The sequence below is a fragment of the Miniopterus natalensis genome, chromosome 2, assembly GCF_054644295.1.
Source record: "Miniopterus natalensis isolate mMinNat1 chromosome 2, mMinNat1.hap1, whole genome shotgun sequence".
In the NCBI taxonomy this organism is placed as follows: Eukaryota; Metazoa; Chordata; class Mammalia; order Chiroptera; family Miniopteridae; genus Miniopterus; species Miniopterus natalensis.
Genome location: NC_142082.1, coordinates 49,151,307 through 49,295,485, shown reverse-complemented (window position 1 = coordinate 49,295,485; position 144,179 = coordinate 49,151,307). Strand labels below are relative to the sequence as shown.

General features: G+C 37.8%; 1 protein-coding gene and 2 pseudogenes across 1 annotated transcript; 1 reads left to right on the top strand and 2 right to left on the bottom strand.

Moving 5' to 3' along the window:
- The first annotated feature begins 38,998 nt into the window (after positions 1-38,998).
- Positions 38,999-92,006, top strand: NDFIP2 (Nedd4 family interacting protein 2). Its single transcript, XM_016224120.2, has 8 exons — positions 38,999-39,286; positions 65,570-65,735; positions 67,686-67,819; positions 70,360-70,453; positions 78,046-78,170; positions 86,246-86,312; positions 89,059-89,164; positions 90,512-92,006. The coding sequence occupies exons 1-7, from the start codon at positions 38,999-39,001 to the stop codon at positions 89,160-89,162; spliced, it is 978 nt and encodes a 325-aa protein (XP_016079606.2). The 3' UTR covers positions 89,163-89,164; positions 90,512-92,006.
- LOC148093678 (large ribosomal subunit protein mL42 pseudogene) lies at positions 48,603-49,026 on the bottom strand (annotated as a pseudogene).
- Positions 92,007-110,678: 18,672 nt separating the features above from the next.
- On the bottom strand, positions 110,679-111,291 carry LOC107545885 (ras-related C3 botulinum toxin substrate 1 pseudogene; annotated as a pseudogene).
- Positions 111,292-144,179: the final 32,888 nt, after the last annotated feature.

The following is a 144,179-nucleotide window of genomic DNA, read 5'->3' as shown; positions in this document are numbered from 1 at the left end:
TTTTATAAAGTTGAAGAAGTTCCCCTTTATTCCTAATTTGCTAAGAGTTGTGTTTTTATTATTTTTTTTATACTCCAGAATTTGTCTGCCCTATGGAGGGCAATGGCTGAAATCTCTGTTCAAATCTTTGACTTTATCTGGGTTACTTTAACTCTTCCTTGTGCAGGTAGAGTTTAGGTTTTTTGTTTAGTTTGTTTTTTAAAGAAAAGCATAAGATTTATTTATTTGTTTCTTAACCCTCACCCAAGGACATGCTTAAAGAGAGAAAAATGAGAGAGAGAGAAAAAAAAACTGATGTGGGAGAGAAGCATCTTTATGTGCCCCAACTGGAGATTAAGCCCACAACCCAGGGGTTAGCTGATCAGGAAACAAACCAGCAACCTTTCAGTGCACAGGACAATGCTCAACCAGCTGAGCCACTCCAGCTGGGCAGAGTTCAAGCTTTAATTGAAGATATGAGCAGATAATTTGGAATTCCTCCTCTCTGGGCCTATTCTTTATGATATATTTTTCTTTTCAACTCTAGTGGTCACCTGTTGACTCTTCTTTCAAGTGTTGACCTCCCTCCAGCTTCTGCCTGATTTTGGTCACTCTTCAGTTTACTTAGGCAGTTGTTTTCTAAACAATTTTTTAAAAATCATGATGTATATTTAAATGACTACTCTGATGTGAGTGCAGAGGATTGGGTTTAGAGAACAAACATTGGATGCAGGGAGCCCCAGGTAACAGATTGATGATGACTTGAAATGGGACAACGGTCATAAGAATATAGAAGGAAAAAGTTGATAACATCTACAAGCATATAGTGGTGAGCTTTGTGACTCTGAACTGCCACATTTGACCCATCTAAAATTTTCTTGGGAGCATTTTGAGATCTTGTTTCCTGATATGTGACCAGTTGGCTTAAATAAACTCATACAAATTTTTTAAAAATAACAATAAATTTTTCTTCATTGTATAGGGAGGATCAGGACAGAGGTTGAGATAGTAACAGCCAGAATTACTAATTGTTTGTCACCTAAAATTCATAAATGAGGCAAAAATGAAGAGAATTGCTTATAGCTTTAAGCAAAAATATTCTTTTTCCATTTCTTCTCCTTTTCCATTCACAAAAAATAAATCCAGACATGTCTTGAAGTACCACTGATGTTTGACTGCAGGGATATGTTATATCAAGTAGGAATTTTGTCAGCTACTAGCAATTAGAGACCTGGCTACAATGGCTTAAACACCTAAGAATTTATTATTTCACATAAATGAAGTACAAAAGAAGAAGTAGCCCGGCCGGGCGTGGCTCAGTGGTTAAGCATCGACCTAGGATCCAGGCGATCAGGGTTCGATTCCCGGTCAGGGCACATGCCCGGGTTGCGGGCTGCAGCCGATCAATGACTCTCTCATCACTGATGTTTCTATCTCTCTCTCTCCCTCTCCTCTCCTCTCTCTGAAGTCAATAAAGATATATTAAAAAAAAAAAAAAGAAGTATCCACACCAGTATAGAGTTCCACAGACAGGAATCCAGGCCTTTCTGTATTTCTGTGGTGCCTTTCTTACCATGGCTACCATCTCCAAGGTCACAGGATGGCCACTGGAATTGCAACCATTATATATCCATTTCAGGCTGGAATAAATAGAAAGTGTGAGAAGTGAAAGGACTCATCCAAGCTTTGTGTTAACAAGATCCTTCTAATAAATCCCAACCTATAACTTCTGCCTATATTTTTTTGATCAGCATTTAGTTGCGTGGTCATACCTACCTACCAAGGAGGTTAGGAAGTACTTTTTTAAAGCTGGAACACTTGTCACCTTGAATAAATTGAGATTACGTTACTAAGGATAAAGGGGGAAATTGATACTAAATAAGCAATCAACTTTCTCTGCCACGTGTACCAAATGATTTCACTGAAGTTCTCCTCTTTCTCTCTGTCAAAAAAAAAAAAAAATGTGTGTGTGTGTGTGTGTGTGTGTGTGTGAATATAATGACCCATTAGCAAACTTCAGGCATCTTTATGTAGGCATACACAGTGTAGGTGATCAAGTGGTCGTTAGGAAACTGCTTCCTTTTATCTCTCACACCAGCTTTTATCTGGATTGGAAACAGGCTTGGACTACTCTCCCCTTATGGTGGCAAGACAGCTACTGGAAAGATGGCTTACAGTCTCCCAGGTCAGTAATCCCAGTGGAAAGAGATAACCCGTTTCTTAATAATTTTAGAATGAGTCATAAGAGGGACTCATGGTCCTTGGTATCATGTGCCCATTCCTACAATCATTGTAGACAAGGCATGTTCTGCTCTCGTTGGTTGGATACACATCATAGACCCCATCTTCCTGGGTCAGTCCCAACTACACATATTAACTGAGTTAGGGCAGGCACATTTCTCTACGTTAAACTCAATGCCAGGAAAGGGGTGGTTGAATGCCAAGCAGGCAGCAACAGCAGGCCTGGTGCAGAGGGTAAAAACTCTGAAGAAAAAAGAGTTAATTTAGACACTTTCAGTTCTAGAAATGAAAGAAAAAAAAATGGGCAAAGTACTGGTGATCTATAAATCCCTGCCATGATTCCTATTGTCTTCAATAATATTCATTAACACAATTCCTATTGTCTTCAATAATATTCATTATCACAGTTCCTATTGTCTTCAATAATATTCATTAACACAACAGGCGAAAAGTACACTACAAGCCAAGGCTGGTAACACTGAGAGCATCACGAGAAGTTTTTACAGTTCTGAAATAACTACCAAAATACCAAGAAGAGGATTTTCATAGGTATGCTATTTATAGGGATATAAGTCCCTTAATACCTAAATCATGGAGATTCAAAGTGATGCACAATCATAAGTTAATTCTTTCAACACTCTAATAAAAAAAGATTATAAGGAGAGTAGGGCACAAAACAATGACATGATATTCCAAGGTCACCAGTTAAATCAGCGGCCAAACAAAGTTGCTGACTCCCAAAATGTATGACTCATTCTGCTCCATATTTCCAAACCTTATTTTAGTTTATCACAACGATTGGTCTTTTTTGGCATTTCTTTTTTGTTCGTGGTGGTGGTGATTGGCAGAATGAAAATGGCCATATGTTGTAAACTCAGCATCACCTGTCCTAGGGTAATAATAAACAAAAAGGACAGCACAAATAAATGAAAGAAGCAATGGGCACAGCAAGAAATCTATGGAGGAAATTTGCCAGTAGCTAAAAATAACTAATAGTGGAGGGTAAACTGAGGTATTAAAACTTTCAATATTTGGTATGAGAGTGAGTACACTTAGAACTTCTTTTACTTTGCTTTCGTTTAAGATAATGTCACACTTGCAGAAAAGTTTCAAAAATAATACAAAAAGTTCCAGAATAACTTCCACCCCAATTCCCCAAATGTTAACTTTTATTATACTCACAATCTTCTTCAGTTTCTCTACACATGTGCGCAAGTACACACACACACACACACACACACACACACACACACACACACACACACTTTCTGAACCACTTAAGAGTAAGTTCCAGATATGATACTTCTTTTCTACTGTGCTCTTCAGTGTGCATTTTCTAAAACCAAGGACTTTTTTTTAGATAATCACAGTATAATTTTCAAAATCAGAAAATTAATACTGATACAACACTATTATTTACTCTATAGCCCTTATTCAAATTTCACTAATTGTCCCAATATCCTTTAAAAAATAAAAATCTTTATTGATTTCAGAGAGAGAAAGGAGAGGGAGAGAGATAGAAATATCAGTGATGAGAGAGTCATTGATTGGCTGCCTCCTGCACCCCCCCCCCCCCCCACTGGGGATGGAGCCTGCAACCCGGGCATGTGCCCTGACTGGGAATCGAACCATGATCTCCTGGATCCTAGGTCAATGCTCAACTTCTGAGCCATGCGCAGCCAAGCAATAATATTCATCTTAACAAAAGAAATTTAAGATCATGCATTACATTTAGTTGTCATATCTCTTTACCTTCCTTCAATACAGAAGTCCTGAGACCCTCTTTGCATTTCATGAGTCTGACATTTTTGAAGAGTACAAGACAATTGTTCTGTAGAGTCTCCCTCAAATTAAGGTTTGTCTGATATTTCTTATGATTAGATTCAAATTATGTACTTTTGGCAGGAATACAACAGAAATGATGCCATGTTCTTCTCAGTGCACCACATTAGGAGGCATATTCTGTTGATTTATCTCATTGTGAGTGAAGTTAACTTCGATCATTCAGCTAAGGTGGTGTCTATCATGTTTCTCCACTGTAGCATTATTATGTTACCTCTTATGATTAATAAATGCCTTTGGGAAAGATACTTAGAAATTATGTAACTATTCTGTTAGTCCTCAAGCATTTACATACTAGTTTTAGCATCCATTGATTACTACTGCCTGAATCAATTAGAATGAGTATCTTTTAATTAAACTTGTTTCTAAAATGTATACTAGTCATGTTATACTAAGTGTTAGCATAGTCATGGGACTTTCATTATAGATGAATTCTTACAACCTAAAAAACACTAAAATCAATTATAAAAAGGTGGGATATAATTTCAATATGCCTAATGAGATATCACCTCACGCCTGTCAGAATGACTACCATAAACAAATCAACAAACGACAAGTGCTGGTGAGTATATGGAGAAAAGTAAACCAGATACACTGCTGGTGGGAATGCAGACTGGTGCAGCCACTGTGGAAAACAGTATGGAGGTTCCTCAAAAAATTAAAAATGGAACTGCCTCTCAACCCAGTGATCCCACTTCTAGAAATATATAGTAAGAAACCCGAAACATCAATCAGAAAGAACTTACGCACCCCTATGTTCACAGCAGCGCAATTTACATTAGCTAAAATCTGAAACAGCCCAAGTGTCTATCAGTAGATGAGTAGATAAAAAAGCTATGGTACATTTACAGCATGGAATACTATGCAGCTGTAAAAAAGAAGGATATCTTCCCCTTTGGGACAGCATGGATGAAACTGGAGAGTATTATGCTAAGTGAAATAAGTCAGTCAGAGAAAGGCAAATATCACATAATCTCACTCATATCTGGAATCTAAAGAACAAAATAAAATGATGAACAAAATAGATCCAGAGATGTAAAGCATGGAACTGACTGAGGGATCTCAGAGGGAAGGTAGGGGTGGGGGAGTAGGTGGGGAGACATTAACCAAAGAACTTACATGCATACATGCATGGACACAGGCAATAGTGTGGGGAAGGCCTAGGGGCGGGGTGGATGCAGGTGAAGGGGATCGAGGGGGGGAGGGTAAAGGGGACATCTGTAATACCTTCAACAATAAATGTAAATTAAAAAAAATAATAATTTCAATATGCCTACTATTGATCTAAGAACCATAAATAGGCATGAGAGAGGTGCAGATAAAAATGTTCTAAACCTGACTTATGGTGACGACTGCACAGTTCAATAAGATAGTTAGCTGAATCACTAAATTGTACATCTAAAATGGGTGATTTTTATGATATGTAAAATCATATCATAAAATTAAAGGTATAAAAATAGGAAAAAAAAAGTTAAGGAAATAATAAAAATGATTTTATTTTATTTTTTGCTTTACAGAAGCAAAGGCCAGTGACTATTCAATGATATGATTTATATAAACAACAAATAACATATCTAAATCAAGGTTTCTTAACCTTCTTTTATATTATGGGCCTCTTTGGCAATCTGATAAAGCCTAGGGACTCCTATTAAGAATAATGTTTTGGCCCAACCAGTTTTGCTCAGTGGTTAGAGTGTTCATCTGAAGACTTAAAGGATCCCGGGTTCGATTCTGGCCAAGGGCACCTACCTCGGTTACAGGTTTGATCCTGGCCCTGGTCGAGCACGTGTGGAAGGCAACCAATGTGTCTCTCACATCGATGTTTCTCTCTGTCTCTCTCTCTCTCTCCCTTCCACTCTCTCTGAAAAACAATGGAAAAAATATCCTCAGGTAAGGATTAAAAAAAAGAATAATGTTTTGAATACATAGAATGTATAGGATTACAAAAAAATAAATTATATTGAAATGATTATAAAATATTATTTTTGTAAAATAACAATATATGAGCTCTTAAAAATATGCTAAATAGCAATAGATTTAAAATATAGGCAAGCCAAAGATAAAATTGTTTTAAAAACACTTATCAGTGTGATGGTTGTTGTTGCTTAGCATAAATAAGAATGATAAACTTTTTTATGGCAACGTGCATGTCATGTAAGACATCCAGTTGACTGCCAATTTTTGGTTATTTTGGTTACAAGTGTTGACAACCCAGGTTCTCCAAAATATATTATCATAAATTTAATTAAAGTTCCCATAGCTTGCTTAGCAAGAAATGATAATAGATTCTTTTAAGGTGTACCAAAATTCTCCAAAGCTTTTTGAGTTAAATTTCTATTATGATGCTAGCCCTGGTTGGTGTGGCTTGGTTGGACATTGTCCCTGGCACTGAAAGGTTGTTGATTAGATTCCCAGTCAGGGCACATGTCCCAGTTGCACATGCCCAAGTTACAGGCTCAATCCCCAGTAGGGGGTATGCAGGAGGCAGCCAATTGATGCTTTGCTCACATCTATGTTTCTCTCTCTCTCTCTCTCTCCCCCTCCCTCCCTCCCTCCCTCCCTCCCCCTTCCTCTCTCTCAAAAAAATCAATTAAAAATCTTTAAATTTTTTTTCTATTATGAAGTTATATAGATTCACCATTTGGAGTCCCAGAGTTGCACTGAAGTTGACTAGCTCCAGTGCAAGAGTGTCTGTGGACAGGGACGCTGAGAACTGATACTGAAGTAGTTTTGAGGGATTGATGAACATAAATGATATTTTGAAGTATCTGCTACAACTTCACTGTGATTTTAAAGTTTCTATGATTTCTACTGGTTACAGGGCCACAGGTATTAAGATTTTTGCCAGCATTCATACTTAAGGAATTTTCTAAATTTCAGTTAAATATTAATGAAAATAAAGATGTATAATTTTTTACCCATTAAATTTAAGCACACTCTGAATTCTATCCATGGGCCCTTTGGGCAGCCAAAGACTCCAGGTTAAGAACTTATGATACACACAGATAGATATATTAAACAGAATTTATAACCTTCACATTTTGCCTGCTTGGTATAGTTACAGAATGCCTAAAGCCAACATAAATACATCTGTAAAGCCAGGATGTTTTAAGAGAAAAGGAAAATTCTGGTTTTGTCTATATCAAATCTAAAGACTCAAAAATAGAATTCTAATTCAGTTTCTTTCGAGATTCTTCCTCACTAAATGTGGTTAAAATACTTCCCGCTGTTTAAAAAAAGAAAAAATTCTGGTGACAAGACATCTCTTTCTACTCTTTCATTTCTAGGCATTAGTCCAACCCAAGGTTTTTCTGCCTCCTCACTTGTGAGAGGCAGAAATTGATCTCTTCTTTCTCATTTTTATCTCCAGTTTGAGGCTGCCTCTTTGTTTATTTTTTATTCTCATCTAAATTTAGATATTGGATTCTTTTTCTTAAAGTCATTGCAAGCAGGAAAAGTCCAGTTACATGTTTTTGAGCAGTTAACTCTTTCCTGTTACAAAACTCATTTAGTCCTAAAATGATATCGGGGTCTTCAGTTCTCTGAAAGAAAATTTTGCTGGAATCAGCAATTAGGATATAGTAAAAGTAACACTGCTAGAAGTCAGGTTTGTGCTTTAACCCATACTGTGCCAAACTGGAAAACGAGTGGTAACTTGCTATCTATAAGGTACTTCCTATTTCAAAAATTAGACAAATCATGACTGCACCCAACACAGTCATCTTCTGCGCTATGTTAATGCCTTTCCCCCATCAGGCTGGTCTGTGCGCCTCCGACCTGTAATGAGTATTCGTTGTTAGCGACTCACAGCTGTCGCCACCCAGGAGAATTGCCCTCTTCCCTCCAGCAGAACAGGACACTGCATCAGCCACATCCTGAGAGTTACAGCCCCCATCCAGTAATTGACATGGGGCACATTAGTTGGTCCCCTTTCCTCAAGATGGGACCAGAATTTCCTGTGGGACTAGACTAAAGCTGGTGTCCCCATGAGACAACGCCCTTGCTAAGTTTCTTTCCTCGGGACTATCCTGCCTCCCTAACTCTCCTACTCCTGGGACCCCTCCCTCAGCTAATCATTTCAGCAAGAATCCCCGTCTCATGCTCTGCTTTTAGGGAACTTGACGTAGATAGAATGTTACAGTGGGCGTTTGGCAAGTCTTTGTGGGCCGACTGAATGAATGAAGTTAACCTGGTTAATATTAATCATAAAAGTTATAGACGAAACCTAAGAACGCGTCACATAGTTTTCAGCAATAACTATTTCTTGGGACTATTTCTAAACAAGTGTTATAAACACAAAAATTAGTTTCTGTCCCTTTCTAATAAAATTAATTAAATCATTTCCAGATGGAGCTTCCCCCAAATGCTTATTAAGTGCTCAGCAGCGGATGGGCTAACCCCAGCTACTGACCCAAGTGATCAAAATAATGAACTCGGTATTTAGGGAGGAAAGGAAAACTGACAGCTCATATTCCCAAAGTTCAGCACCTTTGATTAATTATTTATTTCTATTATAAGTGGGTACATTATAAACTTATTAGCAATACAGTATTAAGAATGTATGAGAAGACAATGCAGTAAGTGCTTAAATGTGAGGCTAACTTTCAATTATTCAGTGATAGAGTTATGTAGACGTGTGGGTTGGAACAGATCATACAGTTTGTACCAAACCACAGAGAACAGACAGAACTCTCATTTATCAACGTATCTTCTTTTAACTAATAATGCAGGGGGGTTTTTAAGTGGGAGAGGCAGTTGTATAAGTTTTTCAACTTTTTACTGTAGAGAAATTCCCTATAATTACTCCTCAGAAAAATCACAAACACAAGACCCACTCCTGTTTTGTAAGAACAGTAAAATCCTGGATACCACAGTTTGGATTCTAGCTCCATCAGTATTTGGACCCTGTTCTCTACTAAGATCTAGTTATTAGCCTCTTGGCCTCAAGTTATTTTCTTTTAGTGGATGGTTGGTTGTTAATGAGCACCTGTTTGGAGATCATTAGGACATTCTCAGCTAAATGTAGCATGTTTTACTATTTTTGCTTTTTTGTACTTCTTGTGATAGTGCTTTTGAACAGAATAAATGTTTTCCATTATAATTTTTTCTGATTAAACTGCTTTTACATGTTATCGTAGGGTTTTATGTATTATAGTCCAAAAATCACTATAAGATTTATTTTTGACCTTATGAAGAAAACACTCAACATTCTCTTTGTTTATTAAAGAATATGTATACATAAACTGTTCTACTTATTAGATAATATAGGATCTGCCATAATAGTCTTGAACCCAGTTAAGTCTGAATATTCTGAACTTCTTTAATGAAACAACTGTTTCTTAAAACAGTGCCTAGCATACAGCAGACATTTCTCAGCACAGGTCGAAAAATATATTAAAAACTCCTTGTATTTGTTTGCTAGGCCTGTCATAACAAAGTAACACAGAACGGATGGCTTAAACAACAGAAATTTATTTTTGACAGTTCTGAAGGTTAGAAGGTCCAAGATCAAGGTATCAGCAAGTTTAGTTTCCTCTGAGGCCCATCTCCTTGGCTTGCAGATGTCTGCCTTCTCCCTGTGCCCTCACGTGGTTTTTCCTGTGTGTGTGCAGGTCTATGTCCTAATCTTCTCTTATAAGGGACACCAGTCATATTAGATTAGGGCCCACCCGTATGACCTCAGTTACCTATTTGCAGGGCCTATCTCCAATAAAGTACGGGAGCTTAGGGCTTCAACATGAATTTTGGGGGGCACACAATTCAGCCCATAACACTTCTTTATATTGATCTTATATATTTTAATTCTTCTCAAGTTTATATATGAAAAGGAAACAAAAATAAGTACTTAAATTATTTTAAAGTAAGGATTATAAATTATAGAATCACTCTTTTTCTAGTCGTTTGTTTGGAAATTTATCTATGCTAATTACAATTTAGTAGCTGTTATAAGCTATATTAACATTCCATCTGGGCAGAAGCAAATATTAATAAGGCTGATGAGATCAACTGAGCTTCCATTTCCCAAACTCTTCAGAGGTCTATAGAATATAGATCTCTCTGAATGAAATAAACCTGGAGCTTTTCATTGATATCCCTTTTATAAAGGGAACATTTAACAATGTTTCAAGTAAGAATTTGGAATTATAGTACATCATTGCATAATTATATTGCATACAAACTAAACTGTAAAATTACTTGAATGTAACATAAGTGAGAAAAAACCTAATGGTGTTTTTCAGCAGGACGACTTGTCTTTGTTGTAATTATAATCAAAGCCATTTCATTTATACAAGAAATTTCTGCCTTGTAAAAGATAAGAAGCTAGAACACACTACACTTTGGAATTCTAACTTTTTTTTTAACCAGAAAAGATTAGGATCACTGGAAGAGAACGTTATAATATCTTGAGAAAATGGAAAGAAGGAAAAGACTGTCTTCTTTACATATTATGTATGCAAATATGTGATCCATGTCATCTATAGAGAAAGCCTTTATACCAACTTTATAAAATCTTGCCTATGAAAAGTATATTTAATATACATTTGATGTATTTTATATCATCTTTATAAACTCTTGTTTATGAAAAATATATTTAATATATATTAAAATTTACCCTTAATTATGTTTATCTCAAATATATATACATATTAAATACATATATTTGATATTAGGTTGAAGTTGTTCAACTTAGAGTTTAGCTATAAACTTTTTGTAGAAACCCTTTATCAGATTGAGGAAGTTCCTGTCTACTTTTGTTTGTTGAAATTTTTAAAATCATGAATAGATGTTGAATTTTGTCAAACGATTTCTCTGCATTAATTGGTAATGACAATGTGATGTTTTTCTTTAGACTGTTAGTATGTTGAATTACAATGATCCAACTTCTGTTACTAAACCAACCAGCCCTGTATTCCTGGGATAAACCCCACTTGGTTGTGATGTATTATTCTTTGTATATTTTGTCAGATCTTATTAGCTAACATTTTGTTGAGGATTTTATTTTATTTGTATTTTATTTTGAGAGTACATTTATTAATACTGGAGACTGTGAAACAAGGAAGGGATTAGGACAGAAGAAGCAACAGGAGAGAGCCTAGGTGGGGCTGCTTTGGCTCACTGGGAAGTCAGAGAAAAGGGGCCTTGGGGACAGGTCCAGGGGGTTAGTCCTGGATGAGCTGCTGCTGCCCATTGCTCCCCCAGTTGCAAGTCTCATGGGTTCCCTTAGAGTTTAGGGGATGCATGCCTGTGGGGGAAGAACAGGGGAAAAGGAAAGGCGTGGGAGTGCTCCAGGAGGGAGAGCATCCTTGATGATTTTGGTGTCTATGTTTTTGAAGGTATAAATCTGTAGTTTTCTTTTCTTATAATGTCTTTGTCTGGATTTGGTGTAATGCTGGCCTCATAAAATAAATTGAGAAATGTTGTCTTCTATTTTCTGGATGAGACTGTATATTACTTTTATTTCTTCTTTAAATGTTTAGTAGAATTATCTAGTGTAAAAATCTGGCCTGGATATTTCTTTTTCAGAAGATTTAAAATTATGAATTAAATTTCTTGAATAGTAATAGGACTATTTACATTATGTATTTCAGCTTGGATAAATTTTGGAAGTTTGTGGTTTTCAGGGAATCTGTCCTTTTTAGAGTATGTGCATGAGTTATTAAATTTATGTGCATACAATTATTTATTCCATATTATCCTTTTATTGTTTGTAGTGATATCCTCTTTCGCATTCCTTATGTTATTATTTTTGTGTCACCAATTCAGTCTTTCTAGAGGTTTATCAATTTCACTTTTTCCCCCCAAAGAACCACCTTTTTGTTTTACAGTACTGACTTTCTCTATTGTTTTTCTGTTTTCAACTTTATTGATTTCTGCTCTAATCTTTAATATTTCCTTCATTTTTCTTATTTTGGGTTATTTTTCTCTTCTTTTGCTAGTTCCTAAATTGGAAACTTAGGTTATTGATTTGAAACTTTTCTTCCTTTCTAATATAAATATTTAATGCTATAAATACCTTAGTAAGAACTGCTTACTTACTGTCTCTCAACTTTAAAAGTTGCTATATATTAAGATTGTTAGTCCTTTGTCTGTCTGATCAGTATTCCTCCCAGTTTATTCATTACACTTAGCCTTTGTTAATGTGTTTTTGTGATGCGAATTTTAAAATTTTTTATGTAATCAAACTTATTGTTTTCTTATTGCCTCTGATTTTGAGTCATGATTAGAAAGTCTTCATTACACCAGGGGTAAAGTAGAATTTGCCCCTTTTTTTTTTTTTTTAATACTTTTATGATTTTTAAAAATTTGCATTTAAATTCCTAATTCATTTGGAATTTATTTTTGTGTACGATATGAAATGTTAATCAAATTTTATCTTGTTCTAAATGGCTACCCAGTTGTTCCAGCACCATGTATTAAAAAGTTCATCTTTAGCTCGACCGGTGTGGCTCACTGATTGAGAGTTGACCCATGAACCAAGGGATCCCTGGTTCAATTCCCAGTCCAAGGGCACATGCCCAGGTTTTGAGCTCCATCCCCAGTAGGGGGCAGGCAGGAGTCAGCCAATTGATGTTTCTCTCTCATTGATGTTTCTATCTCTACTCCTCTCCCTTCCTCTCTCCTAAAATCAATAAACATATATTTTTTTTAAAGTTCATCTTTAACTCAGTGATTTAAATAGTTACCTTTTTGTATACTAAATTTCCATAAGATTTTCGATCTAACCAAAAAATAGAGAAAACAAAATAAGAAAGAAAAAGACCTGGGATCTAATTCTGGCTATTTTATTTTATTTCACTGGCCTACTTGTTTATTCATGTGTCAGTACCACACTGCTTTAATTATAGAGGATTTGTATAAACTATGTTTTTAAATGCCTGGTAGGACTAGTTCCGCCTCATAGTGTTTCCTTTTCAGTGTTTTCCTGGCTTTTCTTGCCTTTTTATTTTTCTATATGAACTTTAAACCAGCTTGTCTAATTCTACAAGAGCTTATTGGTATTTGTATTGATTCCTTGTGAAATTTAATCATGTTCAATTCAGTTCCAAATTTAAGGTCTAAATACTCTAATATCATTACTCAATTTATTCTATATCCCTTCTGATTTTTTGTTATCACAGATTTGAAGAGTATGCCCTCAACATCGTATTATGATCCATGTCATTGATCAGAGTGTAGCACATTAGTGGACCAAAGATACTTTTTAGCTTTGATATGCTGGACATGTCCCTTCCAAGTGGCACTGACCTGTGAATCTTTTGGGAATAGGTTTTCAACCCTTCCTTCCTTCCTTCCTTCCTTCCTTCCTTCCTTCCTTCCTTCCTTCCTTCCTTCCTTCCTTCCTTCTTTTCTTCCTTTCTTTTTTGTAGTTATTTTTTTGTCTCTCTGTTCAACCATTTTCTAATCAAGCCATCCACTCAAACCGTAGTTCCCTAAATGGTCCACAAGTGTATCATGATCATCATTTGTCAAATGTTCCACTGTGGTTCAAGCCACACTGGATAAGCCATTTTCATTATCTGCTCCAAAAACACACATATAAATCCTTTCTTTTAGAAAAAAATGATGAAGCCAAAGGCCTAGAAACAGTTAGCTTAATTGATTAGTAAATGGCTTACTAAAAATTAATATGGTTCTATTTTTGGGGGGGAAACATCTTGAAGATATGGAGTCTGTCTTACAGAATACAGTATACACTTTAAATCAGAGACTATTGTATGGTGCTCTCTCCCCCATAACATATGGTAATAGGAATCAGGGGGTAGAAATAGATGTGGCTTCCCTTACTACTGTACCTAATATCCTACTTGCAGAATTTTTGCTTCATGTCCCAGCATTGAGCTCCACTGGCTTGAAGGTCTTAGTTCCAGGAGGGAATACTTCCACCAGAAGACAAAATAATGATTCTACTGAATTGGAAAATGAGATTGTCACTTGGTCATTTGAAGGTGTTATGCCACTAAGCAAACAGGAAGAAAAAAAGTGTTATTCTACTGGTTGGTGTAACTGGTTCTAATCACCAAGCGGAAATTGGGTTGCTACTACACATAGAGGGAAGGAGTACTATGTCTAGAACCCAGGGAATTCTCTGAGAAACCTCTTAGTACTTTCATGCTCTAAGATTAATGGTATACTCAGCAACCCAAAAAACTAAATAAGAGCAAGATTATTGAAAATGCAGACTCTTCAGGAATTAATTTTGAATCATTCTGATATTTTTTTTCTGAGAACAAGGGAAGTATGGAAAGAGTAGCTGAAGAAAAAAGTAATAGGTATCAACTATAGCCTCATGGCCAATAACAGAAACAAGAACTGTAGCCGCTTTGTATACTTTCTATTTGCTTGCTTTGTGTATGCATTTATTTGTATACATTAGTGATGTTCTTCTCTCCCTTTCACTTATTATTTTACATACAGGTTTTTGAAGGTTCAATTTACAGCTTAGTCTTTAGCTAACAGATTATTCAGTGGGTCTATGGCTGAATTACAGTACAGTAATTACAATAACCCTTAGGACTGTGTGTCTCCCATTTGGGGAAGAGGGTGAGAACTTCCTCACCTGTATGAAGAATAGCTTCATCTCACGTTGGGTGGAAAACCTGAGGTGTTTTGTTGTTGAGTGGAAGTCTCAATTCATGTAGAAAGGTATATATGGAAGCTGAGTAGCCAAAGGGTGGACTTTACTGTTATCAATTTATTGTCTCTCTCAGTTCCAAACCCATCATTCTTTGTGATACCCAGCTGGACTCCAAACATCTCTTATTCTTCGGAGAATGTTAGACTTTGCCAGTAGGGGGCACTGGTGTAACCCTTCAGTCAGTAGCAGTAGAAAGACACTTCTCTTCCAGATTCCAGTTCTTAGATATTATTATTCAGAACAGATTAACAGATGAACTTCAGCCATTCCCCCTGGCCATGATTCCCTACCAGAAGTCAAATTTGAGTGGCTCTGGCCTGCCTACACCTTCTGGCAATTGTGTGTCACTTGTAAAGACCAGCTCCAGCCCACTCACAACCTCCAGCAATGATGGGCCTCTTCTACTGACTAGTGAAAACTTGTACTCTGGAAACTTCTTCAGCCTCCCACGGGCTGTGTGTTACTATGGTAACTGCTTCTTCTCTGAAGAGGTCAGAATCTCAGCCTGGGGTGGGGGCCAGCCTTCTCCTGGTACCTAGTTCTTTTATGTCTGTGTTTTCAGTCTATGGATAGTAACTGCTTTTTAAATATCTGGCATTTCTGGACTTGTTTTGGTAAATGACCACCTTCTACTACTTAACAATTCTTTATACTGAACTTTTCCTTTTCAAATAACTGGTGTGGTTTCTGTCTCCTGAGCCCTCTTGAGAAGGAAATCTTTTATTTTTTATCAATTAAATAACATTGGATTTACTAGGAAGGAATCAGTGCCTACATCAGAATGCATTTAATTTATAGTGTGCTTTCTGTTCTCTAAGCTTCTGTCCCCCAAAAGAAGAAGATGTGCCATGGAACCTGATAGTATCTGTTAAGAAATACATCTTAGGAACCTTTGTACTTGAGTGTGTTAAGGTTTTGTGAAGCATTGTTGTAAATAATTGCCTAAAGTCATGATATAATGGCTCCAGCGAAATTTATGATGGTTCATAAATTTTATCCATTGGTACAAATGAATCAGCCACAAGTTCACTCAGTTTTCTCTTTTTGGTCTTTTATTTTCAGAGCTATAACAAACTCATTGTAACTCTTGGTAGGTAGAGAAAAATTCTATTCTTTTCTGTAGATTTTTTTCACAAAAGGGTTTGTGACTGATCCCTGGAATGTAAAACACTGCAAAAATTGGGATGGCTTTTTAAATAAAAACCTTTAGCATGTAAAAATCAAGATAGAATCTGGCCCTCGGGGTTAGACTGAGCTCCCAATTGCCCTTAAAGCCAGTTGCAAACTCTGGTGGATGCACTTGGGAGGCGGTTCTCAAACTTCAGCGTATGCCAGAATCACCTGGTGGGCTTGTTAAAACACAGATTGCTGGATCCCACCTAAGGGTTTCTGATTCGCTAGGTCTGGGGCAGTGCTTGAGAATCTGCATTTCTAACAGCTTCTCATGCGATGCTCATCTGGGGTCTACAATTTAAGAAACAATGTTTTATGGCAGCCATTCAGGACCTACTTCCTTTATTGCCTTCCATTCCTCTGCCTTTCCTCCTATTTAACCCCAAACTGTTTGCATCTGCTGTTATCGTCTTGGGATCCACATTTTTGGTACTATATTCTGCCTTCAATTCCTGTAACTCTTTTTCTAACATTTTTGAAACTTGGCACATTTTTTTTTCTTTTTTCTTTCCTCAGTTATCTGGTCTTTACATATTCCATGGCTATGCCTTTCCTTTTCCTGCTATACTAATTTTCACTGCAGCCCCTGAGTCAATGCCCCTCTTCTCCTTACCTCTCCTCCCCTCCTTTAGACACACAGCTCTCTTTGCCACTACCAGTATTGAATTAGGTTGTGGGATTTAGAGAGATGAGTTTAGAATGTGTTGATCTTTTCAAGTTAATCTGTGCTAGGAACTAGAATGACAAGAAGCGTTCTTTAATAATCCAATTTAGAATCCTCTTTGGGATCGACTCTTTTAGAATTTGTGGAATGATCTTATCTCTTCTGAATGTTGCATAATCTTTATTTTACTCCTGCCCAGAATCCATCTTTCACAGCTGCTCAAGCAATCACTAATACCCATGCAAGTTCTCGTTCACACTACTTTGCCTTCCTTACCCAGCCTTGTCCACTTATGATGTTTCTATTAATCTCTGAGATTCATCTCAAGCATTTTCTTTTTAAAATTTTATTTTTTGATTTGAGAGAGAGAGAGATTTGTTGTTCCACTTATTTATGCATTCATTGGTTGCTTCTCCTATGTGCCCTGACTGGAAATCAAACCTGCAACCTTGGCATATCTGGATGACATTCTAACCAACTGGGCTACCTGGCCAGGGCTCAAGCACAGCACTTCATTTTAAAATATGTTTTTATTGATTTGTTTAGAGAGAGAGGAAGGGAGAGGGATAGAAAGAAAGAGAAATCAAGTAGAGAGAAATGTCACTTCATCAATCGGCTGCCTCCTGCATGTCATTTATCAGGGATCTAGCCTCCAGCCTGGGCAAGTGCCCTGACCGGGAATGGAACAGTCACCTCCTGGCTCATGGGTTGACTCTCAACCACTGAGCCATGCTGGCCCAGCAAGCACCACATTTTTTAAGAATCCTTCCCAGATGTCTTTTCCTGAAAGCACAGCTAAAATGTAACTATGCTTTATATCCCACAACTAACACGGACTTTGCCCAACTCAGGAGACTTCATTTCATTGAGAAGATCAGCAAGTTCTTTGAAAGTTCTTCTTTAATTGTAAGTTTTATTGTTTACTAGTATTCATTTCATGATTTTCCATCAAAAGAGTGTTCTCCTTGAGGGAAAACATTAGAACAGCATAGGAAATGAGTGTGCTTTCACTGTGTCATCAGCACACCGGTTGTGTTTAGACCTGGTCTCTCCTTCCTGACCACCATGGTTCCTGATGCTTTTCCTCATTTCCTGTTTATGACCTCATCTTTGCTTCTTGGCCCTAATTATTGATATTACTTTTCTGATAATAACCAGAGGACCATATCTGCCTATATGTGTCTACTCTGAGTAAGCCCTATTTCTGGAACCATAATCTAGATTGATAACTTAATCTCATAGAAATTAGCTTTGTAGAAACCAAAAGTGAGCACTCTGACGTATTTATCTTATACATTTTATTGTGTAACTTCCAGTGATACATTTTCAGCAAAGAATAACAGAAAATACGAAGCTAGAGTAGCCTTTCTCAACTGAGAGATAATTAGGTCTTATTACAGTAAGGTAGCTATTGTCTGTAGTGAATTAACTTATTTCCTGTGTATCTAGATAGAGTGGTACTAATTATGTAATCAACTTGGGAGAATTGAGAAAATTGTCATTCAAATCATTTTTCCATGTCCTGTGTCTCAGATGAGCAGAGAAATGTGGCTTCTTGAGGCCCTCAGAGAATGTGCTTGGGTGGTGGCAATGGCCTTGTGATTGTCCTGCCATGTCAAAGTAAGTTCCCCACTGGAGCAAAGACAAATTTAAGCTTAAGCTTTAGGATCCCTCACTTGCATAAGCCTTTCCCAAGGCCTTGGGAGAGACCACAGAAGTTTTAAATTTGTCAGTTTTATTTCTTCTTAGGTAAGGGCCTCCTCCCAAACTGAATATGTTTCAGTGCCACAAAACCTGGATCTGCTGCTGCTCTTACTCAAACCATATTCACCTGAAACTCCACAATCATTACCTTAGATGGCCTCTAAAACTGTCTTAAGCAAACTGTATCACATGAATCTCATCCATGTTCTAGGTACAGTTTTTTACTATGTCATAGACACCGTCTTGCTTCCTGGTTCATAGGTTTTATGAAAATGACTAGGGCTTATCCATGTACGGTGGCACCACAATCATGCCTCATTGGCACTAACCAGCAATGACCAGTCTGCACACATGCATGAGCAGTGGCAGGCCTGGCTGCGACTCACCGTTTGCAGGCCTCAGACTCAGGGGCTGGAACTTGGTCTTCCCTTTTATATATATATGTATATATATTATATATACATATATATATAATTTTTAATTTTTTAATCCTCACTTGAGGATATGTTTTTATTGATTTTAGAAAGAGGAAAGGAAGGGTGGAGAAGAAACATTAATGTAAGACAGAAACATCAATCGGTTCTCTCCCATATGCTCCCCAACCTGGGATTGAACCCACAACCTGGGTATGTGCCCTGACTGGGAGTTGAACTCCCAACCTTTTGGTACATGGGATAATGCTCCAATCAACTGAGCCACCTGGTCAGGGCTATTTTTTATTTCTTTGTTAAAAGAAAACAAAAACAAAAAACAGAAAAGGAATAAAAGAAGGGGGAAGGAAGGAAAAAAAGAAACAACTTGCTATGCATGGTATTTAAAAAATAATCTCAGTTCATTCTTTAGGCATATTGCGGTCCTTTGTTACTTGCTTTTTATTTCTACTATATGTATATACATTCATACATGTATATGTGTGTATGGATAGTATCCCGTTCAAAACTACATATATTATTTAAATGTGACATTACCAGAAAATTCCCTGTGAATCACGTTGTTTCTTTTGATATTTCCCATTTATCCACACATATACTAAACCAGTAGCTCTATAGTGTAGGGAGTATGAGTGTGATTTTGATTTGAATTATGTAATGAGAATTTATTTTTGAAGTTTTAAGCCTGCTTGAACTATAGAGGAGCCTTCCTTATACTTTTTTCCTCTAATTTTTTTAAAATGTTGTTCCTTGAATTTAGGAAAATTGATGTAATTTGATTTTAGATTTGCTAAAATTAAATTACACCCAACTTTCCCTTCAGACCTATGACAAACTCCAAAATAACAAAATTTAAACTCTTTAACACTGCCTCTCTCACTTCATCACCTGCCATTCCCACCTTCACACCTTATGTTCCGATAAAATTGGGCTGCTTAAAATTGTCTAATCCAGTTGGCTCTGGGGCTAGTGATGGGAATTAAGTACATACACAAAGACTTATCTTCCACATGGGTTTCTCCACTTTATGGGAGAGCAAATTGCTAATGAGCTTGCCAAAAAATTTTAACATAAAATATTGATAAGAGGATTTTCAATTCTAAAAAAAAAGTGAAGGAGGCCTGGCCAGGTCAGGTAGCTCAGTCGGTTAGAGTGTCTTCCCAATACACCAAGACTGAGGGTTCGATCCCTGGTCCAGGCACATACAAGACTCAATCAGTGAATGCATAAGTGAGTGGAACAACAAATTGGTGTTTCTCTCTCTCTCTCTCTCTCTCTCTCTCTCTCTCTCTCTCTCTCTCTTTCTTTCTCCCCCTTCCTCTCAAATCAATTAATGAAAATTTTAAGTTAAGAATATTTAGAATTTAAATATTCTAAAGGGTGAGGCTGTGAGGCTTGTCCCTGCCTAAAAAAGTTAAGAATATTTCATTATAACAGTTTTAAATCATAATAAAATAAAACAAAGAAATATATAAAATATATATACTGGAATTAAGATTCTTTAAAAATGTCACTTGACATTGCAGACTAGTGCAAAGATTAGTGGCTTCCATTCTGCTTGCACTGACAATATTTGTCGTTCCAGGAGAGGTATTGTATGTAAAGCTAAGAGTAAACAGATCCTAAATAGAACTCCTAGGATTGCAGTTTTATACCTTATTTTGGACAATTATTGTACTGATAGCATTTAATGGGAAATGTAGTCAACTGTCCCATAGGAAATAATGTCTTCCTGCACTATTTTTTTCCTCCAAATGGAAAGAAAATATTTTAACTGAGAAGTAAAATAGAAAACCAATTATATAAATGGTGCAAAACAAAGTTATTGATTTTAGACTTTATTATAGCTTGTGTGCAAATAAATAAAAAGAGGCCTACAAGAGAAATGATGAAAATAAAATAAAAATAGGGTTTATTCCTGTCTCTGTCAAAGGTCACTAAAGAAAAAAAGGATGAGTCACAAACCACCTCAGCAGAGCTGAAAATTGGGGCAATTCCCCAGAACTCTGTGTGGAGAAGTGGGGGCGTAGGGTGTTACTACTTAGCAAACAAGCACCTGGCAACAGCAGGGCAGTGACTCAGGATAGTGACTGTGCTGAGGGAGGGAGGAAGTGGCTCAGCCACTGCTAGAGACAGCCTGAGACCTGTGTCTGTATAATCAGTACATGCCAGCCTCCATTGTCTCCTTTATTCTTCTTAATCAGCACTCCAGTCACCCCTGATTTTCACATTAAATTCAATTCCATCTGTATAAAAATGTTGGCTAACCAGCTGGAGAGAAGGGTGAGGCTGTGAGGCTTGTCCCTGCCTAAACTGTTCTAGAACTTTATAAAGCAAAGTTTATAGAGTTAGATTATCTTAGCGATAAAAATAAAGAGACAGTGTGACTAATCTGAGGCTAATTTGACAGATACTGTGCAAAGATTTTTGGCTACTTGGTTGGTCTTTTAGGAAAGACCTAAACACCAAAAAACAACAACAAAAAACAAAACCACCAAAAACAAAACAAAAAAACTCAGAACTACAAAATGTAAGTTTAGCCAAATTAAAAGAAAGGGTCATAAACAAGAAAGAAATTGAGGGAAATCATTCCAAGCAATAAAGTGTGTGGACCTCAATTATTATTGTGCAGAGTATCAAAACAAGACCTATCATCTCTGTGAAGCACCCTGAGTTACTTCTGAACCTAAGGAATCCTGTAGCCAGAAAATCAGAAGACAAAATGAAATCCAAATTCATCTTTTGGTATTGGTGAGAGCTCAACAATAAGAAAATAGTCTTATTTGTTGGAAATCATTCTCCATCCATTAGATTGTCTAACGCCTACTTGTAACCCAATCCACACATTTGAGTTGTATCTAAATTAAAAAATTGTCCCATAGATTTAAACAAGGACAGTCCTGAAGCTACTTTGAGAAGTAGGAAGTCTAATCCTACATAATTTCTGGTGATCTTCTTTGAAACTGTGCAAATGTATTAGTTTGTCATATTTCTCCAAAGAAGGTTGTCAACCATGTTTTCCTGACTTGATCCCCAAATACTAATATCCTGGTGCATACCTAACCTCCCACAAAATGTTGCATCTCTATATAAAATGAACTCAAAAAGAGTTTGGAGGCTTTGCTGGAAATAAGAGAGATTTATTCAAGGGTCTTGTAGTTTGCAAATGGGATACACAGCTAGGCCAAACCCCAGAAGTGTCCAAAGAAGAAAGAAAACTTAAAAAGTTCTTATACTAAAGGGTACGTTCTTGAGAAGTATCAGTCCTGCATTCTTAGCCCTAGGATTGGTCCAGGATGGTTATCAGTCAGATGTCAGGCAGTCAGGACGATGAATGCCAGGTGGTCTGGAAGATGGGTGCTAGGAGGTCTGGTCAGTCCCAGGCTGGTCTGGATAATGGGGATCTGATGGGTGTATGCCTGAGTACTTCAGAGGGTGATCGCTGGGTACATGAGCCCTTCATTAGAAGGTTACCTAGAGGACCAGATGTATATCTAAGCGTTGACACAGGACTGGAAAGTTCAAAAAAGTTTAAGTTTCCAGGCTAGTTAAACAAGAATGAAGTCTTTTCACATGACTCAAAGTTCATATGCTAACTCTTCTGGTGGTTTCGTTAAAAGTAGTCGATTTTCATGTTCCCCATTTTTACTCTTCCTCGCTAAAAAGTAAAAACAAGAACAGAATGAAGTGAAAAATGACAAGGAAGAGCTCTTAGAAATCAACAATGTGATAGATAAAAAAGATGGAAAAATTATCAGAAAATAAGACAAAAGGACAAAGATGATGATGAATAAAGAACAATGTATTACAGAATCTAGAGATTGATGTAGGTGAACATGGGAAGGAAGAGGAATTCCAGAAAAGGAACGGGAAAATTTCCTGGGACCAAGGCCACGAGTCTTCAGGTTGAAAGGACCCCATTAAGTATCAGCAGAATAAATGAAGAGAGGCCCACACACCAAGGCATATAGTCACGAAATTACAGAACATGAGGGATGAGAGAATCTTGAAAGTGTTTTTCAAATCAGTTCACATGCAAGGGAGTAGAAACTACACGGCATCCCACTGGTAGCAGCAATCCAGCACCCTAGATGACAATGAAGCCATTCTTTAAACGTTTTTGAGACAATGATTTTTCTCCTAGACAAATTAATTGTTAAGTATGAGGGTAAATAAAAACATTTGAAGACACATGAGAATTCAAATTTATAATTTTTGTAGGAAACTACTAAAAAATATACAGATGAGAGGGTACCTGTGATAGCAAACTTCAGGGACCGCAGAAAGGAAGCGACTCAACACAGGTAGGAGGCAAGGAAAGTCCCAGAGTAATAGCGAAAGAACACCCTAAATGATAGCTGTGCAACAAATGCAACAATAAATCAATCAAGATTTGAGCAGAAGGATGGGGGGAGCCTTCAGGGAAAAAAATAGAATTGATAGATTATCTGATATGTTTGAGCACTTGAAAAATAGCTGATATTTGAGAGAGATGATGGAACATGTATAAAATTTTTTCATGAGAAATTGAGAAATAAGGCTGTTATTAATGTTAAGAAATGACAAAATGTGGCAATTATTAATGCCAGGAAAAGTAGTGTTTTACAGGAAAGAATATGGCTCTGAAGTATCAACATTTACAGACGTGCAAATCTAACACTGAATACCAATTTAACTAAAAATTGCTTTGTAACTAACCTGGGAGAGTGGCAGATGTAAGGAAAGTAAGATTGGTGGTAGAAGGGATGTAAATTTTCATTTACCATGATCAGATATTAATAAGTAAATTTGAAGTTGATAAATAAGACACACCAGTATGAGCAGATTACTTAGAAATACGGAGGTAAATGCCAGGGAAAAAAGAGTAAGTGTTCAAAAAGAGTTTCATCTGGGAAATGAGATGGCGATGAGCAAGCAAATACAGTAATCATAGGAAGAATATTGTATTTTTAAATGGCTATTGTTATTTACTTTTTCTCTCCCTCTCCCTCTCTTACACCTGCGTGCGCATGCACGGCCTCACACACACACACTTCTATGAATTAAGACTCTGAATGTTTAAGTGTGTCTTGATAAGAGAGAAAACCAAGAACAAAGACTAATTTCCATTTTTATCATAACTTAGCTTATGGACTTCACTGCCTTGACAGCTAAATGATAGCAAGACCTTGAGTAGAGACAAGAGAGTTAATCCCAGGATATTGGAAGTTTCCTAGGCCATAGCTTGTTGGGTTAAGGTTAGGATATGAGTGGGGCCAAGGCTGTTGGAGGGCTGTTGGGGGTGCTTTGGGTAGGAGATTACAAGTTAGGATGCTGAGAGTAGAGAAGCAGAAGTACATAACCAGCCTTGCCACTAGCCCAAATAGTGTTTTTATGCAAGTTAGAAAAAAACACACTTTCTCAAGACATTTTACTGCCATCTGCCAGAAAATCATAGAAATAAATTAATAAATCAGTAATGACTATGGATGTGAACAGAGCCCTGTAGAATCCTGCAACAGCTCTGCCTGTAACTAAAGGTGAGAAAAGGACTGATGAAGATTTGAGGGCTCTGAAGAAAATACTTTCCTGTTTCATAATTTCTTTAGGATTATTGATATTCCTGGGAATATTTAGATGATTCTTTTTCACAAAACTAAGAGCTATAAAAATGGCATCTGTTTCTTATTCATTTCTGTAAAGCTCATAATACACACTGATAATTTCACAAATGAAGGAATGATGCATTAAAAATTATAAAATCTTGCCCTAGCTGGCGTGGCTTAGTTGGCTGAGCATTATACCATGCACCAAGAGGTTGCATGTTTGATTCGCGGTCGGGGCACATGCCTGGATTGGAGGCAGCCAATCAATGTCTCTCTCTCACATCGATGTTTCTCTCTCTCTCTCTCTCTCTCTCTCTCTCTCTCTCAAATCAATAAAAATATTGTTTTTAAAGTGCAAATCTTAAAAAAAATAAATATTATAAAATCTTTGCATTCTGTTACTAGGATTGTATTCCTTTCACCTTTGAGAGGTATAGAGCCAGAGCTCTCATGACAGCCTGTCTGGCTTTTTTCTTCCTTCTTCTTTTTAATATATCTTTATTGATTTCACAGAGAGGAAGGGAGAGGGAGAGAGAGACAAAAACATCAATGATGAGAGAGTCATTGATTCGCTGCCTCCTGCACACCCTTGATGGGGGATCAAGCCTGCAACCTGGGCATGTGCCCTGACTGGGAATCGAACCAAGATCTCCTGGATCTTAGATCACTGCTCAACCACTGAGCCACGCTCGGCCAGGCTGGCTTTTTTCTTAAACTAAAATTAAACTTACTGAGGTAACATTGGTTAATAACATTATATTAATTTTAGGTGTACAATATCGTAATTGAGTATCTGTGTATCTATTGCATGCTCACCACTCAAAGCCTAGTTTTGAGTCCCAATATAAGAACCACTTTCTGTTTATGACCTTGAACAAGTAACTTAACAGTCCTGAGCTCAGTTTCTTTATATGAACAATGGAGTATAGCTCTACCTAGTTTGTTTCAAGTGGTTAGAGTGTCAGCCTCCGGACCGAAGGGTCCCGGGTTCGATTCTGGCCAAGGGCATGTACTTCCATTGCAGGTTCGATTCCCAGTCCTGGGTCTGGGTGCGTTCGGGAGGCAGCCAGTGTGTCTCTCTCACATTGATGTTTCTCTCTCTCTCTCTCTCTCTCTCCCTGCCACTCTCTCTGAAGACAATGGAAAAAATATCCTTGGGTGAGGATTATAAAAAAAAAAGGAATATATATAAGACCTACTTCATAGTGTTTTAATGAGGATTAAATAACATAATATTTAGAAAGTATTTAAAAAATTGGCACATAGTAAGCACTCAAAAGTTTTACTACTAATCCAACCAAATACCTCACCTTTATGTGTATTCACAATTAACAGCTCTATCAGCAGGATTTACATTTGGCAGTTAGTCACAAACAACAAAAATAACAGGGCCTTCCATTGTTCTTCCTCTCAGGTAAAACGAGTTTGGGGTAGGTGGTCTAGATCTGACAGGATGGTGCCACCGTCGTCAGAGAACAAGCCTGTTTCAGTCTTCCTGCTGTGCCTTTCATATCCATGGCTTCTGTCTTCAAGGTTTTCTCATGGCCCAAGAAGGTTCCTGATGCTCCAGCCACCGTGTCTGAATTCCAGGCAAGAAGGGCTTGACGAGGCCTGGCCGGCAGCCACTGGTTAGGGCATCAGCCAGCTCACCGCAGGGCCTCGGGTTTCTGAGGCCACAGCCAGCTGATGTACCTCCCTCCCTTCGATGTTTCTCTCTCTCTCTATCCCCTTCCCTCTCCCTTCCACTCTCTCTAAAAATCGATGGAAAAAAATATCACCAGGTGAGGCTTAACAACAACAATAAAAAAAAAAGCAAAAGCAAGGAAAGAAAGTCAAAATAGTTCACACAAACTGGCTGTCCCTTTCTTAAGGACTCTTTCTAAATCCCGTGTCTAGCTGCAGTGGGGGCTGTGGAAAAGAGTCTTTTAAGTGGTCAAATTGGTACCTGAAATAAAAACAAAGTTTATTATTAAGTAAGAGGAAGAGAATCCTGGGTGGAAACAGTGAAGGGAATAAGGAATGAATGAATGAATGAATGAATGAATGAATGAATGAATGAATGAATGAATGAAATCAAGTTAATGTCCCTACTCAGACGCGCCATAAAGGCAGTAGGAGGAGGAGGGAATCAGCACTGGTTTGGCAGCTAGCCTCTTTTATAACTGTAAGTTAGGACCCTAACATTGCGTCATATTGAAGGTTTTAATTGATCTAAGCACTACTCGAAAATTATATTGTCTTTGTTTTTGTCCTGTGATAAAGATATGCTTCGGCCAGTTGCATGCAAGGTTCCTTAAAATGTGTATGAGGATAATTCACTTTAAGGTACAAAACTAAGATTTTTGAGTTCTGAAAGTAAGACAGGTTGCCAGTCATTTATATTATGCCTTTCCTTCTGCTTTCAGGACAAATATATGCAGATATAGATATGTGTTGTGTCACTATTATTCGCGGATCCCAGGATATCTCTAAATTGACATATAAGGGATAAAGTCAGCCTGTATGTAAGGATCAACACTTTTCTTGACCCAATCTTTAAATTTTTTTTTTTTATTGGATGTATATTGTGACCGTTTCTCCACAGTAGCTGGATTCTCCTGTTGTGTGCGATACCCTAAGGGTTGTGGGGATTCGTGTGTTTTTTTTTAAGTTTATCTTTATTGTTGAGAATTTTACAGATGTCCCCTTTTTATCCCCATTGATCCCCTCCACCCCACATCCATCCCACCCCCAGGCTTTCCCCATACCAATGTCTGTGTTTTGACCCAGTCTTTTAAAAATGGTATCACAGCCCTGGCCAGGTAGCTCAGTTGGTTAGAGTGTCATCCCAACCCACAAAGGTTTCAGGTTCAATCCCTGGTGAGGACACATACAAGAATCAACCAGTGAATGCATAAATAAGTGGAACAACAAATTGGTGGAGTTTTTTCTCTCTCTCAAATAAATAAATAAATAAATAAATTTAAAAATGGCATCACTAATAATTAGCCCAGAAAAAATATAATTGACATACTTTTCTAGTGAGAATGTTCTAAGAACTAAAGTGTAATATGGCATAAAATATGAATATAGCTTTTTCTTTATAAATTATTGCCTTTTATATAAAAGAGAGATAATTTAAGTAATGAAGAGGTTTTTTGAGGAGAAAAATTATAATTTTCCTAGGAGAATTAAAACTTAATAACGAACATAGAGACATCCCTGTCTTAAAAGAATCTACCATGCTCAAGGCAGAGGATCCGCCACCCTGGTTTGCATGGGACGTTCCCAGTGTTAGCGCTGAAAATTCCAGATCCTGGGAAACCTTCAGTTCTGGGCAAACGGGGACAGTTGGTTATCCTATTTTTAGCTAATATCAGGATAGCTGGTCTAGGGTAGTGTAAGAGAAATGATTATGATTTTTCAGATCTGGGTGACAAAAACCTAACATATGATTCACTGCTAGGAAATGCTATATCTGAGTCAGAGGTGAAGGGGGCTGTTTCTGGAAATGGGACAGGAGGAGAGCTAGGAAAGAAGCAGCTTGCAGTTACAGGCTAATCAATTCTTGCTTATAGTTTTTGCCATGTATGAGCATGTGTCCATGCCCTGTCTGCTGCTGACAGTAAGCCTTGCTTGCAAATATTAATAGATGAAGAGCACTTGCATAGTAAACTTCAACCTTAACACTAAGTATTAGGCCATAATCCACACACTTAAGTACTTCATATAAGTGGAATCATACTGTGTTTGTCTTTTTGTGACTGATTTATTTCACTTAGCACAGTGTTCATCCATGTTGTAACCTATGTCAGAATTTTTCTTTTCTTTTTAAGGCATATAATACTCCGTTGTATTTTTACACCACATTTTGCTTATCTGGTCCTCCTTCCATGGACACTTGGTTGCTTCCATGTTTTAGCTAGTTGGAATATGCTGCCTGAAATGGGCGTACAAATATCTCTTTGAGACCCTGCTTTCAATCCTTTTGAGTATATACCCAGAAGTGGAATTGCTGAATCATATGGTAATTCTATTTTTAATTTTTTGAAGAACCACCATACTGCTTTCTACAGTGGCCGTGCCGTTTTACATTTCCATCAAAGGTGCAGAAGGGTTCCAATTTCTTTATGTCCTCACCAACATTTATTTTCTGGGTTGTTTTTTGTTTTTGTTTTTGTTTTTTATAGTAGCCACCCTAATGGGTGTGAGGGAGTAACTAGTTTATATTTTAGGATTATTTGGCCTACTTGGAATAATTTGATAGCTTAAGTACTTTTGTTTCTATTGATTAATTTTCAGTCTATTTATAAAGCTTTGTTTTGTTGTTAGCAAATAATAGATAAAACACACTGCTCTCATTTCCTGAATATTGATCTATAGTGTTTCTGACACAAAATGTTCAGTGACCTTGAATTGATGACAATATCACATGTGCTTTCTAACCTTGAAATTTGATGTAAAAGTCAGAAAAACTAACTTGTTTCTTTTGTTTGTTTGTTTAAGGACTATAATTTGATAATATTAAGAATTACTGATAGGTGGATTTTTTTTTAAGAGATGATAACGGATATTGTGGTTATGTTTAAAAAAGAATTCTTATCTTTTACAGATAACTACTAAACTAAAAACAAAATAAAATTTATGTGAAAGATTAGCTTCAAACCAATTCAATGGAGGGTAGGCGGTGAGAGCAGGTAGGTTTTTAGGTGAAAAAAGATTGGCTATCAATTGATAATTGTTGAAACTGGGTGATGGATTCAGGGAGGTTTATCATATTAGTCTCCATTTTTAGCAAATTGTGATTTTTCATTATAAAAAGTTTTTAAAGCTGTGTTTAATGTTAAATTATTAAGTTTTTAAAAAGATAACATTGTCCTGCCTGGTATGGATCGGTTGGTTGAATGTCATCCTGTGCACTGAAAGGTCACCGGTTCTATTCCTGGTCAGGGCACATATCCGAGTTTCCTACGGGAGGCAACTGATTGATGTTTCTCTCTGACATCAATGTTTCTCTCTCTCCCTCTCCCTTCCTCTTTCTCTAAAATCAATAAAAATATATTTTAAAAAAATTAAAAGATAACATTTGTTAAGTATCGTGAGAGGAGCTTTTCAGTTAATGCAGAAAAGAAAAATGTTAAATAAAATGTATATACCACACTCACATATTGCTTTTCTTGCATTTGATCCTTACAGAGATGATTGATCTAGTTCTCAAATGATATAAAATTTAGATTATATTAGAAAAAAATTAAATTACTAAATATTGCATAATAGTTGAATGAAATTGGAGCAAAAGCACATTACTCTTGAGAGAGAGAGAGAAACATTGATGTGAGAGAGACACATGGATTGGCTGCCTCCCAAACACGCAGCCTGCAACCGAGGTACATGCCCTTGACAGGAATCAAACCCGAGATACTTCAGTCCTCAGGCCGACGCTCTAACCACCGGCCAGGGCAGACATGGAATGTTTCCATCCCTGGCCGGTGAAATGAAAATCAATAATTTTCATTTGCATTTTTAAGCACTTTTTATTAGAAAATCTGACAAGTTATGTTTTTCAGTGAAGATATATATCCCTCTGACAAGTGAAAAATAAAATCACAAAGTTAGTACATAAATTAAAAATTTGAATTAGAACTCATACTACTTGACCTGATATACTTTATAGATGTTAAAATTTAAACTGAGATAGCATAATAATTTGTCTATAAATAATGTTACAGACTTTAAGTGTAGTCAATTGTTATATATGTGTCTTGTTTTAGTATTTCAGTAGAGTGCCATCTTAAGGATTTTTAATAGCTACTACTACTACTATTACTGGAATGCTTAGCATTTGAGACACTATTAAAGCATGTTATATCTATTCAGTAATTTTATATGTTTAATGTGTTAAGATTAACACATTTAATCCTTATATCACCCTATCAGATAGGTACACTATTAATATTCCCATATTTCAACGAAGAAACTAAGACACAGAGAAGAAGTAACTTACTCAAGTTTATGCTATTAACTGCTGGGACTGGGATTTGAATCCAGAAATATGGCTTAAGTCCACATTCTTAATTGCTTTGCTATTTTTGCCCTTTGCAATGTGTTAATAAAGAATTTTTCATCACTTTGGAAAAAATCCTATGTAGGTATTGTATTATAAGGTTAAATGAAAAAAAGTTATAAAATCAAATATCATTCACTATGTTCACTTCTCCAGGTCCCAAAAAACTATGCTTAGGAAAAAAGACCAGAAAATAAATCTTTTGTCTCTTTTTTTGTATTTACAAAATTTCTATAATCAGAAAAATGTTTATTATAAAAATTTAGCTATTAAAATTATAAAGCATATTTAAAAGTTCTATATTGTTTATATTAATATTTTATATAAGAGACAATCTAAAATCTGGATTTTATAAAAACTTCATTAAAAATTCTCCTGAGAAGTTTGGTCATATACTTTCCCGGATGCTCACCCTGAGAATTACATTGGTCTTAGTTAAGTCTGAAGATGCTTTTGTTTCCATAAGTTATTAAGCTCATATTTCTTAACGATATGATTTTTCTTATTTGTCAGATAAATAAAATTAAACTTTTTTCCCTTGAAGAGAAAAATCACTGGTTCCCCATAAAACTAAACTCTTTGGACTGACATTTCAAACTCTCTGAGGTTGGCAAATAGGTTGTGGGTGGAATAAAAAAATACATGTTTCACAAATGATTCTTGTTATCCACTGATTTCAGTACTCTAGAAGCCAAATATATCTTTTCAATCTGACACATATATATGACCTAAAATGACTTTTCAGGAAGCAGGAGATACATTATATACATTTTTCCAGACTCTCCTGAAAGGTATGAAACAGACTCTTGAATTGTCTACTATAAACATGAATCATTATGTTACTAGTTGCCGTTTATTGAATACCTACCATATGGCAGGCACTGTACTAGGTATTTTGTTATTTTATTAAATCCTCATTCCAGCACAGTGAGGTGGGTAATTTTGTTTTAATTTTACAAATGATGAAATTAATATGCAAAGAAAAATTCAGCTTGGCCAGGGTTGGTAAACTACAGAGCCAGCTTTCAAATTCAGGTCTACCAGGGGTGGGAATTATAAAGATTAAATAAAATAATCCAGGTGGAAATAACCTATAGGTGAATGGATAAACAAAATGTATTACATATTACTCAGCCTTAATAAAGGATATTATTTAAAAAGGATATTACAGAACCAATACATGGTTGAAAATCATAAAAGACTTCATCTGTAATAATAAACGCAAGTGGGAAGATTATTAATGAAATGTCATTTAAGTGGTCAGACCTAGTTCTACTTACATTTAGAGTATATCAGGAAAATGTCATGGAGAACTCTTAGAGATTTCCTAAACTTCATTTACAAAGTATGCTACTTCTATTACCTCTTGAAATGTATCCTTGTTGATATTAAAAATTCTTAAAAAACAAGACAGCATCCTTGTCTTGGGTGCTAGGCATCTATTGCATAGCAATGAAATGACAGCTTCAATCAATCATAGGGGCAACAAATCAGTAATAAGGGCCTACTCTCTGCAAGATCTTGTATTCACTACTTGCAGGGAGTACACAAGTGGACTCATCCTGTACTTCTCTGCAGCCAGCTCTCCAAGGCAGGGTAAGTTAGCTCAGAAGAGAGATGAGCAGGCCAAATGGCCAAAGCCTTCTGATGGGAATGTTGAAAGGAAAAGACAGAGAGAGAGAGAGAGACTGACACTTGTGTGGACAAACATGCACACTCTCATTCTCTGAAAAGGTCTGATTTGAAAAACGTATTTTAAATGACCAGATGCCGATGTATACATCGGAATCCTACAATTTATTTCTCCTGTTCTTATTTTAGAATATGATTTTCCCTCTCTGCCTTTGGCATTTTAAACACATGCGTAAGAGAAGGAGGCAGAAAGTGTAACAAATTAGTCCATTTGCCCAAAGCCTGGTTTCTAATGTCAAGATGTATGAAAGGGGGCCCTGGCTGGGTGCTCAGCAGGTTAGAACGTCATCCTGATACACCAAGGTTGCAGGTTTGATCCCCGGTCAGGGCACATATAAGAATCAACCAATGAATGCATAAATAAGTGTAACAACAAATTAATGATTCTCTCTCTCTTTCTCTCTCTCTCTCTCATAACAATAAATTTAAAAAATATTTTTAAAGAAAAGAAAAAGAAGTGTGAACATTTGAGCATATGGGGACCACATTTCCCAGCATATGTCACCATTTTGGCTCAAATAAATGCATAAAAATTCTCTCTTAAAAAAATAAATAAAAAGAAGTAGCCTGATCAGTGTGGCTCAGTGGTTTGATTCCCAGTCAAGGCACATGCCCTGGCTGTGGATCGATCCCCTGGAGCGAATGTGCAGGAGGCAGCCAATCGATGTTGATGCTTCTCTCCCATATAAGTTTCTATTTCTCTCTCCCTCTCCTTTCCTTTTTCTCTAAAATCAATTAAAAACATTTAAAAAAAGAGAAATATTAAATGGATATCTATCTACCTACCTACCTATTTGACAAAGGACTCATTATTTCTGGGAAAATAATGAGTTGTTGCAAATCCAAGAAAATTAAAGGCAATTCAAGAGAAAAATAGGTAAATGTACAGTAGGCCATGATGATCTCCAGATAATAAAGATATGAAAAGAAGTCTAACTTTATTAGTCAACAGGAAAATCCAAACTGAAATCAGAGAAAGATACAACTACATTCCCATCATAATGGCTGAAATAAAAAAGACATGATATTAAATGCCTGCGAGGTTGTGGCACAACTGGAATTCTCATACACTAATGATGGGAGGGAAAACTGATACAACCATTTTGGAAAACTGGCAGAATCTACTAACGCTGAACATATATACACACTCTACAATCCAGCATATCCATTTGTAGGATATGTACTCAGAGATGAGTACATATATTCACCAAAACATGTGTAAGAATATTCTTAGCAATACTGTTCACAATAGCCCTGTTATGGGTTAAATTATCACCCCCAATTAATATATTGAGGTCCTATCTCAGACTGTGGCCTTACTTGGAAATAGGGTTGTTGCAGATGTTATTAGTTAAGATGAGGTCATACTGAAGTAGGGTGGGGACCTAATCTGATATGTCTAGTGATCTTTTAGAAGGAAAATTTGGAACAGACATGCACACAAGGAGACTGCCATGTGAAGATGCAAGCAGAGATCAGGGCAATCCTTCTACGAGCCAAGGAACACCAAAGATTGACAGAAAACCACCAGAAGCTAGGGAAGAGGTGGAACAGATTCTTCCTCACACCCCTCCAAAGGGACCAACCCTGTTGACACTTGGTCTCTGTCTTCTAGCCTCCAGAACTAAAAGATAATCAGTTTCTGTTGCTTAGGCCACTCAGTTTGTGGTTCTTTGTTACAGCAGCCCTAGGAAACTAATACAAGCCCTAAACTAAAAACAATGAAAATGTCCATCAGGTGTACATTTTCAGTAAAACATGTTTAAAAAAGGATGGTATATTCACACAACAGAGTGTGAATAAAGGCTGCTGTGAAGGTATCTTTTCCCCCTTTCCTTTTGTTTTTTTTTCGTCACCACTTATTCTCCCTATACCCTTTCCACCACCACCCTCACAGTCACCACTGTTTTCCTGTCCATGAGTTCTTTCTCTTTTTTTCTTCTTTTTTTGTTCAATCCCTCCACCCCCCTACTCCACTCCCAGTTGTGAAGATATCTTGTAGGCATGATTTAAATCCAAAATCATTTCACTGATTATAGAGGAGATTCCTCTATGATCTGGGTGGGCCTGATTTAATCCACTGAAAGGCCTTGAGAGCAGAATTGAGGCTTCCCTGAGGAAGAAGAAATTCTGCTTTTAAACAGCAGCTTCTAGAACTCTTCTAGAGTTGCAGTGGCCTGTGCTATGGACTTTGGACTTGCCTAGCCAGTCCCCATAACAGCATAAGCCAATTCCTTGCAATTTTTTTTTTCTTCCAAGTTTTAACAGAACGTTTATTGAGAAAGTTGCAAAGGTGGAAGTGAGCCAGCTGAACTGTGTAGGTTCAGGAAACAAGTTACAGAAGCCAAAGGAGGGCCCTTGGAGCTTAGGAGAGGGAAAGGCAAAGGTAATGTCCCTGGGGGAGGGAAGAAGCAAAGGACTGAAAAGGTGTGGGCGTGCTCCTGAGAGGAAAAGCCTACAATAAACTTCTTGATACATAATTTCTGTTGATTCTGTTTAGGCTGAACCCTGATTGATTTAAAACAAACAAACAAACAAACAAACAAACAAACAAACAAAAAAACCCATCTATATTTTAGATTCCTCTAATACACTGGTAGAGAACAAAAAGGGGGAAAGGAAGTAGATACCAGATTGTCAAATTGCTCACATTAGATTTCCTCTCTAAAATTATAGAGCTGAACAGATGACAGAAATCTCAGAACCACTGAAATAAGATCATGTGAAGCTAAACTGAAGTTTAAGCCTACAAACTGCTTAAAAGATCCACAAAAATGGTAATAGAGATAAAACTTTGGAGTAATAAGTACGCTTATTTTCATTTATTAAAATAAATGTTTCTTGCATTTTCTAAATATACTTTAGAATTTAATGTATAGAAAATAATGGCTACTGAATTTTTATTAGGTAGAGATAGAAATCTTCAGATAATGTAATTTTACCTCTTTTCAATCATTCTCTAGGTAAATATACTAACTCATACATAATCCAAATGCAATGAACTATTAGGACCTTTGGTCACAGTAACCATCAAGGACTACTTGAGTAGTTCTAGGTTGCATGTTCTATGTTGTACAGGAAGTGATAAAAAAAACCACCACAACTAAAAATCAAAAAGAAAAATATGGAGCATTTGCCCATGATTTAGGACTGTGTATATGGCCATCTGCAGGCAATGGAGTGTCCACTGCTCTTTAACTAATGGGAATCTCAACAAAGAATCTGGTGGATGTATATGCAGCTTAGCATACCTGGTTAGAAGAGAACATGGAGGATGACAAGAAATCAGTTTACTTCTGGAGGGAATGGCTCTGCTTCTGGGAAGGTAGGAGGGACTCCCAGTGGGAAGCATGCCCCAAGCAAAGAGGACTCTGTGACCTGATGGCATCGCTGTACAGAACAACATCAAAGTTATTCTTAGTGGGAAGCTGAAGATACATGTCCACATGAGAAAATAGTAACAATGGAAGGTACTGAGGGTTATTCTGGAGATGAAACATCAATCATGTGAAAGAATAGTTGTAGTTATTTAATACAATTTTGATAAAATTAACAATGTTCTATCACTTTACATCTTGGTACTTGTCTAGGTTGGATTCTCCAGGAAGCAGATGCTGACATAAAGTTATGAATTTAAGAGATTTACTGGGGAGATAACATCTGTGAAAGTAAAAAGGTGTGGGAGGGGAGAGTTATCACGATATACAGAGCTGACAAAGTCTCTGCCCGTTCAGTGGGGAGCTCTGAAGAATAGATTGCCCCTTAAAGGGGTCCCACATCAGGCAAAAGTGGGTAGGCCTGTACCACACCTATTCAGTGAATGGACAAGTGCTACCCTGAAAATAGCACCACCTCAGGTTGAAAGCTAAATGAACCCTTACAAAACACCTGGAGTTTGTTGGTTAATCACACTCCTTGATGCTGGGCAGTGTGCTTTCTTGACAGGGATTCCAGGCTGCTTATTCCATGTCTGCCCCAGTACTGTAGGATGGCACTAGGAAAATTTTGGTGTCTGTGTATTTGGAGATGAATATTAATTAGGCCAAAACAAGAGCTGTTAGTGAAGAGCACTAAAATTCTAAAATTCCACTTGGGTAGAGTGGTACAGCACCAACAATTCCTTAGGTAACTAGAGTTGTCACCACCAACAGATTAGGGATGAAAAATATTGGATGTTGCTTAAGGCCTCTAAAATGATAATAATATGCTTACTCCCATTTCATCCCAAATAAGTTGCTTCTAGTGGGACAACTCAGGGCCTCTGCTTGTGATGGCCCATTACAGGTCAAACTGCCTTAGCTAGGAAATGGGCAAAAGGGCATGGCCGGGCGTGGCTCAGCAGGTGAGCATTGACCTAGGATCCAGGAGATGGAGGTTCGATTCCTGGTCAGGGCATGTGCTCGGGGTTGCAGGCTCGATCCCCAGTCGGGAGCCAGGAGTGTGCAGGAGGTAGCCAATCAATGATGACTTTCTCATCATTGATGTTTCTATCTCTCTCTTCCTCTCCCTGAAATCAATAAAGATTTTTTTTTTTTTTTTTTTTTTAAAGGGCAAAAGGAGCTCAGAATGGCTCTTTGGGAAATGATGAGAATCATTTATTTCATAAGGATCAAGAAGGTGGAATTTAAGAAAGTCAGATTTGCTCTTTTTGATGTATCACTATTTTTATTTTTGTGTTCTGTACAAGTTCCACAGTAGTGATGGACAGAAAGAAACAAGGGTTTTCAGTGAGTAGGGCGGGGGGGGGGGGGGTGCGGTGTGTCTTATAGCATAGTGCTCAATATAGTGGAGGCTCTGGAGTGTCAACAGTTACTAGTGATTTGGCTTTGGACAGGTTCCTGAACCCTCAGTGCCTCAATTTCGTGATTTTTTAAACAAGGATTACAATTGTGCCGACGTCATGGAGTTATTGTGATGATGAAATGATATAACACACACAGCCTCTGGTTTGGGAAGGGCTCAGTGCCTGTTAGCTATTATTTTACTTCTCTCTCCCCTCTTTCTTTTTCTTCTCACCTGGAAAAAAATGCTTTCTGGCTGAATTTTGTTACCTGCTCTCTAGATTAGTGAAATGTTCACAAAACTTGGGAGGAGGGTATAAATGAAAGAATCTATAACTCTAACAGGGTTCAGCATGCCTGCTTTTGGTCAGGTCTTTGATTTTCACCATTATGTTCTCTGTACTGTTCTGGGTGAGCAAGGTGTAAAAAATGGCCCCTGCCCTGAGCAGCGGTCTATTTGAAAAACAAATGGATGTATAAATGATTAATGAAAATGAAAGCACATATAAAATTAAGTTCCAAATGAACTGTGTAGACCATAATCGATGGAGGAGTCTAATTTCATTTTGCTGAAATTGGCTGTTGTTGTTTCCAAGATGATTTATGCTTTTTTTTATTTTTTATCTTTCTTAATAATTTTTTTAAAATCACTGGCTGTTTTGATCACTGAAAGGTGATACCATTTGGGGTGAAATTGTGAGGGTGAGCTCTTGTACAGTAATACAATAAAATGTCATGTTTATCTTACACTTCGAAGTATGTTTGAAGCTTGAAAGAAAGCAAGTTTTTAAAAATTTAAATATATTATTACCTCTTCATATTGTTAGCCTATTAATGCTCTCTACCACTAGGTGTGTTAAAATGGCAAAAATAGGAAGAAATGAACACTTTGAATAAAACTACCAGGAAGGCTTAAACTTTTTAGTTGTTGATCTCTCAGTAAGTTTGTCTTTATTGTATTTTTGCTATTTTAACTAGCTAATCAGACTCATCCACTGGCCTTCTTTACTCCAGGAAACCCCTCTGGTGATCAGGAGTTAAAGTAAAAAAAGGTAGCTGGGCCAGAACATGTGGGATCAGAGTTTTCAGGATATAGAAAGCAGGTCTTTGGGTTAAAAGGTACTTTACATTGCTCACCATACTCTTCCACCCCATAGAGAAACATGCTCTGTGCCCTGTGGGAGATACACACACACTAGGTGTGGATGAAAAAAAAAGGGTTCTGTGGAAAGTAACCTCACAGGGTGACCTGATCATAAATTCCTAACTGGGCAGGTCATGGTGGGTAGTCATATCCCAGGCATATGACTTTAGTGAAAGGTTTTAAGCCAGCTCTGTCCATTGTTCTTGTGCACCTAGTAGGTTAACACCAGAAGTAATACCCCTCAAAGGGGGTATTAACCCTTAAGAGAGCAAATAATTTCATTAACTATCCTGTAATCCAATCCCCACCTTGCTTTATGTTCCCTCCTTAATATCAAAGGCATAATAAGAGCTGTTATTTTCCGGAGCACTTGAGATCTTGCTCCCTGGCCTATGTCAGGCCCGCTCAGATAAACTCTCATAAAAATTTTCCACAAGTTTGAACATTTCTTATGTTGACATAGGTTATGTGTGGTTAACCTGATACTGAGTGTCTTACAATGTTGCAAAGTGATTCCTTGCTGTTCAACTCTTCCAAACTGCTGACCTGTAACCACAAAAGAGTACTATCTTACTTTCTTGTATCCTCTCAGCATCCTAGGGCTCTAGAGGCCTCTTTTCTTGGGGAGAGAGACGCCTATGGCGGAAGAGTCCTTGTTGGGTTCCTCAAGACCTTTTACTGCCAACACAGAAACAAGATATTTTCAAACCCCTCTCCTCTCTCACTAATGATTTTGAATGAGCGTTTTAGAAATGTCGGAGAGCCGGATCTCCCTGCGCCGTCCGAGGCTGGGCGAGTGACAAGCGGCAGCGCCGGCGCACGGGCAGCCCGTCTCCAGGTGCTCTGGGAAGGCGACATCTGTCCGCGCGTGGTGTGACGGCGCACCAGCCTCTGCCTGCTCGAAAAGACCAATCAAGGGCCGCGCTTCCCCCCGCCCCCGGTCCTTTTGCCATCGCCCACTCCCGACAGGATGACAACCTAGACAGCACCCCCGGACTTGTCTTAGTTTTCCACCTCCTCCCACCCAGCCACCGCCCGCGCCGCCCCCGCCCCGCCGCGGGCCCGCCGCAGTCCCCAGCAGGCATGCGCGCCCGTCCGAGCATGCTCAGTAGCGCGCGCGGCGCGCCGGCGCTTCCCCCGGCGGCTGCTGACGCGGAGTTCTCCGCGGCTGCTGCGGCTGCGACAGGAAGTGAAGCGGCCGGTCCGGGTGACCGCGGCGGCAGAAACAGAGGCGCTAGGGCTCCGGCGGCGACGTCGTCTAGGGGGTTGGCCGAGGGGGCTGAGCACCTCGGGGACTCGCCGGCTCAGAAGCCGGATCCCGAACCGGGCAGGATGGACCATCACCAGCCCGGGACTGGCCGCTACCAGGTGGTGAGTTCCTGGCCCCCGACCCCGCCCCGGCCTCCTGCGCCTCCGGGGGCCCTGGGACTGTCTCCCGCTGTAGCCCCCAGAGTCCCCTTCCCCAGATTACTCCCGGAGAGGACGTGTCGGCTTTTTAATCTTCCCGTCCCTCTTCTGGCCGGACCTGCTTCCTTCACCGCTGCCGTAGAGCCCGTCTCTGCTCTCCTCCGAGACCCTTCCTCCCCACTCGCTGCTCGTCGTCTCGCTGCGTCGCGCCCCGCCCCTCACCCGCACCCTCTCCACCGCCGTGAAACATGCCCTCCATCTAAACCTGTCTCTCTCTTACGTCCTCTCGCGTCCTCGGTCATTTCCTCATCCCCAGGCCCAGCCACTTCTGAGACATTCCACCTGATTGTCTGCTGGAATGGGGCTGAGCTCGCGTACCTGCCCGAGGGGCGTTGGCGTCATCGCCGGGGTGGGGGAGGGGACGTGCGCTCGGCGCCGTGCGCTCGGCTGTGGGCCGCGCCAGGAATGTGGGCTTGGAAGTTGGGCAGCTGTGGGCAGTCGTCGCGGTGCTGATCTGGCCTCTGAACTCTAGTTAACCTTGTCATTTTGTTCTTTTTGTTAGTACTAAAAGTGACTGTGTATTTTTTTTTTTTCTCTATCCACCCCCCTTCCCTTTTTTTTTCCTGGGTGGAGAAACAGGAAGTTTTACTAGAAAAATGCTAATTGTGTTAGAAAAACTGTTTTTCATTAAATGCACGGTTTTCCAGTTTAACCATATAAACCTTTGTGTGTGGAAATGAGTGAAAAGCGTTCCTCTGTACTTTCAGTGTCAAGTTTTCTAATATAGTTTCCCCTCTAGTGTTCTGGTGGTGCCATTGGAGATTCCTGTTGTAAACCCTATTTAAAAAACGCACTCAGCAATAGTTGGCTATTTCGTTGTAGCTAAGTAGCATGTTATTCTGTAAACCTTGAGGTAGTAATTTATTTAGTTGAACCTGTTTTGCTGAGGGAGAGGAGAAAAACATTAATTAATACGCTGATGGTACAATTAATAGTACTGTTGGTGACATTTTACAAATGTATATGTAGGTGGAGATTTCACTTTTTAAATCTATTTGCATATGTGAAACTTAGTTGTGAACTAAGAATTTCAGCTAATAAATGCGTTTTGGCAAATCTGAAGGCCACTGAAAGATGAAATCCCAATGTATGTAAGTTTGCAATTTTCTAAGATAAAAGCTCGCGGTGCTTCCATTTCATCTGTTTTACATCCTGTAAAACCTCCAAATGGTTCATATTCTGAATTCTTTGGAAGTTTGTTTTTTTCCCCCCAGGGCAGTTTGGAAAATATTTCTGCCAATATCTAAGACATTTTTCAAGTTGTCAGTGTATATGGGTTTGGTGGTTTTATTTTTTTAAAAAGGCATTCTTATTTTTGCAGACATTAGCAAAAATAAAATGCAGTAGATAAATATTGAATAGTATTGCCAGTGGTACGTATTTCTTTTTGTAATCTCTTTTCCTTCCTGTTCCTCTTTGTTTTCTTCAGTGGCATTAGCTGATTTGAATTCTTTCTCTTTGGGGATTTTGCTTATCAGAATTAACCATGTTCTCATACACAAGTCGCTACTCAAAACATTGTTAATTGATGTAGGTGTGCATTAAACTAATTTATCATATTGTCACATTTGCTTTCAATGGTTATGGTTAGTTAAGACTTAATTATTAGTTTTATAAAGTTTCCCACACCAAAATACTGAAATTTGCTTTTTCAGTTTTAAGGCTTCCCCCCTCCCCCCACAATTCCTTTCAAAATAAGTGGACGATACCGTATTTATTGTGGGTTTTTTTGTGTGTGTGTGGTTTTTCCCCCCCAAACTGGAGATGTGTCCTGCATGGACTTTGAATGGGTGGAGGCATTTCGTCAGAGCAGAGGACAGAAATCAGTTCTAAAGGTACTAGGCACCTTAAATAGGCAGGATGACATCCATTTGTTTTCCTTTTAAGGCGGAGTGTTGAGAATCTTAGCATAGTTTAAATTTGAATTTTAATGCCTGTTATTACATAGTAATTTCATCTGGTTTTATTGAAAATGGTCTGATCAGTAACTATATCTAGGTACATGCCAGAGAAGCAGCTGAATTGGTTTCCAGCAGCCTGTTATGTAGGGACCAACCTGCAGCTGTAGCTTATATGATGACCATACAACTTGTATGGCTGCCTTTAGCTCAGTTGTGTTTTGTTTAGTTTTAAATATATCTTTATTGACTTGAGAGAGAGGAACAAAGAGGGAGAGAGAGTTGAAACATCAAAGATGAGAGCTGCCTCCTGCACGCCTCCAACCAGAGAACAGAGCCCACAACCCGGGCATACGCCCTGACCAGGAATCAAACCTCAATCTCTTGGATCCTAGGTCGATGCTCAACCACTGAGCCAAAACAACCTGGCTGGGCTGTTTTGTTTTTTTAAACTCTGGAAAGGTTAATAAACTTGAGCAGTAAACAATTTCAGTTGTAACATTGGAGACAGGCACGCATGCTTAGGGGTGAAATGGTATGCAGTGTTAATTTATCACTTATTGATACAGTTAAAATTTAGCTTTCCATATTGGGAAGTTAGCGTTGATGCCCAGGATCATCAGAATGACTTACTACCATTAACCACTGCACAAGTTTTACGTGGAAACTGCTATTTCTGTGGTCTCTTCCCTTCCAATGTTAAATGGGTCTGAATTTTGTTAAGTAAAACAGTAGATAGCAGTGTAGAGCTACAAAAAGCCTTGATTGTTACCTATCTACTTTCAGAAAAAGCCAGGTATGATAGGTAGTTTCATTGTGTTATGGGAAATTCGATTTTGTTTGATAGGAAATGAGCAGTGTTGCCAAACAAACTATGAAGAGTTGACATGGCTTGAAGCTGTTAGGTCACATTCTAACTTGGATGTTTTGTGTTTTAAAGGATTATGTGCCTATAATAAGATAACTACGAAGGTTTCAAAGGTATTCTGTGTAAAAGTTAAATTGGCACTGTATGTTGATTGTAGCAGTAGTTTCCCAAAGTATATTCCAGAATGATGAAAATAATCTTAGAAGATTTGTAACGTGTTAGCATAATAAAACATATATTTGCATATTAAAACCATGAGAAATTCTGAAGTAAATATGATGGTTTGGATTTGTTTAACCTAGCTCTCCCTAAACCTTGGCCACAGATTTTATTTTTTTTAAAAATATATCTTTATTGATTTCAGAGTGAGGAAAGGAGAGGGAGAGAGAGAGAGATAGAAACATCAATGATGAGAGTCATTGATCGAGCCGGCAACCTGGGCATGTGCCCTGACCGGGAATCGAACCCCGATCGCCTGGATCCTAGGTCGACGCTTAACCGCTGAGCCTCGCCTGGCCGGGCATTGGCCACAGATTTTTAAAGAAAAATTTAAGATTATATTAACATTTCCAAAATGTTAGTTTTCTGTGAACATAATGAAGTATTCATATTGTGATGACCTAGATACTTTGCTGTTTTATCTGGAGAATTAGTTACCTTTGGTAAATCAGCTGGGAAGGAGGTTTACTATTAATGGTTAAAAAAAGTGTGTTAAAGTCATTTGGGCTTATATTTAGGATGTGCTTTTTACAATTTGTGAGCCCTTGGCTTCTTTAGGATTATTATGAGAGTTATATAATGTAATGTGTGTGTGTGTGTGTCTATCTATCTATCTATCTATCTATCTATCTATCTATCTATCTATCTATCAATCATCTATATCTGTATATGATACAGTATAGAGACTGGTACATGAAAAATAAATATTATGAATAATGTAAAGTAAATAAACTATAAAATATTAAAAATATTTCAATTTTTGCTGACCATCTTTATGTCTCTTGGTTTACTTAGCAACCTCAATATCAGCTTGTTCTTTGTTGTTCATATCAAGAACTGAAAAGTCTTATTTTATTTTACCGTATTTACAAGCTAGTAAGTTAGTATGTTAATGCTTCATGGTTGCTTGCAGAAAACAGGAAACTCCCCAGGTCAGAAACATATGACATTATTACTCACAGCACAGCAAGCTGCATGATCATCAGCACATTTGTGTAGGTTTTCCTTGCCACCAAGACCCATAAGGGTGATGGGTCTTAGATCAGGGGTAGGGAGCCTTTTTTCAGCCAAGGGTTTTTTGGATATTTCTGCATTTGGGTATTTATAACACCATTCGAAGGCCATACAAAATTATCAACTTAAAATTAGCTATGAAAAAAGCTCCTAGCTTTATTAAATTTTGAGTCCCTCCTGTGGTAGCTTTGGCAGGGCCAGACGAAATGATACACAGGCTGGCCACATGTTCCCTACCCCTGGTCTAGATGGAGGCACTAATGGGTCACATCTGAGGAACTCAGGAGCAAGGGTCTGGCACTTTTTAGCAAGCAGAAAACATTGTAGCAAACAACAAACAAGCTAGTTCACCTTTCCCTGGGAGGGCAATTACGTATTGTAACCTTGACCTTCTTTGTTGCCTGTGTTACTCCACTCAGTATCAGGAAATAGATAAGCTTCACAGACTGTCACACTCAACAAGAATGTGCAGGGACACTCAGGCCTTGCCCAATAGAACATGTTCTGGATGAGATAATAAATGTTGATTTTTAGGTGCAGAATTTACTTTTCCATTTTAAAGAAGTATTGCAGTCTTTTACCGTGTGATCTCTAGTTATTGCCTTCGTTTCTTGGCACAGCTCAGTTCCTTTGATCTTCACTTGTTTGTTTCCTTTGAATTTATCGATGTTCTTTATCTGGTTTATATTTTTACCACACCTCTTTTACATATCAGGGTTGCCCATTGCTTAATATCATAGATACTTTTCAGTTCTTGTTTTGCTTCATTTTTATTACATTGACACTTTGAACTTTTTCCTCAAAACTCCTTTCTTATTGCTGGTATGAGGAAACTTTCTACTCTTCTTTGACTTTTCTTGGACTTACTTTGTACTTCTTAAATGTTGATGCTTTCTATGGCATGGACTATTGTAATAGCCTACTTACTACTTTCTTCCTTCATCTGACCATCCTCCAGTGTATCTTTCATTTGCACTGCATGAATCATATTAGTGGCCTCTTATTGAATTCCTCCATTCCCTATATTTAATATTAAATCTTTCAAATATATAGAAAAGTTGAAAAACTTGTACAGTTACCAAGTAGGGTCTACAGTTACTAACAGTTTATATATTTGTGTTACTGTATATCTGCTACTTTCTCTTATTTTTTTATGCTTTCACAGTAAATTGCAGATGTTAGTGTACCTCACTGTAACTGAATGCTTATTATTAGCCTAGAGTTTAATATTTGTTTATGGTTCTTTTTCTTTGGCGTAAAATTGACGTATAGTGAAATGCATAAATCTTACATGGCCTATTGGATGAGTTTGACATATGCATAGATCTGAGTAACCCAAACGACTTTCAGAATACAGAGAAGGAATCAGCAAACTAAGTTCCAACTTTTGTTTTTGTAAATAAAGTTTCAGCGTAACACAGCCATACCTATTCATTCACAGTCACAGAAATGAGTATTTAAGGCAGAGTACACAAGGCCTGAATCAGTAGTTGCTATTCTACCCCTTACAGAAAGTTTACTGGTCCCCCCATATAGAACATTACTGTCACCCTGGAAGGCTCCCTTGTGACCCCTACCTTTCAATTTCACCCCCTACGTGATCGTTATTCTGCTTTTTTTTCACTTCAAATTAGTTTTGTCTATACTAAAATCATATAGCATATTGTCTGCAAAGCTTCTTTCACTCTGCATGAAGTTTTGGAGATTGATCCATGTTATTGTGTATATCTGTAGCTCATCCTTTTTTTATTGCTGAATAGTATTTTATTGTCTAAGTTGTATGACTGTACTGCGGTTTGTTTATCCATTGCTCAGTTGATGGACATTTGGGTGGTTTCAGTTTTTGGCTGTTATGGATAAAATTGTTAGGAATATTCTTAGACAGATTTTTTGTGGACATGTTTTTATTTCTCTTGTGTAGAATTACTGGGCAATAGGGTAGGTGTATATTTAATTTTATAAGAAGTCACTAGACTTTTCCCCAAAGTAGTTGCATCATTTTTGATTTCTGTCAACACTGAATGAAAGTTTTGGTTGCTCCACCACCTTTCCAGAATTTTGGTATAGTGAGTATTTTTAATTTTAGCCATTTTTGTGGACTTACTGGATTTTTGAGGTATAAATTTCTGTTCTACACATACATGTTCCTTGAATTGACCTTCTTATATTGTACAGTGCCAGATCTTAGCAATTCTTGCTGCCCCTCCCCCCCTTAATTTTTATGCACTAACTGATGGAGTCCCGCAGGACCTACTTATTATTAGTTCTTCAACCATAATGTATTTTCTCTTACTTTCCTGTATTTTCCCCCCACTTTATTTCTCATCTAAAGTTCTGTACCACACCCTTCTAGTTTGTTTGCCTCATAAAGTCATGTTCTTTAATGTAAAAACTCCTATGAAACTGTAATTGGAAGAGAAGACATGGTGAGTTTCTTGCATCTGTCGTCAATATCAAAGCAGAGGGAAAACGGAAAATCACCATATTAGAGAACTTGTTATACTGAATTACCTTTTTCTATGTCTATTTCTAAACTTTTTCTCACAGGTGCTTCAGGGTTCTGTGACTGTCTTGATTTCTATTTCATTTTTAAAATAGGTTTTAAACTTTTAAAAAACTAATTAAGGAAATTCACACTCCTGCTGTGTTTTATACTACGTTTCCATAGTTTGAAGACTAGTATTATGTTAAGTTGTGTTGCCAGGGTAATTTGTTTTTGAATGGACCCCAGATTAAAGTTTCTCAGGCTGTTTCTGTGTGTGTAGTGATACAAACTGTAAGTATGTCATTGATTTGATTGAGTTCATTAAAAAAAAATACATGAATGAGTAAACTGCAACTGCATCAGTACACCCGAATGATGCTGAACTGAGTCAAATGCTGCCACGTAGGCATATTTGAGCTGTACAAGATGTAGTAATAGTGTAATATTTGCTCAGTTACAAGTAAATCCATTGGCATTATATCATAATAATACAACATTATAGATAGTTTATATGCTTATTTTATATTTTGAGTGCCTCTTGTCAGATTTATGCTTAAGATAAGGTATGGGAGAATTTTTAAAAATATGTTTTTATTGATTTCAGAGAGGAAGGAAGGGGGGGGAGAGAGATAGAATCATGAGTGATGAGAGCCATCGATCTGTTGCTTCCTGCATGCCGCCTACTGGAGATTGAGCCCCCCAACCCCAGCATGTGCCCTGACTGGGAATAGAACTGTGAACTCTTGGTTCATGGGCCGACACTCAACGACTGAGCCACACCAGCAGGGCTGAGAGAAGTTTTGAGATACCATTAACTATGGAGCAAAGGTCCTATGAGTTATTTATTCACTTAATATATAATTTATGAAGTAGCTCTGTATACCAAATTCTGTTTTAGGTGCTGGTGAACAGGACAGTTAAGTTCTTGTCTCATGGCTCATACTTTGTTGGAGGAAAGGCAGATGAATAAATGGTTTAAAGAAAATGAAGCAGGTTGATGGAATAAGTAATACATTATATCAATACCTAGTCTAGCAGTAATAGAACAATAATGACTTGGCGCTATGTCAGGAATATGCTGAAAATTACTAAGTGCATTACACATATGATCACATTTAATCTTAAGTTTAAATAACTATGGAATACATTCTCCTTACATTTATTCAATGTAAATTTACTGACAAGACATTGTAATCAAGAGTAGCCTGCCTACCATGCGATTGTAAATCATCCTATATCTATGTTTTCATGCCATTTTGTTAAGGTTTCTTCAAAAGTTTGATCACCTACCTGGAATTAAGGTGTGGGTAAAATTCTTGTTAAAGACGTGCCAAATGCAAATTGGGAAATGTTGCAGTACTCTTAAGACTTACTATCAGATTATTTCAAGGTTTTGACTTGCTTGCTCTTAAGATTTGTTTGAACATGAACAATGTAATATTTTAAAAGTTTAAGAATTTGCTGTGGTTTAGTTTGTCTATAATGTTTCTCCAGAATGACCCATTATACTATGTAAAGAAATTGTGCTGTTTGGCAGAGGCTTTGAGACTAAGGAAATAAACTGGATGGTTTTACCCCTTTACTAATGGTGAGGCTCTAAGGACTTGTAGCCTGTTGGATGTTGGACTGAAGAAATCCAATAGTGAATGACAGTTTTTATAGAACATTTGTTCTCACTTGGGTGGAACTTAAATTTATATCAGTGTGACTTTTTTGTGTGTTTTCCCCAAAAAGAGCAGGGTCTTGAAATAATATTTGAGACCGTTTTAAGTTTTTGTTTGTAACCTTTAGAGAACAACATGAGCCTCTGTTTATCTCATCCCTGCTTGATTTGTTATTGCACTGCACCTGAGCTATAATACTTCTTTAAAAAATTTTTAGAGAGAGAGGGGAAGGGAGAGGGAGAGAGGGAAACATTGATCAGCTACCTCTTACACTCCCCATTACCTGGGATTGAGCTCCCAACCCAGGCATGAGCCCTGACCAGAATAGAACCAGCAGCCTTTTGCTGCACTAGACTCCCAGCCGACTGAGCCATGCGGCCAGGGCACTATAAGTCCTTCTTTCTTGTGAACTGTAACACGTTCTCTCGCCTGACCCTTCTCCACCCTCCACTTTAGATCATGGTCTGTCTTGCCTTCAGGCTTTTGAGCATAGTATTCCCATTCTCCCCCCCCCCCCCCCCACTAATGTCTGTTCTTTATTTAGGTCTGTTTAGATGCTCTTTTCTCCCAGAGACCTTTCCTCACCTTCTGCCTCCCCTCCTCCATTTCCTACCCTTTAGCACCAAGTTTTGTGTTCTTTTAACACTGTACACTCATCGTGGCCATAGTCCTTCTTCCGTGGTATGTATTTTGTAAGCTCAGTGGGAAGTAGGGCTTAGATCTGTCTTGTTTATAATAGTATGTAGTATAGTTGTGGGCCCATTATAGGTGCGTAGTAAATAGTACTATTGAAGAAATAAATGAATGCCTTTTCTGAATGATTACAAGAGTGCATGAGGTTACTGGTATAATATTTTATGTTTATAAAGTGAACAGTTTCCTACAGTTCTATTATGTAAAAGTAACTGTCTTGCCTAACTTACACAATGTTGATATTATTTTTTTAAGATGAAAAGACATTTTATTACTATTTTACTATATAGCATAGTAGTGAATATACCTGATTGCATTTTCTTAAATGGCAAATGAGACACAGGATAGCATTTCTGTTTGATTACTGAAAACCTCAATATCATCTGTCTTTTGGAGGATTCAGTTTCTTATGACGTCTGTGATGCTGTCCACGAGGATACCAACAGTGCTTAGTAGTAAAGAATATTTTGCTGAGTTCTATCACGGGTGCCTGCTCAAACTGTTCATCTCCTTCTTCTAATCTGGTTTTCAGTGCTTGATCCTGTGTTTCTTCATGATTACGCCCAGGACCTGGCCAGGGATAGGTTTCGTGTGTGCATGTGGAATGTCCACAGAAGGGTGGTAGCAAACTGTCGTTCCGCCATCAGATGTCAAAGCAAGCTCTACTTTGCAATTATAGTCATCAGGAAGAGAAGAATATGTGGATTTATGACAAACACAATATAAGGCTCCATTTTGAATTGGAAGTAAATGTTTAAAGATAGCTCTGTTTGATATCCCCATTTCACTGCTAATACTGCCATGCTGAATCAAGATGCTTATCAGGTGGCTTTGTTAAATATCTCTGTTCTATTTTACTGATCTTAGCTTTTACATTATTTATTTACTATTTTCCTTCCTTTTTTTCTGGTTCACTATACTTTTTATTTTCTGGCTTCTAATGGTGGGACCTTTGTTCTTTGATTTTAGACCTTTTTTCCCTAATGTAACAGTTTTTCCCTAGTATAAATATTCCTCTAATAGTGTTTTTGCTATGTCCTGAAAAGTTTGATATTTTATATTTTTGTTACTCAGTACAGATGCTTTCTAATTTTCTTGTGATTTCTTCTTTGAACCATACATTATTTAGAAATGTGTTAAATTTTTATTGGAATTTTCTTAGATAACCTTTTTTAAAATTTCAAACTTAATTCTTTTGTGGTAAGAGAATACATTCACTGCAGTCCTCATTTCTTTTAAATTTATTGAAGCTTGTTTTATGGTCCAGTATATTTTTGTATACTCTTCCATTGTTGGATATAGTATTTTAGAAATATCAGATCAAGTTGGTTCATTGTATTTCGATCTTCTATGTCTTTACTGACATTTGTTCTTGTGTTAGTCTATTAGTTACTGAGTAAGGGGTGTTAAAATCTGCTATGATTGTGGAGTTATCTCAATTTCTTGCTTCTTAAATTTTGAGGCTCTCTTATTATGAAATGCCTCCTCTTTATCTCTGGTAGTGCTCTTTGTCTTCAGGTCTATTTTATTTAATATCAATGTAGCCATTCCAGCCTTAGTTTTTGCATGGCATATCTGTTTACTTACAACCTGTCTGAACCCTTTAAGTGTGTCTTTCTTAGTAGCATACAGTTGGGTTTTGCTTTTATTTTTCCATCCTGACAGCCCTGCCTTTTAATTGGAATGTTTTTATTTAATGTAATTATTGATACGGTTGGTTATTGCCATTGTATTATTTGTTTTCTGGTTTTGTTTGTTGTTGTTTCTCTTTTCGCCCTTTTCTGGGGCCTCTTGGATCATTTGATTTAAAAAAATTTTTTTCAGTACCCCTTTCAATATTTCCATTGCCTTTTTAGCTATTCCTCTTTATATTATTTTTTCCTTGCTCTAAGAGGACAGTAAACAGTGAAAAGTTAGGTATGTATATTTAACATTAGCATATAACTTCATGTAAAATGTAGAACTTTATAACCATATAGGTCTCTACCCTGCCAACCTTGATGTTATGTGTATTAATATACATTCATTGAAAACCCCAACAATGTTACAAGTTTTGTTTTAAATAGTAACACATATTTTTAAAAACTTGAGGGGAAAAAATTTCTTTACTTAAACATTTGTCACTGCCTATGCTGTCTTCATTCCTGAAGAAACAAGTTTCTCTTTATTAAAATTTCCAGCCTGATGAACTGCCTTTATCATTTTTTTTAAATTAAAAAAAAAATATATATATATATATACACACACACACACACACACACACACACACACATATATATATTTTATTAATTTCAGAGAGGAAGGGAGAGGGAGAGAGAGATAGAAATATCAGTGATGAGAGAGTTATTGATTGGCTGCCTCCTGCATGTCCTCTACTGGAGACTGTGTCTGAAACCCAGGCATGTGCCCTGACTGGAAATCGAACCGTGACCTCCTGGTTCATAGGTTAATGCTCAACCACTGAGCCACACCGGCTGATCCTTTACCATTTCTTAAAGTGTAAATCAGCTTTTAATCAGTTCTCTTATCTTACTTTCATCTGAAATGTCTTTATTTTGCCTTTTTTCCTGCAGTATATAGATATGTATTTTGGATATAGAATTTTTGGCTGAGTTTTTCCTCTCTCAGCCTTTTAAGATGTTTCATTTTCCTCTGACAACCATGATTTCTGCTGAGAAACCCGTAGTTATTTGAATCATTGTTTCTCTGTATGTAATATATTGTTTTTCAATGAATTTTCTTTATCTTTGATTTTTATAAATTTTATTATGTTGTGCGTAGGTGTAGTTTTCTTTGAATTTGTTCTGTTTTAGCCTCACTATGGTTGAATTTATAAATTTACTATATCGCTTTGAAGAGTTATGGACATTATTTCTTCAATTTGTTGTTTTTCCTGTTCTCATCTCCTTTTTTTGTTTCCTTTGAGCCTCACATTACATGTTTTTTTAGATCTTTTAAATTTTTAAAAAGTCCATGTGGCTCTTTGTTTGCTTATTTAATTTTTAATCCTTTTCTGTTCTTTAGAATGGATAAATTCTATCAGTCAATTTAAATTCGCTGGCTCTCCCACCCTAGCCAGGTAGCTCAGTTGGTTAGAGTGTCATCCCGATATGCCAAGGTTGTGGGTTTGATCCCTGGTCAGGGCACATTTAATAATCAACCAATGAATGCATAAATAAGTGGAACAACAAATTTCTCTCCCTCCCTCCCTCTCTCTCTCTCTCTCTCTCTCTCTCTCTCTCTCTCAAATCAATCAATAAAAAATTTAAAAAAGAAATTTACTGACTCTCTTCTCTGTCATCTTTGTGCTATGGATCCCATCCATTGGACTTTTTATGTCACTTTTTTCATTCCAAAATTTTTTTGTTTGTTTTATATTTCTGTGCTGAGATCCCCTGTCATTTCATAGATTTCAAGGTAATTTTGCTTTACTTCCTGGAACAGCAGTAATAGCTGCTTTAAAATTCTTGTATGGTAACTATAATCTGAGTCATCTTGGAATTGGCATCTCTTGATTGCCTTTTCCCTGGAGAATGGTTTATATTTCCTAGTATTTTGTATTTGTAGTAATTTCGGATTTTATCCTGGATTTTCTGTGTGCTGTCCTATGGTTGTCTGGAGAATATTTTGTTTTAGAGGCAGTCAACTCAGGTTAGGTTGCAAATACTGTCTTACACACTGTTCAGTGGTTCAAATCTAAGCTTAATTTCTTAGGCCTTTACTAATCTGTTTTGGGTAAGTACTACACATGCATTGTTCGAGGGTTAGAGATTTTCCCTCGCTTTTGGGCTTCCCAGTCTCCATTCCATTCTTCGTCTGGCTAGAAATAGCAAGGTTTCTATTGGGGTTTTAGCATCCTAAGCTACGGTGCCTCTCCACAACTATGGTTCTGCCTCAGAGCAAAGCTGCAAAAAGAAAAAAATGGGAAAACCCTCATCTATGAGGGTTGCTTGTCGAAATTTTAACTTCCTTCTACATCCCTATTTATTTTTTAAATTCAGAATGCTCAGGTAGTTTTTTTTGGTATTTTGTTCCAAGTTTCTAATTGCTGTCAGTGGGAGGGTTGGACTGTAGGGAGCCTACACTGTCTGGAACTTGAGCCAACTGTAGATTTTTGTTTTTCTACTCCCTGCATTAACTTTCATGCTAAATATTTTTGTTTACTTTTCTTTCCTGTTGGAAGTTTTTTTGTTTTGTTTTGTTTTTAATTTGGGTGTTCCTTCTCTGCCTATTTATATTCTATGAGTTGTGCCGTCTGTGTTTTTGACTTGTGGATTGGTGGACTTCATTGTTGTGTCATTTCTTGGTGAGCTACCCTTTTCATCGGGGGCCTCCCAAATGTCAGTGTTTGCAATTTAGTTAGGAAGCTATGGCAGTAGTTTAGGTAAGGGGTAATGGTGGCTTGGATTAGAGGAGTAGCATTGAAAAGAAGTAGATGGGTAGATTCAAAGATGTGTGTGTAGTGTACTCACAGCATCAGAAGTAGCCATAAAGATAATCTTGTGGCAGGGGAAATTACTATCTGTACATTTTTATGGGAGGTATCTTGAAATAGAAAGAGCCTGAATTTAGTGACAGTAAAACCTGAATTTGAATCTTTCTTTGCCCCTAAATAGGTGTGTCAATTCAATTGTTTAAAGTTTTTTCCATCCTACTTACCTCAGAGGGTTGTTACAGGGACTAAGTAGATGATATGTATAAAGTGCTTTTTTTTAAAACAACAACAACTAACATTTATTGGCTTTTACTATGTCAGTTATTATTGAGTATGTACAGTTGTTAATTTTTGTACTCTCTACAAAAACCATATGAGAAAATACACCCCATTTTTTAGATGATAAAAATGAGGCTCAGGCAGGTTACAGAGTTAGTAAGTGCTGGAGCTTAGGTTTGAATACAGAAGTTTATTGCAGCACCTGTGTACTTAACCACTCTGCTTCTTATCCTTAGCCTCACGTTAGTGATCGAATAGTCTCAGAAATAGTTACGCCAGTATTTTGTTATTTTATTTACATAAAATAAAATACATAGTGCTTTTTCCATTCACCTTGTTAAAAGCAAAATTAATGTATAATGAAATACTTTCAAGCCTTTATCAGTGTTTTAATTGTGTGAACTAAAGGTTTCTCTTTAAAGCAGAATTGTCTTTCAAAATGTAAAGTTAAAAATTTAGATTACCAGGGTTTTTTCTCCTCCAAAACTACTTGGTAGATTTGTTTTAGTATGTGTGCTGACAATTGGAATTTAAGTACCTTGGAAAACTACCTACTCAGCTTCTCTCTGGATAGTAATTTTGCTTGGGTTCCTTCAAAGGCACAAATTATAACATATTTTTGTCTTGTGCATCTTTACTTCTAGTGCAAATCAGTGCAGTAATGGAATTCACATCTGTAAATTTTTACTAGAAAATGCCTGTCATGTTAAGTTTTGTGGAAAACCTTGGTGTAACAGTATTTTAGTATTGACTAGTACCTTTAGAAATGTGGCATTATATAGTGATCCTTGTAATATGAGAATAAGTGTTATTTATACAGGAACAAAAAATATATAAATATTATTTATACAGGAATATATGTAGGGGCACATGATTGCAAACTTTTTGAGAGAGAATGTTTGTGTGTTTTTGGCTTCTGATATTATAAAGTTATTCAGATTATGTGTATATTTTTATCAGCCAACTTTGCAGGGTTTGCTTTGGCATATAATACTTTGATGAATGAGCCCTTTAACTGTTGCCTGCGATGGCATCTTGGCATTTGCTATGCTTCCTGGATGAATCATCAACAACAGCATGTCTTAGTAATGGTATTACTGTATTTAGTTTCGCTTGAGGATTCTGTTCTTAGCTTCTCTGTGTTTGCTGAGGGAAGAATGAAACTTTCTCTGAAGAAAGTTGGTGTTTTAGGCCTGGTCCTTGCTGGTCTTGGCTCTCTGGTTTGCCTGTGATAGAATATGTAAACTTGTATTTTCCTTTATTCCCCATGTCGTAGCCCTTGCCTCAGAGCTCCTAGTTGTTAGAAGCCTGAAGTTCTAGGGATTGATGGGTTTGAATTTGTACCTATTTCCTGTACCCAATATCCTAGAACATAATAGTCATATAGTAAAGTTTGTTGAGTGACTGACTGATAACTGACTGACTGAATGAAAATCAGTGAATTACAGGAAGATGAGGCTGGAAGACCCAGTCAAGGTCATGCAGCTAGGAGGTGGTAGATCTATATCTGAAATTTAGATATTCTGGCATCAAATTATCTTCTTTTCTAGTTATTCATGTATCAACTACCTGATCATCTAAAAGAATGAAGTCAAACAAGACAGTACACCATACTAACTTTTTAAATGACAAATGAATGCTTAAAATAGTAACTTCAACAATATTACATGGAGTTAGTTGCCTTATGCCCTTGCAAATGAAACTAAATGAAACCAGTCACACACTATTTACCTTCTATCCAGTCTTTGTGTCAGAGGCAGTCTCCACATCTCTGGATTCAGTTTTAGCTAAGACAAAAGTTGGTGGAGGAAAATAAGGGCCCCTGTAAGAGCAGCAGAGTGAATCGTCAAAGGTGGGAGGAAAAACAGAAAGGAATCGTTCTCTGGAAGCTAAAGAAAAACCAGTTAGAATACACTCAGCTGTGTTGAATGTATTAAAGATTTTTGGGGGGTGAGGACTGAAGAAAAAGGTTTTTGGATTTAATAATTAGGTCAGTGTTCTTAGCAAGAGCTGTTTGAGTGAAAGCCATATGGTAATGGATTAGGAAGGAAAAGAGCATTGGAAGTGCACAGAGTGATGATAGATATCTTTTTCCTCTCAAGATGGTTGTCAGTGAAGGAAGGAGGGAGAGCTGGAAATAGTTTGAAAAGCACTAGATAAGTTTTATTTTTGTTGGGGGCAAGTTTTTATTTTTTAAGTATGCCGTGAATAGAATGTGTATGTGGGTAGAGTGAAAGAAGTTAGTGGAGAAAAGGAGAGATGTTATTTAAAGGAAAAATGCTCTTTTGGGAGGCAGGATCTTCTCTGTACAGTTGTCTGGCATTTAGGAGCAAAGAATATGAGTTAGGATGGATGCCATAAGGATAAATTTAGAGATGCAGAGGGACATAAGTTGGAGGAATTTTTGTTTAAAAACCTGTTTTCCTCTGCGAAGTAGGAAGCAAAGATTTTGACTGAGAGTTCCATGGTTGGAAGTGGGGAATAGGAGAGTGGTGGAACTGAAATATTTGCCATGGTCTGACAGCCCTGTTGGGATCAGAAACTAAATTTGTACTGGCACCAGTCTACACAGTTATGTGATATGTTTTCATCCTTGACCAGGAGAGAGTAGACAGACTTGTCCCAGGTTGGGGCTCACTGGCGTAGATGTGGCAGAAGATATGGGAACTAGGAAATTGAAGGTGAGTGCCATGCAAGTTTTTCAGTTTATTGTCTAGGCTACATAGGATAGAAAGTAACCAGGTGGCAACAAATGGAAGGTCCAAAGAATAGACATAGTGGAAGCAAGGGAGTGAGAAAGGTAAAAGCCAGGAGGTTGTGACCAGGAAGTAAAATGTAGAAATCTAATATTTTCTAGTAGAAGCAGTTCTAGATGAGGTCAGAGAAGAACTGATGTAGTTACTGGACCATTCAACTCTGGGCATTATTACTTCTTCCTTTTATAATTGAGGTGTTAAGTTGGTTTAACCATCTTGTAGACAGATATTTGCTCATTGAGTTATGGTAACTGCCCATAAAAGTTGAATGATTAAATATTTCAAGATCCTACAGTGTGTAAAGTACCACAGGAATCATAGAAATATATGATCCTGAGAAGTTCAGTGCATCCATTACTTGACTAAGCTCTCTCCTGCCTTTTGGTAAAAGAAAAAGTCTAGAAAGCTTAGGGAACTGTGCGTTTAATGTGAAGTTTACTTATGACCTAAACTCTACTGCCTGTTTCAGGGGGATACCAGTATGAGTAAACCATACTTTATAAATTTCAGAAGCTTATGATCTGATTGGAAAGGTAGAAAGAAACATTCCCAAATCTAATCAGGTTGCTAGGGTCCCTAAGCCTCCAAGGCCTCATGAAGCATAGCACAGAATTGCAACTTGTAGTTTCTTGGAAGGAAATGGTTGCAGTGAGAATTTACTAGCTCTTGTTTTCCATTCCTGTGCCTGAATAGTTGCTTTTAAAAACCTCTTGAGCCCTGCCGGCATCGCTCAGCGGTTGAGCATCAACCTTTGATTCAGGAGGTCACGCTTTGATTCCCAGTTAGGGCACGTGCCCCAGTTTCCGGCTCGATCCCCAGCAGGGGGCGTGCAGGAGGCAGCCGATCAATGACTCTCTCATCATGGATGTTTCTATCTCTCCCTCTCCCTTCCTCTCTCTGAAATCAATAAAAAAATATATTTAAAAAACAAAACAAAAAAATCTCTTGAATTTTCAGATTCTGATTGGTGGAAGGAGGCTTATTTCAAGTCTGATGATATCTATTTTGATATTTTTGCTATACTTTAATGTCTGAGATCTCAGTTCTTTATTATGAAATATACTTCTTAGCCAATTTTGCTTTTTAAACTTTATCAGCTACCACCTTTGCTGACTAATTTTGGTTCATGCAGATCAGAAACTTTCTGAAGAATTTGTCAAAGCATTCTTATTTAATTTGATTAAAGAAACAGAAAGGAATAAAACTTGCCATTATCATTATGTTTATCAAGGCCTATGTTAGATAGGATACCGGTATGTTAGCTTGTAAAAATCAGAACATTGGACTATTTAAAAAACTCAGAATTTTTGGTAGTTTTTATAAATTAAAACATTATCACTAAAATGTCTTTTGCTTCGAAAAATGCGTAAGAGCACTTTCTCCAGTGGGATTTCTAAATCATGGTCCCCAAGCCACTTAAGGAAATTTTAAACACTGGAATGGCTCTTTATTATTACTTGTAATAAAGCATAATCTGATGAAAGGCACATTTATCTTGGAATTATTCATTTGCATTTATTTAAACAAATACTAAAAGGTGCTGTGGTGTTTCCTCAGCTGTGTTTCTCTCCCAACCTTACTATTTTTCTATTCGTCAATTCTCCCTCCGCTGTCCACAGCAGTTTTGGATACCCTCTAAGTGGATTATCTTAGCTTGTTTTATTGCACATCTTTGACTCAGGCACCTTGCCCAGGAGGAGAGCCATGCTAGTTGCGAACTAGTTGCTGTGCCAAAGAAGAGCCTTATCCTGACCGATGTAGATAGTCAAGGCCTAGTCCTGGAGTGGAGTGGCTTCAGTCTCACCCAAATTACTGTTGTGGGGGAGGAAAAAACTTTCCCCTACCCTCAAGGTTCTTTGCTTGGTCTAATCAAATAAACATGAGATAGATTAACAAGAGAAAATAACCAAATTTAATTCTACATATATGTGTGTGTGTGTGTGTGTGTGTGTGTGTGTGTGTATATATATATATATGAGCCCCACAAACATGAGAGGTTTAGAGACAAGGAAATTGAAATATATAAGACATTCTGAGTTAGGAATGAGGTATTGCATTTCAGAAGGAGAGCACATGTTCAGTAATTATTAGTTTGCCCTGCTATCTCAACAGGTAAAAAGTTATTTCTGGTGATAATTCTTATTGTTAGCCAACCTCCTAATTTAAATTCTTCTAGATAGATAGGGAACACTCAGAAGTTTCTTTTGAGTCTGCAGGGTCTGGTCGCCTTTAGCTCAAAACAATTCTCATAGCACTGAGGCACATCTTGGGGTGGCTTCTTCTGAACCCCTACACTGTGAATCTATAATGAAAGAGGGGTAGAAGAGATTTTAGGGAAACAATCACATGTTTACCACAGGTAACCTAGTTGCTTAAGCCCACAGAATAGATCTGAACAAGTTGCTTGCATTGTAGAGAGACAAAAAACTGTGTAGTGGCCAGACTTTGAAAAATGCAGTCTTTTAAAACTAAATTTAAAATGTGTTATATGGTCCAGCTGGCATGGCTCAGTGGTTGAATGTCAACCTATGATCCAGGAGTTCACCGGTTCGATTCCCTGTTAGGGCACGTGTTCGGGTTGTGGGCTTGATCTCCAGTAGGGGGTGTGCAGGAGGCAGCTGATCAATGACTTTCTCATAATTGATATTTCCACCTCTCTCTCTTCCTCTTTCTGAAATAAAAATAAATAAATAAAATGTGTTATATGTAACGCGTATTTTGGTATAAAACCACAAAAGGTGAGGCTGAACAATTTCCTGTGATGAAATATATAGACATTTATGATATACATTATGGCCTCATGCTAAATTGATGTGAGCTAGATTGATAGGTTATGGGTACCTTGAGAAGATAAGTGGAGGCCAGCAGGGATCAGCACCCTAAAGACAACCTTAGATGAAATATGACAAGGTACCAACAGAGCACACTCAGATACTTTTTCTCCTGTCTTTTTCCTTCTCTCTCTTTTTTCTTTTTCTTTTGAGGACTCTGAGGTCAGCAGTCTTCTTTAAAATCATATTGACCTGTTGATAAAGATGCATAATTGTGGGGCAGATCTCCCTTTAGGATCTAACATATTTATGTTGTGGTTTTAGCATATAAAAAGATATTTAACCAAAAGTTGAATTCTTTTGAAAACTGAAATTTATATGAGACATTTACTCCATCTGTTTGGCTTATTTGTTCCTTAGAGGTCTTTGGGATATGAGTATGCTCTTTCTCCTTTCCCTAAGGTAATAACTGGTTGTTAGAAATATCAAAATACTTGGGTTAATATGGTTATTCTCTCTCAAGGCTTTCCATTTTACACTATTGTGATTGGTGACCTATATTGTATTTTCTTTTAATTTTAACCAAGGCTGAATCCAAATACTTTGGAGCTTACTTTTATTTTTACAATGTTTAACAAGACATATATAACCTCCACTTTTGTAGAGCTCTCACTTTAGCTGGGAAAAAAGATTGCAAATGAAAGGTTACGTAAATAATTACTATTGTGATATGTGCTCTGAGAAACAGGGTGCTTTAAGATCACATCAGAGAACCCTAGTCTGCTATTGGGAGATAAGAAAGGCTTATCTGAGAACTTAGTTTTAAGCTAATATCTGAACAATGTGTAGAACTTAGCTAGGCAGTGCAATTCGGGAAACAGAGAATTGAACATACACAGCCCAGAGCCTTTTTCTGTTTGTGGTTATGTTTAATTTTGTTTAAGAAATGAATTAATGGCCTGGCCAGCATGGCTCAGTGGTTGAATCTCAACCTGTGAACCAGGAGGTTATGCTTCGATTCCTGGTCAGGGCACACATGCCCAGGTTGCAGGCTCAATCCCCAGTAGGGGGCGTGCAGGAGGCACCCAGTCAGTGACTCTCTCTCATCATTGATGTTTCTAGCTCTCTGTCACTCTCCTGTCCTCTTTCTGAAATCAGTAAAAACATATTTTTAAAAAATGAATTAATGAGTGAATATACAGGTCTGAAGCTTAGAAAAACAGTCTAGTTCTGGCAATATAAACTTGATCTATTTTTAAATCAGTTTATTGTCCCATTTTCCCCCTTTTAATTTTCCTTAAAAAGCATACATTTTTCTGATTTGAGTTTTTTAAATATATTTTTTATGTTTACAAGTCCAGATTGTGTCATTTTCAACATAAATTGCATATACATTCACCTATGAGAGCTACTGTAATGCTATTACAAAATATCTTATGTTAGAGAAAGCTTTTTATCATAAAATATAATGTCTACCATAACATTGTTGCTTCCGAGGCATGCCAAACCAGAAATTAGCGGTTTCATTTTATTGCATTTTGGTTTTATTAAAAATTTAAAACTTCAAATTATGTTTAGGGTGAAAAATTCAAATAGAGAGTGATGGGGTATCTTCCCCCACCTGCAGCTCTTTGCTGTTTGTTTTGTATCCTTCCAGAAACTTTGATTCCCCATATTTATTACACAAACAATATCTCATTATTTTAAAAATTCAATTATACTGTATATATTCTCCTATACTTTTTAGTTGATGTCTTAAGCAGGTAAGAATGGTTTAAAAATGAAACAAAAACTGTTATTTGTTTAAAAGAAAATTTAGTTAAAATATTTGATAAAATATTTTATGACACTTGGTTTTAAACAGGCGTTTTTGCAAACTTGTTCAGATGATGGGGCATCTGGAGCTCATGGTGCTCTCTGTGGAACACTAGGAAATATATTTTCTCATACTAACAAGAAAGGTTTTTACTAGCAGAAATATGCCTTTTATATTATGAAATATAACACTATGACCAAAGTTCTGTACTTTCAAAAGAAGAATCTGAAAGTAGGCATGATTTGCCAGCTTGCAGGGGTTTTTTAAATTAATGTTTATTTGTTGCTTATATTGTCTTTCCTAATTGTTCATATTTTTGCTTTGTTGTATGCTAGCTATCATTAGTGGAAAAGTGTCCAGAGGCAGCAAAGGTTTAGTGGAAAAAGTATTTGGGAAAGAAGGCCTAAAATTAAGAAAATTCTGTAATAGTGTTTCTGTGTGCATGAGGAAGACTGCTGTGATTCACTTTTATTGGTAGAAAATCAAAGCCCATTTGCCAAGCAGCAGTGTTGTGTGGAATATCTCCTGAGCTGTTGGTTTAGAAGAACACTTGGGCTATTTGCAGAGATTTCTTAGTCCTAGCTATTATCTTATTCCTAGAAGCATAGATAAGGTAGCTTACTTTCTGACTGGGTGACTAAAATGAGTAGCTGAACTACCAGTTGGTTTTAGTCCAACTCTAATTTGTTTTCTTCTCTAAATCAGGTGTTAAATAAGGTAGCATGTAATGGTAGAGACTACCATAGGTTTTTACTAGAGTTTTATCTTAGAGTTAGAAGGAAGCTTTGTCATCTATTCTAATATAGTACTAAGGGCAAGAATCCCACTAAATGTAGGTTAACACCTTGCTGACAGGTCTGCGCTTACATTTAATTTAAATAATTGTAAACACCTTGCTGGTGGAAAAGTAGCCGCCAAATGGGGGAGTTCTGGCTTGAAATAACCCATCAGCAAAGTGTTTAACATACAGTTCTTGCCCTAGCCAGGTTTGCTCAGTGGTTATAGCATCAGCCCACAGGCCGAAGGTTCCTGGGTTTGATTCTGGCTAAGGGCAGATACTGCGGTTGCAGGCTTGCCCCGGTTGGGGCTTGAGTGGGAGGCAACCAATCAATGTCTGCCTATCTGTTTCTCTCCCCCTCTCCCCCTTCCTTCCTCACTCCTTCCCTCCTTCCCTTCCACTCTCTCTGAAAAAGCAATGGAAAAATATCCTTGGGTGAGGGTTAAAAAACAACAATATACAATTCTTTTGAGGATGAAAGAGATGGGGAGACTGTTAAATTGAGTGGGGCCCTGGAGCAGTAGGCGTCAAGTGGGGCTGTCCTAGGAAAACAGGTGTGTGATCATCCTAGTATACAATAGTCTTACTAGATAATCATCCAAGCTCTGCCTGAAAGTATTTATTGCCCCACAGGAAAACTAGTGTTCTAATAATTACAAAGTTTAATTAAAAAGTTTTTTCATTGAGCTTAAATTTATCTCCTTGCAAATACTAACTTTTCTTCCCAATTTGTCTTTTGGTGCTAAATATAGTCAGAATATAATATATAATATAGTAATATAATACAAAATATATTAGCTCTTCAGAAACCTTTTTGTACAACTTTAAAAATGATTTATTTTTTTTTCCAAAAATCTTACAGTTCTCTTCCTGTAGTTCCAACTTAAGCCCAAATTGAAACAAAGAAGAGAAAAAGAATGACAAGAAAAATGAAAAAAAAGGCCGTATTACTTACTGGTTAAACCACCGGGCTCTGGTATAGGGCACTTCTGGCTGAACACCACTTTATTAGTACATCCGTACATTCTCACTTGTTACCAGGGAGATGATAAGAAGACCTCGGTTCTTGTCTTCTTGAGGGAAAGATTTCAATCAAGAGACAAGGTGTAGAAAAGCAAGCAAGAATTGATTGCAGCAAAAATGTACCTAGGACAGTGAAACAAGGAAGGTGCATAGAAGAAGCAGCAGGAGAGCCTAGGCTGGGCTGCTTTGGCTCACTGAGAAGTCAGAGAGAGAGAGAGAGAGAGAATGGGGCCTTGGAGACAGGGTCAGGGACCTTGGGGTTCAGGGTGTAAAACTGGGACAAGCTGCCATTGCCCATTGCTCCCCTGATTGCAAGTCTTGTGGGGTCCCCTCGGAGGGGAGAAGGAGATGACGCTGGCTTGCTTCCCAGCGGGGGGAGGGGGTGCGCTGGGTCCTTTGTCCTATTTATCTCTTTCTTGCTCTAGGGAATCTTAGGGGAGGTCTCAGGGGAGTGTCTCAATAGAATATTCATCAGCTTTCCAGGTGCGCTCTGCAGGGTCCTGGTCTCCACTGATTGGTCGGTGCCAGGGCAGGGGGTTATTAGTCAATGTAGCTGGTCCTGATGCAGCCATCAGTGTCACTTGGTCTGATTTTGCTGCTTTTCTGGACCTGGAACTGAAATACAACTGAGTCCTAGATGTTATCTTTAGGGAGGAAAAGGTCAGGGGACTCTCAACCTTGTGACTAGCTATATGAAAAGTCAGGGGGTCCAAACCGAATGACCAGCAATATGCTAGGGGTGGAAAGGTTCTTGTTTACCCAGTTCTCCCCTTGCTAGGCATCTGGGGCTTTTTGCCCTGGTGACTTTCTGTACCTGGCCCTGTCCTTGCTCTGCCCATGTCTATATGGGCATGTCTACCTATATAACAATCTTGGTATGTTCAGACAACATTCAGAGAGGTCTCTACCTTCTCAAAAGCAAAGCTTTCAGTTATTATAATAATATGTTATCACCTTAAGATAGAATAAAGGACTATAGTATAGGAGACATGCCAATTAAAGTAACAGAAACAATAGTTTATAAATGGAAAGGTTGGACTTCAGCTAGAGTTAATCATAGTGCTTACTGTTTTCTTATTAAAAACATTCAGTATATATCTATCTATGAAGAGTAGCTACAGATATGTTTAAGACAGCCCTCTTGTCATTAATTCTTTTTTCCTTTAGGCTAAAAAATTGTGGTTCAGTATGCAACTTTACATCACACGGGACACTATATTAAAGATGTTTTCATTTTTTGTGTGCTTTTGCATACGTGTTTCGAGGAGGCTCATAAATAGGACAGGCTATGAGGATAACATTTGAGGTGATGTGTGGAGAGGACACAGAGCCTGGTGCATTGCTGTATATATGTAGGCCCCATTCCATTCCTTCTCTCCCCTCCCCCTTTTTGCTATTTAGATAATCGTTAAAAACAGTAATAGAACCATTATACAGTATGATGAAAGAAAAATTCCCAGCCCAGCCGGGCATGGCTCAGTGGTTGAGCATCGACCTAGGATCGAGGAGATCGAGGTTCAATTCCCAGTCAGGGCACAAGTCTGGGTTGTGGGCTCGTTCCCCAGGTTAGGGCATGCAGGAGGCAGCCGATCAATGACTCTCACATCATTGATATTTCTATCTATCCCTCCCCCTTCCTTCCTATCTCTGAAATCAATAAAGATATATTAAAAAAAAATTCCACAAATGGCATTGTCTAATTTGATAAACATGTAATTTGATTTGAACTCCTGTATGGATTTAGTTAAAAGCCAGTTAAAGTAGGTTAATGTATAGAGGCACCAAAAATATCAAAATTACAATGTTGCATTTAAAGTAAATATGGAAGAGCAATTCTACTTCTGGGTATATAGCTGAAGAAACCCAAAACACTAATTTGAAAGAATATGTGCAGCCATATGTTCATTGCAGTGTTATTTACAATGGCCAAGATATGGAAGCAACCCAAGGGTACATCGGTAAATGAGTGCATAAAAAAGTGGTGGTACGTATATACAATGGAATATTACTCAACCATAAAAAAGAATGAAATCTTACCATTTGCAACAGCACAGATGGAACTAAAGGGTATTATGCTAAGTGAAATACGTCTGTCAGAGAAAGAAATACCATATGATTTTACTTACATGTGAAACCTAAAGAACAATATAAATGAACAAACAAAACAGAAACAGACTTATAGATACAGAGAACAGACTGATGGTTGTCAGAGGGGAGAGGAGTTGGGGGACTGGATGAAAAGGTAAAGGAATAAAGTATACAGGTTGGTAGTTACAGAATAGTCTTGGGAATGTAAAGTAAAGTATAGGGAATACAGTCAGTAATATTGTAGTCACTATGTATGGTGCCAGGTAAGTAGTGGAAATATCCAGAGAAACACTTCGTAAGGTATATGATTGTTTAATCACAATGCTTTACACCTGAAACTAATATGAAATAATATTGAATGTAAAAAAACAACAACACTTTGATTAAATTAAAAAGAAACACAAGGAAATATGGAAGTTCTATGCTATAATGGATAGAGATAGTATTGACTGAGTTACTGGACTTTACTGTTGACATATATAAAGTGTTCATTATAAATTATAACTTTGTAAGAATAAAACTGAAGGTGTTAGGTAGGGCAGTTTAAATAAATTAGTATCTTTTATAAGTTTCAAAGCTTTACTTCTGAGATCATATGTAAAAGTATCTAATTGTTTTCATTGCAGTTACTTAAATAAATTTTGACAGGTTTTAAAAATGAGTGGGTCATTCTGGGGGAGCACATTTATGTATTTGATGTGTAAAGAATGTTTCTTGTGAAGAACTAGAGGAGAGCTGTTTTGTAATACAGGATTTTTTTTTCTTTAGTGTAGTTCACCTGCATTTGCAGCATTAGTAGATTGCAAAAGAGGTTTACTTTGTTTTGACACCTTCACTTACTTCTTTTAGTTGATATTCTTAGTGTATATCTGTACTTTACTTTTATTTGCCTTTATGTGCTCATCTAACATTTTTTCTCTTAGAAGTATAATTATAGATGACTAAATTAGGAATTCTCCTGGGTACCTTGTAATGGGAAACATGGGAGATGCTTTGTGACACCGGGGAGAGTGCTGCTAGCCAGGCGGGTGGGGTGGTCTAGTGCCTACTTGGTATTGTGGTTGTATCATTAGGAGTTTTACTTTTCTTTGTAATACACAGTGATTGATACATGGTAGACAGTGTTTACTGTGGGATTGAATTAATCTGAATCTGTTTGTAGTCATGAATATTTTTCTTTGTAAATTTTTAACAGTTTGAACTTTATTGTAAAGAAACTATAAAAATTCTTGAGTTCTTAGTGACTAGTTAGGTCTCTTAAAATTTTTGTTCATCTTTTTAAATGCTATTTTATTTTCTTTATAGCTAAAAAGTGACCCTTTGAAATGATTTTTAAAAATTAGCATAAATTAAAAAGAATAGAATTACTTTAATATTTCTTGCTTCCTTTATTCTCTTAGCTTCACAATGAAGAGGATAATTCAGAATCATCTACTATAGAGCAGCCATCAACTTCAAACCCAGCACTGCAGATCGTGCAGACTACTCCTTCAGCATTAGTACTCGAAACTGACTCTTCTCCCCCACCTTACAGTAGTATTACTGTGGAAGTTCCTACAACTTCAGGTATTGTTGTTTTTATTATGAAACAACTAATAATGTTTTTAATAGCTCATGTTTTTTATTCATTTATTTGTTTTTTACCAGTATCGTTTTGTGTAATTATCATGTCTATTAATAAACTTTGGTTTTATGAATTTTTTTGAAAAAATATTTTCTCAAGGATAGTTTGTAAAATATTTACTTCATTATTTGTCTCATATTGCTCTTTTTAAAATTTAATTGAAAAGTGTAGCTATTTTGCCCGGCCGGGTGTGGCTCAGTGGTTGAGCATCGACCTAGGATCCAGGCGATCAGGGTTTGCTTCCCGGTCAGGTCACATGCCCGGGTTGCGGGCTTGATCAATGACTCTCTCATCATTAATGTTTTTATCTCTCTCTCCCCCTCTCCTTTCCTCTCTCTGAAATCAATAAAGGTATATTTAAAAAAGAAAAGAAAAGTATAGCTATTTAAACTTTCTTGTGTCTATTAGAATCTATTCCCAATGAACTAACATGTAACTTTTGGAAGAAATGAACAAACATTTATAGATGTACATGTATGCATATATAAATATACACGGGTATACACACATACATATATGTGTATGTTTGTGTAAGTGTATCTACTTACACAGTCATAAAACAAGGTGTTATTGATGAGTGTGAGTGAAAATGTGGAACATGTTAACAGAGGTATAGGGTGTACATAATGTTATCCCATACACATGATAATAATTCTTGGACACGAGGCAGTGACTCCTGCTTGCTACTGTTCATCTTATCCTTTCAGGTCATTCTAAAGAACTACCCTCATCTATTTTTCTGGCCACAATTTGCATTTTCCCAGCAACACTAATTTAATCATTATAGTGTTTTAAATATGATTTTGTATACTATTATAAATAACCTCTAAGTATTTTATATATTCTTTATAAAACATTTTAAAACTCAATTGTTGGAAAACATTTTAATGTAAAAAAATCTTTCATTAGAGTATTTCATCTTTCTTATCTCATATTCTGTAATTAGTGTCATCTACTCCAAACTCATGCCAGCTTTCTCTGGTTATCATTTTTGCTTGTCCAGATTTTACCTAGACCATATGGGATGTGTAAAAAGACCTGGTATTTTTTACACCAGATTTATTTACTTTTTTATGCAGTTAGTGAAAATCATCTCTGTAAAGGTGTACTCACTAGTTAAATTAATAAAGGCTTACTTCTTCTATTTGTATATAATGTTATTTGATTAATGTGCTTGTTCAGTGCCCAGTTTGATGCACAGTTTTTATGCTGATGTGTATCAGTTTTATTTGTCTTTGGCTATAAGATTTAATGGCTGGATTTGTGCTTTATAAAATTTATTATGGGCTAACTTTTCTTCATTATTTTACAAGTTTCCAGAGTATATAGTACAGTGAATTTACTACCCTAGATTTTTTTTTTTTTAACTTATTTGATGATAATCTTGGAAGAAGAAAATCCTGAAGATGTCTACTTGTGAATGATGGAAGATACCAAAAATGAAATTGTAATCCCTTTGTTGTGTCTACCATTGCTATGCTGTGTATCAAACTACCTTAAACTTACTGGAGTAAAGTAGCAATCATTTATTATTCTCAAGGTTTTGTCTGTGAAATTATGGGAAGTAAATTAAATTCTTTGAGCATAGCACTTGCTTACCTCTTTTATCTTGCACTCCTTTTCAAAATATTATTCTTGAGGTTCTTATTTTGTGTATCAGCCTTTAGATAATATTATCAGTCCTTTATCTTTATAATAAATATAGGACTAAGATAATATATATGATTGTAGTAGTAATTTCTATGTTTTATAGCTTATAACGTTGTACTACAATAGCAGTAATTGTCTTTAGTGGCCTGCGTGTTGTAAATTATTAAATTATGTTTTGGCTATAAAAATTATATCAAATAGTTCCTTTTAATGGTTTTGCTCTTTAAATTCCTTTTCTTCAGATACAGAAGTTTACAATGAGTTTTATCCTGTGCCACCTCCATACAGTATTGCTACCTCTCTTCCTACGTATGATGAAGCTGAGAAGGCAAAAGCTGCTGCAATGGCAGCTGCAGCAGCAGAAACATCTCAAAGAGTAAGAAAATTTTACTTCCTTTTAAGAATATTATTTTTATTAGTTGATATGTACATTTAGTAATATCAAAAATAGCAGTCTGTATTTGAGTGTTTGTGCCTGTAGATGTTTTTAGTATTTTACTACTACTTACGTGTGCCATTTTTTAGTGAAGTTGGTACTCTCCTAGTTAAATTCACCTTCTCCGTTCCCTGACCTCCTCATTTCTATTTCTGTTTCTTTTGATCTTCCCCTTTATCCTATCTTACCTTGTGGTCATCTTGACCTTATCTTCACCAGTACAATTATCACTTTCCAATTCTTGATTTTAGGCATCTCATGTGCTCAACTTAACCTCCCATCCTTCTGACTCACCCTAGTTGTTCTCTTTCACTTAGACCTCAAGTCCATCAACCTCTTCTCTGTCGATGTCCTTATTTCCCTCCTTATGTATAGTCCATGGTCCATCACTATAATAAATTATCTTTTTCCCCCTATTCATGTTTTGTATATTAGCATAATCAGTCTAGTGACTATGAGTGAACTCAAGGTAGGTTAAAAAGCACAGAGAAAAAACAAGGCCTTCAAATTAAGTTTTGTCAATTCACTTTTTTTTTCCAGTTCAATTTTATTTTGTCCTTTTAACACTTCCCACCCTAGAATTTTGAATGATGGTCAGGGATTTTACTTGCCCTTTCTCCCTCATCTTCCTATCTTAGTAATGGAGATAATCAGTGATATAAATATATGTTACTACTTGTTATGGCAAAAGGAGTGGCTGTCTCGGTAATGGAGAATCAATAATATACATGTATGATCTTCTACAGCTGGGTAAAGGCAGAAATTATAAATTACATTTTAGTTTGGCTGCAAGCAGGACTAGGGTTTGTTTCCTTTTTTTCTTGCTTCAGACTTTGAGATGTTATCTCAGATCCCTGAATTCATCCCATTTTGTTCAGGAAAAAGACAGAAAAAAATAACTTCACCCAAGAAAGCTAGAACTAGGTAAGGGGCTGAGAGAGGCAGACATTTCTATGTACAGCATTCTCCTCTTGCTGCCATTAGGCCAGAGCCCAGCAAGTAGATTCTCTGGTAATGAATGTTTTTATTGGATGGGTTAGTTTCTTCAGCTACAGACCTTTCCATATCTGCTCCCACCCGCATCCTCCAGCGCACACACAGTTTAACATCAGCATAAATGGCTTTGGGCACATAAGTAAAAGCAGTAAACCCAGATTTATTATTTATTCCCTTTTCCTCTCAGGGAAAAAATAAGTCTCTATTAAAATGGTGGCATAAATATACCTCAGTCAATAAGGATTTTTGATGTTCGGAGGGGAGAATCCTAAAGAAAGATGATAGATCTATGAAGTGTGGAGTTTCTACCAAAATCAACTACAGGTTGTTTAGCACATATATGTTTGTGTGTGCATTTGTGTACATGCACACACACTCAGTGAAGTAGACTGCTGGGGTCAGAGACAAAAACTTTATTATTCACATCAATAACTTTAGCCAGAATATTACCATTTTCTCACAGTTTCCTGAGCCTTAGTTCCCACAGGGCAACTCAGAGATGGCCATGTGATGCCTCCACACACGCAGTGTGGAATCCTGAATTAGGGATTCCAGTATTTTCTACTGGTAAAAAAACATGCCCACACCTTTGTTCTGGAGAGAAACATGATCTCTCTCTCTTTCAGAGCAGTCAGCTATATAAACCTCCTTGAAAAGAAAGTGCAAAACAGGGCAGCCAGTGCCTCTGCCTGGAAGACATGCAGAAACATGAGACTCGTGGAGAATTCTCTCTGACAGTAGTCCACTATTGATGAACACTTACGTGGTGTCTAATCTTTTGCTTTTATTAATGTTGCTGCAGTGAATTATCTTTAATACATTTCTTGTAAGTGGGAGTATATCTGTACATCTGTACAGTGTATTTGAAGACCTAGAATTGCTGGGTCAAAGGGGGTGTACATTTATGCTTTTGATAAATATTGCCACCATTGATTATGAAAGTCCTGTTTTCCATTTGACACCAATGCAACAGTGTTACATCTATCTTTCTTAATATAATTTTCATTAATTCAGTTTATTCAACTTTTATCTTTTTTGTGTTTACCTTTTTTTAAAAAAAATTTTTACTTTTTATCCTCCCCCTAGGATATTTTTTCCATTGCTTTTCAGAGAGAGGGGAAGAGGGAGAGAGAGACAGAGAGAAACATCTGCATGAGAGAGACACATCGATTGGTTGCCTCCCACACGAACACCTGCAACCAAGGTACGTGCCCTTGGCCAGAATTGAACCCAGACCGTTCAGCTTGAGGGCCGACGCTCTAACCACTGAGCCAAAGTGGCCAAGGCTGTGTTTACCTTTGAAGTTACACTTTTTAAGGGTGCCCATGAAAAATTAACACTTGCTAGACATTGTACTTGTTATCTTATTTTGTCTATACAACAAATTGAGGACATTAGATTTTCTTTAAATTTTTATCTTTATAGTCAAGGTAATAAAGTTGTAATTATTTCAGTGAGCTGTTCTAATGTCTCATGTTTTACAGATTCAGGAGGAAGAGTGTTCACCAAGAGATGACTTCAGTGATGCAGACCAGCTCAGAGTGGGTAATGATGGGATTTTCATGTTGGCGTTTTTCAGTAAGTGATCTTTCTTTTTCAAACTATTTTTGTGTGTTCATGTATTGGCTATGTGTTTTTAAAATAAAAGACAGTGAAGAAAGGCAAATATTGTTAGCATGTGTCTACCTTGTTATGATGTAAACTGTTCCTGATAGTAGCTAAGTGTGATCATATGTTACAGTACAAATCCTAGAATTTATTAAACACTTATCGGGTAACTATGTATTGTAGTCATCATGCTAGATGCTGACTGTATAGAGATATATAAGCATGTTTAGGCTAAATATAGTTTTGTATGAGAAATGCTGCATGACCATTAAGTATTGGAGGAGCATGTAGAATGAAACTGTAAATTCTACTTTTGAGGCAGAGGACTTCCATTTGAGTGTCCTTAAACCAGAAGAGAGGTTGGAAAAAGAAATATTCTGGGCAGCTAGAAAAATGTGATTTGATACACAAAAGTATGAAAGTGCAAGTCTTATTTGAAGGGAATGGTGAGTCGTTAGAAGCCCAGAAACCTAAGCTACATTTTGTAATATCTTGCAAAATTCTTAATTTAATATTTGACTTATCAAGTAGACTTAAGATACTTGAGGGAAGCTGTGTTATAGTATTTATTATTTCAGTTTCTAATTGACACATTGTAAACAGTAAATTAGATTATGAAACTCAATAAACTGTTTAAATTGCTAGAGAGAGAGGGAGAGAGACAAACATCAATGTGAGAGTGAAACATGGATCGGCTGCCTCCTGCACACACCCTACAGGGGATCAAGCCCACAACCCAAGAATGTGCCCTGACCAGGAATTAAACTGGCAACCTTTTGGTGCACAGGAACGACACCCAACCAACTGAGCCACGTGGGCCAGAGTTCTTGCTTACTTTATTTTATTTCATCTTCTGAATCATAGAAGTAGATAACCACTCAGAAATGGGTTTGTGAATGGGGGGGCAGTTATATTTTTCTCTTCAATTTACTGAATTATATTCTTGGCACCAACTAATGTAAACAATACTTAAATACGATGTTAGATAATGTGCAGAGGAAATGAATTAACACTTTGGCTACAAATAACTACTGTTTTTACTGTTAGTCTAGTGAACCTTGTTTTTTTCCTTAGTTTTAGTTTAGCTGATAACTTCATATTCATAGCACACTTCCCACACATTTTGATTACAAGAGTCATGTAAATATTGATTCCTTAATTAGAAAAGAATTTAAATTTATTGTACTATGTGTAGTATAAATACCTGTTTGTTAGGAATAAAAACATGTTATTTGACACTACCTAATTATTTGACTCAGCTTAATTATTATTTCTCCATTTCTGTAGTTCTCTAAACCATACTATCTTCTTTTTAGTAGTTCTTAGTTTTTTAGATTTGAAACATTTTACTAATGTAACAGTGTTGTAAATTCATGATAACCTAGACACTTGATTGACTTTATTTTTGGCCACTGGTGATATGTTAATTAAGGTAATCCAAGTATTTATAATTAATATATTTAATGTAAATTATCTGACTTATATTAAAGTTTTACTGAATTATGTTTCTACAGTTTATATTTTTATACTATTTCATAATCTACAAATACTACACTAACATTATAAGAGTAAAATTGTAAATTATTTTTTATCTTGTATATTTTTTCTGGTAGCTGTAGGCCGAAGCTTGAATTTGTTTGCTTTAATGAGCATAGATTTATTTGTGTACACTACCATCTGGTGGCTGTTCTACAAATTGCAACTTGCTGTATTTTCCATGCTCCTTAAACTATCTAGCAGTTATTGTCTAGATTGTCCCATTGTCTATTTCAAAGGTTTAGAAACAGATTTTCTTTAATGTGGTTTATAACTTAAGCATTTCAGGTTATATAAGTTATACAAATAAAACGGTAGTGAATATCAATGATAAAATTTCAGTTCAAACCTTTCTTTCTCTTACCACGTGTAACCCTAAAAAAAAAGCTTTCACCTAAATATGGTAAGATAATTGCATGTTCATGTTCTGAAAATGTGAAGAAAGAAATGTATGTATCCCCTGATAATGTTTTAGCTTCCATCGTCCCTTGAAGTGTCACTGCAAAATGCCTTTTACCTACCTAGCTGCCTGTCTCTGATTTTATATTTAACAGATTTTCTTTCTAAGAGAATGGAAGTCAGTTATTTATCAGTTAAAAACTAGAAATTAAGATTTTGTTCAGTGGATAATTGACAGTCTGTGGAAGGGACCCTAAACTCTATTACTTAAAAGCGTAATGTGCTCTATCTAGAATTTTTTTCTTCTAAGGTTGAGCCTTTTGTGTAATATGTGAATCTTCACGTTAGCATGCTATAATAATAATTAATCATATGCATTATTTCCATTTTAGACTTGAGTATCTCATAATTAAAGAAAAATTAAGTTAATTGTACCTTTAAAAAGAATTAGAAGAGTGTTTCGAAATGTGAATTCTGACTTGTAAGAAATTACCACTGTTTTTCAAAGTGGCTGTACCATTTTGCATTCCCACTAGCAGTGGGTGAGGGTTCCTCTTGCACTGATCCTCATCAGCATTTAGAATTGACATTTTAAAAACAGACATTTCAGTAGATGTGTGGTGGTATGTTATTGTGGTTTTAATTTGCATTTCCCTAACAGTTAATGATGTTTTGAGCACCTACCATGAACATGTCATAAAAGTTAGTTATTAAAGGGGTTGTTTGAGCACCACACATATGAAAAACAGTATATTATGATTTATTCTGTGCATACAAAGCTGTGTTTTTTATAGCTTTTAGATAGATAGCAGTAGCCATTGTAAGTGAATCCAGAAAGGCAAAATTTAAAAATTGTAACTATAGCTTTAAAAACACAATATTTGTGAAATATTTTATTTTATTGAATTTGTTATATTTACAAGAAGAAGAATTTTTAATTTAATTCTCTATAATTTAGTGAAAATATCCTAAAGCGATGTGTGTGTGTTTTTTTTAAAGATTTTTTAGTGATTTTTGTTTTTGAGAGAGAGAGAGAGAGAGAAAGAGAGAGCGAGCGAGCTCGCGAGAGTGCGTGACTAACCGATCTCGATGTGAGCAAGACATCAATCGGCGGCCTTTACCGGGGATGGAGCCCGAAACCTGTGCATGTGCCCTGAATGGGAATTCAGCCAGCAACTTTTGGTACATGGGACAACAAAGAGCCTAAGGATAAGACAAATTTATCCCTATGTAGTTCAGAATTAAGTACAGTGAAATTGATTATTCTTTGAGAATTTATTTTTTAGAAACCTGGGGCATTTATATGGGATAAAAATTTTTCTGTGATCAAAAAATTATTAAGTTCTCAATGTTTGTAGTATGTGTATATTTATCATCTATAATTTTCATTTGTTTATTTTCAAAGCAAATATCAAGTTTTTTTTTTATTTTAAATTTTTTATTTTGATATACTTTGAAACTTAGGAAAAAGCTTTAAAAATAGTACAGTTCCTATATAACTTTTATCCAGCTTTTGCAAGCCTTAACATTTTATGTAACTTCAGTCTAATCAACATTTGGAAATTAATATTGATGAAATACTAACTGGTTTACAGATCTTATTCAGATTTTGCCAACTGTCTCACTAATGCCCTTTTCCTGATCCACAATGTAATCCAGGATTACACATTGTTTTTAGTTGCCATGTTCCCTTGGTCTGCTTTAATCTGAAACAGTTTCTTAATCTTTCTCTTTTCTCCTGTGACTTTTTCTTTTGAAGAATACCGGTTAGTTGTCTCTCTCTTTCTCTCTGCAAAAATACCACAGAAATGATGTGCACTTCTCAGTGCATCATATCAGGAGGGAATGATCCAGATTTGTCTTACTGCTAGTGATATTTACTCTCATCAGGTTAAGGTGATGTCTGCCAGCTCTCTTCACGATAAAGTTACTGTTTTCCCCCTTTAATTAAGTGTCTTACGGCTACTGAAAATTTAAAAGTATAGTCTTTCTATAGTCTTTTAATGGATTGAGTAGCATACAATATTACTTTTTGGGTTATCCTGCTAACCTTTCTGGGTAGGTGGGAGGTATAGATGGTGAAAATAAACAGGATATGGTGGGTCAAAGACTCAGATGTTTCAGTCCTAGCTATACCACTTATTTGCTTTATCACTTTTATGTGCAGCTTAACTGTTCTAAGTCTCAATTTGTCTGTCTGTACAATGGAATTAATTTGACCTTGCCCTTATTAAAAAGCTAATGTGAGGAACAAATGAGTGAAAATATGTGAAATGTCATAAATTATAGAGTTCTGTTAAGTGAAGGGGTAGTAATGTTCTCCTTCCTCATCCTTACCTGGGAATTCCCCTTTTAGTTATAATAAGTAATAGGATTTAAAATGATTGGCAGCCTTCTTTCAAATGTTATTAACCTGTCCGAACCTGCTTGATTTGCTTTCTTACAAAGAAGGGCACGCTGAAGGTGAATGTGGAGAAGTGTAATCGGAGCAACAGTAAGCATTCTTTACCAACTTTCCTGAGTTTATTGTCTTGCTTCCCTGCAGCTTGCTCCCCCAAATCTTACCTAAGGAATATAGGCTGTGTAAGCTTGTTGCTTCTTTGGATTTCATCGTGGGCTTTTCTGTAAGGGGAATAGGTGCACTATACTTTTTAAGCTTCCTTATTTTACCCTAGGTTTCCAGGGGAACATGACATGAGTGAAGTAGAGTTGAAGGAAAAGTATTGTCTTCTTTCCTAGGCATGTATAATATGTTCTGCCTCTACTACACATATCTTTTTGCAGATTTTACAGGTTTACTGTTTAGTGTACAGTTATTAAATTCTCTTTTTTGCCAACTCTGACCTGTCATAGAGGATCCAGAATTGAATCCAGAAATGATTCTGCCCTTTAAGACCTATTCTGCTTTACTTTCTATCTTATAGGCTAAGGGGCATAAAAAGTGAATCTATCTATGCTCAAGTGGTCAGCAGCTTCACTGTTTTCCTAGTGCTTAAACCAATTAAAGATGGTTATGTATTTGTCTATTTGGTTCTGCCATAACAAAATATTACACATTGGGTGGCTTACAAATGGAAATTAATTTTCTCTGAATTTTGGAGGCTAGAAGTTCAAGATCAGGATGCCAGAAAATTTGGTTTCTAGTGTAGGTTCTCTTTCTGACTTGCAGATGTCTGTATTCTTGATGTATCCTCATATGGCCTGTCCTTTACATGAATGTGGAGAGAGAGCTCTGCAGTGTCTCTTTCCTCTTCCTGTGTGGATACCAATCCTATCAGATTGTGGCTCTACCCTTATACCTTCATTTAATCTTAATTACCTCCCTGAAGCCCCTGTCTCTAAATACAGTCACATTAGGGGTTGGGGTTTCAACCCATGAATTCTGAAGGGGCATAGTTCAGTCCATAACAAGTTATTGTACCTGAACACAGCTTGTAGAAATCCATACCACTTGCAGAGAGCAAAAAGAAAACATGATAGCTCAGTAAACTCTTTTTTTTTCTTTTGGATTTTATTCCTAGTGTGGGTGCAATATGTATAATAGATATTGGTAAATCTGGTTTGAAGAAATTAATTGGACAGTGTTTGAGTACATACTCAAATGTAAAAATATACTTTTGGAATATTTTGCTGTTTTGGATTTTCTGCATCAATGCTTCCTGTTTTAACAACATGGCATACTTAACAAAATGATAGCATTTTTATAGCACACTGGGATAAAAGAAGAAGGTGCTCAGGGCTGGTGACAGTCTGTCCTCTGCCCCAGACCTCACCTCCCTGCCCTGAGACCTGAGGAGAGAAATCTCTCAGCCTACACTAACACATATGTGGCATACCAGTTGGGAATCTCTGCTGCTATTAATTGATGTAAATTCTTTATTTTAAATACATGTAAAATTATTTTTGATTGGCTAAGTGTTTTGTGCCTTCCTCTACAGCTAACAAATATTAGCCAGTTAGATATCGAGCAGTTATGTCTAATAGAACATTCTGTGATGATGGAAATGAAATATTCTATACCTCTGCTGTCCGTTAATGTAGTAGCTACAAGCCACATGTGACTCTTGAGCATTTGAAGTTTGACTGGTGCAACGGAGGAACTAAATTTTTAATTTTATTTAGTTTTAGTTAATTTAAATAACCTCTTTTATACAGGACAATGAGTTCCTGGGCACAAGGAAGAAGCAGTGTGGCTAGTGGCATTGGATAGCCCAGATATGGAGGATAGCAAAACACTGATTGATATCTAGGTTTAAAAAAGAAAAAGTAGGAAGTTAAACAAGTTTTATTTCCAATAGTGTCCACTGAAATTTTTTTCTACAGAAAAGGTAGGACCTACTCTATAAGGCAAAGAGATCATTTTGTATGGCTAGTAATGATAGCTAACACTTCAGCAGGTACCAAGTGCCAGGTTCTATACTGTGCTTAGCTCTCTAAATTCATTATCTTAATCTTCTTATCAACCTTGTGAAGTAGGTACTTACAGATGAAAGAACTGTGGCTCACAGAAGTCTGCAGTGAGTCCAAGGGCACATATCTAGTAAGTGAGTCCACTTCGACTCAGATACGAGTCTCTTATTTCAAAACATATTCACCTATATCAGAGTGGCGTCAGCTACAACTAATAGAAAACCGTTACTCAACTGTTTTAATAGTTTGGAGATTATCCCACAAGACAAGAAGACCGTGGATGAGCAGTCTAAAGGCACAGAAGTATCAGTGTTGTGGCTCTGCTTTCCTTTGTTTTTCTTCACTCTCCCCAACTTGGAGTGAGGGTTTAATCCTCACGCTGATAGTAAGATTCCAGCAGCAGTTCCAGATATTATGTCCAAACTTCCAGAGGAAGAGGAGGCACCATTTCTTCTTTCCTTTTTGCATAAAAGTAGGCTAAAGTATAATAAATGTCCATGTGTCCATCACCCAGCTTCAAAAGTGATGCATGCAGAACCGCTGTTAGTTACTTAACCTGAATCCCATCCTCCCTCCCCTTGCTGTGTTTTTAAGAGCCATGTAATGTTTTTCAGAAGTTTTATTTTTTAAAAAATAATTGGAAGGCAGTTTTGGCCTCCTGTGATTTTCCCCCAGACTACTTGGGACCCACCTTTTTGGTATAAGTATGGGACCTAGCCTTCCCTGAGGAGTCTGTAGAGGTGGGAGGGTTCCTGGGAAGGGGCAAAACAAGTTTTGTTAGAGAGGAGGAAGAGGCAGTGAACAATATCTCTTCTGGGAACCTTCTTTTATATTTTATTTGGCTCATTTTTAATATTGGCTGATTGGTTGGTTGATTGCTTAGTTAGGCTGGGCTTCTTGGATGGGATCTCATGGAAGCTACATTGTGACCTGGTTTTTATCTGGTATAAAAATGTTTCACCCATTGGTGATAAGCTTTAAGGATTTTATTCTTATTGATTAAACTGACAAGAAACCTAGTTTTTTTATTAATGTCTGGTAAATAACATTTGTAAAAGGTAAACTATAGTCTATAAAGAAGGCTTAATTGGTACAGAGTTAAAAAAGGAAAGGGAATTGCTATTTCCATTGAGCAATGAAGTATTGTTAATATCAATCTCTGTTAATTTGTTTCCAAAGTATGGTTTTTTTAAAAGAACTGTTTCTCTTGCTTTTAGTGGCGTTTATTTTCAACTGGCTTGGATTTTGTTTGTCCTTCTGTATCACCAATACCATAGCTGGAAGGTATGGTGCCATCTGTGGATTTGGCCTTTCATTGATCAAATGGATCCTTATTGTGAGGGTGAGTGTCTTGATAACCTCTATCACTTCTACCTTTAAAATTAAAATATATGAAATTTCCTGTGAGGCTTTAATCCTCAGGCTGATAGCAGTATTCCAGCATCAGTTCTAGATATTATGTCTAAATATCCAGAGGAAGAGGAGGGATCATTTCTTCTTTTCTATTTACATAAAAGTAGGCAATAGTATAATAAATCTCCATGTATCCATCACCCAGCTTCAAAAGTGATCCATTTATAGCCACTGTATTTCATGTGCATAAATTTATTTATATGCGTAAAATTTATGCATTATTAATTAATGCATCATTTGTTTCAAGACTTATTCTTAACTTCTAGACTTTATTATAGTGATCTCTGTGGTGTGAACATTTATAACTTTATTTATATGAGAGCTTGTTAGTGCAGTAGTTCCTCCCTTATCCGCAGTTTTGTTTTCTTCCGTTAGTGTTAACCTGCGGTCAGCCATGGTCCAAAAATATTAAGTGGAAAATTTCAGATATTTTGAGAAAAAGAGAGAGCACATTAACGTAACTTTTATTGTAATATATTGTTATAATTGTTCTATTTTATTGTTAATCTTTTACTATGCCTAATTTATAAATTAAACTTTATCATAAGTACATATGTGTAGGAAAAACCATAGTATATGTAGGGGTTCAGTACTATCCACAGTTTCAGGCATCCACTGGGGGTCTTAGGACATATCCCCTGATTTTAAAGGGGAACTACGGTATATGGAAAGCTTTGAAAGCAGAAAAACTTGTTTGGATCTCATCTTTTTTTGTATCAGTGTGCTAACTTTAAGTTTTTAAATTCTCCTGGGCATTAGTTTCTTCATAATAGGCTGATAATAGCTGCCTTTCAGGACTTTTGTTGGACATGGAAATAATACAATTAAGGCACCTTGCTTAGTTGCAGCACAAATATATGTGCTCAGTACATTGTGGGTACCACTATTGTGATATGGTGTAGGCATTCCTAAAGTCAGCTAAAACATAACAGTTTCTATTGATTAGTAAAATTATCATGGACTTAAATATTTTCTTATTTTTAATGCATTTTTAACAACATAAGAGCTCAAAACTAAAATTATAGGCCTTTGAAGTGTCTATCAGAACTCATCTTTTCTCCCTTAGGTTCCTTCTTAGCTTTCTCATTTTTCTGTTCCCGGAAATCATCTTCTGTCTGCCTTTCATATACAAGATAGCGTGTAGGGAGACAGCAGGGGTAGCTCCCTTTCTTTCTCTTAGATCAGGAACGTTTCTAGTACTATTGTTAGCATACTCTCCCCCCACCTCTTTACCTTTGCCTCTTGAAGGCCCCTTTTGGATCATTTTACAAAGCTTTTTTCCTAGTTTCCTTAGGATAGAGCCTAGGAGAATGATCAAAAGTACTTTTACTTACTATTTTAGTAAGTCTTTTTAAAAGTTACCTACGCATTTAAATTCAATTAATAGGATATATACTTTGTATTAATTATATTTATTTAAACATTGATTTCTAATTGAATGAGTCAAATCCTCCTCATATTTTCAGTAGAATCACAAACCTAATATGTTAGCTGCTTTTACGTGCTTCAGACACTTCAATTTATGCACTTACTTTATCAAATTGATTAAAACATTACTACAGAAATATTTTAAACTATGGATTTAATGTGTTCCTTCGTTACTTTAAAACTTATTTTAGTTCAGTAATCTTATCAGACCCTGTTTCTGTTAAGACCAAATAACAGGTTTTGGTTAGTGATCAGTTGATTCTTGGTTGGGATCTGTGGATTGGCTTCTTCTAAGATGATTAAAATTTGAGCCATTGTAAGAATTGCCTTCTGGCAGACTCTTGTTCTAATTTCATTAAAAAAAAAAAGTAAAGTGGGTTCCCATCTAGAGCATTAATCTGTTAGGTGTTATGGAAAATACAAAGTAAAGAGACAACCCTTGTCCTTGCAGAAGTTATTACAAAAACAAACAAACCCAAAATATCAAAAGAGTTGGAGTTGGATAAGTCCAACCTTGGTTATATTAGTAATAAAATTTGTTATTATTATTCAAATGGCATTTCTCATCTAAGTCATAGAACTCAAAAAATAATTTGAGGACTATTTTCTCAATTCTTCTAAAGCTGGTAAATTTCTAATATTCTAGATTTATAAAACCTAAATCAGTCCATTATATGCCACCTAGGCACTTAGGACATTAGATCCTGATTCTCTCATAGAACCCTATGTGATAAGATGGGGAACTTAAATTCAAAGATTGGAGTTTCTCAGAGTTTTGTAAAGTATGTATTAGCATCAAGTTTGATCATCAGGACTATTTAGTTTCCCTTTAAAATACTTTTTCTGAGCTAAGGTTAGTATTATACCTTTAGTATATATTGAGAAATGATATAAGAAGAATATTTTTAAAATCTTTTGTATCACTTTATAAATTATATGATTGTCTAACCACTGTGCTGTACGTCTGAAACTAATACAAAATAACACTGAATGTAAACTATAATTGAAAAATAAAATTTTAAAAATCTTTTATATGAAATAATTGTCATTCATTGAGTACTTTATTATGTTCCAGGCATAATTTGTTACAAATACTAAATACTTTAATGCTATCAGTGATGCTGGTGACAATCTAACCATTTCATTAATGATGAAACTAAGAATAAAAAGATTCTAATGGCTTGCTTGATATCCTACAGTTTGTATGTGGGTTAGAATCTAGCTTCTTTTTTTTCATTAAAAAAATTTTGTTTTCAATTACAGTTGACATACAATATTATATTAATTTCAGGTGTACACCCCAGTGATTAGACATTATATAACTTACTAAATGGTCATTCCAATAAATCTCATGCCCATCTGACACCATATATAATAATTAGAATATTACTGACTATACAGTCAAACCTTGGTTCTCAAAGGCCACTCATCTTAAACAATTTGGATCTTGATGAAGTTGTTCACAGGAAAAAATGTCATTAAACAAAACTTTAGTTCTCCACTCAACCAACCCTTTCATGCTGACAGCTGTAAGATCAGTCACACATCTCTCAGGCAACAAACAAAGGGGAGAATATACACGTATGAGTCAGTTTACTGCTAAACCTCTTGTTAATATCTCGGGAAACTGGGCTGTGAATATTTTTCTAATGGGGAAAAATGATTTGGTTTTCAAACTAATTGCTTCTCTAACAGCCTTCCAGAACAAATTAAGTTTGAGAACTGAGGTTGCACTGTATTCCCTATTTGTACTTTACATCCCCAAGACTATTTGGTAACTACGAATTTGTACTTAGTTCTTTCACCTTTTTCACCCATCCCCCAACTCTCCTCCCATCTGGCAACCAACAAAATGTTCTCCGTATCTGAGTTTGTTTCTGTTTTGCTTGTTCATTTATTTTGTTTTTTAGTTTTAATTGTTGATAGATATATATTTATTGCCATTTTATTCATATTTTTCCTCCCTCCTCCCTCCTCCCTCCTCCCTCCTCCCTCCTCCCTTCTTTCTTCTTTCTTCTATGACACTTTAACATTTCATGTAATACTGGCTTGGGGATGATGAACTCCTTTAGCTTTTTCTTGTCTGGGAAGCTCTTTATCTTTCCTTCGATTCTAAATGATAGCTTTGCTGGATAGAGTAACCTTGGTTGTAGGTTCTTGCTTTTCATCACTTTGAATATTCCTTCCCAATCTCTTCTGGCCTGCAAAGTTTCTGTTGAGAAATCAGCTGACAGTCTTAGGAGAGCTCCTGTGTAGGTAACTAATTGCTTTTCTCTTGCTGCTTTTAAGATTCTCTTTTTGTCTTTAACCTTTGGCATTTTAATTATGATGTGTCTTGGTGTGGGGCCTCTTTGGGTTCAGTTTGTGACTGCATTTCCTGGACTTGTATATATATTTCCTTCACCAGGTTAGGGAAGTTTTCCATCATTCTTCTTCAAAATAGTTTTACAACTTTTTCTTTTCTCTCTTCTCCTTCCCATGCCCCCATGATGCGAATGTTGGTACCTTGAAGTTGTTCCAGAGGATTCTTACACTATCTTCACATTTTTGGATTCTTTTTTCTTTTTGCTGTTCTGATTGGGTGTTTTTTGATTCCTTATATTTCAAATCACTGTTTTGATTTTTGGCTTCATCTACTCTACTGTTGATTCCCTGTAAATTAATCTTCATTTCAGTTAGTGTATCCTTCATTTCTGACTGGTTCTTTCATGGTTTCCATGATCTTTTTTTTTCAACTTACAAGAAAAAGTTTATTTAGAAAGTTACAGAGGTAGTAAAGTGAGCCAGCCGGACTGTGTAGGCTCAGGGAACAAGTTACAGAGGTGGAAGAAGGGTCCTTGTTGCTTAGGAGAGACAAAAGCAAAGGTAACACACCTGGGGGGAGGAAGAGAGGAAAGAGAAATGCACAGGCATACTTCCCAGAGGGAGAGTGTGCTCCATTTCCTTTTTAATGATGTTAAATTTCCCTTTAAGTCATCTACTCTTCCTTTAAGTTCATTGAGCATCCTTCTAACTTTTGTTTTGAACTCTGCATCTGGTAGATTCCTTGTTTCCATTTTGTTTAGTTCTCCTTCAGGAGTTTGGTTCTGTTCTTTCATTTGGGATGTTTCTTTGTATCATTTTGGCATCCTCCCGGTAGAGCTGCTATGTCTCCTGGGCTTGCTAGAGTAGCCTAATGTAGTAGGTGTCCTGTAGGGTTCAGCAGCAGAGCCTCCCCATTCACCCAAGCTGGGCACCACATGTGTACTCCTACCCCACCGTGTGGGCTGTGTACACCCTTCTGGTGTAGTTGAGCCTTGATTTCTGTTGGCACCTTAATGGAAGGAACTTACCCCCAGGCCAATCTGCTGCAAGGACTGGCTGCAGTCACCGACCACTGACCTCTGACCATCATGGAGGATCAGCTGTGCAGGGGCCCACACCATGTAGTAGGACTTACTTCAGTGGGGCTCTGGTGCCTGCTGAGTCTGCCCCTTGAGTGTGTCACTTGTAGAAGTGATGGGGTGAGCCTTCAATATAGTCTGAAACTGTCTACCATATGTGTTGGCTCTGGGGCCTCCCAGGAGATGCATGTCAAGGTCAGCTTCTGCCTGGGGCCTCCCAGTATGAGCTACAAAGTGATCTGCAGATGGCTGCTACTTGTGCTGGGCTTAGAAGTGCCCAGGTGATTCCAAACTGTGAACCAAGTCCCACTGCTGCTAGTGCTGGGCCTGGGGCCACTTATCGAGAGGTATGGGGCTTGCCAAGGCCAGATGGCTGTTTGTTTAAGATATTTTAGGAAAGTGAAGCATGAGCCAAGAAAGGCCATTCGTATGGAAAAGCCACTGGAAACAACTTGGGTGGGCTGGCAAGCTGGGTGTGGTGGGGTCTCAGGGAATCAACGGGGGGCAGGTTGATGAAGACTCAGATATGGCGCCTATGGGGGAAGGGCCCAGAAAAGGAACAATGGCCTCTGCCAGCACTTTTGTCTGGGAGAAATCTGTCCCTTCAGCTCTTGCCTTGATGCCAGACAATTCAGTTCCTCCCTTTATGTCCCTGGTGCCTTACAAGCTGCTCCCCTAGTGCTGGAAAGGGGTAAATGAGTTCAAGTAAGTCCATGTGCCTGTGTATGGGCCCTTTAACAGTATATGCCTGTGACTCCAGGTGTCCTCCTTCTTACTCACCTACAATCCCCACTAGTGTTTACAGTGAGAAGTTATGGGGACTTCCCTTCCTGGCACTGGAACCCTGGGTTGGGAGGCCTGGTGTGGGGCTGGGACCCCTCACTCCTCATGGGGGACCCTGTAGCTGAGATATCCCTGCCGATTTTTATCCACCGCACGCGGGTGTGGGAACAGTCTGTTCTGCATATCCACCCCTCCTACCAGTCTCCATGTGGCTTCTTTATATCCTTAGTTATAGGACTTCCTTCCATTCTGCTATATTTGAGGCAGTTCTGAATGATGGTTCTGTAGTTTAGTTGTAATTTTGATGTGGTTGTGGGAGGACTCAAGTACCACATTTTTAGCTTGTTCTCAATTCAGTGCCTCTTCTAATTCTGTACTGCCTCTCTACTTTGGCTTTTATTATAATGCTCCAACCAATAAATTCTCCTTGGAGGTCAGCGTTGAGAGAAAGGTTTTCTCCTAAAAGCTGGAGTGTTTCCTTCTATTAGACAATAAGTAGTTTATAAATCATACTGCTACTTTCTTTTTTGTTTCTGAATTGCCATGAACTTCAGATTCATTGTGAATAGCTTTAGCCCAAGATTCTGATATTATTTCTGCCTAAGGCTTTTGGTGTTTTTTTCTGTTACTTTTTAAATGCATATGTGTTTTATTAAGAAGTAACAAGTCTTTTTGAAAAGAGAATCTAAGCAATAAAATACCGGTGTTATATTAATAAAATAAAATCAGATAGTATTTTAAAGCATTTTGATAAATCAGTAATGAGTCAAAAAGCTTATTTATTTTTTTTACATAGTGAATCTCTCTCTTTGACTTCAAGGTGAAGGGAATTACATTCTTTACTTGAGAGTAAGTAAAGAATAGCTTTAGGTATATATTTTGGGAGAAGAATGACACTGTTGTAATTCTGTTTGCCTCTTGCCATATAACATTATGTATTGAATATGTTTTAGAATTAGAAAGCTAAAAATACATTGGTTTGGTTTTTTATTTCTTTTTCTTCTTACAACCTATATGAAAACCATTTATAATTATTAATCACTTGACTAAAAGTAGTGTATTGCAGTCCTACTTTACAAGCTATATTTCCCCAATTTTGTAGTTCTCCCTTTATTGTATATATTTTAAAGATGTTGGACTTTGTGAGATTTGCATCTTTAATGATACTAGGAAATTCTTAATCTTTGCAATTTCTAATACTCTAACCTGAAATCTTTTTATCATGGATCAGTTTTAAATTACAAATACTTCCTAGAAAAGTACTTAAGAGGCTTTAAAAAATTTAGATGATTTTTAGTAGATACCTTTCCTTAATAGTGCCATTATTTATAATTTATAAGCATTTTTGTTACTATACTAAAGCTATAGGATTTTTAGGCTTTTATGGTAATTACCAACGAATAGTTAGAAATAATTACCTATAAGTTGGAAATAGATACTTTTAATTAAATTCAGATTTGAGACAAATCTGCATTGAACAAAATTATTTTTAGTTAAATCAGATTTAGTTTGGAGACAAATGGGAACAGAATGGATAAAATAAGCTAATTTTTAGTAGTTTTAGAGGTTATTTAAACACTTCTAAAAACCTGTTATTTGAAGTATTGTTCAGATGCTAAAGGATAATAGAGAAGAATTATCTGAAGAAGCTCTGAAGAAAATTAGATTGAAGAAAATGTGATGACTAGAGTTTAATCAAGGAAAAGTACCTGTATCCAACATCAGGTACAGATGCCTTCCATCTGCCTATTCATATTCTCATTTCACAGAGAACATAAAACTGCCTACCATGGACACTTCTACAATAGGAACTGTTACAATGCCACTGGAAGGCTCCTTCAGCTGTGCTCAGCTCAAACTGAATGCTGGAGCATCAGTTTGAAAATAAAAAGACTAATGAGTTGGGGGTCTTTATGTGCCTAGTATTCTTGGCAGTAATTAATAGTAGGTGGTGTACTGAGGGTCAAAAGCTCTTCTTTTTAGAGGTTAGCAGAACATACCTATCTGATAAGATTAAACTAATGTGGCTTTTGGTGTTAATATCTAAAGTAGCAGGTTGCTGTAGTGTATTTGGGATGGTAGTCATGGCCTTGAGAGATTATGAAAAAAGAACTGACATGTGAACTCTTTAATGAGAAAATGTTGGATTCAGATATATAGCATTTACCCTTTTTTCTTACAAGCAGATGGAAACTGATTTTTGCTTCCAAAATATTTTACATATGTTTGTTATGTATAAAAGTTTTTTCCCCCCAAATAACTTTATATATATGTCATTAAGTATTTTTTCTTCTCTGTTTTCTTTCTGTGCTGTTTTTAAGTGCTAAAGATTATTTGAGGTAAATCATTGTGAAACTGAGGCTAATTTAGGTACACAGACGTGATTAATATATTTCTGCTCACTCCATAGTTTTCTGATTATTTTACTGGATATTTCAATGGACAGTACTGGCTTTGGTGGATATTTCTTGTACTTGGTAAGTTTATTCTTAATGCATTTCACTTTGATTAATTTGCATTTAGTTTAATTTTGGTATTTCCTAAATTGTTAAGGTGTAAATGCATTATGTTGCAACTTAGGTGGAAATAAATCTACTGTAAAGTTCTCATATCCAAACATATTATTATGTCAGCTTTTCAAATAATTCTACATAGTACTCCAGATTTCTTAGATTGAAAGTTCAGAGCTGTTCAATTTAATAGAATCACTGGTTTAATGACAATCGAATACTACAAAACCTGAAAATCCTAAATAATTGTGTTCGGTGTTTATCTTGGAAAATATACATACATAATTTTTTTTAATGATCTTGGGAAATGCTGAGAGTAAGAGAATTGGATTTTCTATCCATTCTCTTATTTTTGGATCACTGAAACATTCCTTATATTTTTGAAATGCACCCTGCATTAATCATTAATCAGCTAGGCATAAGGAAAGGTTTCATGCCTGATGATCACTGTGCTTCTGTTGAGTTGTCTTCTTATAAGGCATGTCTTTTTAATAATATTGATGAATTTTGGACATCCAATTTTTGTTCCCTTGTGTTTTTCACTTTGGATGTATGATGATTAAGTTAATCTTAAAATTACATTATACCTTTAACCCACATTTCAAATTTATTTACTGACACAAAGTATATAGGGAGTCCCAAAAAAATGTATACACACTTTGAATGGTTAATTCCAATAGGTTAAATCTGAAAAGAAAGAAACATCAATTGAGCTATCAGCTCTTAAATGTGTATACATTTTTGGGGGACACACTATACATTTTGTTTCTACTTAGGTTTAAGATCCCACATTTCTATAGTAGAATAATTATACCAGAAAATAATAGCATTTCAGTAGGTGGCAGTCTTCTCCTTGAGTTTTTATTTAGTCCTGCCATTGGATCTTTAGGATCTTTTGGGACACAAATTCTTAGTGGTCAGTTAAGGTCACTAAAGATCCTGGATTCTTTTGCTAATAACTTTAGTGAAGTTATTCTAGTGTTCTGATTTTGTTGGGCAGTAAGACTCATACAAGTTTCAGCCAGTTTCTTATATTGTTGTATTCTGACTGCCTGAATTCTGTGTTTTTTATTGAGTTTCTTACTTAAAAATGAAAAAAAATGTATAAAGTTTTTTAGGTAGTTAAGCATATTAATTGAGTATGTTTTCTTTTAAATTGTTAAGAGATTGAGGAATCTTAAGAAAACAACTGTGGGGCAGAATGGAGTGCAGAGGACAACCCCAATTTCACATCAGAGCCATGATCTAACATTTAGGGGAATGTGAAAGTTTCATCCATGATAAAAATGCTCTCACACACACTCAAGACTGTTGAGCACATTGTAGAACTCAGAAACAATAGCTGCTGAGTGATTAACAGTTTCTAGGTATGAATTGGCTTATTTTAGAAAATGCCTGAGCAGAACAAAATATGTCTTAGGAACAGCAGCTTCATAGACAAAAGAAGGGATTTCACAAATTATTTTGGTTTACATTTTTCAATACTTTTACATTTGGATCGCGATGTCCATTATCTTTAAACAGCATCTGGAAGGACATGGGGTAGAATTCAGAGTGAGAGTCACAAATGAAAGGAGTTAGGATATGGGAAGCAGATGGGACTAGATTTAGCTAAAATTTATACCACTTGTTTAAGTCACTGTTTGTATATTTCTTCTATCCTTCCTTTCTAATTTATTATAACTGCTTTTTTTTGGTGCTTTGGTTACTTGGAGTTGGGATACAAATTTAGTTGGGGCACTGCATTTTTAACTGAGAAACTCTTCCTCCTTGTGAGGAAGGTTGCATGCATATATGTCTTCTGTTTTTGTTTTTGACCCCACAATTACCTGGTTAAAAATTTACTGGAGTTAATAAGTGTTTTTCTTAGAATTGTACTCTTAAGTATATCAAAGACTTAACTCTACTAATAATGCTACTGCTTTTTATACTTAGCAATATTTTTCATCTGAAACATTTCATAGGCATTGTTTTATTAATTATTAAAGATACCTGTGATGCAAATGGTTATTATTTAAAAATACTGTTTACTGAGGAGAACACTGAGATATGAGATACAACCCAGATCATTTAAGAAATTACTAGAGTGGCTGCTTCCAAGTCATCTTTCCTGATTCTTAATTTTTTTTATTACTTAAAAAATAAGAACTAATAATTATTTACATAATGCACATATCTTTAAATATAGATTTCACTGATGACAGACACTTGATATTGCTAGACAGGCTTATTAGTTTTATCCCACAATTGTTAGCGTTAACATCCATACATTCTCTCTTGAACACTATTTTTTATCAGTAAGTATGTTTTAGTTTGTTTAATAGCTACATTAATTGAAAATTTGGTAAAATGGGATTTCTGTGAGTTGAATCAGTTTAAGTACATTAGATAACTTTGCCATTTAAAGAAAGCATTTAATAAATGTATATTCTTGTGTAATTCTGAATTTTCATGGCTAGATTTGCTTTAATTTTTACTTTAGATAATTTAGGCTTAGTAAATTGAAGTAATTTTTAGGTGGCAGTAAAATTTTATCATATTTCCTGATGGTGGAGTTATCATTATAGTGTAAAATATACTATGGAATGAGTGGAATTCTACAGATAAATTTCTTAAGCCAAGAGGTTCTTGTTTATAATTGTCTCTCTCAAATATATCATGCCCCCTTTCTGTATAATAACGTAATATATCTGTATTATTTCAACTTTCTCAGGCCTGCTCCTTTTCTTCAGAGGATTTGTTAATTATCTGAAAGTCAGAAACATGTCTGAAAGTATGGCAGCTGCTCATAGAACAAGATATTTCTTCTTATTGTAGAGGTAAGGCATTAATATATTAACTCTTTTTATTCCTTTATTTATTCATATTCCTCAGAAACATATTAAGAGCTTAGTTAATATGTACTCATGTTATTTACTCATATAGCATATTTAAATATTAAATATTAAATTTAATAAGTTGTGAACTGTTGAAGATAATTTAGATTTGTAAAATTGAATTCCACAAATTTTAATTTTTTAAATTTATAATGAGTAAACAGAAACTTTGACCACAGACTTTATACAAAATAACCACCAGCACAAAATTTGAAGGCTTGAAAAACAAAATATGACAAAACACTTATACAGAAGAGATAGGCATTCTTCATAATATAATGTGATATCCACATAGCAATCTGGTGTAAAGAACAAAAAGCAAATCTGTGATTGAAAAGCAATTTGCCATGCACTGATCTTAACAAACTGGATCAAGGAATGAAAGTTGTATGAAAAAAATAGGAGCTCTGTTACTGTTTTCTTAATGTATGACAGTTTATATTAACGATGAAGGCTACAACTTGAATAAGTGGAAATACAAAGAAATGAGCAGAGATGTCTGTCTAGTTATCCAGTGAGTTTCTGGAGGCTGTATTTATAGGAATAGCATTTACTTATTGTGCAGCTAGTAGCATATTCACATAAAGAGACCTCATATCTACTCTTCTCGTTTTTAAAGCAAGCACCATACACTTCATATCTATAAATGATTTGAACTTTTAAAGTATTTGAACTGCATAAGCGAAATCTCTGCTAAAACACTTCTAGATTATGTACAAGTACAAAATGTTTCAAGGTTGCTATATACTAAGTATATTCATTTAGTAAATTGTGTGGTTTGTTATTTGCGTTGCTTAAATTTTATTTTTAACTTATATGAATTTTATGTAAGGTAACATAATTTACTTATTTCTGCTGAACTGTATAATGAATACAGTTGTATTTCTGGATCATATTAAAGTATCATTATAAATGTTCCATTAACATCTCCCTCCCAAAGATGTCACATTTTTTCTTTAATCAGTAAAATGCCTTTGCACACAGTGACATTAAGAATTTGTCAGTTTTAACTGTAAGATAAAAGACAAAGTAATTTTACTAATTTAAATGATATTCTGTGAGTATTTAGTATGATTATTTTGTATACATTTTAAGAGTCTAAAATACAATGTAAAAGTTTTCTAGATGGTCTCCTAAACTTTAGAATATATTCTGATAAATGCTACTCTGTCATTTTTATTAAAAGAAAATTATACTTGATATAATACTGCTATAAAATGGGTTCTTGTATTATCGTTTAGATAAATGCAGTGTAATACATTTTAAGACTAATTCTTTCTTTGTCTCTAGAGTTCATCAACCAGACATTCCTTTCTTACATCAATGTGAAATTTCCACATCATCTTGTAAACCTGCAACTTTAATAGGATAGAAGACTACTAATAACAGAAGACAAATTAGTTAAAAGATAGACCTTCAAAATGGAATGACAGGGTGGTTTATGCTTAAAAGCCATTTCTGTTTATTCCCTTAAATATTTATATTTCATTTGTTTTGTGCAGTTGCATATGTGCCCCTTTGAAAGATTTGCATATACTCGAAAGACACCATAAAGTTGTAGCAGTAAAGTCCACATTTTGTTAATCAGTGTTTGATTAATTCAAAGAGTTGAGTGATAAACAGTCTTCTAGCATGTAAATGCCATTGACTTCTGACCTGACTTTTTAGTATAATAAAAATGAAATTATTAACCATGTCAAATGCTTTAGTTTCTGGCTCTCAACACCCTTTGTTAAATATAAAGTTTTTTGAAACCTGCAGTGCTGATTATTAGAAAGGCTTTGTCAGATTTTTGAACATGTTTTTAACATCATTACTTAGCAAAGCTCTTTCTGTAAATAACCATGCATAAACTACTTTCTGCATTGTTTTCTTAGGAAATTGTGTCTAGGTATCTTTTCATTAATTTTAAAATAAGTGAACTTAATATATAGAGAAAATTTGGGTGTTAAAGATAGAGTTGTTTTAGGACAAATTTTAAGAAAATATGGTTATTCCATATATCCTTTATAAGAAAAAAGCTTTTAAGGGACATGCCAGTTTTAGGGTTTCTCAAATTAGAAGCTTGGTTTTTAGCATTGCCCGTCTTAGAGAGTCTTACAGGAAAAGATTGTATTAGATATTATATTTATTTCATTTAAGACATTTTTGAAAATTAATTTTTTGAATAAGGTATTCTCATTTGTCTTTTAAAAAAGCCAATAAAAGTATCTTTCAGTATCATTGTAATAATTTTTAGATATTTAGTTTGTTTAATTTAGCAAATAAAAACTTGTACTATTAATAGCTTCTTGCTTTGTGATTGTAGGATTAACTTGTAAAAATCATATGCTTATATGCAAAATATGTTTTCAAGTTATGGAAATGTGTCTGTGGAATAATGGGGGTGTGGGGTGTGTTTGTGTGTTGAGAGAGAGTATGTGTGTCACCATTATTACAACTGGAATTGACATTCATAAGCTACTACATTTTGCAAACCGTTTTATGTCTCATTTATTTTTCTTTTTAGTTATATCTTTTTGAATGCCAACATTAAAAATGATGGGAATTATGTCATCTTTTAAACTTAAAAAAAAAAATACAGGTAAATAGAACATATAAAATTGATTGTTTATTATTAGACACCTGACTACTACTAAAAGATACACGTAGAACTATTCAGGGACATTTTCCATTTCTGGAAAAAAAAATTTATTTTGCCCTATAATTTCTTTTGTATTTATCTGTACTTTCTGATTTATTTCATTGTCTTTGATAATAAAACATACGTTTTTGTTTTTGTTAATTGAGCCTATTTTTTGTTTGCCCTCACTTAGTCTCCTCCCCTGCAGGGAACTGTATTATTGATTTAAGTACCTGTGTTCCACCCCTTGAAGTAGAACAGTAGCATGGGGTAAAGAAAACAATACTTAATTTAGTTGCCTGACTTGGAAATTAATTAAAATTAGAATGTACTTATAAGAAATGTATACTCATGTTAGATCCCTTTTTAATCTCCTATTGATTTTCTATAGACCTATACTTTGTTCTTTTAATAATTTTTAAATGAAATTAAGCTATGATGCATGCTAATTTCAAATTATTAGATCAGATACTTGGTTTCTGAGTATGAATGTGTCACTTTTGATCCAACATCAAAACTTCACATTTTGTTTTGATTTTGTTCCCCCAAATCTGTAAGATTCAAGTATGTGTGTTACCTAATTCTCTATAATTGGTACAGTTCAATGTTAGCCTTAAATCTCATCATCCAAGCATAGGAATCGGAATGTTATTTTTTAAAACCTTTACATTCCCTTTCAGATTTATCAAATCTTGCACATTTCCCTTTATTTCCTGTGAGCTTGGATAGAACAGCTGCTGGTGTGTTTTGGGGACACATCCACCTTTGTACTCTGCCTTAAAGATTGAAAATCAAAACCCTTGTTAGGGTGTCTAAATTTTTGAATGAATGTGAACTTGGGCTTGGAAGTTAATGAAAAAATTTATTAAATTATTTCTATTATATTTGAATGAGCTAGTCATGACCAGATAATCCATTTTTATGTGTTTATGAAATAAACTGATATTAAGATAAAAATATATTTTTCTGTATTAAGGATAGATTTTAGAAATTTAAAAGTAAAGACATCCTGTTATACTCAGTAAAAATGAAAATCTCTGTTTACTAGAAAAAATATAAATCTCTAGCCTCCTCCCCCCTTTTTTTTGGTCTATAAGATATATCCCATACCTTTCAGACTGTTTATGATTTTCAACCTGTTAAAACAATAATGACTAATATTTCCAGTAAAACCTCTCCTAACAGGAAAAGTGGATCCTGAAAGTCCATTTTCAGAAAATTCAAGGTTCCTTAATTTTTTTCAGCTGCTCTGTACTGTCCCCAAAAGCACAAAAGTAATGCTAGTGCATCTGATACTGTGTTTAATTAGAGTGACATATATCCTGAGCTTGCTCAGAACAGCCCTGGTTATTTCCATTTTCTCATCTTAAATAGGGCATCTTCTCACTCTCAAATTGTCCTAATTTGGAGGATGAGTTATATGACCACTAGATATATAACTGCAAACTGGACTGAGAAGTGACTACCTAAACTACCTGCCGCTTGAGAGGAGGAACTGGAGTATTAGGGCAGGAGCCAATTATCGTTACAGCCTTTTCTAGCCAAATCATTTGTTTGGTTTGTAGAACATGTGCAGTATCTTTTTTTTAAAAAATAGAAATTATTGTATTTGAGTGATTCTAGCTTATGATAAGTAGTAAACAGTGAGCTTTATATTTTTAAACTGCTGTTAAATGTTATTTTAATGAATTCTTCAAATAGTCATGTGGAGTATTGGTGTATTATTTTTTAAAACCTCGTTCTTGATAAAGTTTAACTGTTAGGTGATATTGTGCCATTTATTATTATAGGAATGTCCTTGCCCATATATAAAATATGCTGATGTGTTTTACTTGTTAATAAAGTTCTATAGATGTGGCAATGTGAACCTGTCAATGCATCCTTTTGAAAATCAGTTTGATTCACAATATATTATCACCACCTTGGCCTCACCAAAATGTTTATATGGCAAACTGTTGTGTAAGGAAAACAACTGGCATGAAACTAGGTTGGAGTGTGCAACATTAACTTGTCATTGTAATTTGTATGTTAGGAGATAGATTGCAGTTTAATTTTAATAAATACAAGAAAATCAGCTTTAGGAAAATAATTTGTGTTCATTTCTACTTTGCAAAAGATCAGTGGTCACCATAGGTAAGGCCTGCTTTGGGGCTTGTATTCTTATTTGGGACATGGGACTTAAAATGCCAAAACTTCCCTCAAATTTAAAAAAAATAAAAATACTCATTTCATACGTTATAAAAGTTAAAAAGGTAATGTTTATCTTGAACTCAACATGTTTGCTTGTTTTAACCTTTCTTTCTTGATGTTTTCATGTTAGCTTTCATTTTTTTTGTTTTGAGAGATTGAGCTACCTGTTTCTAAAAAACCCACTTGGTTTTCACAAAAACCGTTTTAAAAAATCCTTCAGCTAAATAGAAAAGGGAGAGGGCATTACCCTTTTAACAGCTGAGGTTATAGTAAACTGAAACCACACACTCTGGTTCACAGAACCTTAGAAGTTGTTTCCCCATCTCAGGCTTGTAAAGAGAAACATCTTATTCCCCATGCCTTTTGCGTTTGTTTTAATTAAGTCAACACTTTACCTTCAGTGACACAAGAAGGGGCATAGGCTATCCTTCCTTAGAACGTGTTTTTTTTCTTTTTTCTTTTTCTTTTTTTTTTTTAGCCTTACCAGAAGCATAACAAGATCAGCAAGTAAAACAAAAGTGCCCAAAGCTCCGAAGAAATTTGGAGGTGAGTCTGTCCTCAGAATACAAAAAGTTGTAAATAACCTTGTTAGAAAACATGAACTCTTCAGAGGTACAAGAATAGTTCATGTGCATAAATACCTTGTGCGGAAATACATTTATTCCTTTTGCATCAAACTTAGTTTCTCAGCTACCTGAATTCCTGCATAATGATTTGGTTGGCTTTGCAATCTATGGGACTTTGGTTCTAAAATTTTAATTCACATTATTCATTCAGAAATAATACCTAAAGACTCTTAATTGCTAGCAAGCATTGGTGACCACTCATCCTAATATGATAATAGGTGGTGATGAAATAAGTATCACTTCCTAAACCCATATTTTTTAAATGATGAGCAGATTATTGAAAACATGTAGCATTAGTTCATTAAGAGTTATGAATTTTTTTTTTAAATATGTATTGATTTCAGAGAGAGGAAAGGAGAAGGAGAGAGATAGAAACATCAATGATAAGAGAGTCATTGATCAAGCCCGCAATCTGGGCATGTGCCCTAGCAGGGAATCGAACCCTGATCGCCTGGATCCTAGGTCGACGCTCAACCGCTGAGCCACGCCCAGCTGGGCAAGAGTTATGAACTTTTAAAAGACATCTGAGTGTTACATCTTAATCCTATGGAACCTCATGGGATGAATTCTTTTTTTAAAATAAAATATATTTTTTATTGATTTAAGAGAGAGGAAGGGAGAGGGAAAAAGAAACATTGAGGAGAGAAAATCTTTGATCAGCTGCCTCCTGCACGCCCCCTACTGGGGATTAAACCCGAAACCCAGGTATGTGCCCTGACTGGGAATTGAACTGTGACCTCCTGGTTCATGCTCAACCATTGAGCAACACTGGCCAGGCATGGGATTAATTCTTTATTGAATGATTCTTAGGACCTCTCTAGAGCTGTGATTATTATTCAATATGGTGCATTATAATCAACTGGGAGTTTGAGGGAAATTAACATTCCAGCTTCAGTTTCCAGAGGTTCCAATGCAATACATCGGCCCCATGACAGCATATGGCTTCTCCTAGTTTGAAGTCCTGGGATTGGGTCTTAGTAGCACAGATGATTCCTTTCTCTTCATTGTGTCCTATATATCTAGCTCCTGATGGAAAGTTACAAATGTTAGGATCTGTGTATCAGCCAGACTCCTTGCGGGGCAAGGAAAAGGCACATAAAGCAGATCTTTATGTTAACGAGCATTTCTTGAGTTCTTGCTTTATGACGTCTGAATGAGAGCCCTTCTGGTTTTCATGCCTTTGCACATAGCACACCTCTGCAGGGCTGTATCACCAGGGCCGTGTGGGCATGGTGACAGAATGGCACTGTCTACAGAATGGAGAAGGCAGTTATTTTCTGCATAATCCTGTAGAGCAAGCAGAATTGGATTATCATATAACTGATTTTTCTTGCCTGAAAAAATGTCTTCTCTCCTCTAGCCTTTAGGAGCCTATGGATTATTAAGAGAGGCAGCTTTGTGTAACAGAAAGACTGGGTTTTTGGAGCCAGATTAACCCTGGACTCAAATTCCACTGTCATGCAAGCTCAGGCAGTTTGCTTAACCAAAGCCTCAGTTTCCTCACCTGTTTGTTGGGAAGCACTGTATGTACTGAGGATTAGGTGAGATTTATGCAAAAGAAAAAGTTAGCATTATTTTTACGTCTTTGCTGAGTGTGTTTCCTGACCAGACTGCCTGTTAGTGTTAAGCAGATGCCTCCGGGACTTGGAATAAGCCTGTGCCTGATGTGGGCATTGTATCTGCCAGCCCCTTTGAAAAGTGTGATTATAATAGGTTCATGTTCACCTACCCTTGGCTCCTTACATCTTCTCTGCGGCAAGTGGAATTAAAGCAAAAGTTGCTTAGATGACAATTGATATTAAGGGACACAATCACACAGAGGAAGGGAGTTGCCTGTTTACTAAGCAATAAAGCACTCCGGCAGGTAGGAAGAGAGGAAGCTCACACAGACCTCTCCTGGTGGAAACTTGGAGGGCCTGGAGGCCAGTCCCTCAGAGTTTTAAATGCAAATGGATGAGATGATTGGTGACTCACTGCTTTTGCTCAGGGCAGTGAAATTCTGGTTGGGAAGTGATCAGAAAATAAGTTGCTGGGAAGGTGGTTTCTGATTCTAGGACAAGTAAATTTATTTTCAAAAATGTCTGTTACTGTAAAAGAAAATACTTAGGAGTTAAGTCCCCTAGACTCCACCTTGATTATAATTTGGGTCAATTAAATATTTTTGAGTGACTGTTTATAGTTCTTACAGGGATGGTGCTGTTGCCTCCACATGATATTCCTCTCCTACCCTATTCCTCTTTCCATTTTCTAAAAATGCTTAAATGCCATATCTTTTGAGAAGCCTCTCATCCTCTTAACTCTGATTCTGGTCCTCTTGGTTCGCATAGTCCTGTGCATGATTTCTGTCAAGGCACTGTCATTATTGATTTTTGTGTTACTGTCCTCAGTGGTAGATATGTCCTACCCAGCTTTGCATGCCTCCCCAACACCTAGCACAGAACTTGAAAAATTAAATGAATGGATGGATGGGATTGGTGCTAGTGATGGTCTCTGTGAGCCAGGCTATCTAAAATGCATTCTGCCATTTCACTCAGAGTCTACCGGAAGATGTGTAAACAGAAAAATGTGCTAATGTTAGGACCAAAGATCATGTGTCCAGGCGGTCGAACTCTGGGAGAACGCGCATCCTTTACCACACAGGTGACATTAGAACTAGATCTTAAAGAAAAAATAGAAATGTGCAAGTATGTTTAAACATTTCATATTTTGCCATCTCTTGCAGGATGCTCTGCCCTCCTCGATTCTCCTCAGAAGTAATTGTCTTTCTAATTCTCATGACACTTCATCTGAGCCTCTATTTTCAACCACTTTCTACTATGTGTCACAGTAATTGCATTCATGACTCACCACTTCTGCTTGAGGACAGGGTCCATGTCTACTTCAGAGCCTCCAACATGCCTTTCACATAGTAAACTCCTTTAAAAAGATCAAGCCCAAGGTTTTTCATGTCATCGTGAGCCACTCACATTGCCACTGAGAATACTACTAACTTCAGAAGTCAACAGTGGCATAGGCACCCTCTTCAAGTACAAAGATCTCCCATGTACTTCTCCCATATCTCCTTTCACATATCTCCCAGCTCCCTTTCTCCAGAAGTGATCACTGATAACAATTTGTCATGTACTCTTACAGACTTTCTACGTAGTTTTTTACTAGGATGATCCTGTGTTCTATGATGTCTGACTTCTGGCATGACTTCTGGTCCCAGGTACAGTGTCGGAGATGGTGTGCCTTTTTCTCCGCATTCCAAGAGACAGCTCTCAGGAGAGAGTACAGTTTCTTCTTGCAAACATAGAGACCAAGGAGGGTTCTCTTGTTTTGCACTGAGGAAGGCTCTAGGTAAAGATCCTGTTGCTCATACAGGCCCAAAGAACACCCACAGGCCCCACTCCCACCTGCCCTGAGTTCTGCTCTCTGGCTAGTGCAGGATAAATGACCCGGAGATTCATTGGTTGTCCACACCATGAAAGCCGTGCACAGACGCTTCCCTGTAATGTGTTTGTAGTGATTACTTTGAGTGTCACTTCACGCTCCTCAATATTAGTTAGAAATACATATTTCCTCACCCCAAACTCTCTTCCCCAGAAAAAAATAATTTTTCTCAGAGAAGAGTTAAAGAAAATGTAAAGAAGTCTGACAGAGATGAATATCTCTTGCCTGTTCAGGTTCAGGATTCTGAAATTTCCAACCCTCTCAACCATGGGGAGCAGAAGGCAGGGAGATGGATGGGAGAAGTCTGGGACTGTTTACACCGGCTTGTTAGTGATTACCTCCTTCCTTTCTCCCGTTCTTTGTTCCTACCTCCCTTCCTTTTTTCCCCTCCTTCCTCTCCTACCCTTTCTTTGCTAACATAACCCTAGTTTATCATTGTCTGAAGCCAAGAGTAAAGACCAAATATAAAAAGTTCTGTTAGAGAAAGTACTTGTAATATGAACTCCATCCTGTGTATTAACTTCAGTCATTCATCTACATTTGGCAAATCCCTGGTCCGCAAATTCTGGGACAACGTTTCCAATAATGCTAAATATCTTACATGTTTGTGAACTACAGCTTTTCTTTTGTTTTTTAAAAAAATGTAATGTACTGTTGGAAGGTGAGGAAGTTCCTCTCCTACTTTTGATGGTGGGAATACATTTAGTATAACTCCCCCCTCTCTTTATTAGCTCTTCCCCAGGGGAGTAATATAATTGATGGGTGAATCTGAAATGTAAATCCTTGGGTATGCGCTGCTCAGCTTTTTTTTTTTTTTTTTTTTTTTAATATGTCTTTATTGATTTTAGAGAGAAGAATGGAGAGGGAGAGATAGAAAGATCAAATTCAGCTGCCTCCTGCATTCCCCCTGACAGGGGATGGAGCCCGCATCCTGGGCATATGCCCTGGCCCGGAATCGGACCGCGATCTCCTGGGTCACAGGTTGATGCTCAGCTGCTGAGCCATGCGGGCTGGGCTCAGCTTCTGTTCTCCTCTGGGGAACCAGCAACTCAGGAGTTCCACTTGTGCTGTTCCCAGGGCAAACTCTGCCCCTGCCCAGGTCAGGCAGGCACGGTTGCACTACCCGGGTGGGGTGCACCTGCCCAGTTCTAGATTTTGTTTAACTGAGGTATGTCCTCCAATCTAGTTTTATTAGTAAAGGAGTTAATAACTTGCTTCTCCATATGCCACTCTTGCTTTATTTCTTTTGTATATGTAACCCAGGTGGGGAAGAGGAGTGCTTTATTGGGATGCTCAGAAACTCACAATATACATTCCGTTAGATCTGCTGCTGGCTAGATGTCTCATTAGCGATCATCAATGTACGTGACTCAAATGGAAGACTATCTGATTCTTATTTTTGAAATATTTTACAGGAGGATTTTTGGACAGTTCCAATAGGCAGAAAATCATTTAAGGACATAGCTGAACTCAAGAACACCATCAATTGACTGGATATAATTGATATCCATAAAATCACCCAACAGCAGAATACACATTCTTCTCAAGCTCACCTGGAACATTCACCAAGACATCACATTCTGGGCCACAGAGCACACCCTAAATGTCTGTTATCAAACCACAATGGAATTAAACTAGAAAAATGTAATAGAAAGATAACTGGGAAATCCCCAAATAAGTGATTACACAACACACTTCTAAATAACACAAGTTAAAGAAGAAATAAGAAATTTTAAAATATTTTGAAATAAATGAAAACATCAAAATTTACGGTCAAATTTTGATGGCAGGATGTAGCCCAAATAGGGTTTTTAGTTGTATTTAGGAGGAGGAATAGGAAAGTGTGTCTACTCCATTTTATAGACGTGGGAGTCCTTAGTTGAAATCCTTTAACCAGTTTTGTTTTACCTAGAACAATATCTGAATAAGCCCTATTATTATGACATGACCATAATTTATACTCAAATTCCATTTAACTTCAAGCCCAAGTATTTTGCTGTCAAAGTAGTTCTGACCAAATATGTGAAAGCCTATCCTGGGTAGGATTGCATTAAATCTATACATCAAGGTACATTTCTTGTCTCTCGTACTCAGAACTGAGCTTTTGGACTTGACAGTGTTATTACCAATATAATAAATCCACAAGGCATTTTGATGCAAAAGTCAAGAATGAAAAAAATATAACAATTTTATAATAGAGTTTTATGAAAGAGTAATAGCTGGTAATGAAGGGTTGTGGTAAAATTGAGCAACCTTATATAACTTGTTCACATGCTGTGTCTATTTAAAATGAAAGATCATAAAAAATCAAACCTTTATCCTCTGTTAAGTCCATAGATTCTCTTTTGGGGTGGGCAGGGGTTGGGGGTGGGGGAAGAGGTAGAGAATTGCAGACAGAGAAAAGAGCTTGAGCAATAGTAAGGTGAGAGAAAGCAATACATGCTAAAAGCGAAAGCAGTTCAGTGTTGCTGAGCCAAAAATTAGAGGTAGGTTATAATGGGAGAAGAGCCTGGAGACTTAAGCAGGGACAGATGATGAAGTCTTAGTACAAGAGATGAGAGCCAGAGAACTGGAAGAGGTCAAGATACGGAAGGACAGAGGAGAGAGAAGACTCCTGATGGATCAAGTTTCCTAGTAGGACAATAGGTAATAGAGTTGATTCCAGGTGGTGGACTCTCCTTGGGTATGGATGTAGGAGAAGTTATAGGGGTCAGTTGAGCAGGCATTTGCTTGATACCTTTAATCTTTTCATTAAAAAACAGTTTTCCAAATTGTAGTGTACTTACTGATGATAAGTGGTGCATCGATAAACATTTTTAATATTTGTCTTATAGAAAAATACGTTGTAGCACAATAAGGACCTTCTGGATGTTGTTGCTCATAAATAAAGTAAAAGTGCAGAATGAAGTGATTTAAAGAAAAATATTAAGTACGTGATAGTCCCAGGATAAATGATTAGGGCAAAAATTATGAAAGTGCTATATGATGGAGTTGAAGTATTGATAGAAAAGACCCTAGGAATGTCGTGGAGCTTAAGGGGTGTGGTGAAGCTTTGGCATAGCCACGGAAGGGGTGGGCCATGGCATTCTAGGACAGTGGAAGAATTAATGGATAGTGCTGTGGGCCCAGCTAAGGCTGGAGATGTGACTTTTGTCCTCCAGCCAATCTGTGTGGTTGTAAGATTTGTCCCAGCAGCTCAGTCACCTGCAGCAAGGACCAAGAAGGCAGAATGAGGTTTTGCTGAGAGGGTTTGACCCAAGGTTGGAGATGCAGGGGAATTGAGGGAACCTCTGAGAAAGTGATCCAAGTGGTCAACCATATAGTGCAATCCCACTTCTGGGTACATAACCAAAAGAATTGAAAGCAGGGACCCAGAGCTATTTTCACACCCATTTCATAGGAGCATTATTCATCGTAGCGAAAAGGTGGAAGCAAGTCAAATGTCCACAACAGATAAACAAAATATTACATATACATACAATGAAATATTCAGCTTTAAAAAGGAATGGAATTCTGATCTGTGCTATGACATGGATGAACCTTGAAAACATTATGTTGAGTGAAATAATGCAGCTGCAAAAGGAAACATGTATAATTCCACTTACATGGGGTACCTAGTTGGAGGAGATCATGGAGAGGACATGACCACCAGTTGACCTTCGAATTGGACCCTGGCAATCAGAGGCTGCTCACACCTCCCTTGTCCTAGGAATGGACATAACCACCCACCATTCCCACAGCTGGAGCCATTTTCAGGGACGCAGCCTTGAGAGAGCAATGTGTTGTTGAGACCATCTAGACTGTGTAGGTGGCGACCGCATTGACAATTCTGACAGGTGGGCACAGAGATCTGGTCTGGCGACTCCCCAGGCAAGCCTCATATGTTTCCTTGCTTATTAAGCCTGCCATGTTCATAGGTGTCTCCTTGCCCTCATGTTTGGGGCCAGTTTCAGATTCCACCCGTTTACAAATGAAATAATTACTGCAAATGGTCAAATTTATAGACATGGTAGAATGGTAGTTACTGGGGGCTGAGGGGAGAGGGAACAGGACGTTAGTGTTTAATGGGTATGGAGTTTCAGTTTGGGATGATGGAAAAGTTCTGGAGATAAATAGTGGTGATGGTTGTACAACATTGCGAATGTACTTAATGCTACTGTGCATTTAAAAATTATTGAAATGGTAAATTTCGTTACGCGTATTTTACCACAATGACAATAAAAATCCAAACTTTGAATGTACTAATTCAATGAGAAATAACTAATACAGTAACATAATACTTGAATACTTTACCACCTGGGCCACTGAAGCAGTCCTGATAGTGCTGAGGGTCTCACAAGATCTTTCAGGAAGTTAACTCTTCCCACTTCTGAATTTTCTCCCTCAGAACAGGCCTGGGGTGTGTAACAGATACCAACCCTCATTCTGTATCTCTTCCCCTCTCCTCAGGAGCCTCAACCCACTGAAAACAATGTCTGCCTCCTTCTTTAGTCACATTTCTTGTCCCCATTATCATAAGAAAAGCCAGAAAACCACAGGTCAATCAGTTCAAGTAAATAGGTGCCCCCAGCCATCCTCAGCTCCCCAATTCAGGATCCAACTTTGAGCCAGGAAGGACCCACTAGTATAATATATAAGATAGATCATATTATTCTGAAAATGGTTTTTACTTTGTGTTTACTCCCCTTACAGGGAGCTTGTCAATTGTGTATATTCTTAGAGCCTAACACTGTGCCAGACACATAGGATTAGACAGGCATTCAGCAAATGTGTCCAGCTGAACTGGAGATACTCAAGCAATTAAACTCAATACAGTAAGTACCTGTATTGCTGTGAAATGAATTACATCAAACTTAGTGGTTTAAAACAACAATAATCATATGTTACCTTTTACAATTTGTAGGTGATAAATTCAGGCATAACACAGGAGAGATGACTTAATGATGACTGGTGCCCCAAATGGAAGGCTCAAAGCTTAGGGGCTGGAATCATCTGAAGTCTCATTCATTCACATGTCTAGTGCTTAATATTGGTGTCACCACATGTGGCTTCTCCATGTGGCCTGGGGTTCTTCCCAACATGGTGGCCAGGTTTTAAGGGTAAGCATCCTGAAAGAGAGATATAGAAAGAGGCAGAAACCAAATATTGCCTTGTATTACTTAGCTTCAGAAGTTACACAGCATCATTTTTGTACTGTTTGGGACAGTTACAAGGCGTGCCTAGGTTCAAGGAAAGGAGACATAGACCCTAATGGAGGCATGTCAGTGTCATTTTGTAAGAAGAGATGGGTTATGTATTAAATGTGGCCCTCTTTGGAAAATACCTTTGCCACAGGGCCTTTAATGTGTCAAGCACTGTGTTAATGTCTTTTCCTAGGCTTTTGAAAAAAGAATATTTTAGTTCTTTTAGACGATTGAATAGAAATCAATGATAATAACATTCTTTTGTTCTTGTTCTACTTCACGTTCTCATAAGTCTAAAAAAGCAGACTACAATTGGTCATCTTTTTTATGATTCAAGGGTGATTTCCTTAGTAACTTGTTTGTTCAACAAGAATATATTGAACACCAACTGCCAGGCGCTAAATTTAGGTGCTGAATAGAGAGGTGAACAAAGCCGAAATGGTTTCTGTCCAGGTGAAGGTCATGGTTTGGTTAGCGATGGGAGAAAGAATTGTGGCCATTGTTTTATTTATGTTCAGAGTCAATACAGAGTCAAACAATAGAATCATAGATTGATAAGAAGAGTATAAAGGACTTTTTCGTGCAGGCCACCCTCCTTTCCTGGTAGGCCATGTCCACCAGATGGTTAACCATTCTAATTTTCAAGCTATCAGGATACAAAAGAGGAAGTTTCTGATGACAAAGCCTCATGGCAGTTTAAGCTCGTTTTTCTCTTCTTGGGTTTTCTGTGAAGCCACAGAAGTGGTCGGTTCTCTCATTACAAAAACTTGTTATATATTAAGTAATTGTTTTTAAGTCACTCATTAGCTCTTCCCTTTTCTGGCTAAACCTGCTCAACTTTTAAACTTTTTCTCATAGGGGTATTGTGTATTCTGTAATCATTTTAATATTTTGTCTTCTCTCTATAGGGACTCTCAAACCGTACACAGTATTTTGAATAAAGCCAAGAAGCCAAGAGAGGGAAAAGATAACTTGTGGACCTACACATGTTGTATTTTTGTGAATGCACATTGATGACATTAATTTTTTTTTTTGTTCTGCTTTTTGTTTCTTTTTGTTTTTGGTTAATCCTCCCCCAAGGATATTTTTTCCATTGTTTTTTGGGTTTTTTTAGAGTGTGGCAGGGAGGGAGGGAGGGAGGGGAAGAGAGAGAGAGGGAAACAGATGTGAGAGAGACACACTGATTGGTTGTCTCCCACACGTGCCTCTACTAGGGCTGGGGATCGAACCTGCAAGCAAGGTATGTGCCCTTGACTGGGAATCGAACCCAAGACCCCTTGGTGCATGGGCCAGTGCTCTAACCACTGAGCAACACTGGCCAAGGCTGATAACACTGACTTTTAACGCGGCACCACATTGTATGTATCTTCAAGCTCACTGACTTTTCTGTTCCTCTTCTTTGTAATGTGCATTCCATCTCATGTTTGTAACCTTGTTCTAATTTGTGCTTTGTTCTTAAATGTCCATGTTCAACCCCACTACTGGAATTAACATTTTAACAAATAACATAGGCTCTGGGATCCTATTTTCTTATCTTGATGACTTAAATATTTTAGCATTCTTTCTTACCTAGGTTTGAATGTTTGAATTTAATGTATTTAGACAAACCAATTTTATACACCCTTGGACCTAGTTTCATTCATTCAGCAAATATTTATTACTGTGCACCTGCTATGTACTGGCTGTGTGCAAGATTCTAGGGGTCCAATGCCCAGTGCATAAGGTATGGTCTCTGCCTTCTTAGAATCTAGTCTCCAGTAGGGGAGCTGGACATTAAATGAATAGGAGACCAAGAAAATGCTTACTTAATAAGAGGTAGAACAGTGTTCTTTTATGGAAGGACCTGAGGGTTGGGTCAGAGAACCTGATATTTTAGTTTAATGAACTTTTAATTCTTGAGCAGTTTTAGATTTACAGAAAAATTGAGAAGGTACTACAGAGCATTCCCATTGCCCAGTTTCTCCTGTTGTTGTAGGGAGGGTGGGGAACGGCACCAGGTGTTAGACTGGTGGAGTCACACAGGATTTGGGTTCAGCAACCTTGGTACTTGAGTTCTGGCTGGAAAAGCACTCAGAGCCAAGACTCCAACTATAAGAGAACATTTATTGATAAAATCACAGAGGTAGGAGAAGTAATTTCTAGAAGAAATGGGCTTAGGAAACAAGTTATAGGGGCAAAGGAAGGGCCCTTGGTGCTTGAGAGTGAAGAAGTTAATGGTAACTCATTTGGGGGGAAGGGGGAAGAGAAGGGAAAGGGAGAGAGAGAGGCACAGGCGTGCTCCCAGGAGGGAGAGTGCACCAGGACCATGGTCTTAAGAGTTTTAAGGGTGGAGATTTTAGGGGAGGTCCCAAGGAAAGTTCTCAATAGAATATTCAGCAGTTTTCCAGGTGAGTCCTTTCAGGGCTGTGGTCTCCACTGATAGATAGGTTGGCACCAGGGCAGGGGGTCATTATTCAATGCAGCTGGTCCTGAGGTTGGCTATGGCTGATTTTGTTGCTTTTCTGGGCCCGGAGCTGAAATACAGCTGAGGCCTAGATGTTACCTCTAGGGAGGAAAGGTCAGGGGTTCCAAACTGCGTGACTATCGATATGCTATGGGAGGAAAGGCCTCCCTGGGGATGAGGTCCTACCCTGTAATTGTCCGCTACTAGACACATGGCACTTTCCACCCTGATGACCCTTTGTACCTAGCCCCTCATCTTTGCTTTGCTCATGTCTATCTAACTGCCCACCACACTATTATTAACATTTTACACTAGTAGGGTACATGTGTTACTGGATATATTATTAACTAAAGTCCATAATTTATTCAGATTTTCTTAGATTTTACTTCATGGCCTTTTTGTGTCCCAGGATTCCATTTAGAATATAGCATTACCTTTAGTCATCATGTCTCTTAGAGTCCTTTAGGTTGTGGGACAGTTTCTCAGCCTTTCCTTGTCATTGATGTATGACCTGGAGATTTTTGAGGGATACTGATCAGGTATTTGTAGAATGCCTCTCAATTGGACTTTCCCTTGCTGGGTTTATTTTTTTATCTTTTAAAATCTGCCTTCACATACCTTTTTGAGACGTGGTAGACCAACATGGCTTGTGCTTTATGACCTGGGACTGTATGAAGGTCTTAGTAATGGTTACTCTTAGTTCAGATTTCTCTTGTGTAGTCTGTCCCTCCCGCACTCCCCCGCTTTCCTGGAGGTGATCTAGGTGGTGCTTTCCCCCTGGCAGTCAGAGACAATGGATTGGCCACGGGGGGAGGAGGGGGTTTGGAACTATGGCCTCAGGGGGTGGTTGCTGGCTTTGGACAGACCCTCAAGCCCCAGTAGGGATTTCTGCATTACTTTAAATTCCTTCCCTTCCTGCCAGGAAAGCTCCTCATCTGGGATGATTGCCGCAGTTAAGATTACCCAATACGGCCGTTTTAAGGCTATTAACCAGGTCAGAGGTATGAGGAAAAGAAGGGATTTTTTGTAATCAGGTAACACGAAGAGAGTCTGAGGTCAGGAGCGTTCTGGCCCAAGGATTTCAGCCGCACAGCCTCCTTCCCCTACTTTTGGGGTCTCTCTGTCTCTCTCTTTCTTCAGAGTGTTTCTGGTTTCAGTTTGTGGCAGCTCCTAAGGCAGCTGCAGGTCGTGCTCGGGCCGATCGTCTTCGCAGAAGGCGCTTGAGTCAGGTTGGAGCAGGGCGCGCGCGTTCTTGGCCGCGGCCGGCCGCGTGCTGCCGGAGCCTGCCCGCCGGAGCGAGGCCCCGCCCCGCGCCCCGCGCCCCGCGAACAATCTGCTATTGTCTCCGGGGATAGAACGGTGCCAATAAAAAAGGAAAGCTCCGCGCCAGGAGGAGGAAGACGGCGTTAACTGCTTCACCGCTAAAAGTAATTACGGGGAGGCGGGGAGGCGGGGCGAGAGCCCCCCCTCCGGTGTCAGCTTGCAAACTGGGCGCGGGGCGCGGCCGCGGCGGGGCGGCCGTCGGGCACCTGTCCCGGTGCGGCCGGGGGATGGCCCCTCCCCGCGCGCCGGTCAGGGGCGCAGCGCCCCCCTCGTTGGCAGCGTGCTCGATGCTGCCCCGGGAGGAAGCCGGGCGCCCCCTTAGTTTGCTTTACGCTTGCCAGGGTCCCAGAAACTGTGACCTCGGGGACAGTCCGGGGCGGGGACTTGGGGAAGGGGAGGGGCTGCGCGCGTAGCTTTTAGGGCACGTGGAGAGCGTAAAGTGCAGGATCCGCGGAGGGAGCCCGGGAGGGAGCCCTGAGAGAGGGCCGAGCGAAGGCAGCGAATTGAATTAGGGAACCGGGAGGCTTTTATTCTTTAATTTGCAACTCGTGAGCACGGGGGCGTGAAAAGATAGGAGGGGGAACTCAATTCTCAAAGCCCCCGTCCCATGTTCTCCCTAACCTCTGATTAATACAAATAAAGGGGTTTGATTAAATCTGTGCGGGGACTCCATTTTCTTCCTTCCCACAGTCTGTGGCAGAGTCTGACCCCCCCCCCCCGCACTGCAAGTCACAGGAAGACTCTCAGGTGGCATTTTGGGGCGCCCTGCTCTTCACCTGACCGCTAACGCGGGCTCCCCTGTACTCCGGCCTCGCGCAATGCAGCTTTGCTGGTTAAAAACTCAGGTACCGTGCGCACTGGAGACGGCAGGGCCTTTGGTCACTGGCTTCACGTGAGCCACCACCGAGGGTGAAAGCAGCGAGCCCCCGGCAGCGGCCCGAGTCCCCGGGCAGCGGAGGCCTCGCGCGGAGCCAGGCGGGCGGAGGAGCAGCTCCCGCCGAGCGCGCAGGGCGCCCCCAGGCCCGCGCTCAGGTCGGGCGCCTCACGCGGGTCTGTGATCCTTATGGGGGGGGGGGGAGTCAGCCCTCGTTTAAAGTTTGGGTCTTGCCCTGGCCGGCTTGCTCAGTGGTTAGAGTGTGGGCCCTACGACTAAAGAGTCCGAGGTCCGGTTCCTGCCCCTTGGCTGCAGGCTCCTCCCAGGCGGGGTGTGCGGGAAGCCACCAACCCACATTTCCCTCTGCCCCTTCCTGAAAAGCAACGGGAAAAATGTCCTGGGATGAAGATAAAGTAAATAAAAGAAATAAAATAAAAAATTAATAAAATAAAAATAAAAAAATAAAAAATAGATAAATAAATAAAATAATAAAATAAACAAATATAAAAAAATAAATAAAAAGTTTGGGTCTCATAACCTTGATACCTGAATCACAACTGGGTCTGGTTCTATTATGTTTGTTTTTGTTTTTTCTCTCAGTCCTCTCCCTGGGTGTGTCCAGTAATCTTCCCGGGAAGGCTGGATCTCATGTATGAAAAATTGAAGGAAGTCTAGATGGGGGTCTCTTCCCCCCTCCCCCCAGAGAATATTATTTAGCTTCTGGAAGGCAGTTAGTGGAGGAGCAGATCACCTTAATTCAATTAGGGAGCAAACTGATTTGAGTTTGAGTCTTAATCTAAGGCTTTGACTATTTTGGGTTTGGCCTTATTTCTAAGGTATAGAAAAGTCTCAAATGGAACCCTGGAGTGTTTGCCTGGGGACCTCCGCTTTGGTGGCCCCTGAACTCTCTTTTTTAAATTCTCCCCAGCACAGTGACACTTGCCAATAGGTCTGTGTAGTGTTTCAGCCTCTTAGCAAGCTCTTTCTGGATTAGTTTCTCTGTCTAGATCTGTACCGCAGTCAAACGGAAGACTCTGTCAAGAGGAAAAGTGGCTTGGACTGTCAGGCTTATTTTCCCATGTTTCCCTTCTCTCTAGGATCTTGGTTTCTCTCATCTTGGGTCTCTTGATAGTCTTGAACTCCCATTTTTTACTTCCCTGACCCATGAGGCTGCTCAAGCTTTTGCTGTTTTTCTGTCCATCAGTAGCCACTTTCTGCCCGGCCTCTAGATTAATTTTCCTTCTTTCAAAGGTCTTGACCCCTCAAGTTTTTGACCACTTTTGTAGTTTCTCAGCACCATTAAGTAGGTGTGCGCACATGTGTGTGTTGCCTTGTTTTTCTGTTTTATATGTATTTTTTATTTTTTTAAGTAGGAGAATTGGCCTGTTATAAGCCAGATAGCAAAGCCCTGCCTTTGTTTTAAATGCCACTGATGGAACTGTTCTGCAGTTTCTTTTTTTTCTGCCTTGTTTTGAGCCTTTAGTTTTAACCCAAGGAACTTTCAAAAAATGTACTTCTTTGACTCTTTACTTATAGTGTAAATGTAACATCTCATGTTTGGGATTGTGTGTTTCTAAAGGACAGGAGTTCATATTTCTTGCTTCTCCCATTATGACTTACAGAGTAGGTACTCTCGAATAATTGTCAAATAAATGGACTTTAGAGTTGCCATCTTACTGGCAAGAAATCCCCACCCGCCCCCAGGAATCCAGTTGAATCATTCAGGGTGTCAGCCAGACAGAGATTTCCTGCTTGAGATAGGACAGACCATCTGCATCTCACTTGAGGCAAAGGAGAAAGGAAGCCAGAAGACAGATCCCATCAGTTTCTTCAGCTGTAAAATGAGTAGGCTGACTCTAGACGATATCTAAATCCTTTCCGACTCTAATAGTTTGTGCATCTGGTAGCAAACCCACACTCCTTCTCTGGTCCCTTTATTGAGGATTTTGTTAAAGACAGTGTCACATCTGTACTTTTGGCTCCTCAGGGTGCTCTGTGATAAGGGAGACTTCAGCCTTTATTTTTGCATTAACTCTAGGGAATTAGCAAAGCAGTGGTGCTGAATTTTGCATTAACTCTGTGCACTGCTTTGCTAATTCCCTAGAGCTACTATAACAAATGACCATAAACTAGGTGGCTTAAAACAACAAATTTATTCTTTCACGGTTCTGGAGGCCAGAAGGTCTGAAATCAAGGTGTTAGCAGGGTGGGTTCCTTGTGGAGGCTCTGAGGGAGAACCGTCTCATGCCTCTTAGCTTCTGGTGGTTGCCGGCTTCCCTGGAGTGTAGATGCATCATTCCAATCTTTGTCTCCATTTTCCCATCACTGCCTTCTCTCTGTGTCTCTGTTTCTGCTCCTCTAACGACACCAGTCATTAGATGCAGGACTATGGTCTAAATCCAGGTTGACTTAATTTCAAGATCCTTAGTTACAAAGACCTATTTCCTAATAAGGCCACATTCCGAGGTTATGGATAGACATGAATTTTTGGAGAGCACTCTTCAAATCACTATAACCAAAGTACATCTTTTTTTTTTTCTTCCTTTCATTTTATGACTAGATTTCAATAGAATGTGAAAGTTTGAACTCTTACACTTTAAACAAATAAAAAACCTAAAAATTACTGATGGGTTCAAAATGGTTTTATAGAAAAACTAATCTGTAACAAAAACTTGGTATTGAGTGCGAAGACTCCATTGTTTTTTGAACAAAGCATACAAAGTTTCCAGGGGACAGGGCAGCAGGAGAGAGGGGCCCAGACATTTACAGCAGCCGGCACTTTCTCTTCCTCCCCTTGACAGGAGGTAGGCAGAGAACAGGTCTAATGGCTTCCTCAGCACGGGCTTGAAGTCTCGCTGTGGGAGCCCAGCGCTCCAGGTTTACAGCACCGATCCTTCGCCATGGCTCAACCCTGTGGGTAGGCGATGGGCGTCAGCTCCTTCAGTTCCTCAGTCATGTCTTTGCCATCCCTAAGTTCAAGCTTAGTCCCTACCAGGATGATGGGAGTGTTGGGACGATGGTGCCACCCTTCAGGATACTACTTTGCAGGAATGTTTTCAAATGACTTCGGACTCACAGGAGAAAAGCAAATTAAGAATAAAACTGTCTGTGGATAAGATAGGGGACATAATCTGTCACAATGGTCTTGTCCAGCAGTACCCCATAAGCCCAGATTCACCGGTTTTCCATCTACCATAATATTGGCGGAATAGTTGTGAAAGACAGTGGGGATATATTCTCCAGAAGATGCATTGGCTGTATAACTGATCAGGAGGCAGGATTTACCTGCAGCTCTGTCTCCCACCACCACCCACTTGATGGCCTGCATCTGGACGGCTGCGTGGGCCCCAGCGGGGCCGCTGGCACTGAGGCGAGAAGCAGCGGGCTCTGGTGCTTGGGCAGCTCCCACCGAAGTAAATCTTAAAACCATAAGCTTTATGAGGGCAGGAATTATGTCTATCTTGTTCACTGCAGACATATTTAAGGCATTTAATGTTGAATAAATAAGTGAATAAAGTTGAAATAGGGTCTAAGTGGTAGGTGTGTAGTACATGTTGCCAGCTGCAATCAAATTATGTTCATAGGCCCGTCGTCTAGGGTGCTTGCTCTTTATGAGTTTTTAACACATTTAGGTGAGGTTTTATGCCTTACTGGGCTAATGGAAATGCAATCCATTAGTTAAAACTGTATACTTTGTAGTCTACTTTTAAAAAATTATCTTTATAGCATATATTTATTTCCCTACTTTTTATTTTAACCCTCACCCAAGGATATGTTTTTATTGATTTTTGGAGAGAGAAACATTGACCAGGGATCAAACAACAACCTAGGGATGTGCCCTGATGGGGAACTGAACCTGCAACCCTTTGGTGCACAGGGACAATGCTCCAACCAATTGAACCAGGGCCATTTCCTTACTCTCTATCTTATTTCTCTTTCCTTTGTTTTGCTCCTGTTTTGTGTTGATTTAGTACTATCACCAGTTACAAGTCTCCTGTTTTCTTCTCAGTTCTTCTTTCCATGCCTTTTTTATTTTTTCAACTCCTTATAATCAGGCTTTTAATGTAATGGAATGTAAATATATATATATTTCAATAAGGCTTAGAAAAAAGGAACCCCAAACATTTAGGTAGATTTGAATCTGAAAAAAAAATAAAGAAGCAACTAATTTGCATTTAAAATTAGTCATAAGAGGAAAAGAATTCCATGTTTTCCAGTATACAGTATTTTAAGGCATTGCTGCCTGCTTGTCTTCTAACTATTAACCTAGGATATAATGAGGGGGGTGACGTTATATATAATAAGATGCTAGCCGTCCAACTAAGAAACCCTTTCTCACGCCATTTCCTGCAGAGTGAAATTGTGCGGATGCCTGCAAATATCTAAACTTGCCGCGCTGTTTGAACATCCCTATTACCTTTCTGAGCCTCAGATCTAGTTCTTTGATTTGTTCTCTCAAGCTCCTTAATGCTTCTTCTATGCCAGTTTGGATAGTATTTAGGAATCTTGATGAATATGCTCATTACCTAATACAAAGTGACATAAAACACTCCTGCCACGAACTCTGCTACATAACCATACCCTGCTGAACTCCTGCAATTCATTCGGTGCTAGATTAATAGCATTTATGTTATTCATAGATCTCAGTTGACCTTGATCTGCTAGAAACTCCCTCCTTTTTATCTCTGTTCCATACTGGGAAGGTTTTGTCCCACATTAACAATAGTTCTTTTGTACATCAAAGCACCCCCCCCAACATCCCAAGTTTTAATTTTCCTTGCATGCATAATATGTATCTCTCTTCTGTTCAATGTTTGTTACTTCTTACCTATATTTAATTGATGGGTAATAGAAATTTCTATTTGTTTTGCAAAAGGTAAGTACTTAAAAATTAACCTTTTAGTATAGAATTTTAAAAAAATTGCTTGGTGAGTGAAGAAAGTTCACAGAAATGAGTTTTTTCTTCCCTTTTTTTAAATTTAAGAAATACAGATTAAGTAGGGATCTAGTCTCATGTGCCTCCATTTGCCCAGTATCTTTCAAATAATGGTATTTATTTTTCTTGGAAAACAAAAGAGTTTTAACTACACTGAAATGCCCCTATTTTAGTTGAGTATTAAATATATGTATTTAAATATATGTGCATATGCATATTCAATCTGTATGTGTGATGATACAGACATTGGATAAAGGTCTGTGGGCAATAATTGAGAGTTTAATTCAGTGAGTCAATTTTTTCATTCCTTTTAGGAAAATTCTTTGCAAAACACTTACCAAAAGCTAAACAAACAAATAAGTAAAACAGAAAACAAAATCTAAAAACAAAACCCTCATAACCTAGGAATCACTCTGTAATGTGAATCTTCCCTCCTCTCAATAAAACATTTAATTGTGAAGTAACCCCTTCAATTAGCTTGTGTTTTGTTTTTTTTGTTTGTTTTGTTTTGTAGTCAGTGAATACTTATCTGGTATTTAGTAGTTCTGTGTAAAATATTTGCAACTCAGTTCTCCAGCAATAACTCTAGTAGCAGCAGTAGGTGGGTAAAATCTTTTAAAACCTTTTTTTATGCAGTCCAATTCAGAGTGCTCAAACAGTATCTTGTTCTAATTTTTTGTTAATCATTACCCCAGGATATTTTTTCCATCAATTTTCAGAGAGAGTGGAAGGGAGGGATGTAAGTGGAAGGTGAGAGAGAGAGAGAAACAGCCATGTGAGAGAGAAACAGTGATTGGTTGCCATTGGCATGCGCTGTAATGGGGCAGGGATCAAACCTGCAACCCAGGTTTGTGCCCTTGACTGAGAATCGAACCCTTGACCCTTCAGGCCCATGCTTGAACTTGAGGATTTTAATGTTTATTTATTTATTTGATGTATTTCTTGTTCTGGTGTATTACTTCCCTGTGAGGAGGTATTCCATAACTATTTCTTTTCTTATTATTTTTTTAAAAATATGTCTGTATTGATTTCAGAGAGAGGAAGGGAGAGGGAGAGAGAGACATAGAAACATCAATGATGAGTCATTGACCAGCTGCCTCCTGCATGCTCCCGACTAGGGATCAAGCCCTCAACCAGGGCATGTGCCCTGACTGGGAATTGAACTGAGATCTGGATTCTAGGTCGATGCTCAACTGCTGAACCACTCCAGCTGGGCTCCATAATTATTTCTGATAGCAAAGTGAGAATTACCTACTTTACTTAAAAAAAAAAAGCATGCAAACTCTCAGATTTTAGTGTGACTAAATAGCATCTGGGAAGCTTTTTAAAAAATGCAGATTCCTAGGAGCCATCTTGAGAAATGCTGACTTGGTGGATCTGGTGCTAAGGACCCAAGCCGGTGTTTTAGGAAAGCAGCTCTGTTGATGCCAATGTGCTTGGCTACAGATGAACTTTGAGAAACATTGTTCTAAACTATTTTGGAGCAAAGAGCTTTGTTCTATTGCTGGGGACCTTATGGAGTCTGAAGATTTGAAGAGCATAGTGGGAACGTATTCTGGAATGCTAATATACACCCGGACATACAGCAAAGATGCATAACGTATATAAACTAGCTAGAAGAAACACTTCACAGATCTGGATTTTAATACCTTGCCAAAAGGAGGAGGGGGAACCCTTACAGAAATTGGTATAGAAGGTAATATGGAATGAGGAGTGTTGTTGGAGGTGAAGGTGGCAGGTCATTTTTCTCTTTACATTTATTGGACTTAATTACAATGAGCTGTTTAAAATCATCATGCAAAATACCAGGACAGGCTAAAACTGCTCCATGAGAATAAAATTATTCACCAACTCCTCTATACTTATTTTTGTTTTTTAAGACTTCCCACAATGGTGCCATAAGGATACTTTGGAAATGAGGAGACTCAAATCATTACGCAGTTTTTAATTCTTTCAGGATAAATTGCTTATTTCCCCTGATTAATAGGTGTGGGCTATTCATAGTCCAGATTAACATAATCAGTGTAGAGCTTACTTTAAAATTAGATCATATAGTTAATTGTTTTTTATCTACCTTTTACTTCAGTTAATTACATGAGATAATATATATGAAAGTGCCTGGCACAGAACTTGGCATATGTTGAGTACTTAGATGCACCTGCCTAGTTAGCATCTCCTCTCGGACAACTTGCAACCGGCTCAGACTCAATATAAGCCAGATGGAACCATCTTTCCTGCCTCCTCTCCAGATGTTTCCTGTACCAACCCAGTTACTCAGCCAGAAGCCTCTGACCCTTTACATCCTCTGTCCTTGGCCCTTCCAAGTCTTAACTTCCTACATATCTCTTAGGGTATCCAGTTCATTCGTTCACTGCTCAGTGAACCAAGTAGTGCGGCCTGTATGAAGTTTCTAGGCAAGTTAAGTGTGATCACCCTTAGATCCAAAGAGATTAGCACATACAGAGAACAGATAGGGTCAGTGCGGGGGGGGGGGGGGGGGGGGGGCAGAGCACAAAGGGCCCTTTAAACCATGTTAAGAATTTTTGAAATTTAATCCTAAGAAAAATGGGAAAAGTTTGAAGAGTTTCAAACAGGGAAATGACATGATCAGATCTGAGTTTTAGCAAGATTGCTCCTTTCCATCTCCCTGATCCCGTTTGTCACAACACAAGACCGGGTTGCAAGCATCTCCCCTCTGAAGCCTTACACCTGATCTCCTTGCCGTGTAGGATTCCCCTCAAACACGTGCCTCCGCATCGCAACTAAACGATGGAGCAAAACACACAAATAAAAATCCTAGAGCCCTGCCGGGCGTGGCTCAGCGGTTAAGCGTCGACCTAGGATCCAGGCGATCAGGGTTCTATTCCCGGTTGGGGCACATGCCCGGGTTGTGGGCTGCAGCTGATCAGTGACTCCCTCATCATTGATGTTTCTGTCTCTCTCTCTCCTTCTCCTTTCCTCTCTCTGAAGTCAATAAAGATATATTAAAAAAAAAAAAAATCCTAGAAATCTGATTATATAACTCTCCTATTTCAAATCTTGTAAGGATTTCCTAATGCCTTTAGGATAAAATCCAAATTCCTTGACAGGGATTCCATGGCTAAGGCTAATGCTTACTTTTCCAGCCTCTTCTCTCACCACTTTCCCTCTCACACTCTCCAGGTACGCAGAGCCTCTACCAGGTATTCTAACAAACCGTCTTATCCCTCCCTCAGACCTTCCTTTTCTCCACGCCAGGGCACCAACCCTGCTCCATTTGGGGTGGTAAATTCATAGATCCTTGAACAGTACCTGCCACATGGCAGGCTCCCAAGAGACCTAGTAGGATTTCAGTGTACACCTGCTGAATGAATAAATAAGCGGTGCCTATTAGGTTCCTTTTCCTTGCCTTAATATAGCATCTTCCTCTTCAAGAGTTTGCTGGGAAAAGAAATATCTCAATAATCACGTATCTGCTTTGAATTTAGATGACATATTCTAGTTCTATCACAGTGTTGGAGATAAAGGTCATCAAGTTAACTTTTAGACAGGGATGTGGGATCTGATACATTAGGCACACACGGAAAGACATGAGGGAAATCATTTCTGTTCTAAATTAGGGATGCTAAATTTGGGTGGATATTGTCTATGAAGGTTGGACTCACTTTCATGCCCACCAGCAGCAATCTAATCCTGGGGTCAGCAAACTATTTGAACTTTGCCGATCTGATAATGGTAAAAAGTAGAATTTTAGTATAGTTTTAATTAGTTTTGTTTTTTTTGGAAAAAGTTTTTACATATGTTTTTATTGATTTTTAGAGAGAGAGAAAGGGAAAGGAAGAAAGAGATAGAAACATCAATGATGAGAGAGTCATTGATCGGCTGCCTCCTGCATGCTCCCTACTGGGGATCGAGCCTGCTACCCAGGCATGTGCCCTGACCAGGAATTGAACCAGTGACTTCTTAGTTCCTGGGTCGATGCTCAACCACTGAGCCACACCGGCCAGGCTTAATTAGTATTTTAAAATTATTATTTGATTGAAGACCTTTTTATATATTTTTTATTTTTTAGTAACAAACATTTATTCAGAAATGTATAAGTAACAGAGTCTCCTCTTTCCCCTAATGAGGCCTTTTTGTATTTGTAAGAGACATTTGTATTTACTCTTCTGTGACTTATCTGTTTCTAAACAGTTTATTGTTTTTTCTTGTTAATATCTAGAAACTCCAGGTATTAGAGAAATTAGACATTTTTTGACATAAATTGCAAATATTATTCTCTGTTTGTTTTGGCATTTTAACTTGATTTATGGTATATGTACATGTACATATACACATATATACATATATTTACTACATAAAAATGTTCTCTTGTTATGTCATCAAATTTAAACTCTTATTTATGATTTATGGATTTTTGTATCAATATTAGAAATACTTTTCCTGCTCCAAGATTACTTAAAGACTTTTCAGTATTTTTTTCTAATGCCCTTAATGTTTTATTTTTATGTTTAAATATTTCATTGAGCTGGAATTTCTTTTATTGTAAATTATGAAGTAAAGAAATCAATACCCCTTCTCCAGATGGCTACCCACTTGTCCCCATTCCTTTCATCAATGGAGAATACTTTTCTCCACTGATTTGAAGTGCTACTTTATCAAACACTACATTTTACATTTATTTCTATAATTTCTATCTTGTTGATCTATGTGCACACTTATATGACAGAACCACACTGTCTACAATAACTGTAGCTTTATAATTGACTTGATATTGAGGAGGGCTAGTCTTCCTGACCACCATTATTATTTCAGAAATGTTGTAGTTTTTGCTGTTCTATTTTTAAATTTTTATTTGCTTTTTCATTTAGTTTATGTAATTGAAAATTCTGTATGTATGATTATTTGAATTAAGCTAAATTTATAAGCTAACTTAGAAAAATCCTAGTTGATATTTGCCTTTCTATCAAAGGGCATGGTGTAGTGTTCTACTTTTTTTCTTTGGTCCAGTTTCTGGTTTTAAACTGAAGATGTTTGATTCTCTTTGTCAAGACAAATTTATCTTTAGAAAATAGAAAAAAGTGTAATTTGAATTTTTCCTTATTTTGGATTTTGGTCTTGAGATTTGGTCAAAATGTCCCCCTGAAGTCACTCACCAATTCTCTGACTGACATTATAATGGGAAAGAAAAAAAAAAAAGGAATTTTGTTCTCATAATGTCTTGTGAATACTTGGTCCTGAAAGCCTGAGAGGGTAGGTGGATCCTAGAAATGCCATCTGCCTTTCATCCTAAGAGACTTGGCTGGGAAACATAAACTGTAAATACTAACTGGAGCAGTTCTTGCTGTTTCACAGCAGTGTTCTGTAAGTTCTGATAGTGTGTCCTGTGGCTGTGTTTTCCAGGGGTTAATATATCTTGTTGTGGCCTTGGGACTGCAGTAGCAATGCCAGGTCACCCAGTTCAGGTAATACCACGGCAGGCAGCACATTAACATTTCCTAACCAGCCTCACTCTCATGCCAACATCCAAAAAGGACAACCTAAACAAATACTTATTTACTTGTTTAAGTCTTGTCTTAAATTCTGCAAATGAAACCTGAACCTTTTGGAAGTCAACTCCCTGGGTAATGAAAACATCCTTGTCATTGTTGGGCATGTGCTGTACTCACCATGTCGCTGTTTTGGGAAGGACATAGATTTGGCCCAATAGTCTTTTCAGTTTGTAAGGAGCTGCCGTACAAATCTTATGAAACAGTTCTGACTTCTCTGCGTGCTCTGACTTGCCATGGAGTCAAGAACTTCCTCTTACAGCTTACCAAACTCACTGCTTTAAGGTTTCAGAGTGCCTGTTTCTCAGAGACGTACTTTGTTTTCATTGAAATCATCCTCTTGCGACACTTAATGCCAACACCTTTATTCTAGGGATCAGCATTCCGCCCCCCTGTGTTTTATTGATTGTACTTTGGGGACAAGAGGAAAATCTGAGGTTAGTGGCAAATTAACCTTATTAATTTGTGGAGATATTTAATTTGGGAAAAACATCCTGAAATGTATTTGCTGCATTTTCATTTCTTGCTGTTTGGCCACACAGGGTCCAATCAGGGCCCATGATAGCAGTGGAAGTCAACAGGAATTTCAGGACACGGTAGAAGGAGGGCACTGGCTGCTCTTAATTTATTTGATGCTCCACAACTTTGGGGAACCTGGCCAGCTCTAAGTGTTTTTGTTGTCATTTGTTTGTTTGGATTTGATTGGTTTTGTTTTGGGTCCTCTAGGAAGAATCAAAAGAAGAAGTGATTGTTTTGGTGAGTTGGCTCCAAGTCCAGAATAAAACAGGATATGGGATAGAAAAGGACTTGAGGATGCTCAGAACTTTATGTGTTCAGGAAAAGGCAGTGTATTCAAAGGACAGGATGCAGGCCATTGTGTTTGGAGGCTGGAGAACAAAGGTAAGAGGGCTTAGACCCAAGGTTAGAGCAGGTGTGGTGTGCGGCCTCTGACATGGCTCCCATCTCTTCCTACCCACACCCTTGACTATCCCTCCCCTCGTGCTTGGGCTGGAGACTCAGTGACTCGCTTCTAACAAATAGCATGTGGCGAAAATGATGGAGTATCACTTCTGAGGTTAGGCTGCAAAAAACTGCGACCTTCTTTTTGCTTTCTCTCTTCTCTGCCTCTTTTCGACTGGCTCCCTCTGGTGAAGCAAGCTACAACGTTGAACTACCCGATGGAGAGACCGTGTAGTAAGGAACTAGGGGTGGCCTTTAGACTGTCACCTCTGAGGAACTGAGGCCCTCGGGCCAACAGCCCACAACAAACTGAATCCTGCCAGCTACCATGCGAATGAGCTTTGAAGACGATCCTCCCCAGTCAAGCAGTGAAATGACTTGTAGTCCTATCTGGCACCTTGAGTGCGGCTTGGAAGTCCTGAAGCAGAGGACCCAGTAAAGCTGCACGTGGATTCCTTATCTACAGAAACTTTGAGATAATATGTGTTGTTTCAAGCCACTGAGTTTTGGGGTAATTTGTTAGGGAGCATTAGATAAATAGTACAGGTGGGTAGGGCCAGACCATACAGAGACTTATGGCCATGGTAAGGAGTTTGGATTCTCTTTCACTGTAGTTCAGGGAGGAACATGATCACTTTTTTTTTTTTTAAACATATTTAATTGATTTCAGAGGGAGGAAGGGAGACGGAGAGAGATACAGAAACATCAGTGATGAGAGAGAGTCACTGATCGGCTGCCTCCTGCATGCTCCCTGCCAGGGATCGAGCCCGCAACCCCGGCATGTCCCCTGACCAGGAATCGAACCTCTGTCTCCTGGGTCACAGGTCGCTCAACTGCTGCCCACGGAATATGAACACTCTTAAAAGATACCTCTGACTGCTGCGTGGGGAACAGGAGGCACAGAAGCAAGAATGGAAGCAGGACAATCAAAAAGAAGGCTCTCTCAGAATATCAGTGTGAACTGGCCAGAGCTAAGATACATTTGTACATAATACTGATATGACTTCCTGGGGATCGGATATAGGGGATAAAGGAAACAGGAATTGCGGATTACTGCCACCTTTTTGGTTGGATCTACCAGGTGGATGCAGGTGCCACATGTTCTAGGGTAAAGGAGAAATAATAATAGTCTCCATAAACATTAAAATAAACACCTTCAATAAAATCTCCATTGACTCATTCATCACCTCAGGTGTAGCAGTTCTGCAGAAATCAACACAGACATCAATACTTATGATATTAAGTGACTCTGGCCGGGACATTTATGGGTATCAGCAGTAATAGCAGTGTCATTGTCCACCATTGGTGATGACCACTTCTGTGAGCTACAGTGACATAGCTGCTGTATTTGGCCTCAGTGACATGAGCTATCACTACAGAAAGGAGAGAGAAAGAAATGGTGGCTGCCAAACTGTAGCCAAGAAGGCTCTTCTTAGGGACTTTTGTTTTGTTGAGGAGTTTGAAATGGTTGTGCTTTCTCAATTGGGTAATACTGTTATTATGACCCTATTTTTACCTCTAGACTGTGTTTTCTGGAAAACAGAGTTATGAAAAAAAGAGTAATTGAAAGATGACTTCTGTATTTGTTAGGAAGCTGTTGTCAAGACCTTAGCTACTGAGCCACACAGTGACCATATATAAAATCCTCAATGATATTAATATTTATTATTTTCATTAAGAAATTGATGTGCTCCCACTTTTAAGTTCAAAGCACTAATGTAGGTGACTGTATTTTCTGTTTTAGCCCTACCTCTCAGGAAGGTTACAGACAGATTTTACTCTCAGTTATGTTTATTTATACTTATAGTTGGCATATTTGTGCTCTCCTCATTAGTTTTTATTTTATAACTTCATTTCTTAATCTTATTGTTAAGATGTTAAGATGTCTTTTACTGTGAGTTCTTTCAAGCTTTGTTTTGTTTGTTTTTGAGAAAGACAAGGGACTTAAATGAGACACTTTAAGGTAACACAATATTATGTTATAAATGTCCCAAGTATTTCCAATGCTGTGCAATATGACATAAGGTTTTTTCCATATGTCGCTAACTCTTTAGTTTTAAATACTTCTCACTTCTAAATGGGAAGAAAGAGAAATTCAGATGATTAAATTAAGCTCTTCTTTGTCTTTTGACAAAGAAGTTTGGGACACTGGGCATTTTGAGAGCTGATTACTTTAAGAAAAATTATACAGCCTAGGAGAGGTTAGAGATTTTTTTGAGGATGAGAAAGTTGTTGACTGAGTAGAAAGAGTTGAAACGAAGTTCTAAACTAGAAATGTTAGCACATGAACTCCAAATATTTGCTCTAATGTACTTAGAATAAAATTTTCTTCAATGTGATATCGAGTTTTTTCCAACCATTCTTTAGTTTTTTAAATTTCCTGGTGTAGCAGGTGCCATTGTTTCTTTCCTAAATATAGTATGTGTTACTTCTGATATTATTAATAACCAGTAAATTTGATGGCATAGAAAAAATTACCATTTCTTGAAATTTCAGATATAAGATGAAATTACTAATTAGTAATAGGAGGAATACACATTGTATTATGTTACTATTTAAAAATTGCCTGAACCCTTACCCACTATTTTTGTGTTGAAAATGAATTCATATTATATGTAACTCAACATTTAGAAAAAACTGATTGGAATCATAGGGTCTGAAAAGAGCTGCTCTTGTTAAAGAGCTGCTGAGGGATCTCTTCCTGCTTGATATTGTGCACCCAGCCCTACGGCTTAATCAGCGTGAATTAGTCACTGCCTAAAAGTGCTCAAAAAGAGTTGACCATATATTAAAATGGTTCTGGAATCATGCCAGACTAAAGGATTTTCTGTCTCCCTCACACCTGTTGCTTGTTGCTTTTGTAGCTGTTGCACGTATTGGTTTTAATTTTGGTCTCCTAGTACAATTTGTTTTCCTTATGTAGAAAGTCCCAGAGGGCAGCCTCACTACAGTTTCTAAATAATAGTTTCAATAATTTCTATAGTATAAATAATTAGTTGAGCATATCTTTTTTCTTTCTTTAAATCAATTTCAGACTGAACTAATAAACTTTCTTTTTCAAGTTCAGTAAATCGAACAGACATGGCTATATTATATAACTTGTTAACTTATCAATGAAAAGTTCCAGACCTAAGTTTCTAGTTTGTATTTGTAATGAATGTGCTTAATATAAGATTATTGAATGAATGAATGAATGAGCAAAAGAAATAATCTCCCTTTCAAACTCTGATCCTTTTAGGCCTGGTTCAATCCCTCCCTTCATTGCAAATTAGAAGTTCAACTACTTGTTCAGGAATATTTCCCCCACAGTCTGAAGCATAGTTGACCAATAAAGTATGCTACCTAAATGTGACTTTTAGGTTTTATAGCCAAACCACAAACCTCCAGACTTGCAGTAGAAGATCTGTTGTAGGCATTCCGTCTCTGACCAGCTTCAGCTGTATGCTAAAAATGTCTGAAGTGATCTGGAATATGTTTCATACTGAATCTTGCCTTGTACAAATTCACTAAACTTGAAAAGTTTCTTTGGAGTGTTGCTATATAAAATAGTGGCATACTGTATAAGTCACCTAAAGTCACAAATGTCCTCAATTAGACAGGCATTAAACATTTTAAGATAGCTTTTAGTATACTTTTTGCCATGCATTTATTCTGGCCATAAAAACTGGCACTTTATACAAATGAACCAATGTATGCACGTCTACAAAGAATATCATGTGTTTCATTTGAGGTAGAATTCTCTTGAAGACCAATAGCCAGTATTCTTTTTGAAAATTTTATGTTTTATGATTAGAAAGTTACATGTTCTGCTTAGATTCACTAATCAGACTTAAGAAGCCTTGGAATATTTTGCAAGTAAACCTGAGCTACGAACCTATATCACGATCCACCCTGTTTTAGAATACTAAGCTCTATCTTGGAACACAGTAATTTGTCAAGATTCTTCAGCTTGATTTCTGGAATCCTTCCTTGTTTTTCAAATTAGAGGATTTATAAATGATCAGGTCAAGTGACCATTTTAACAGAGGGAAAGAAGTCATGGTTGACAACTGAGAGGTTATTATAGATGGAATCAGCTCCTTATTTACTCACCCAATGGCATGATGGACTCCAGGGATCAGTTTCTGTACTTTTGAAGGGCTTTAGTGATTTGGGAGATTGCTGTGCTCAACAAAGCAAAATTTGGAAACTTTACATTAAAATATACATTTCAGAGTTCACTTGCCATATGAATGAAATTCATTAACATCAATAGCTCTGATTCTTTTTCTGTAAAATGAGAAAGTTAGACAATAAGTTCCCAAGTCTATTTGAGTTCTAAAGTTTAGTGATTTTAAATATAATATGATTGCCATTGCAATCTTAAACAAAATTTATAAGATACAGTAGACTTGACAAGAGTTATGTTCTGAGATCTTCATAATTCCATAATTCTTGGATATGGAAATATGTCACATGTTTTCTAAATATATCTTCATGACACAGGTTAACCATCTCTTCAATATTAGCTGAAGTTTTATATCTCAATAAATATTAAGAAAAGTTGAGTGTGTATGATGACTGGTAGAAAAAAGGGAAGATTCATTCAGATACACATACTGTTTTCTAGATCTCAAATCTGCCTTTGCATCACTATGATCTTGAACACCGAAAAAAAGAAAAATGCAGATCCTCAGGCTTTATCTTAGATACATTAATTCAGAATCTGTTGACTGGTAGGTAAGTAGCCAGATAGCTATGGTTTTATTTATTTTATTAAAAAAAAATCTTTATTGATTTCAGAGAGAAGAAGGGAGAGGGGAAGATAGAAACATCAATGATGAGAGTCACTGATCAGCTGCCTCCAGCATGCTCCCTGCCAGGGATCGAGCCCACAACCCAGGCATGTGCCCTGACAGGGAATTGAACCGAAATCTCCTGTTTCATAGGTTGATGCTCAACCGCTGAGCCATGCCAGCTGGGCCAGACAGCTATAGTTCTAAAAAGCTATGAGTCTGAAACATAGCTAGATTTGGGAAACATAGGTCTAGCTTTATCGAGAATCAAATCAATCTCAATTTTTATGGGTAAATATATACAGTACACATTTTTATTCCTGACCTCATTTGATATATTTGTTTACTGGTTAGTGGATTTTTACATTACTAATCCAATATCTATGCCATTTTTTTTTTTGGATGTTACCTGCTTTCACATTAGAGTAGGAATTATCCTAATAACCAAGAATATAAATACAATAAAAGAGGGTTGGTTTCATCGCTCTAAAATACATACAGGAAAGGTATGCACTCATCCTTACCATTTATTTATTCCACTTGAGCATGTCCACTTCTCTGCGTCTTTTGATTAACCATAGTAGTTCTGGCATTTTTATTCATCTAGTGAGGGCTATCACATTCTCCAGAGCTATATTAAGGTATAATGTCTTTGCTTTGTTAGCAAACCCAATGCTTCTTCAGTGGGATTATATTTTGACTTAATTCTAGTTATTGGTCTGGTGGCCAGGAGTTGGGAGTAGATCAAGAATGTTTTGTGTGTGTGATCTTATGAGGCAGAAGTTTGCAATTTTTTAGGAAAGGGAGGTTAGTCACTAGCCTTTTACAGGGAGAAGTGAGCCACTCTGCAGGCCCAGAGAGCTCAGGAAAATCTGGGGATTCAACATTTTTTAAATGTATCAGCTCAGATGTCCCCACCCAATATCTTAGGTTCCCACTACTTCCCAGTCAGGGCCCTGACCTTGGAGTAGCAAATGGGTCGAGGTTGAGAATACAACCTCTCCTGTAGCTCTGTTACTCTTAAAATAAGTCCTGGGTCTCTCTCCAAATTTTTTTTTTTTTTTGCCTTTTGGTTGTAAAAGATGAGAATCTTTTAATATACTAGTGTTTAAGGAGGGCCTTAGCTTGAACACTTATATTTTAATTAGTGATTAATCACACTCAGCTCTTTATTATCTTTCCCCAAATCATCGATTGAGTCCAGCAGCATGCATTCATATGCCTGACATATTGCATCAGCTCGGGCACTCCCTTCCACCAGTACACAGGCCCAGATCTCCACTGATGAAAGTTTTAACAACTGCACTGCTAGCTGTGCTCCCCGTACCAGGGAGGCATCCTTAGGGCTGGCAGGCCAGCTGTTCATCCTTCAGAGCCGCACTTCAGAGTCTAATTCCTTGGCCCTCAGGAGTTCTGCAGGGAATGAAAGAAGCAGGGTTGGGTTTAGGGGGAAATTTAACTACAACGTGCTTGCAACAAAGATCTCAGTCAATTCTAAGAACTTTTAATGTCTTCAATTAACCAATCACTGGATGAAGGTGACGGGGGCAGTGAACCTTGGGTGAGGGTGTTGTCTTCTATCCGAGGCCATGACTGGAGATAGGCACAACTGAGATCCGTTGGTCATCAACACAATAAATAGGGGGCAAGTAGTGGTTCAGTCCTGAAGCAGGATCTGGTTCAAGTCTCCAGTACATCCAAGAATTCAGTGAGAGTGGGGAGGTGAGTGGGTCTTCCTTCACTAATGAGTTTAATCTTTATCCTGTGAAGGCTGTGATTGCAACGAGGCTGACAATACTAACAATAAGACAGTGTTTAAGGTCGGGGAGAATTGTCAAAAATGATGTGGGAAAAAAGTGCTTCTACTCTTGAACAAAAGCTGAGAGTGTACAATATTGGATTTGTTCAATAAAATGGTTGGACTTTTTAAAGCTAGCTATAGCAAACACCTTTATTTACAAATTTCCTGCAGGAAAAACCCCCACACACCCCTTTTCTTAGTAAGCCAGAAAATCTATACACTCTAAATTCCTTTCCCTGTCGACCTTAACTGAAAAGTTGCTTTTTATTTTTATTTTTTGCTTTTGTTTTTGGAGACACAAGGTTTCATAGACACAAAAAGGCCACTTCTTAGGAGCAATGAAAGAACCAACACACTGACTGAGTGTGCAAATTACTCTTCCCTGATAAGATTAGAGTTAATACTATATATTAATAGCATTAGAGTTAATGTAAAATTCTTCACGATTTTGAAAACTTTGAGAGAGAAAGCATAACATTCAGATTACCAGTAGTGTTTCTTAGTTATGCAGTGTTATTTTTGTAAAGTTATTATGTTGTTGGAGGCAGGAATGGCACTGGGTGTTAGTCCAGTGGGGTCAGACTGGACTTGGGTTCAGCAACCTTGGTACTTGGGTTCTGGCTAGGAAAGAATTCAGAGCCAAGACCCAGACTGCAAGAGAATATTTATTTGGTAAAATTACAGAGGTGGAAAAAGTAATTCCTGGAAGAAATGGGCTTAGGAAACAAGTTATAGAGGCAAAGGAAGGGCCTTGGTGCTTGGGAGTGAGGAAGCTAATGGTAACGAGCTTGGGGGTGGGGGTGGGAGGTAAATAGGGAAAGGGGACTGGGAAAGGGGAAACGAAAGGCTAAGGCTAAGGTGTGGGCATGCTTGCAGGAGGGAGAGCGCCCTGGGTCCTCCATCCTAAGGGTTGTAAGGGAGGAGATTTTAGGGGAGGTCCCAGGGGAAGCTCTTAATAGGATATTCAGCAGTTTTCAGGTATGTCCTTTCAGAGTTGTGGTCTTCGCTGATTGATTGGCGAGTGCCAGGGCGGTGTCATTATCCAATGCAGCTGGTCCTGAGGTCAGCTGTGGCTGATTTTGTTGCTTTTCTGGGCCTGGAGCTGAAATACAACCAAGGCCTAGATGTTATCCCTAGGAAGGAAAGGTCAGGAGGTCCAAACCTCAGGACTAGGGATAATGCTAGGGGAGGAAAGGCCACCCTGGGGGCAAGGTCCCACCCTACAATTGTCCTTTGCTAGGTGCCTGGGGCTTTCGGCCCTGGTGACCTTCTGTACCTAGCCCATTGTCCTTGCTCTGCTTATGTCTAACTGCCTACCACAATTTTGTTGTCTACTTTTTCTAACAGACCCTGAATTAGTATAACAAGAAGAAAAAAGCCTTACTTTATACAATTCCCTAGATTTTACAAGTAATTTTAAATACTTTTTCTTATTTTTATATACAAGTTCTTATTTTTGTTATCACCTGTTGAAAGATGAGGCTTTCAGAATGAAGCGAACTGTGATATTCTGTGCTCTTGCCTCCTAGAGCCTGTAACCTTTTCAGTTACAACAAGGCCTCAGATTTAATTATTTATTTATTGAGTAGCCAGATAATTTAACAGCGGGTCTATAATTCAGCAGCGAGAGTGGGGAAGTGTGCGGGCGAGAGTGAACTTTTCTGAAATGAATCCAATTATGTGGCATAAAAGAGAAGAAGAAATCTCATTTTGCCCTGGGCAGTGAAATACCTTGGACCCACCCTGGGTATAGGAAGAGGGGGAAAGACCAAAGGGATGTGAAGAATCCAAGAGATTTACCCCAGGGGAGGGAAGTGATTCTGATGAAATGGCACCTGAAAACCACATTTGTTCTGGGAGCCAGAGACCAGGGAAGATGTAGACATTTTCTTGGAAAAAGTTCAGACAAGAAGTCAGGAAGATGATTGAGGGGGTTGGAGGGGCTGACTTAGGAGGACAGGTTAAGAGAATGAAGTGGGTTCACCTTGGCTTAGAGACAGCAAAGGTAGGCCTTGATCACCATCTGCAGCTATTTGAATGTATAAATACCCAGAAAGTAAAGTGCCACTTGGGGTGGAACAAAGGAGTATAATTACCTAAAAATTAAGGCAATGAAAAGAAACCTTAATATGAAACAAGTTATGTTTACAAGAATGTTCATGACAGTTCTCTTACACTCTTTTTGGCTTCAAAGGGCCAACTTTCCATAGATTAAAAACTGCCGAACGTAGTTTATTACCTCAAAAAATAATCTTGTTTTAATGCTGTAATTGTACTGAACCTGAATCCAAGTATTATCTAAAAACAAACAAACAAACCAAAAATGTACCTCGGGATTGCACTAAGCAGATTACACCATTTTCCAGCTGGGCGCCAGGGACACCATTCCTGATCTGTGGAGTGACCCAAGGTGACCAGGAAGCCAGTGGATGTTCTGACCTAAGGGAATGGCTGACAACCAGAGGTCAGGTGGAAAGGTGAGCGCTGGGGCTGTGGTCAGGCAGGGCTGTGGTTTTGTCTGTGTGCCATGAAGAAGGAACTGTGTCTTGTTACCCTGAAGAAGGCAGGATGAGTTGGACGTTTAACCTGTGTGTTCAGATTCCGTCCTTGGTTCTTCTGCTGTTTTAAAGTGCAGCCCTTACCTCTCCTATGCATATATGCTTCTTTTATAAGCTGGTTAGAACATTCTCATATTTTGCAAATATTTGCTTTCATTTACTGTTACTTATCAACTATTTTGAGGCAGTATATTGCATTGCTAGTATATACTGCTTTTTACTCATACACATGTAGGGGTTGATTTGCTTTAGGGAGGAATTTTAGAGTTTAACAGTGCTTCTCAAACTTTCCATGGTGAAGAATCAGTTTTTTTCTTTAATTTTCAAGTTCTTGTGGACTGATACTTTGTAGAATACAGTAAAATTATGAGAAAAACAAAATAAAAACTTTAAGACATGCAAAATACAAACCCTCATTTATTTTTAGATCGAACAGGCCAAATTTACTTTGTAAATTGCTATAAAAGTTTCTAAACACTTTCTCTTAGTTCTGTATTTCACAGAAAAGTCTAGGGTTCTTTTGATTCTGTCGTTTCCTGATCACATTGCCCTCAGGCATCATATTTTACCCACCCATAGCAGAAGTTTTCTTATCCCTGCTATGAACGTAACACTTCCTGTCCTTTCTCTCCAGGCAGGGTGAAGACCATGTGGCAGGAAGGAAGGAAGCTTGGTTTGTAACTAGTGAGGTGCTAATTACACTTTATAGACCATATGGGTGAAATGGTCCCTCTGTGATGTGCTTCAGAAAATTTCCATTTGTTCTAGCAAATAAGTGACTTCTTCATTGAGTTAAATCTTTTACATTTAAGAGAATTATCTTAAAATCCAAACTACTTAATTTTGAATGTTTTTCTTTTAGGAATACTTTTTATGTTTTAAAGGTCAGTGAAATTTAAAAGCCAGGGAGCCACTGATGTATCAAGTTAAGTATATCAAGATAACTTTGGGGCTGTTTCAAGCCATATACATTGGCTCCTTGTTCCAGATTCTGAGCTATTTCCCTTCTCCCAGGGTGAGATATAGTTTTTTAAAGTTCATAAGTTATGCCTTTTCCCCAAGATTTTTGCAAATATTTTGCTATCCATCAAGACATCGAAGGGAGAAAGAATGGCGGCAGGGTTGTACAGGTTCAAAATATCACACAGGAAATTCTAATATTTCACCCATTCAACACTGGGCATTCTGATACCCTACCCACTCAACCCTAGTTTGAGAACAATTACTCTATACATAGTGTTAGTTTGTAAGGCTCACAAATAGATTTTAGGAATTAAGAGGTTGAGAATTTAGGAAATAGAGGTGTTAGCTAGTAGTCTGAGAAGTACCTGCAGATTAATTAAGGAAATAATAAACTGGGGATGACTCAAGTAATATGGAGGCCATCTGCTTAGCCTAAAATATCATACTGGATTAAGCTAAGAGAGATTTGCCATCATTAAGATGTAAGCAAGGAGAAGGTATATTAGCTTTCAGTGGGCAGGAACCTGCTAAACTATTGAACTTTCAAGAAAGAATATGATGGATCTGATTTTTTCTTGCCTGTTTCTTGGATTTTCTGTGCTTCAAAGATCTAGTGACTCATAGAACATCTTTGTTTCCTGGATCCTAGATATGTGTCCTGAAATGGGACTCCTGACTCTTCTGAAACCCCCATGGCGATTGTGTGCCATTTCATCACTTTTTTTCCGCTTATTCCTATTTGTACTTTCATTCAATTATTCATTTATTCAAAAAAACTTCAGTCATTAAATATAGAAGATAATATTAACAAAATAAGATGTTCAACACATCCCTTCATACAATACTATTAATTTCTGATTCTATTGTATGCCAAATAGTACCTACATGCCAAGGAAAACTTCAAATTATATCCTAGAATAGTTAATAATTTAAAATCATGAAGCTGCTCAGAAAGTATTGCATATACAATCTCACATTTCTTCTGTAGCATACAGTTGGTTATTGGTTAGATTCTCATGGCTCTATTGGTTCAAACTTTGTGAAGTATTTGGAAAAAAGGTACAGCTAAAAATAATATAGCCATTTGAAATGCAACATTTAGTACAGTAGCATTAGAGGAAGTGTTTCTAAAATTTAAGGTCATGTGGGTTTGAGGTTCAGATAAAACTGAGTAGTTAGCTTTGCTTTATCAGTTACTAGCTGTGTGACCCTGGGAAAATTACATAATTTCTCTTTAGTCACAGTTTTTTCATCTGTAAAATGGAGCTAATCTTGCTGTTACCAGTGATGTTGACTCTCAGTTCTTGAGTTTGGCAAAGAAAGAATTCAGAGCCAAGAACTCTAGTGCAAGAGAAAGTTTATTTAGCACGCAAAGTGAAAGTACGCTTGAACAAAAGATTCCAGCAAGCTGCTCAGAGAGCTTCCTTGACCTTTTAGAAAGAAAGTCACAGAGGCAGAAGAAGTGAGCCAGCTGGGCTGCATGGACTCTGAAACAAGTTACAGAGGCAAAATATGATTTCTTAGAGACAGGTTCAGGCAGTTAGCCTGGGATGAGCTGCTGTTGCCCACTGGTCTTAAGTCCCTTGGTTGTAAGTCTCATGGGCACCTTTAGAGCTTAGGAGAAAGAAAGCAAAGATACATGCCTGAAGCAGGCATGCTTTAGAGAGAGAGAGCATGCACTGTGTCCTTTTCTTATGAATTTTTATCTGTTTTCTAGAGGCAGAATTTTAGGGGAGGTCTCAGGGGAGGATCTCAATGGAATATTCATCAGCTTTCTAGGTGTGTCCTTTAATGTGCTGATTCATCAAAATGAGGGCATAAGGTCAGGGTATGGTCTCTACTGATTGGGTGGCACTAGGGTAGGGGGTCATTGGTCATTGCATTCAGTCCTGATGCTATGGCATCACTTTGTATGGATTTGCTGTTTTTCTGGGCCTGGAGCTGAAATTCACCTGAGGCCTAGATGCTAACTCTAGTTTGACCAAAACTCTCTCTGTGGTCAACAGACCCAAGGCTTTGTTTCTAAGATCATTTGATGATGATCAGAACCTCACTCTTCTGAGGACTTAATGCTTCAGGGAGTGGTCATGCGAGGGAGAAGGAGGCAGGTGAGTCAGGGAGCTAGGTGAGGCCCGGTTGAATCAGCTGACTCAGCTGCCCCATTCCACTTGCTAAGGAAATTTCCTAGCTTCTTACTATCCTACCTTCTTGTCTTCCTTACAGAATTGTTACAGGATTAAATGGAAAGCATATAAAGACATCTCATATTGTACCTAGTACAGAAAAGGTACTAATAAATATAAGTTTCTCTTCCTTTCCTTTAGTGGCCTTTTGGGATTTTGGTTTTGTATACACATTTGTCAGTGTTGATCAGGCACTTATAGGAAAATGAAAATTGTGAAGTTCACACTCCCTTGAACAACTGAAGATAACAGTGTACGACTCTACTTCTGAACATACCAAGACTCCATCTCCATTTCAGTTAGAAAGCAGTTTCTTGACTCCAAATATAATTATTTGATTTATATCTTAATAGTAGTTATTTTTAACAATCCTTTTATTTTATGTTAATCTTAGGCCCCACAAAAATATACTGGGTTTATTAGAATTGGATTTAATTTTAAAGCTAACTTGAATGTGGTAGTCAGGAGCTATTATCCTGAATCCTGTCACAGTTTCTCTCTGTTTCTGGTAGGTCTTTTCATGGACCCCCACAGAAAATGTGACCATTTCATTCCAATTGTCTTAGTGATTTGGTGTAATATGAGTACCTGTTTTAATAGCAATTTGCCCTTAAAAATGCTTATCCATATTCTGATACTGTTACATTTTAGTCTTCGGATGTCTAGAAGTTTCCACTCATATATTTCTCTTCTTTCTTTGTGTGTCGTTATATTTAAAAAAATCATTTTTGAATCTATTTATTTATTCTCAATTAACTTTAGTATATAATGGTAACTGTTGTGATAGATTCATCTTCTTTCAGAGACACAGGTAGCTAGCTATCTCTCATTCTTAGAATCAAGGGCTCACATACTGACATATTAACCAATAGGTATTGAGTATATTAACAAAGAGTAACTTAATAAAATGTTCTTGAATAATACAGATGAAGCTTTCATTTAAATTAAAAACAACAGCCCGGCTGGGCGTGGCTCAACGGTTGAGCATCGACCTAGAATCCAGGCAATCAGGGTTCTATTCCCGGTTAGGGCACATGCCTGGGTTGTGGGCTTGATCCCCAGTCGGGGGCATGCAGGAGACAGCTGATCAATGACTCTCTCATCATTGATGTTTCCATCTCTCTCACTCTCTCTCCTTTCCTTTCTTTGAAATCAATAAAGATATGCTTAAAAATAAATAAATTAATTAATTAATTAAAAACAGCAATAAAAAGAAAAATTTCTGAGCGGGGAATATAATGTTTGGTGACTGCCTTTTTAAAATATGTCTTTTGCTAAAATATTAAATTGTTACATTTTTGTGGTTAGTCTTCCCATTCAACAGGAATCTGAATGGCTTGATGTTGAAGTTTTTTCATGAATGTGGATCTGAAGCATAAACATAGGATTAAAACAGAAAGACTAGTTCATAGCAGCATTATTCACAACAACCAAAAGGTGGAAGCAACCCAAGTACCCAATGATGGATGAATGGATAAACAAAATTTGGTATATACATATGATGAAATACTATGCAGCCTTAAAAAGGAAGAGAATTCTGACACATGTACAACATGGATAAATACTGAAGACATTATGCTAAGTGAAAGAGGTCAGTCACAGTAAGATAAATATTATATAATTCTATTTATGTATGAAGTACCTAGAGTGGTCAAATTAATAGAGATAGGAAGTAGAATGGTGGTGGTCAGGGGCTGGGGGAGGAAGGATGGGAGTTTTTATTTAATGGGTATAGAAATAGTTCCAGTTTTGCAAGATGAAAAGAATTCTGTAGATTGGCTATACATCAGTGTGAATGTACTTAATGCTAAACTGTACATTTAAAAATGGTTAAAATGGTCAATTTTGTATTATGCATATTTTACCATAGTTTTTAAAAAGATTATCATTTTAAAAGATTTTACTGTAGTCCTCATTTTTTTCCCCTCTACCTTACGAACTTCATATGGTCCACTGTACAATTTTTAACTATAATAATCTTGGTATTAGGACATCAGGAATGTAATTTGTACAATTAGACATGTTCTTTCTCCAAGTGACCCTCACTGCCTGTCATCAAGTTTGTGTAAACAGGGTTATGGAAAGGTTAAAAGAGGCTGCTGGAACTTACCCATTTGCCAAAACATATAATGCGTATATCAGTTTTCTCTAACCTTGGCCATGGTAGAGTACAGACTCATTAACTTTTTTACTGTCTTCTCTTCAATGTGTTTTCTTGATCAGTTTTTGTTTCTGTCAGTCAGTGTCACATGGCACTTCCGGTTTTATCCCTGCTTGACAAGGTTAAGCCAGTTGATGATCTGCAGTTCTGTTCAGCTTTATTTTCCATAGATTTCTCCTGATAACCATAGCATGAACTCTAGAGTGTGTGTTAGGAACGGAAAGGAAGCTAAAAGATTGTTATTCCCATCTTCAGGAGTTTTCTGAGGGGCAAAAATGTGTCAGGGTCCTCAGTGAAAAAAATATAGTTGGGCCAAAGGAAAAAAACATGCTTTTATCCTTACATTAAATAAAATTCAAAGTATAATCTTACTGATGACATCTGCCTTTTAGGCTCTCTCCAAATCATTCAATATAGTGGTTCCCTTTATCCACATTTTAGAATACACAGTAATTAAGTGTTCTGTTGTTCTTTGCTCTGACAGATTCTGAGCTCATATGGGACATTGCTATGATTAATTTGATATTTTAGGAGTATGCATTCTGTATCAGGTATTAAAATAAGGAGAGATAATGCTTGATTTTACTCTTAATTATTTTGTGTTGGATAGATATAACTATATCCAGTGGATATTTTGGTTAAGCTCAGATTAGAACAGAAATAGTTGTAAATCTCTGTACTAATAATGGCTCTTTTCCTATTGCACAGAGAGTGACTGCTGGGTAAGTGGCCTTCAGAACATTGTTACCCAGCTCACTTGTACACCTCAGCTTATACATTATTTTCTCAGTATTTGAAGATACATATACTAATAAACCACAGAGACCTTTTTTTTTTTGGCTACTTTTTAATAACTAGAGGAGATTATGAGTTGTTTCCATGAACTAAAGTCCAAAGTTTTCTAATGGTTCGTAGAACCTTATCTTATACTGAAGTAAGCGATTCTGAAGTAAGCAACTTTCCAGAGCTCATATTTGGGAACAGTTATCAGGATAAAGACATATCACCTGCATATCATAAATAGTCAGTTCTAGCCATGAAATAAGATGCCTACTCCTTCCTAAGTTTAGGGATGGAGAGAGGAGAGAGTTATCACTGACATGGAGGAGATGGAGGGGAGGAAGTGAAAATTGAGGATGGGACTGTGTGAGGCAAAGTCCTTTCCCATAAGTTCACAGATTAGGGAAGAGACTTGGTCCAGTCCCAGGGAAGAGTCAATGTGAAAGTTCTTATCTGTCAGGGAAGGTAATGGTGCATCCTCGATTCCCCCCTCCCCTCTCAATAATGACAGTGGTTTGTATCAAAAGAGAATTAGGTAATGGAATTTGGGTTTTATATCAACAAAAGGGCTGCCAGAAACTTGAGCACCCAGGAACAGAGATTGAATTCCAGGGGAACCAGCTGGAATCAAGAGCTAGGGTCTTGCCTCCAAAGTGAACTTTGAGAACAAAGACTTGGATACCTGAAGAAAAGACTGTTTTCGGAGCCCATTTGCAAATGAACCAGGATGTCCAATGCTCACTGATCTAGGAGAAAGATTGCAGGTAGAAAATCATTACAGGAATCTGGAATGGGGTTAGGACAGACAGGTAAGGACTTTCATGAAGAAATATGGGGTAAAACTGAGGGAAGGTAGGGGCTTGATTTTCCTCCCCTAGCCCTTTTCCCATTGTAGTCAGGTCATTAGACTCCCACCTGAGGCCTAACCCTGCCTGAATGAATGCCAAGGTCCATTTTTGATTTTCAAGAAGAGGTCCCTCTAGGACAGGGTTTCTTGACTCAGTACTAAGTCATTCTTGCCAGTTGGGTGGAAGTGTTCTCTTAGTTCTGATAACTGACCTTCACTATTTAGTAACATTCTAGAACCCTTGTCCTGTTTTTAGACCCCCATATTTATCTAACAATTATTCATTGAGCACCTACAATCTACCAGGCATAGGGAATAATAAAAAATCTCTCCTGCCCCATGATCTTTAACCCAAGGCAGAGGTCCCACTATGTGCTGCTGGTTTCCTTCTGCTGAAGCTTATTTATTTGCCTTGGCAGCAAGGCTCCTTTCCTCTGGGTCCCTTGCGGACGCCTTTCCATCTAGATGTTCTCCTTTAGATTTTCTACATTTATCTGTCTGATCATATTGCCCTCCTGGCTCTGGCTCCCTATCTGACCTTCCAGCACTGGCTTTTCCCCACTCACTCCCACCACCACTTCAGTGAGCACATGTGCTTGCAGGTCTCAGCCTCTCTGGGTTGGCCCCATTCGCCCTAATTAACATGTTCCAGGGAATAATAATTCCAAGAGGATGACAGTTTTCCAAGTGCAATGTGATGAGGAAGTGTGTAGGTTGGAAACACATCTAGATTCAAATCCAGTTGCACCATTTGGTAAGTAGCCCAAGACAAGTTACTTAAGCTTTCTGAGTTTCAGTTTCACTGTAGGTAAGCTGCTCAAAATAATAACTTCCCTCTCAGGGTTTTGAGAGGTTTAAATGAGATGATGTATCTCAAGCATCTGGCACACTGTGGGTTCTCAGTGATGGTTCTCTTCCCCCTTTGACAGCTTCATTGTCTTTTTTATTGAATTTATCAGGTGACATTGGTTAATAAATTACATAGGTTTCAGGTGTATAATTCTATAATCATCTGTATCATTGTCTATTTTGATAATGACAATAACTGTGGAGGGAGAACAGGACAGAAATATAATTCTTCTTTGGAAGGTAGAGAAAGTAATCCTGAGGAGGGTTGTGAGTTACAACAGGTGGCTACTGGTCTGAGTTGGAGGGAGTACAAGGAGCCAAGACTTCTAATCAAATGTATAGTGTTTTTTTCATTAAATGGTGGTGTTTTTACTTAAAAACCAAATAAAACAAAATTTGCAAGAAAACTTCTCCCACTACTTGTTATATTTATTTTTTAAAGTGTTGGTCAAAGTGGCTAAAGAGCTTGGAATTCTTTTCTTTTTGTTCAGTTCTTGCTGTGAATCTTTTCTTGTTAATTTGTTCATGCTGAATATAAATGCTATGTGGGAAGGAACAACAACCACTTGGCCATAACCAAAATGTGTTTAGTGTTCACTATGCAGCAGGCCCTGAAAGTTTTAAATGTTTACTCATTTAATCCCTCATCTACATTTTAAGATGCTAGAACTAAAGTAAAGAGAACTTACATGAGCCCATGTTTGCAGAGCTAGTAAAGGGCAAATTATGCGTTTGACCCAAGTCTGCCTGGCATCAGAGCCTAAAACTGCTTAATGACCTCTTTAAGTGGTTAGTATACTTTTAATTTATTGCCATCTGTCTTAGCATTTTATATTGGTAAGTTAAATATCTATTTATAGCAGCATGGGCTGCATGGGGCAGAGCCAGCACAAAGTGAAAAGAGGACTTTGGGTTTTTACGTTACTGCCAGTGGGAATAAGCTTAGACATCTATTCTTCTGCAACCTTGGGCTATTTCTTATAGGATGACTCAGAGGGCAGAGCCAAGAGCACAGAGCTGGGAATTAGATAATTTTTCATAGGGAGTGGGACCGAACTGGGCTATAATCAGGAAAGTGGTCCTGCTTGTGCAGTGGGACTGTCAGGTTGGCAGACAGAAAGAGAAAGAAAGGAAAATACATTTATCTAAGATGATACAATTATATATAAAACCCCAAATAACTTATCAAAATTATTCAGTTTCAAAAATTAAGATAATTTTCTCAAGGCCTTCAGGTAAAACATCCAAATAACATTCAAAGGCAAAACAATTAGCTTGGCGTTAGGCTTTTGAAAACTCAACTATAAAGCAAAGGCAACAAGAACACATTAAAAAAAATCAGCGAAAGCCAAGGATTTTTCATTTAACCAGGTGTCTGTCAGTTATTAAGATTTTAGAAAAACAGTTCTCAACACACAAGAACTTAGAGAATTTTGTACTTATCACCTCTTTTTGAGGAATCTACTAGAGGATAACTTTATCCAACCAAGTGGTGACTGGGAAATTTCAGCAGAAGAACCAATGATGAGCACTCAAAAAAAATTATACACACACACACACACACACACATTTATAAATATACTAAGACTATAAAAGTAGGAATGAAGGAGGAAAATGAATTTGCAAATACCACATAATGTGACAAAATAGAAATAATGCTACTACAAATTGGGAAAAGGGAGAAGAAAATAGAAAAAGCCTACCATTGCCTGGCTGGGCGTGGCTCAGTGGTTGAGCGTCAACCTGGGATCCAGGCGATCGGGGTTCGATTCCTGGTCAGGGCACATGCCCCGGTGGCGGGCTCGATCAATGACTCATCATTGATGTTTCTCTCTCTCTCTCTCCCTCTCCTTTCCTCTCTCTGAAATCAATAAAGATATATATTAAAAAACAAATAAATAAAAAAGCTTAAAAAAAGAAAAAAAAGAAAAAGCCTACCATTGTATAAATGGACATTAAAGGACATTGGGGGAAAAACCCTGATAAACTAAGTAGTAAAAAGTTAAATGAGGCAACAGGGCACTAAGGGCATTAAAAAATGAAGGTAATCACTAGAAAAAAGATAGAACTGGGTAGATGGAAAATGGGGAGGGGAGAGTGTGATTAGGAAAAGTTACACTCTTTTCTGGGTGTACATTTTAAACAGCTTTGACTCTAAGAACCAGAGTCATGTTTCACATACTCAAAAAAAAAAAAAAAATCAAAAAAAAAATCAACCAGGATGCAGATCCAAAAATGGAATATAAATAGTAACAAATGACTGCATTACAAATAAGTAACATAATCTCACTGAAGGGAGCGGGAAAGGTAAAGACTAATCTGAGTAATTAAAAAAAATGTAATTTGACTATGTTGTATGGCTAAAGACAAAACAAAACAAAAAAATCCCAACCTGTAAAAAAAAAAAAAAGTACTCAAATTAGTAAATCTATTTTTTTCCCCACCCGGTCACATCATTTTTATTTTTTTTAATTTATCTTTGTTGAAAGTATTACAGATGTCCCCCTTTTTCCCCATTGACCCCTTCTAGTCCACCCCCACCCCCCGCCCCAGGCCTTCACCACACTATTGTCTGTGTCCATGGGTTATGCGTAAATGCATATAAATTCTTTTTTTTTGTTGCATATAAATTCTTGATTAATTTCTCCCCACCTTTCACTTCTGTAGGAACAACATAAATTAATTTGTAGAAAATTAAAATACAAAATCTTTTGTAATGAAAAATGATAGCTGTATAACTAATGGAAATAACAGTAAAGAACTCTGCTATATCAACATCATGGAAAATATCTGGAAGTCAGATATAAGAACATGTAAAGGAACATTTTTATCTATCTATCTATCTATTTATTTTCAGGTGATATTTTATTATATTTTATTTTTTTAAAGTTTCTGTATCTTTATTGTTGAGAATATTATAGATGTCCTCTTTTTATCCCCACTGATCCCCTCCACCCCACATCCACCCCATCCCCAGGCTATCCCCATACCAATGTCTGTGTCCATGGGTTATGCTTATAAGTATATAAGTTCTTTGATTAATCTCTCCTCACCCACTCCCCACTCCCCACTCCCTGCCTTCCCTTTGAGATCCCTCAGTCTGTTCCATGCTTCTGTGTCTCTGGATCCACTTTGTTCATCAGTTTATTTTGTTTATTATATTCCATATATAAGTGAGGTCACGTAGTACTTGTCTTTCTCTGACTGGCTTATTTCACTTAGCATAATACTTTCTAGTTCCCTCCATGCTGTGCCAAACGATAAAAGATCCTTCTTTTTTACAGTTGCATAGTATTCCCTGCTGTAAATGTACCACAGCTTTTTTATCCACTCATGTACTGATGGGCACTTGGGCTGTTTCCAGATCTTAGCTCTTATAAATTGCACTGCTATGAACATAGGGGTGAGTAAATTCTTTCTGATTGGTGATTCGGGTTCCTTAGGATATATTCCTAGAAGTGGGATTAGTGGGTCAAATGGCAGGTCAATTTTTAATCTTTTGAGGAAACTCCACATTGCTTTCCATAGTGGATGCACCAGTCTGCATTCCCACCAGAAGTGTACTAGGGTGCCCTTGATGGCAGCCATTCTGACAGGTGTGAAGTGATACCTCATTGTGGTTTTATTTTCACCTCTCTGATGATTAGTGACTTTGAGCATTTTTTCATATGTCTCTTAGCCATCTGTACGTCCTCTTTAAAGCAGTGTCTATGTAGGTCCTTTGCCCATTTTTTAATTGGATTGCTTGTCTTCCTTTTGTTAAGTTATATGAATTCCTTATATATTTTGGATATTCACCCTTTATCCGAAGTGTCACTGGCAAATATGTTCTCCCATACAGTGGGCTCCCTTTTCGTTTTGTTGATGGTTTCTTTTGCTGTGCAGGAGATTTTTATTTTGATGCAGTCCCATTTGTTTATTTTCTCCTTCGTTTCTCTTACCCTAGGAGATGTATCAACAAACACATTGCTATGAGAGATGTCTGAGATTTTGCTGCCTATGTTTTCCTCTAGGATTTTTATGGTTTCATGTCTTACATTTAAGTCTTTTATCCATTTTGAATTTATTTTTGTGTATGGTATAAGTTGGTGGTCCAGTTTCATTTTTTTTGCATGTACCTCTTTTCCCCAACACCATTTATTGAAAAGACTGTCTTTTCTCCACTGTATGTTCTTGCCTCCTTTCTCAAATATTAATTGACCATAATGGCATAGGTCAATTTCTGGGTTCTCTGTTTTGTTCCACTGATCTATATGTCTGTTCTTGTGCCAGTACCAGGCTGTTTTGATCTTTGTAGTATAACTTGATATCTGGTATTGTGATCCTTTCAACTTCGTTCTTTCTCAAGATTGCCGTCACTATTCGGGGTGTCTTTTGGTTCCATATAAATTTTTGAAGTGTTTGTTCTAGATCTGTGAAATACGCTGTTGGTATGTTAATAGGGATTGCATTGAATTTATAGACTGCTTTGGGTAGCATGGACATTTTAATGGTATTAATTCTTCCAATCCATGAACATGGTATATTTTCCCCATTTGTTCATATCTTCCTCTATTTCTTTTTTCAGTGTTCTATAGTTTTCCAAGTAAAGGTGTTTTACATCTTTGGTTAAGTTTATTCCTAGGTATCTTATTTTTTTAGCTGCAATGGTAAATGGGATTGTATTTTTGGTTTCTCTTTCTGAGAGTTCATTATTGGTGTATAAAAATGCCATTGATTTCTGGGTGTTAATTTTGTATCCTACTACCTTGCTGAATTCATTTATTAAATCTAGCAGTTTTTTGGTGGAGTCTTTAGGATTCTCTATGTACAATATCATGTCATCTGCAAATAATGACAATTTTGTTTCCTCCTTTCCAATTTGGATGCCTTTTATGTTTTCTTCTTGTCTGATTGCTGTGGCTAGGACTTCCAGTACTATGTTGAATAAGAGTGGTGAAAGTGGACACCCCTGTCTTGTTCCTGTTCTTAGGGGAAATGCCCACTGACTATGATGTTGGCTGTAGGTTTGTCATATATGGCCTTTATTATGTTGAGGTATGATCCCTCTATTCCCACTTTGCTAGTAAATCTATTTATTTTCTTTTTTTAAATTTATCTTTATTGTTGAAAGTATTACAGGTGTTCCATTCCCCCCCTCCCCCCAATTGATCTCCTCCACCTCACTGCCACTCCCTCCCCAGGCCTTCACCCCATCATTGTCTGTGTCCATGGGTTATGCATATATGCATATAACTTCTTTGGTTAATCTCTTCCCACCCTCCACTCCCCTTCCCTCTTCCCTCTGAAATATGATCATCTGTTACATGCATCAATGTCTCTGGATCTATTTAGTTCATCAGATTCTTTTGTTCATTAGCTTCTTCTTAAAGAAGACCCTTCAACTTTTCCTGTAGTGCTGGTTTCATGGTGATAAACTTTAGCTTTTCCTTTTCTGAGAAACTCTTTATCTGACCTTCAATTCTAAATGATAGCTTTGCTAGGTAGAGTAATCTTGGTTGTAGTTGCATGTTTTTCATCACTTTGAATATCTCTTGCCACTCCCTTCTGGCCTGCAAAGTTTCTGTGGAGAAATCAGCTGACAGTCGTATGGGTGCTCCCTTGTGGGTAATTCATTACTTTTCTCTTGCTGCTTTTAAGATTCTCTTGTTGTCTTTAACCTTTGGCATTTTAATTATGATGTGTCTTGCTGTGGGCCTCTTTGCGTTCCTCTTGTTTGGGACCCTCTGTGCTTCCTGGACTTGTAAGTCTATTTCTTTCCCCAGGTAGGGGAAGTTTTCTGTAATTCTTTTTTCAAATAGGTTTTCAATTTCTTGCTTTCTTTCCTTTCCTTCTGGCACCCCAATAATACAAATGTTGGGCCTCTTGAAATAGTCCCAGAGGCTCCTTATGCTATCTTCATATTTCTGGATTCTTTTTTCTTTTTGTTCTTCTGGTTGGGTGTTTTTTGTTTCTTCATATTCCAAATTACTGATTTGATTCTCAGCGTCCTCTACTCTACTGTTGATTTCCTGTAAATTATTCTTCATTTCAGTTCATGTAGCCTTCATTTCAAATTGGTCCTTTATTATGTCATCGATTTTCTCAATTATTTTCATCATACTCTTACTAATATCCTTGAGCATCCTTATAACCATTATTCTGAACTCTGTATCTGTTAGCTTGCTTGGATCTATTTCATTTAGTTCCTTTTCTAGAGATTTCTTCTGTTCTTTCCTTTGTGACATGTTTCTTTGCGTCTGCATTTTGGCTGCTTCCTGGTGTTTGTTTCTATGTAGTAGGTAGAGCTGCTGTGTCTCCTGGAATTTGTAGAGTGGCTTTGTGTGGTAGGTGTCCTATAGGGTCCAGTGGCTCAGCCTTCCCAGTCACCTGAGCTGGGCCTTCTAGGTGCTCCCCTGTGTGGGCTGTGTGCACTGTCCTATTGTAGTTGAGCCTTGGTTTCTGTTGCCATCACTGGGAGGGACTTACCCCCTGGCCAATCATCTGTGAGGACCAGCTGCAACTACAGCCATAGAGCTGCTGTGCTGGAGACACCCCTATGGAGCAGGATTTGCTTCAGTGGGGCTTTGGTGTTCACCAAGTGTACCCCTTGAGTGTCACTCGTGGATGTGGTAGGGTTGTAATCCAGCGTGGTTGAGTCTGACCACCAGGTGCACTGTCTCTGGGGCCTCCGGGGAGGTGAAAAGTCAGCCTGTGCCAGTGCCTTGCCCAGGGCCACCCAGCATGAGCTACACAGCAAACCGTAGTTGGCTGCTACTTGTGCTGGGTTTGGCGTTGTCCAGGAGAGGCCAAGCTATGAGCCAATGCAGGCTGCCGCTGGTGCCAGGCCTGGGGCCGCTTATCAAGCCGTATGGGGCCCGCTGCTGCTCATTTGAGAGGTTTTAGGAAAGTCCTAAGCATGAGGCTCGAGAGGCCACTTGCACAGAAAAGCCCCTGGAAATGGCCTGGGTGAGCTGCAGGTGGGGAGGGGCGGGGCCTCCGGGAATCCCGGGGCGGGGCCAAAGGTGAGTCAGGTGCTGGCGATTCAAATATGGCGCCTGCCTGCGGGCTGTGTGCGGGGAGGACTCGCCAAAGGAGCCATGGCCTCCGCCAGCTCTTCTGCCTGGGAGGAAGCCGCCCCTCCGCCTCTCGCCCGGATCTCAGGCAGGTTAGTCCCTCCCCGAGTGTCCCAGGTCCTTTCAGCTGCTGCCTGGCGCTGGGCTCAGAGGGAGCGTCCGAGTGAGTCCGTGCGCGGCCCTTTAGGAGGAGCTGCTGGGGCTCCCGCAGCCTCCGCGACCCTCAGGGACAGTCCCCGCTGGTTTCACAGCCTGGAGTTGTGGGGACGTCTCTTCCCGGCCTGGAGCCCTGGGCTGGGGGCCTGCTGTGGGGCTGGGACCCCTCCCTCCTCCGGGAAACCCCCACCGCCGAGATTCCCTCCCGGGTTTCAACCGCGGCACCGGGTGTGGGCCCGCGGCCGCGTCTCCGAGATCCAGCCCCGATCCGCCCGTGTCTCCGCCCCTCCTCCCGCTCTCGGTGCTTCTTCAGCTCCCTGGTTGTGGGGCTTCTGTTCAGCCTAATTCCAGGAGGCTCTGAGTGACGGTGGTTCTGTGTTTTAGTTGTAATTTTGATGTGGGTGCAGGAGCGGCGGGTGCAGCTGTGACCTATGCGCCATCTTGTTTCTCCGTAAATCTGTTTCTTGATGGGGAGTGTGGGTGAACAATTCTGTAATCACTTTGTGAGTATACTAAGATTGAGGGAATAAGTGAATGTATTTTGATATTGAGAGTCAGGTTTATTTCTATCAGAGAAAGAAGTGAAAAAGAAAAGAGGAAGAGTGAAATGAATCTTGTGTTGATTTAGAATCAGAGGTTTCAATATGAACTCCACATGTTCAGCAACTATAGAATGTATAAATATAATGGTGTATTTATACCATGCTATGTA

What these genes read in the sequence shown, in the direction of transcription:
- NDFIP2 (XM_016224120.2), top strand. Translation starts at nt 38,999, where the DNA reads ATGCGCGCCCGTCCGAGCATGCTCAGTAGCGCGCGCGGCGCGCCGGCG. An exon ending in CAGCAGAAACATCTCAAAGA is followed by an intron (nt 67,820 to 70,359) that starts GTAAGAAAATTT and finishes CATGTTTTACAG; the next exon opens with ATTCAGGAGGAAGAGTGTTC. An exon ending in TTTCATGTTGGCGTTTTTCA is followed by an intron (nt 70,454 to 78,045) that starts GTAAGTGATCTT and finishes TCTTGCTTTTAG; the next exon opens with TGGCGTTTATTTTCAACTGG.